General features: G+C 42.9%; 1 protein-coding gene across 1 annotated transcript; it reads left to right on the forward strand.

Moving 5' to 3' along the window:
• Positions 1-6,928: 6,928 nt before the first annotated feature.
• Positions 6,929-69,123, forward strand: MKX (mohawk homeobox). Its single transcript, XM_060003796.1, has 7 exons — positions 6,929-7,031; positions 8,001-8,267; positions 9,993-10,152; positions 18,406-18,559; positions 18,989-19,324; positions 66,479-66,512; positions 66,618-69,123. The coding sequence occupies exons 2-7, from the start codon at positions 8,080-8,082 to the stop codon at positions 66,802-66,804; spliced, it is 1,059 nt and encodes a 352-aa protein (XP_059859779.1). The 5' UTR covers positions 6,929-7,031; positions 8,001-8,079; the 3' UTR covers positions 66,805-69,123.
• The last annotated feature ends 75,056 nt before the right edge of the window (positions 69,124-144,179 follow it).

The following is a 144,179-nucleotide window of genomic DNA, read 5'->3' on the forward strand; positions in this document are numbered from 1 at the left end:
TAGCATATTCTGTGCCACATGAAAACTTCATAAAACTCACTCTCCAGTGTCCCTTAAATAAGAGTTTACTGGAACCTGCCCACAACTCATAGTCAAGTATTATCTACAGCTACTTTTCACTACAAATGGCAAAGCTGAACAGAGACTTTATGACGTGCAAAGCCTAAAGCATTTACTACCTGGCGCTTTACAGAAATAATCTGCTGAGCCCAGGCCAAGGAGATCTCACTCAAGGGGTCCATCCAAGGCCCCAGGTTCTTTCCATCCTGCGCTGGCTCTGCTGGTCTCCATCCAGGTTGCTATCTGATTGGCAGATTTGGGTCACTCCCATATCCATGTCCCAGCCCTCTGTAACAGGGTAACAGGGAGCGGCTACAAAGGCGGGCAAGCAATTGCTTTTTAAGTATGGTAAGCAGAAGTTGCACACAGCACTTCTGTCACATGCGTTCTTCTGGTGAACTTATTCAAATGTCCTACACGGTTTGCTGTACAGCAGAAACTAACACAGCACTGTAAATCAACTATACTCCAAGAAAAATTTAAAAAAAAATCTTACACAGAGATGAAGGCAATGAGGCTGAAAATGAAAGCAGGGAGGATGGAGAGAGGAGGGGGTGAGGTTCAACCAAAAGCCTGATACAGCATGGATACATACAGTAACTAAATCTCAAAAATCTACTGAGTTCCTTAGGTCCATTGGGTTCCAAATATAGAGTCACGCTAGCCTGTGATGAAAAGTCTTCACTATATTTATTACAATGGCCACCTTCTGATGTGAAGGCAAATTGATTTTCAAGCTAGAATAAACTTCTGCAAGAAATTCTTGTATTTCAATGCACATGCTGAGGACAAAATGTCCAGGTTCCCCTCCGGACCCACGTAGTGAAGACGCAGTATTCGCCGGCAGTTACTGAAGCTATTTTGGAATCAATAGAAAAGATGGAGTCTTAGTTAGGGCTGCAGGGTTACCTCAGGCCCTGTCTCAAGCTCTATGAAGTAGAAAAAGACATTAACCCACCTGGATCTCAGCTCTGCTGACCGCTTATTACCTGTATTTTCTGCACTTATACGTAGCTAATGTTTTCTAGAAATTTCGGTGATTAAGTTTTTGCATTCTTGTCCAGAGTGAGTTTGCCTAATTTGCAATCATATCGAAGGTTCTCATCTCGACTGGCTGCTTTGTGAAAAAAAATTAATTCACATTCCATAAGGAATTGAGCAAGAAGAAAGATGAATTTCCCTTTTCAAATCACGGATGGCAGGGCATCATCACTTCTACAAATAACCTATGTTACCGGTGGTTGGTTGTCGCTTGGTTACATGGTGTGTTTGAAGAGCTCTAATCAGTGTACTCTATTCTGGAGAACATGGCTGCCTGGAACTACTCTCCTGTTTCTGAGCAGGACCACGACAGAAAAAACGGCACCTTCATCCTAGAACAGATTGAATTAGTCTTCTAAATTGGAAACATAACCAGGCCACGCACATTACTATTCCGATACTTGACATGTTCTGAAATTAGAAACAGAATAATATTGGAAGTCTTTGGAGCGCAAGATGGTTTTAAAAATGTGAAGATTAAATTTATTACAGTCTATTGGGTGCAACATCTCTCAAAGCCTTGTCAGACCAACCTACATATGGAAAGGAATTCACCACATATATGAGGAAAGTTATTTCAAATTGATGGGGGAAACTCTTTAATAAATTCCATAGGAATAATTGACCATTCAGTTGGAGAAGAAAAAAATCAAATTCGACTTCTCCCTTACAACATACACAAATTCATTCCAAAAGGATTAAGGAGCTGAGTGAAAACAATTTTTTAAACTATTAGAAGAAAATATAGAAAAAGTCTTTGTGAGGAAGGCACAAAACCCAGACTCCATACAGAAAAAGACATATCTATTGACCTTTATCCACGTTTAAACCTTCTGTAAGGCAAAAGACAAACTAGGTAAAAGGCAGTCTTCTCAATGCATATTGTCAATACATAAAGTATATATTTCATGGAAAAGTGTTTTTTAAAGGAACTTTTATAAATGAATAAGGCATCTAATAAGGATACAAGCAAATTTCTTCAATTAAGAAATGTAAATGCTTATAAATAAATGAAAAGTTTCTCAAACAATGAGACATTACTTTACTTATCATACAGGGAAACATAATGAAGACCAAACACATGAGATGCTATGCAGCATGTGAGGAAACGGGGACTTTGTGGGGCTGGAGGTTGGGGGGAAGTTTGTAAGGACCTATCCAAATTTTAAAATCCTGTTTCCTTCAGTTGAGCAATTCTACTTCTATGTAGTTATGCCTTGAGAAATACTTACACACGTACAGAAAGAATCATATACAAGAGTATTTAACGTTTATAACAGTGAAAACTGAAAAGACAGAAACGTTCATAGGAGGGTGGATAAACAGATTATGGGGCATTATGTACCAGTGAAAAAGATGGAGTTCCATTTATATGGACCAATATGAAAGTGCTCTATGAAATCAGGGAGTGAAAAAGCAAGTTTCAGTTTAATATTGGGTGTGTGCGTACACGTATGTAAAGTACGGTCTCACTGATTTAAAAAACTCACACAACAAAACGATAATGATCTGTTTGTATTCATGTCCGTGACTGTGTGGAAAAGAGTTGAAAGGATGCCCACCTCCTGGTTGTTGCCTCTCAGGAGTGGCAACCGGCGGGAGAGGAACTCTCACTCGTACTCTGTTCTTTGACGTTTAAGGGCGCATTTATGGAGAAGGCCCTCGCTGAGAGAATTTATTCTGTACTATGTATGCAATTAAAGTTAAATTGTAAACAAAGCAAAAGTGAGATACTTCGGGCCATCCATCCTCCTAGCTCACTCAGGATGTTTCTGCAGCGGAGTCTCTCACTGCTTGTTCTGTTGGCCACTTACACACTCCAGTGTGTAGCTTTACAAGGCAAACTGGCCGAGTGTGAGGTGGAACGGCTATTTGTTCATAAATTTACTACTTTATACCATTTGGAGGGGAGGCAACACTCATTCCCTGGCTTTGTAATTCATTTCATTGCTTATAAGTAATAACTGGAAAAGAGAGTTTAAAAGCAATCATTATTTTCAAAAACTTTGACCAATATTTGTTCTGAAATGTCAGGTTCTTTGGTAAAATATCAAAAGGCTTAAAATGTAGGCTTCTTATTTTTTTCTTTATTAGAAAGTTAACATTACTTACATTTATAACTACACTCAAAGTCCAATAGACTGGATTAAGATTTCTGCCAAATGCTCTTACTTAACATTTTTCAAGTTTTAGCAATAGCAATTTTTACTTTCACATTGAAAAAAAGTATCTTAGTAGCGTAAGGCAAGTTTGTGGAAAACTAAATATCTTCATTTTACACTTCAGTAGATTCAGCCTAAACCAACATCAAATTAATCAGAATTAAGATTAGGGCTCAAGTCTTGTGACTTGTAGCCTAAGTTCTGGGTTTTTTCCCCCATATATGGCCGATGCCCACAAACTACATACACTTTCTTAAATCTTCTGATAGTGCTTTCTAAAACTGAAAGCTTTACTTCTGAGGCTTATAATACAGTATTTCACATACTGAGATTGGAATATAGCAGAAGAAGCTGAGTAAAATTCATTTTAGGAAAAGACGAAATTTAAGATAATGATAAATGGATCTGTATTGTGCATTAAAAGGAAGAAGGAATTTCCCTCTTGCATAGAGGGTGACACTCGCAAAAATAAAATTCTGGTCTATCACACAATAGATGCTCATTTGTATATGAGAGAGGGATTCTCCACACTATTTCATTGTAAAACGGACCCTCCATTGTTCTTAGATTTTTTTAAATGGACTCTAATTATTAAACTATAGTCTAAATGAATTAAAATGTATTAATTTTTCAGTGACTTAATTTGAGACTAAGGTGTATGTTATTCCTATAACAAATTTAAAATATTTTGCAGAAAGACTTTTTGCTGTATATATCAGGTTTGTAATGATATTACATGCAAAAATGCGTTAAATCAAAGTCCTCAAAATGCATTTTAAAGTTGAGTAAATACAGTTCAGACTAAAACCACAAAATTCACTTGTCCTCTACTGGCCTATATACTACAGCAAACAGCTAGGTAAGCCAGTAGAATGCTGTGAAATTGCTAGCAACGGCATACATGCCTGGTGCTCTTTCCGGCACAGCTGAGCAAAATAAATGTCAGAGGGGCGTGTAACAGTTGGTTTCATTATAACGTCTGGTGACCACCACCAGTCACAGTCTTTAGAAGAGAACCAATCTCTCTCCTCCTCTGAATTATAAATTAGATCTGCTTTTGTTGTGAAACTTATTCGCTGCAAGTCGGTGACTGAAATTTTATGATGTATCCCTGACTTTAAGTCCCCACGGCGACGTCTGCAGACACACGTCTGCACTGAATCCACCCTGCAGAAGTCAAGTGCAGCGCCAAGGGCAAGATGCGGCAGCGCCACAACCGCAAACCGTACGATAGAATAGAACCAAGGACATCTGGAAACAGGATCAAACGACAATATTTATCTGCCAGATGCGCAAAAATTTAAACCCACGCCTCTTTCTGCTTTAGATTGTGCCCCTGCCCGGTGTGCAGTCACGTTTTGGGGGTATAACATAATGGAAAATTCGGGGGCGATTAGTGTTGGAAATAACAGATTTACTGTACATTTTAACCACTTCCAGGCCAAATAAAAGGAAGCGGCTTAGGTGGGCCACCGCGCCAGGATGGCCAGCCACCCTTAGGGGAGAAAAGAACAAATGATGTCATAACTTTCAGGTTTGGGGGAAATCTACTTTTGCTCTTTAAAAAGAGATGAAAGGTGTCGCTGCCGCAGTGAGGCCTGCGGCGAGAACGCGGGCGGCTTGGTGCGCTCGGCGCCGCGAGGATCACCTAGGCTGCGAGAAGCTCCGAGCTTCCAGTGACACCTAAACCACAGCTTTCGCTACTCCCATATTTGGGGTGATAGTGGGAAGGCAAGTATCACCTCTAATAGAATCTGATAGGATTCTCTCCCCTTGCACTGTGTCCAGGTTCGGGATTCTTCCAAGTTCCCTCCCCTTTGCTCCATGCAGATCCTGGCCCTGCCTGCACTCGCCGTCTCTCCCACACCTGGGTCGCCGTGGGTTGAGTACCTGGGCCCGCCTCGACCCCGTCTTGCCTCCCTCCTCTCCAGCGCTGGCTCTGGAAGGTGACTGCGTGCCTGGCTTGGAGACACCCAGGACCGCAGAAGCCCAGTGACACGAGAAATGGGGCGCAAGCACCTTCTGCAACCCGTTCTCACGCGTTACGGGCATAAACCGAGCTCTAACTAACCTCCCTCCAGCTAACCGCGAGGGGGAAAAAGGGCGCGTGGCAGTGCCCCCTGCAGCCTAGCCACGCGTGGTGAAATTTCCGGCGCTCGGTGCGGCCAAGACACGGGATCTGCACCGCAGCCGCTCAGCTCCCAGAGCCCGCGCCGGGCGCTGCTGCGGCTCCTCCAGTCGCTCCCCGAAGTGCGAAGGCCATCGCCCCTTTCGCTGCGCGCCTGCGAGGCCGGCAGCTCTGGGAGCCGCGCCCGGCTGCGGAGCACTCGGCGGGCCGGGGGCTGCCCGGAGGCGCCGGCGCCGGCGGCTCCTCCGCGAGGGTTAACAGCGGTCCCCGCGGAGGCTTCCCCTCGCCGGCCCGGGAACGTGGATACCGCGACCACAGGATGTTCGCCGGCTGAGCCGGGCAGTCAGGAAACATGAGAAGGCCTCGCTATTCCTGTTCCCGGGCCGCGCGCGCCCGTCTGGGTAAATAAAGCCGCGACGCCGGCGGTGGCCGCGGTGAGCGCGCTGGAGCCCGCGCGGAGAACATGCGGCGGGGATGGGAGCGCGCCTAGCCTCGACGCGGGAGAGCCAGCCACCCTGCCGCCGGCCGCGGGCCCCCGCGCCACCGGTACAGCTCCCGGTCGCCGCGTCCCGGCGCGGGGCCGCGGGAAGAGAGGCGCGCTACGGCTCCCGAGCCGTTCCTTCCCCCTGCTCCGCACGCCTGGGCTCTCCCCGCCCTTCCCCCACCTCCCTCCGAGGCCCTTGGGGACGCGCCCGAGGGGGGGTGGGGGCGGCGGCCGAGGCTGGCCCGAGGGTCTGCGAGGAGCCGGGGAGCCCACCTGGTTCGCGGGCGTGGGGCGGGGCGGTTCCGCAGGGAGGGAGCTCCCCAAGCCAGTGTGGAGTGAATCCGGGTAAGTGGGGAGCACGGGAGCCGAGAGGCGGCGTTGGGGACCGCGCGGGGACCCAGCTCCCGGCCCTTGGCCGCGCCTGCCGCCTGCAGACGCAGCCGCGCCGGGGTCTGTGGTTGCGACCTCGGCGTGGGCTTGGGATAGCGGGGAGGGTCCGCGTGGCAAGCTTCGCGGCGCAATGGCCGGGAAAACACGCCGTGGCCAACAGGAACACAGAGCTGAGGTGGGGACAGACAGCGGGGCTGGGAACGGGTTGCTTCACAAATAGAACAGCCTGAGCGCAAATCACCGAGCGCACGGATTTAAAAGGAAAAACAAGGCGCCTCCTGACGCCTCGAACGAGGGCTGCGAGCACGGACCTTTGCTCTCACACTGGCCGCGGAGGCTGCACGGACGGCCCAGACACGTACCTGTCTGCGGGGGGCAGCTAGCAGAGGTCTGACTTCACCTCCCCGCGAGCACTGACGGGGGCTGTCGTTTAATCTCTGCGGTCACAGCACTACACGTCGCGCGTGGCCCCTGCTGCGATGGCCGGAGGGCGGGGCTGGGGGTCTTGGCGAGCGTGGGCACGCGGCGTGGGTGTGGGGGCGTGGCGGCCCTCGCTGGGGCGGGGCGCGGTTAAGGGGCGCCAGCTGTGAGGCGGGGGCAGCTCGGAAGCAAAGCGAGCTGCCCCCAGGCGCGAGGCGGGGAGGTAGGGCTGGCTGGGGCTGCTGCACGCCTCCGGGCGGTCACCCGGCTGCTCCGCGGCGGCGCGGACCGGCCCCCGACGCTCACGCGCGGCGGGCAGAGGCTCCGGGCCGCCGCGACCCGGGAGGTGAGCTGGCGGCTTTTCCCGACGGGGGCAGCCGCAGGCCCGGCGGTGCGCAGACCGCGGCGCCTCTTCCCGCTCTTTAACCCCTTCTCAACGTCTGAAATGGTTCTCCGAGACCCCAGAGAGGGGTGGGTGTGGAAGGACTCCGAGCTCGCGGCTCGCACCCGCGCTGCGGAAGAGGACAGCACTGGCCACTGGCTCGCGGGGGGGGGGGAGCGGGCGGGGTGCCGGACCCAGCGCGTCCGGAGCGGGCTGTGGGGTGGTAGGAGACTCGGAGGGAGGGGAGGGCAAGGTGCATTTGTCCCTGAGCCCACTTCACTTTCTAGCTCTGGAATCTGCTAACTTTCCTGCCCTCACCCTCGCGCCAAGGGCTGTAGCCGGAAAAGGGACGCAGGGGTTTCAGCCAAACCATCCAGGACCTAGAAAACATGCAAATCCCCGAAATCCCAGTGCGGCCTGGGACTCATTGACTGGGGCTTGCGAAAGCGGTTGTTCATGTTCCCCCCAATTTTTCCTGTCTTCCAACCCCTCCTTACGACCCCGAGTGGGAGCTCTGAGAGGCTGTAGTCTTCCGTTTTGACTGAAGAACACCGCGCGGCCCCGCGCCTGCCCTCCGCTTTCCGGAGCGGGCTTCATCCAGATTAAAACCAACTCAGGCAAGGCTCCTTGAGGAGTCACTTTGCTTCGCCCCCGCGGGTTAACTGTTGCCGGCTGAGATTCTTTGGGAGCTGGGTGGCCAGGGCTAAGAGGAGGGTGGGTACCTGACCCGGGAGCGTTCGGGGGCGGGTGACGGGCGTTGCGGCGGAGCGGTGTAACCAGCCAGGGGGGAGGCGGGGGTTCCCGCGTTCAGGTGCGGCGGCGCCGCTCCTCCCCTGGGCTCCGCAGCCCCGCGCCGCGGCCAGGTTCGGGGCTCGGGACGCTCAGGAGGGTGAGCGCTCTCGGCGAGTAATATACTGCATTTTGATCTTACAGAACCCGAGCCCTGCGGAGCTCCCGGCGGCCCGGCCCCAAGGCGCTGCGGCTGCGCCGCGCGGCCCTGTCTGCGCGCGCCATGAACACCATCGTCTTCAACAAGCTCAGCGGCGCCGTGCTTTTTGAGGACCGCGGGGCTCCGGAGCGGGAGCGGGGCGGCAGGCCCTACGGCGGCGTCCTGGACAGTACGCATGCTCGCCCCGAGGTGGGCATTACGGACGGCGCGCCCCTCAAGGACAACCTGGGCCTGAGACACCGGAGGACCGGGTATGCGCACCCTCCCGGGGCCCCCGCCCGCTCCGCGAGAGGTGGGGGCGGTGAGAGGCTTGGGCGTGCTGGTGACAACCGGGGCCTGCGCCTTAGGGTCCCCGACTTTTCCGGGAGGAGCGGTCTCCGCCTCCTGGGTTCGCGCATTCACATTTTAAGGGAGTAGTTGTTCAAAGTGTGGGGGGTCGATTCGTCAGAAGGGCTCCAAAGAGGCTCGTTGGAAACTGAGGACACCTGAAACCGCCTCTTAGTCCTCAGATGCCTGGACCTGGGGGCGGGGGTTACGTGCCTCTCTCCCGACCGCGGGTGCTGACGCGCGGCCGCTGGGGAGGCAGAAAGGGCTGAGCGGGATGCACGGGCGCAGAGCAGGGCCAAGCAGTCGGGGCTCCCCCCCCGCCCCCTCAGGTCAGGCCAGCCCCGTGGGCTTCCCCCCTTGTGTCACGACAGGGCCTTGCATCGGCCGAGGTGTTGGGAAGGTCGGCCCTCCGCAGGATGCCCCGGACGCGCGCGCGTCTCGGCGGGGCCCGCCGCGAGCCCGGAGGGGGGGGGGCCGCGGGCCTGCCGGGCCGGGTTTCGGTTTAGCGACCTGAGGGGCTGCGGGGGTGGGGTGGCCGGGGGCGAGAGCTCGCGGGCCACCAGCGGCTCCGGCTGCGGAGGAGGGCCGCCTGTAGCCCCGCCACGTCCCGCGGCTCCGGGAGCACCCCGCGGGGGGAGGGGCGGCCGTCCTGGCCGGTCCACCTGGAAGATTGCATCAGCTGCTTGTTGTTGCTGGTTAGGGAAATAAAGATTAGGTTTCGTCAAAATGTTACTACCAGTCCTCACGGATGGAATTGCATTTCAAAGTGTTTAAAGAGGCAGAAGTCCCGGAGGCTGCGGCGCAGGCGCGCGAGCCTCGCGAAGTGGCTGGGCGCGCGGGCGGCGGCGCGGCGACACCTCGCGGAGCCGCTGGGGAGCGCAGCGCCGAGGCCCGGCTCCCGGCTGCTTCCCGCCCTTCCTCGGAATATGCTTCTCCCGGGGTCTTTTTACGTTATCCCGTGGCACAGACCTTCCATACTTTTAAGCTCGCCCTTTTGTCGTGAAAAGCTCCCTACAGTGTTTTGGGTTTTTTCTTTCCGCTTTTTCGTGTGTGTTTTTGTTTTCGGTTCTGCATTTTTCCTCCACAAACCCCTTCTTGGAAAGCTTCCCCTTTACACGAGGATCAAAGGGTACAGGGGAGAGCTTGAAGAGAACCAGGGCAGCGGGGCGGCCATCGCCCCTTGCTTTGTTCCCAACGTCCAGTGGGCGACGGGAAGCCCCGAGCGGCGGGCATGAGTCCCTGAAAGAACATTCGAGAGCCGGCCGCAGCCACTACTCATCCCGAGGCCAGGGCCCCTGGAGGGCGCGGTGCAGGCGGGCGAGGGACGGTGCCGGCCCTGCTGCGCAGGTCTGTGGCTTGAATAACAAAAGAGCTTCCCTCAGATCACCTAAAGCTCTAACTTCTGGCTTCAGGATTTCCCCCTTTTCCATATAAACCTGGCGGCCTTCGCCGCCCCACGCCCGTCCTGTGCCACCCGGGCCGGCCCCGCGCGCCCTGACCCTGTGCGCCTCCCACCCCTGCCTGGCCTCCGCGTCCGGGCGCGCGGGGCCGGGGTCGACCGGGCTGAAGCGCGTGCGGACCCGGGGGCCCGGCGGGCGGCGCTCGGCCGGCGCGGCTCACCGGGAACCCCTCCTCTCCCGGTGTCCCAGGGCCCGGCAGAATGGCGGGAAGGTGAGGCACAAGCGGCAAGCCCTGCAGGACATGGCGCGGCCCCTCAAGCAGTGGCTGTACAAGCACCGCGACAATCCGTACCCCACCAAGACGGAGAAGATTCTCCTGGCGCTCGGCTCGCAGATGACGCTAGTGCAGGTAATCGGGGCCCACGAGCCCCGACCCTCCCTCGGCGAGGCTGAGCGGCGGCCCTGCGCCTCCCGCCGCTGGGCACGGGTGGGCCGAGACCGGCCGTCCGGACGCTGCCGCCGCTCTGCCTGAGGCTGGTGCGGGGCGGGCCCGGGGCCGGAGCGGTGGTCTGGGGAGTTGCTGCGTCTCCGACCGTCTTCCGGAGGCTTGGCGCAGCAGGGGTCGTGTGGCGCTTGCTAAGGAGGGCAGGGCAAAGGCGAGCGCGGAGCTCATGCACGCGGCGGTGGCTCCAGCGGGCACTACCCCGCAGTGATTTGCGTCGGGGTCGCCCGAGGGCTCGTTAAAACACACGCTGCCGCCGCCCCCCACCCAGCCCGGAGTTCGCAGGAGGTCCTGGCCGGGGACGGTGCTTTGTATTTCTAACACGTTCTTGGGGTGACGCGTAAGCTGCTGGCCGCACCACACTTTGAAAACCAGGCAGAAGGGCACCCCACATTGGGGCCCCATGTTAAAGGTCAAGTTACAGGGTACCTTTCAAGTTGACCGCTCCTGACAGAGCTAGTAGGTGGGCTGGAAGGGCCAGAAGCGGGTTTGGGAGGTTTTTCCTTTTTAAGAGGCACCCTGGGCCTTAGCTAGACTCCACGCGGCTTTGCTGGCGGTATCTTTGTCCTTGGGTTAAGGGGCAGATCTCAGATGGCGGGTACCTGGTCAAGTGCATAGGGGCGGCCTAAGCTTGCTCCATTTCTAGCGAGCAGTACTGCTGTGCACAGGTTTCCCTCCGTGGCGGCACCTGATGCTCGCAAAACCAGGTGAGGTAGAGCACGTGTTGTCAGCCTTTCGCAGGTGATGTAACCAAGGCAGGAGAAGGCTGTGTTGAGGGGTAGAGGTGGGCCTGGAAACGCCGCGGGTCCATACCACGTGCTCTGGCCGGCACACCAGTTTCCTTTCATAAATGCAGTGACGTGAACTTTCATGCGTGCAGGCAGAGCAGATTCACTCAGAAAGAGGAGAGGAGGTGCTACCTGAGCTGAGAAGTCGCGTCCGTTGCAGTAGCACTGCGTCACTGCATTTGTGAAACTTTGGTCGTTCTATGACGGGTATAGTAAGTGAGAACCCCAAAGTAACAGGGAACGTTTAACTACTAGATAACATAAAAATTGCTTTCCAGAGTATTTAAGATTATCATTTTAGGAATTACTAGAAAGTTGGACGAAGCATGAAAATTGACTTGTACTCAGACTTATTAAAACTGTAATAAGCATTTTTTTGCTTGTTTTCAGAATACAGTTGTAGAGAAAAACAAACATCTCTTCTGCTTTATATTACGAGGCAATAGTATTAATGGTGATTTGCTGCGGCGCTGGAGGGGAAAATTAATTTAGTGTTGTTGGCTTAATATCTGTTTAACACAAAACTATGAACTTTCAGTGATTTTCACAAGTAGTTTTTAAATAAGTAATTTCAGCCAGAAAAACTTAAGAAAATAAATGCATACATTCAAATTTGACTTTAAACTGGTATGCTATTTATTTTCAAAATACACAAATTTATAGAGCTATTTAAATAGTTCACTTTGATGTCAACAGTAAAATATTAACTTATTGATTACATAGTTCCATGGTTAATACTTGCCATTCTTTCAGACAGAAAGCAACAAATGTTTATGGCTTATTTAGGACATTTTTAGCTACGAAAAGTATTATTTGGCATTAGCAGAGACATTTAAATTTTCACCTGTGGTAGTTTTTCTGAGTTGCAATACAAGTAGCTGTCATTCTAATACAGAATCAAATTATTCTCTACCTGTAATGATAGTTCAAATACAAATAATTCTTTTTGCGTTAAGATCGTGGTAAAACTATTGCGTTTTTCTAATTTACATGACATTTTTGTTCATGTAATGAAAATCTTTCCCATTATATTTTCTCTCACACTAGTCTTCAAATAAAAATGCATGCAAATATGTAATTTTTAAATGGGGCAAAGAAAGGTAATTATTTATAATTATAATTGATAGCTATTTAATGATTTCCAAGTTTTATAATAAATGAAGTTGGTTTCTGGAACTTTAAAGTGATAAATGGAAAAAATCAAACGTATAGAATAACCAAGGGACCCTTATATACCATTCAGGTTGGGTCCACCTCTTCTCCATTAGGCACAACGGAATGTCTGTGTAAGAAAAAATATATATATTTATGAATATAAGGGGTTTGTATAAGTCAGACATTTACTAAACATCCAAAGCAAATTCTGACGCTGTGAAAACCAAATAAATTATGTCAATACATTTCACTTCTGGGGGAAAAATATCGAGCTGTGATCTGAATAAAGCTTTTGAGCCCTGCAAATTAGACCCCTGTTTCATGAATCAGGTTCTCCCAGTGAATAAATTTCTCCTGTGGAGTCAGCCTTCTTGAGAAGAGTGATCATGTCTTATTCATCTTCATCCTCCCGTTTCACCCCAGCCCAGTACTTTCCATATAGTAAACTCTTCATACATGTTTGCAGACTGAATAGGTTCTCACTGGGGAATACTACTGTAATCACCATGTGACTTCCCCAAACATATTGTGGAAAACTGGAGAATGTCTTGAAATCAGACTAAGATATTCTAGTTTTAAAATCCATCTCACTGTAGGGAGCACACAGAAGGCAGCTCGTTAACTTTAATGGTACATGTTCTACAGAACAAGCATATAACTCACCTTATTATTTTTAGTATATCTGGAAATATGTCATATTTTATGTCAATAGACAAATATGGAGGGTTTCCCATATTTCTAGCTCCAGTCTCTATTTCTTGTTTATTATAATACCTCTTGTCTCTGCTTCTCATAATTTATATTAATAAGTTGTCAGCATAATTATTTTATTCCTTAACTACAAGGGTGTCTTTTATTTTTGAACATTTCTTTTACCCTTCATATTTCCCTTTTGGTTGTGTGTCAAGCTATCAAACCTTTCATAAGCAGTACTTTTGCCTTATTTTGCTACTCTGAAGGGTGTAAAACTTGGTCAGCAATCTCCATTAAGCCTGGAAACAGAATGCTGAAGCTTTAATGAGGGAATTTTTTAGGACCACAGAAGTAACTTTTTCTGATAAACAGAAGCTCTAAGGACATTAATCAACACTACATTTTGTTCATTCCTGAAAGATGAGGCAGAGAGAGGTATTTCTGCAGCTTTCTTTTTTTTCTACTCACTAGACTTAGCAACTTGTCTTAATTTATTATAACTGTTTGCATTATTAATCTGCCATCTTCCTATAAGATATAAGCATTTTTATAAAATTAACAGGAAGATGATATGTGTGTGTGTGTGTTTTCACTTTAACCAACCGAAATACTCCATTTTGCTTGGTTTCTATGACTGACCGTTGTTCAAACATTATAAAAATATACTCTCTACTTTCAAAATATAACCAGAATAACAGTGTGGAATAACAGATATGCGACTGGGGCTTTGTATTACTGTAGGATATGGAGCTTACTCAGGGAATAATTGCCCCTGAAGAAGTTTTTTAAAAGAAGGGCAGATGGGGGCTGTACCTGGTTTCAATATTTCCCATTGTTTATGTGTATATATTTAAAATATATTTATGTTTTTTTCTGGATTATAATAGTGGAATGATTATTTTTATGATCACATACAGAGTGCAATGCAAGTGGAGTTTGAGACTACATTTTAGTGATTGGATGTTAACGCTCCCTTTTCTTACAGTAGAAGTTTCCAGTTCCTGTGATACAGCCACGTACCATTTGGTTAAATCTGGTGTGTTGCAAGATTTTGCCCCTGTGTTGACATAGCTTTTGCTTGGTATGCAGTGCTTCTGCTGAGATGTGTGTGTACTTATCAACTGCAAGAATTATGGCTACTGTTAAATATTCAACAAAATCTCAGATTGGTCCTTCTACGTTATTCCCAGTGTCAGACTACATGGTGTAGAAGTGAGGTGTTCGATATTTCAGTTGAATGACTGAATCTGCGTTGTTAATTCTGTGTGTTCAAAGGTGGACAGATGCCAGAGTATCCCCTTGGGTTTACTATAATGATTGCTCTGCCAGTGTGATGAATGTAAACACGGCTGCGTAGGATGAAAGCTACTGAGCTTTCTCTTCCAGCTTCTAGATATTTTGTTCTCTAAGCTTCCGCTATAAAATGCAGTGTTTTTAAAGCTCTGAGTTTGACGTTAAAATGCTGTTGCAGAACCTGTCCTTGGTAAGGAGGCCTGTTTCGTGTAAAATAGAATTTGAATGATAACCTGAAGGAAGCCATAGTAAGTTAGAGGTAGAGAATTTGAGCTGGTGCTTTTTTACCTTCAGTGAAATGGATGGCATTTGCATCACTTCATCAGGAAAAAACTTGAGAGCTGGTACTCGTGCAGATTTGTTCACCAACTATTGTCTGCTGTTTGCATGACTTAACACAAGAAGATATTCAACACCCCTGACTATATCCAGCCCTTAGCTTGTACTGTAAGTTGCTGATAATAAAACACTGGCAGAGTAAATGTATTAGTACGTTGGGTGCCGGTCAAACTTACGGAATCAGTTTAGAAATAGCCTGTTAGACACCATCAAACCTTTATGGAAAATCTTCTGATGTATAATTAATAAACTCTGTTAAGAACTGTGAGTATACAAAACGTAAAAAATGATACGCCTCCTATATATGAAAAGCTAGTTAATGCCACCATGACATTTAAAGGTCCCTATTTTTGTATGTTAGAATTATAAGTATATTGATTGTTTTTAAAATTTGAAGTCCATCGCATTTTAATAAAAATATGAAGAGTTTCATAAGAATTGGATTTTACACTATGTGGTACTGTGTGTTGCTTGTATTAAGAGTTAAGGTCGGGGACTTCCCTGGCGATCCAGTGGTTAAGACTTCGCCTTCCAATGCAGGGGGTGCGGGTTCGATACCTGGTGGCGGAGCTAAGATCCCACAGGCCTCGCGGCCGCAAAACCGAAACATAAAACAGAAGCAATATTGTAACAAATTCAATAAAGACTTTAAAAAAAAGTGTTAAGGTCAGTTAAGATTTAAGATTAGCCTCTGAATTACATGATGTTTAGTAAAGAAAGTAACAAAAAAAGTTTGGGAGTTGGATTCTAATAAATATAAGTGACATAGGCATGGGGGAAGTTGCAGGCTGTCCTCTGTGTGCAAAAGGAACAGAGAAGGACATAAAACACCTCTCTGATTGCTGAAGGGAGTAGTGGTCAGGAGAAGATAGGTTGGTACCAACCATAAAGGAGATGAATGAACACTTTCTAGGGGAGCATGGATGACATTCACAGATCTTAATTTTCAGAGTTGGCAAGGATGTCAGGAACCATGAAGTTCTGAAAAGATGAATGAGTTATGTAAACTCACACAGCCTGTTTTTGGCTAAGTCAGAACAGGAAACCAGGTCTCCTTCCATTATACCACAGTTAGAGGATGACAGGACATGCATGAAGATGTGAAGACGTTAAGTAAGTAATTAAATCATAACGGTGCACCAACACTTGAATTTGATGATGGTTGTTAAGATCCATTCAAGTGGATAGAATGGAAGATAGGGAAGTTCAAAAAAATTCTGTTCTAAAATTCCCAGTTGGTACTCATGAGGAATGGCGAACATTTTGGCCATGCCTTGGAGAATAGAGGGAGGTTTGAGAGGAAATGGGCCAGGCATTTCATGCTTCCATAGTGCAGGTTCACCCATGTATCATAGTTAATCACGTGTAGCTCTTCACTTTTAGTCCTTCTGTGTGTGCAGGGCACAAAGTTTATTCATTCCTAGCACTTAATATCATGGCTAAAGCACAGGAGCTACTCAGTATGTGTTTGCTGAATGAACAGTCCCAGAAGGTGTCCGTAGAGGTTGGAGGAGACAGAATTCAAAGTCAGACTAAACCCTAGTAATAATAGCACAGCTTGGCAGGAAGAGGGGTTGGTGGAGCCGAAGGCTTCTGAAGTGCTGTGGTGAGATATTACACCACTGCACATAAATTTGAGGACAGTTATCATTGCTTAAGACACAAAGGGAGGTAACACTGAATATATATTATATATGATATGGTTTGTGCATATATAAACTGGGGAAGACTACCATGTTTTACCCATGGGGAAAAAAAGAAAAAAATTATAGTTTTGGGTTTTTTTTAATGTAGGATTCACCACAGGTTCATTCAATAATTAAGGCTTGAGTAATGTGCAAAAGTTGTGTATTTATAGTATAAATTTAAAAAAGAAAAAAAAATTCCAGTGCAAGCATCACCACACAAACCATTAATGTACTGTGGAGTCATGTTACAGAAAAAATTGGTAGAAAAACGTAATCCTCTTTCCACTTTTCATCCTTTTCAAGGCAAGTATTGGCCTTTCATGTTTTTAATACATATATTCTGATGGTAGCTTGATGTTTAAAAAGAAATGTCAAGTGACATTTTAGCCTCTAGAAATCCAGTAGCACCTTAAACAAAAACAATGGAACTAACCTTGTTTTGCAGTGTTCATTTCTTTGCCATCACCTATTTGGAAGCACTAGATTTTTAGCTTAAAGCTGGGTACTATTTGGCTTTTTTCTCTCTCTCTGCTTGTCTGATTGCTCTGTCTCTGACTGTTTTGCCAGCTCCTACCTCCTTAATTGCTGGAGGTTTCCAGGGTTTGGTCCTTGGCCCTCTTTGCATTCTGTCTGCTCTCACAGCTTCAGCTCTCACCTTTGTGCATTTGACCCAAATCTGATCTTCCTTGCCCTTAGATCTGATCTTCCTTGCCCTTAGATCTCATTTGACCCAAATCTGATCTTCCTTGCCCTTAGATCTCATTTGACCCAAATCTGATCTTCCTTGCCCTTAGATCTGATCTTCCTTGCCCTTAGATCTCATTTGACCCAAATCTGATCTTCCTTGCCCTTAGATCTCATTTGACCCAAATCTGATCTTCCTTGCCCTTAGATCTGATCTTCCTTGCGCTTAGATCTCTCTTATTTTCTTGCTGCACATTTCACCTGTGTGCTTTTCTAGTATCTCAAACTAAACATTCCCAAACCAAAGGCATCATTTCACCCTCAAACAATTCTGCTTTCTCAAATTGGCACTATCTTCTCTTCTTACACAAGTTTGATAACTCAAGGGCATCTCTTTCTTCCTTCTTAGTTACCTACCACAGTGTCTCGGGAATTTGACTTATATTTGTTCCCATGTCTTCTTTGTTGGAAACACACTTCCCTACCCATTATCCCTGACCTAGTCCTTCAAAATCTAGCTTAAATTCTTCATGAAGTCATGAGTCACATCAAAGTAACCCCTCCTTCGTTGCACCTGTAACATTATATTTTAATGTGTCTTAAGCCATTTATCACATTCTTTCCTATATTAGTTATTTGTTTTTTTATTGAAGTAAGTTGGTTTACAATGTGTTAATTACTGCTGTACAGCAAAGTGATTCAGTTATACATATATGTATACAAACACACACACACACACGCACGCACACACACGCACACACATAGATATTCTTTTTTGTTATATTCTTTTCCATTACGGTTTATCACAGGATATTGCATATACTTCTCTGTGCTCTATAGTAGGACCTTGTTGTTTATCCATCCTGTATATAAAAACTCACATCAGCTCATCCCAAACTCCCAGTCCATCCCTCCCCCAAACCCCTGCCCCTTCGCAACCACCAGTCTGTTCCCCATGTCTGTGATTCTGTTTCATAGTTAGGTTCATTTGTGTCATATTTTGGATTCCACATATAAATGATATCATATGGTATTTGTCTTTCTTTTTCTGATGTACTTCAATTAGTATGATAATCTCTAGGTCCATCATGTTGATGCAAATGGCATTATTTCATTCTTTTTTATGGCTGAGTAATATTCCATTGTATATATGTACCACATCTTCTTTATCTGTTCATCTGTTGATGGATATTTAGGTTACTTTCATGTCTTGGCTGTTGTGAGTAGATACTAGAGTTATTTGTGTACTCTCCTACCTTTCTTACTAGACTGAAAATTTTATGGCAAAGCCCTTCAATATTTTTTTTGTTCCCAGAATACAGTTAGTGCTCATTCTGTGTAGTAAGTGCTCAGCACATTTGTTGAATGAATGAATGGATATAAATGTCCAATACTGTTATGTCATGAAGATATGTAATGATCAGAGATTATGAGAGAGGCTTAGGTCCTTTCTGGGAAAGTAATTGTAGGATGGGTAATTTTTTTTATGGTGTGTTAATTGAGAAATAAAACTTTTTTAGGTGTCAAATTGGTTTGCTAATGCAAGACGTCGGCTTAAGAATACTGTTCGACAGCCAGATTTAAGCTGGGCCTTAAGAATAAAGTTGTACAATAAGTATGTTCAAGGAAACGCTGAGCGGCTGAGTGTAAGCAGTGATGACTCATGTTCTGAAGGTTTGTTAGTATTTTTATCTTGCTTTCTTTGCTCTGCCTTTGTAAGGGGACATTCACTTCCATTGCTGTTTTTAAGGTTGATCCCACAAAACACGATGGTGCCGTAATGGTTCTTTTTATTGCATGAGGTGGCTTTACCTTTACAATACTGTAAATGAGCAGCCAAATTGTGGCTGCTTCCTCTTGTTCATAGATTTATCATGTGTCAGAATAACATTTTTTGTGAAGTTCACTAAAATTAACATACCAAAGGGAGAGATTATATAGATTCCTGCTTTCCTTTGCCTAAAAATTAATCTTAACTATCAAAGATAATTTTATACACTTTAAATATTCTTCCTATATATATTTTAAATCACTAAATGTAACAGTTGGGTGGCTGGGGAGAAGTATGTGTAAGTACTACCTGGTGATATTTTTCCCCCTTAGATGGAGAAAATCCTCCACGAAACCACATGAATGAAGAAGGCTATAATAATCCAGTTCACCATCCTGTGATTAAAAGTGAGAGCTCAGTCATAAAAGCTGGAGTGAGGCCAGAGTCACGGGCCAATGAGGACTACGTATCGCCCCCAAAATACAAGAGCAGCTTGTTGAATCGTTACCTTAACGACTCTTTGAGACACGTCATGGTCACAAATGCTGCCATGATGGGAAAGACAAGGCAGAGAAACCATTCAGGATCTTTTAGTTCCAATGAATTTGAGGAGGAATTGGTATCTCCCTCATCGTCAGAAACCGAAGGCAATTTCGTCTATCGCACAGGTAAGTGTGCTTTTCGTGATACCTTGTTTGAAACAGAAGTAAAGCTGCAGCAGAGGGCTTTCTTTTGACAGGTGTAAAGGCATAATTTTTATTGCTTGTGCATCAGATTATGTACATATGGCCTATAATTCAGTTTGAAAGCTTTCATTTTGTTCTTAATTAGCAGATACGCTTGTTAGTAGATGATGGTTTACTGGGAAGTTTTCATCCTTAATAAAAATTTTTAATCTTAGTGATAAACATTCTTAGAGGAGATATGTATTGGCTTTATGAATAAAGCATAATGGAGGAATGTCCCAGATTATAACCAGCCATGCAGATACTCTGTGCTCCATCTTTTCTCTTAAGTTCTTTGCTTGCTTATAGTGATGGAAAATGAACACAGAGTAGCATGGGTGCCAAGACGTTTGTGAAGGAAACGTAGCTTAAATTGCTTTGGAAATCTTACTTTTATTCCTGAAACGCACAAGTAGGGCTGTAAGTAGCTTTGAAAGTTTTGCTTTTAGTCCGGAAAGAGTGAATCAATTTCTACGTGTCCACAACTTTCAGATGGAGTGGCAAGTTTGGTAAAATTTTCTGTCTTGACTTCAGTGCTTCGTTACAAAGGATTGTGTGCCCTACATCTGGTGTAGGTAGACTCCGGGTCCTGAAAATGCCAGGCAGTGAGATTTAGAAATGTTACCCCTGGAATTAGTAACTTCAGGGGGCATGCAGCTCAGCCACATTATGTCACAGATAAGAAAGCCCCGACCAAGGAGACGCAGCGAGTTACTCTTCTCCAGATCGGTGGTGGTGTAGCTGAGCCTGCACAAGAGGTTGGAGGAGCCTAACTACTGCCAGACGACTGTTACCGCTACTGTTACACATATTGCCACCAGTCATTTATTGAATAGTTGTGATATGCTAGGTTCTACGCAATACTACACAAGTACTACTGCATTTAGTCCTTATAACATCAAGGAGCTTGATATGTGAACAGTAGAGCTTTATAAAGAAATTTAAAGTTGGTCTGCTTAATATATCCTTAAGGTTATTTAGCCAGATATCTGATTTTTAAGTGTCTACAAATATGTACAAGATCTGTGAGGATTCAGAGGAAATCTCAATACATTTTGGACTTCATCTCATTTTCTGTTTGTATCTCCAACTCCAACAAGGAAAACAACTCCAAACACTCAGAAATACATAGCCTTGTAAATAATAAATTGGGTCTCGAAAGAAGTAAAAGATGCAATAAAAGATAATTTAGCCAATAATGAAAAATTTAGAACTATCTACTAATACCTAACTGACAGAACTTGTAAGTAATTCAGAATGTTTTGAGAAAAAGGAAAATAAACCAAGTCATTCAAGTAGAAATAATTGAAAAAGAATAAACAGAAAACAAAAAGTGGTAAAATGGAAGCTGAAAAATAGATAAAAATCAAGAGTTGGCTCTTTGAAGTCAGTAGTAAAAACACTCAAGCAGGGGCTTCCCTGGTGGCGCAGTGGTTGGGAGTCCGCCTGCCGATGCAGGGGACGTGGGTTCGTGCCCTGGTCCGGGAGGATCCTGCGTGCTGCGGAGCGGCTGGGCCCGTGGGCCATGGCCGCTGAGCCTGTGCGTCCGGAGCCTGTGCTCTGCAACGGGAGAGGCCCGCGTATCGCAAAAAAAAACCTCAAGCAAAAATGGACACAAATTGAAGTTGGAAATAAGAAAGGATATAGCAATCATTATATAGTTATTAAACAAATATTTTTAAAAATTATAAAGTACTATGCACAATTGTTTGACAGTATACTGTATGCAAATGTATGGATGAAGTGAATTGCTATCATCCACACAAATTAAATTATTAATTCATAATAAGAAAAGGTTTAAATGACCACTAATGCAGGAAAAATTAAGGTTTTTAGTAAACTCAGTTCCCAAAACACTTGATAGATAACTTGGTAGATCCATTGGATTTTTTTTCAAACTTTGAAGAAATAATTAATTCCTATGCTTTATACATTTTTCTGGAACATATAAAAGCATGGGAAGTATCCCAACTTTTAAAAGTGTAAATGTTATCCTAATCCCAAACCAGATCAAGATAGCATAAAACTCAAAATTTTTATTTGTACTACTGATACTGACTATGAAACAACATGGGAAATATTGTAAGTTTAAGTGAAAAAATTTTAATTGTGGATACACTGAGTATAATTATGACAAGTGTGTATGGACAAAAACAAGAAAGATAAAAACAATGAAAATTACAATTTGATGAGGGGGTGTAATTGAAGGACCGTTGTTTAAAATTGTTTTTCTTGTAAATTTATGTTGCCCAGTAAAAACAAGGTCACGTGCCTATGAAATTTCCCCAGTGTGTTGGGTCTTCTGAAAATCCATGCTCTTTTCCAAGGTGACAAAATGTAAAGTCAAAGAGGGACTAGCATGCCTGTATATTGATGCTTTTTGAAGTGAAGTAGCTTGGCCATGTATTTTTATTAAAGCATTCCAACTGCACTTGGTCCGTGTCATGGACTATTCACTTGCCAAATTCTAGTTTTAAATCAAACCTATCTTTTAGTTATGCAAGCAATGAGATGGCAGCCTAGACACGTAAACTTCTGGATTTGCGTGCATATGTATAAGCTTAAAAAGAACAGAATACAATTTTGGGGTTTGTGGATGGAGAATGAGGAAAGACTGGTTGGTCTCAAACTGGTCTACTAAATTTCAGACGAAGACAGTAAATGGCTGTCTTATGTGGGAATTGAGTGACAGTGCTGCTGCAGTTGTATCTGGGTTAGCAGTCATGCATAAGTGGTGGAACAGAGAATTTCAGTAAATACTTTCTGAACAACTGCTTTGGTTTTCTCTGGCATACAGGCTATTCTGAATCCCTTCAGTTCCTTCTGGTTGTATCTCATCTTCCTCATCCAAACAGCAACCTTCTAAGTCTGCTCTCAAACGCCATCCCCTCCACCACCCTAGTTCTATAGTAGTACAAAGATTTCGGCTTTAAAATTTTTTTTTTTTCAGAAGAGATCACCTTTAAGTACAAGTTATTGGTTTATCTGTGCTGAGAAATCGTATCCGTTTTTCCATCCATTTTTGTAAGACAGCTGCTATCACATGATGCATTTCCCTAAATATAGGGAGTCAAAAGGCCAAGTGAAAGAAAGAGTTGGTGTTTGGAAGGGTAATGTATCACTGAATTTCATTTCACTTGTTAAACTCTAGCAGGGAGAAGTCTGGTAGATTATAAAGCAGTAATCCTAATTGAAGATATTGTTAGACACCATCCAAGTAGGTACAGACATGTTTTTATTGATTTTATGTGGACATTAAATGTTTCTCTCTAGTCTGCAGTCTCCCACAACATGCAGGAAAAAAAGAAAAGATGTTCTTTTTTCAGGGGCATGGTAGACTCTCAGTCAGCATTCTGACAGCAGCAATTATAACATTAGAATTGATCAGAATTATTAAGGTTATTGCTTCGAAATACAGTTAAGTAATACACAAGAAAATCTAGTCACAGAGTGTCATCTGTTGAATGAAGTCACTTAAATTAAAATTACAATCCTCTTCGTCATGTTAGGTTAACGGATGGTAATTTTCAGATATTCGATGGAGGGGGTCTGCTCTCTGAGGTGTCAGGATGAGGACCCTAGCATCATACGTGCCTCCGCTCCTGTTGACCCAGTGTTCAAGTTCCCTAGATGGGGCCATCCGTGAAGGAGCCAGCCGCCATCTGTAGCATCTTCCAGAGTGAGTCCTCACTAGAGGCTTTCCTAACTTGGATTTGAGTTTAATTTACCCTAAACCAAGCCTATTAAATTTCCTTCTTCAGTGAGGGAGAAAGGAGACATTTCTAAGAAGTATACTTGGTGAGGGGACTGTCAGGCAAGTCTTGAAACAGGAAGTGTGAACTTCCCTGCTCTGTTGCTGGCACGAGGACAGGTTCCTATTCTGTTCTTTCTTTTCGCAGCTCACAAATGACCAACTTATAAATGGCTAGTACACTCTAATGGTTACTCTCTGAGCCCCACTGCTTCCCCACTGCTTTATGAATTTATATAATTCATAAATTTACTCTGCTCCCACGAGGCTGAATGTTTCAACTTCATCTTGTTAAACTGCCTAAAATCCCTGTTAATTATACACATCTGGTATAGAAAAACCATATTGGCGGATAGAACTCTTTTCTATGTTAGTGTGAATTAATCAGATTAGCTTCCCCTCCACTTGACTGAGGGTGAATATCCCTGAAGAAATGGAGATTTTGGTTTTTTTTTTTTTTTTGGCAGTACGCGGGCCTCTCACTGCTGTGGCCTCTCCCGTTGCGGAGCACAGGCTCCGGACGCACAGGCTCAGCGGCCATGGCTCACGGGCCCAGCCGCTCTGCGGCACGTGGGATCTTCCCGGACCGGGGCACGAACCCGTGTCCCCTGCATCGGCAGGCGGACTCTCAACCACTGAGCCACCAGGGAAGCCCCAGAAATGGAGATTTTGATGGGCAGAAAAAAGTCATTTATTTGGTGCACAGGACTCTTTGGGAGGTGGAGTCCATTTGAATGGCCTGCAAAATGGGGCAAAATGAGGGAGCTAGGGATTTTGGTTACTGGGGAAAGACAAACAAGGCAGTAGAAAGTAAATCTGGGAGAATGACAAAAAGCTAAATGCCATTTCCAAATGTTTTTTCTTGGCTAATGATGACCCCAGTGGGTGGTGGAGATGGTCTTTTTTCGTTCTCTTCCTGCACGCTTGTGTACTTTAGAATTTAAGCTGGTACTATCAGTAGTAAAAGCCAAGGATGCTCATGAGTTCAGTAAACCATTGGATTAGCCTGGGATTTAACCCTAATTTACAGCACAGCTTCTTTGGCGAAATGGCGCTCTCCATTCTAAACTGCTGCCTCCACAGTAAACTTCTGGGACACAAGTCCTTCATGTACGAGGTGCCCTTTCATGCCTTCATACCGCAAACAAAAACGTTCTAGGCTCGCTGGAGCCCTGGGCCTTACTCATCAAAGAAATCGTAGTTTAAGTGAAGCAGAGGAAAGATTTAAAGAACTGCCTTGTCAGATCCTTTTGAACAGTGAATAACCATTCCTAATTTGTTTCATCAATTTTAGGTGTTTGTGGGTAGCTTAAAGAAAGCTTCATGGTAGTTGACAGAGGCTTTGTCAAGAGCCAGCTGTCAAGGGTAGCATGGGTTTCTGTGTACATGCTAGTTTCTCTTTGGAATTTTGTTGACCAGTAAGTCGACTTTGGATACTTTCATCTTCTTTTATTTCCCTTTTTGTGCTTGTCACTTCCTTGTTTTTAGTGAAAGATTAAGCTTAGCCCTGTTGGATGATTCCAGACATTCTTTTCCTGGCATGCAAATGACTGTTGATGTACTCCAGCAGAGAATAATAAAACCCTGTATCACCAGCCCAGTTTGTGACATTTAAAGGATACTTGAAAGGTTATCCAATTTTTTGTCCTGTGTCTTTACTGCAGTAATACCTCACCTATCAGATACCATCTGGAAATGAGGTTTTCCACCTAAGTGAAATTTCCAGATAGAAATTTAGGGACCGATTTTAAAAAGATAGACTTTTCTGCTCTCCTAGACTTATAGTATGAAACACAGCATGTGAGGCGTGCCTGAGCATCATCCTCTCTCTTCTCTAAACCTCCTGCTCCTGTTGCTTTTTATGTTTCCACCCTTCAAATCAGTAATTCTAGGATTAACCACAACTGTAAACTTGCTCTCCTGATGCCTTTGAAGAAAGAACGATGTCTTTCTGATAGCCTTTTAAAAAGGGATCTTTCCTAATTACTTATTCCAAAGCAGTGACCTTCGAAATGAGACTTACGGAAATTCTGAGCTTTGGGGAGGCTTGGGGTAGAATTATAAAAACTTAGTAAGCATGATATTCTGAACACTACGGATTATTAAATGTTTATCAGTGATGATGATGGCAGAACACATTCACATGGATTATTTCTGAAATGCACATTAGCTTGATCTTTGAAAGTAAATTTTCTTTATGGATTCACTTGCAAAATTTAAATGAAACTGTGTAAGTGTAAGTGTTCCACCTACTGTTAAAAACTGAGAGATTCATGGCAGACGGAAATAGAAAAAGAGAACACATGTTGGCATAAGCAGTTTGCTGGCTCCTTCAGGGGTTAGTTTTTCATTCACTTTTCTTTGTTTGTTATTTGGTATCATGTGAGAGCCTGAGAAAGTCTATATGTAGAAGCTGAGACTTAACAGCGCCATTCAACAACCTGGCTTACAAACAGATCAAAAATATACGGCAGCCTAGCTTAGAAAAAGTACGCATTTTTAGGGCTGTGTTTGATCCTGAGTTTTTTGTCCCTTTATATTGTGTTCCCTCCATGTGGTGCCTTAGAATGACAGCAACACGTTTCAAATTTGTGTGACTATAGACAGATTGCGTCTGAAATGCAGCTGCATCCTATCTCTTCTTTCATGCAGATACTCACTGCCTTGTGTGTATTAAAAGCTCTCCGAGGCCCTGAAATGGTATTTTATTCATTTTTATAGTCCTCCTAGCACCTAATAGTGTCTTTCACGTATTTGCTCCGGAACTGTTTCTCAAGTCAACGAGTTAGTGTTTTTGTGATTTAGTCTGCCTCTTAAATCATGCAAGACATTTTAATGTACATATGTATATGTTGATCTGTGTCTGCGAACATGACAAGGGAAAGGAAGTGGTCCTGAATGAGTCGAAATGGGTGGGAAAAAAAAAAGGCAAATGCAAAAAAAGTTAAAACCAGTAGAAAAAAGTAAACAGAATGAAGCTTAAAACTGAGATGTTTAAGAGAGTTGAAATAAAAACTTAGAAAGTATAAAATGAAACTAAACCAATTTTCAAGTTAAAAGAGTGACTTTCAGGAAAATGCAAGGATGATAAATGGAAAAGTTTAGTTGGTTTAAAGAAAATCCACTGAAGAATAGAAAGTATAGCAGACAGGCAAATAAAAAGAAAGGGGACTTTTATGAACTTGACTTCACTAAGTAATGATACCTATTGTCTACTTATCTAGGTCACTGCCTTGTGGGTGAGATTTAAGAAACAAAGCACAGATTTAGATCCAATGATTTAAGCTCTTCTGCCCCATTCACTCTCGGGGTTGACATGACTACTTTGGCTTTTTAAGAATGACTATTTTTAATCCTATGATAGAATTGGAGAACATCGATGCAGAAATTTTACATTTTCTCTCTTCTCCACATGTAAGAGTAAAGATCCCATACGTTTTACCTGTTTTTCTGTTAAAAACAAGTTTATCAACATGACATTTTGATTCTGCAGGGGTATCCCCTATATTTTGGCAGGACTGTCTCCTGGCATTCAGTCTGTTGTAACTGATTTTCCGACACTGCATTTCGACTGGCTGGAGTGGTCAGTCACACCTGGTGCAGTTTCGTAGAAATGCTGGTTCATGTCACTGTATTGAAGACTGTGTCAGTATTTCCATTAGAGACTTTTTTTCATTCCCTAGGGCTTCTAAATAAGTCATAAAAACTCAAGCCAAACTCAAAGCTGGCATAAAAGGACCTTTTTCCCCCTTCTCCTGTGTATAAGGAATATAAGTGCCTAACTCCCACTAATTCTAACTTCAGTCAGGTTTGTAAACTCTTTACACACTGACAAGACCAAATAAGACCCGTTGACACCTCTCCAGCCTGGGCCTGAAATGAATGTCAAAAAGTTGTTACTGTCTGTGAAAATAACAAGACATTCTATTTAATGAGCGTGGAAGTGGTTTCTTTTCTTTCTTTCTTTTTTGGTGCGTCACAGTTAGTTTTTCCCTTCTGCCTCCCAACTTTGTTTCTAAAATTAAACAGGTATTTTTCTATGTCAAAATTCGTATTGTTGATGTAACAGAATTTTTACTCAGAATAAATATGTGTTTTCTTCTAGTCCTGAAGTTTGGTACTTTTAAATTTTGGAAGCTTGTGCTCTTGTTTTCTATTAGAAATTATATCATTTTATAATTGTGAGTTTTGAGGAAGAAAAATAATAATAATAATTTTCACTTCTTTTTTTTTCCCATTTGAATTTTTTCATGGTTTTCAGTTTAAATGAAGGATGGCATGTTTAAACAGCAGCTGCGTAATGAACCTTTCCTCTCTGTGTTCCCTAATTTATCTTATTTTCATTGTACTAAAGAGGAAAACAGGCAAGGATTTTTATAAATTCAGCATTAAACATTAAAGGATCTTCCAGTTCAATCCCTTAATTTGCAGATTAGGAAATTGCTTTGGGCTCTAGGCATTGAAATTGTTGGGTTTTTTGTATGCAAGGTTACTGGGCTGCTTGGAAATGCGATCCTGACCGTTGGTACAGTACGTCTACGGCTTTTGGCAATTTCAGGTACTTAATTGACTTTTATTTTAAAAAGCTTGTCATTAGTGTTGAACTTCTTAGAATTTAGGATAAGTGAGTGTGTGCATTTTTTAAAAAAACTAATCTATTTTAATGGCTGCAGTGGAAAAGACTTCACATATGTTGGTAGATTATAGATTGTAATAGACATCTGGTCTTAACTGTGTTACTAAGGGAAAGAGGAATGGTTTGTAGAAGATCTCTAACAGTTAACTGCTGCTGGGCAAAAGTCTCTTAGTGTGTGTGTGTGTGTGTGTGTGTCTGTGTCTGTGTCTGTGTCTGTGTGTAGCAGTAGTAGTAGTAGAATTGAACATGGTTGGGAAAAGAAAGTGGCTTTTGAAAATGACCCGTGGTATCTTCCCCCTGCCGTGGGTCTACCCTGGAGACCTTGAGTCATTACCTGAAAGTGCTCTGAAAATCCAATTGGAAAGTGATTTGGGGAACGAGGGTGGGCTCAGCTTTAAGCACCGACATCGCTCATCAGCTTCTCACAGTGTTGAGTCTTTTTCTCAGGCCAGTAAGGTGAAGCAGTGCAAGATAACACTGAGGTGCTTCAGGGTCAGATTCGCCTGTAGCATTTCCTCAGATCAGACACTTCACTAAATTGCTCTGTAGACGTCACCGTGCCACAGATTGGGCAGCGCCTTGCTGTGTGGCCAGATGGCACTGTGGGCTTGTGTGGTGTCTTCCACAGTCACCCGACTGCGGATGGGGTTAGACACAGCCTCTTGCCCACTGACTCAGTGCTTGATATAGTGACCAAGATGGACATCTTTGACGGAAAGCCTGTGTTCCCTTTTTGGTATCATTATGTAAAGCAATTTTGCCTTTGATCAGGCTTCGTTTAAATGAAGAGAAGAACGTTTTTTAGAATAGTGGTTTTGAGAGGACCAGTTTGGTGAGATGAAATTAAAATGGAAAACAACGCAAGTGAAAAGGAAACCTTTTAAAGTGCTGAAAAGTAGTCAGAGACAACCATTCACAAAGTGGGATTTCCAAGAAACAGTTGCTGTTTAAGCTTCCACATAGTTGCCCCTGTATTTAAAATTTAGAACTGATAGCCCGTTGATCGAGCCAGACTCAGGTTACGATGGACAGAGCTCTCAGTATGGCAGAGACATTTGAAGTAAGAATGCCCTGTTCTGCCAGGACTGTCATTATGACACTAAAACGTACCCTTTTGCTGAGGCCAGAATTCAGAGTCGCTGCTTCCAGTTTCTGCACTGATTCAGACAGCAGATGTGTAAAAGGCAGAGTGGTATTCAGGATCACTTGTCACATGGCTTCGGGGCAAGAGGATGGGTATCTGGCGAGAACAGGAACCCGTAAATGTGACTGGGTCTTACATTTCTAAACGCAGAATCCCTGACCAGAAGCTGCTGGGTGCCAAGTGCCTTTGCTGTGATGTCTTCGCCCAGCACAGAGCTAAATGGCTGCTTGAGAAGCCACCAGCCTTCTCCAGTTTGCAGCCAGGCTGACTGTTATCATTGTTTTGCATTTTCTTTTATCGTCTTGGATTGCATTTAGTCTCGCTGTATTTTTTCCTTCTTTACTCCTCTTCTGGGCTGCTAACTCTATCCAGATGGATCAAGGAGTATTTTTACAACTTTGTCAGTAGTGCAGTTGGTCTTTAGTTTTTACTGTGTCTCCTGGGTTCCTTTACTTCAGACCTATTCAGAAATCATGGCACCAGTTCAGATTTACTCCCAACCCACGGGGCCTCCCGTTTATCTAACCTGTGTACTTTTTTCTTCCAGAAGATTTTTTTTTAATTTATATTTTGTTCTTAAAATGTCCTTTAAAAAGTATAAACATAAATCATCTGGAAGAGTAATTCTCCACTATCTTGAAAGGTGTTTGAGGACTATTGCACAGTTGCTATGATTGAAGCAGTAAAATTTTAGTTTATAGTTACAGTAACTTTCCTCTCATTAGGAAAATATTAAAAAGCTCAACTTGACGATTTCATGACATATTACCACCCCCCAAATACTGTTCGTAATCCCTGCCCCCTTACACACGCTCGCTGAAATGCTAATAGGAAGCTCAGAGAAGACCCAGAAAAGTGAATGATCTATGTTTGACCTCATTCTCTCAGGCGCTTTAATTAAAATGATAGTATAACGGTCTGGGTGGAGGCCCAGTGGAAGCATGACAAGTTTAATGTATATTTTACTATAGTTAAATATCTGCTGTGTTAAACCATCTGTGGTTTGGAAAAGGACTTTCCGTATCCAGATTTCCTCTCCATCCTCCCTCTTACCTGACCTGAAATTACCCACTTGTAGATTAAGCCCCAGGACGTTATACCATGGAAAGAGCAGAGAGCATTGCCTTATAAATCAGGAGCTCTGTATTCAGCCAGAACTGCTAGCAATTGGGTATGTGTTCTAAGGCCGGTGCCTTTATTAACCAGGGCCTTGGTTCCATTCGCCATCACATGAGGGCTGTGATAAGATGGTCCATAAGCACCTTATTACCTCTGATAATCTGAGATTCTGTGAAATTTCTAGGGAGAGAAGGAAGCCCACAGCGTACTGAACGTCAGAGTTAAATACAGACCGTGTTATCTCTGTTAGAAGCAGAACTTGGGCTCTGAGCAGCAGGAGAAACAGCTCTCAGGAGTGTTAGGAGCCCCTGGCGGCAGGTAGAGGGCCTGCCTGGGGCGTTGGGCCCTGAGATGGGGAAGGAGGCCAGGAAGGGAGGGGACCTTGGGTTAAATCTGCACGGGGTCTTTCTGTCCTGTGTCATGCTTCTGCATTTTCTTCTACTGCTCTTACTATTTTAATTGTGCACTTACATGCTCAGAATCTACCTGAAATGTTTCTATAAACGGTACGAGGTAGTGATCTGATGTTTTTTCCAGATTGGTAGCCAGCTGTCCTCACGCAGCGTCCTGAGTGCTTCCACCTTCCCTCACTGATTTGAAATGCTTCCCTTCATGAGTGTGTCTATTTCTAGACTGTACTGTATGCCATCCAGCTTAAAAGATGCTCCTCTGTCAGCAGCGCGCTGTTTTCAGGACCGTAGCTTTGTTGTGCATGTTGGCACCTGGCAGGCTGTGTCTGCTTTATTTTCACTCTTTTCAAAATGTTCACATCTAGACAATTGAGTGTACTTCTCTAGCTGGACTTCGGAATAAGTTTGACAAATTCTATTTTAAAAATTCCATTGGAAATTAATTTAGGACAGCACTGAGTTTACTATCCTTTTTATATCAGATCTTCCCACTCAGGAACAGTGTTTGTTTCTCCATTTATTATGATCACCTCTCATGATACGCAGCACATTTTTGTAGGTTTTCTTTACATAGGGTCTGCATATTTCTCATAAGTTAATTACATCTTTTATTCTCTTGCTCTTATTGTTTCTATTGTGGATGACTTGTCCACTACATTTTGTACTAGCCATCACTAATATATAGAAATCTGTTGGGTTTTATCTATTTTCCTTATATCCAGTTGGATTGTCAAAGGACGCACAAGCATATTAACTTCAAATAGTAACTGTTTTAGGCATTTATTCTCCTCTCTCTTTCCCTCCCTGTTTCCAGCTATTGCACTGCACTGACCAAGTTTTCCAAAACAATGTTGAATGATAGCAGTGATGACAGACATTAAAGGGAATTTTCCTCATATTTTACCGTCAAGTATAATTTTCACGGAAAGCTTCTGGTATAAACGCTTTGTCGAGTTAAGGGATTCTCTTTCCATTCCTAGATTATTTAATAAGGAGTCCCTCCACCCCCAAACACACATAACTAAATAGAGTTATTGCATTTATCAGATGCTGTTTCCACAGTTTTTAAGAGCATCATCTAGTCCTCTTTTAACCTCTCTAGAGTAAATTTCTTAGTGTTCACCTGGCCTTGAATTCTTGGGAGAAGTTCTATTCCATCATGATGTGTCATGCTTTTTAAGAAATTTCTGGATTCAGTTTATTGGCATTTTATTTAGTAATTGTATATCAAAATTCTCAAGTGAGTTTTTTTTTCTTCTCATGCTCTGCTTGCACAGTTTTGATGTTAAAGTTATACTGGTCTTGTGGAATGAGCTGGAAAGCATTTCGTCTTTTTCTACTCTAGAATAGTTTAAATGAAGTATGGATCCGCTCTTCCTGATACCTGAAGGTTTGAAAGAATTCACATGTAAAGTGATCTTGGCCTGGGGTTCCCTGGTCCTCTCCTTTTCCTCTTACATTTTTCATCTTTCTTCTTTATTTTATGAACGGTTTCCTCAACTTCTTCTCCCGGGTCACCAACTTAGTCTTCAGCTGTGCCACTCCCGTTGTTAATCAGCCTTTCTATTGCAGTTTTAATTGTGGTGTCTTGTTTTTATTTTCCAAGAACATCTCTTTTTCTTACTGCTCCTTCTTCATAGCAGCCATGATGCCTGTGGAGATGAGAAGTTACCTGAATCTCCGCTCTGCACGTCTTCATGGCCTTCATGCTAGAAGCCCTCTTTAGAGAGGTTTCCTAGGTTGTTTAAAGAACATTTGCAGAAGCTGTGTCCTGGGGCCAGATGACCCAGAGACACCCCACTGACCCGGGGCGGAAGCGTGGCCTCGCTCTCCCCCACTGACCCGGGGCGGAAGCGTGGCCTCGCTCTCCCCCACTGACCCGGGACGGAAGCGTGGCCTCGCTCTCCCCCACTGACCCGGGACGGAAGCGTGGCCTCGCTCTCCCCCACTGACCCGGGACGGAAGCGTGGCCTCACTCTCCCCCACTGACCCGGGAGGGAAGCGTGGCCTCGCTCTCCCGATGTCTGTCCCTTGACGGGCAACCCTCAGGAGTCCCTTGCTGGCCCACTTGTTCTCCAGCTGGAGTATCTTTTGTTCCTGCTGGGAGCAGCAGCTCGCCCTGTGCCGTGGCCTTGCCCTCCTCCTGTTTTTTTTTTTTTTTTTTTTTTTTGGTGTGTTAGTTTCTGCTTTATAACAAAGTGAATCAGTTATACATATACATATGTTCCCATATCTCTTCCCTCTTGCGTCTCCCTCCCTCCCACCCTCCCTACCTCCTCCTGTTTTGAGTGTGGTTCTCTGTTTGGATTTCCCCACCAACGTGATGCTATATGCATTTCATCTTCCATGAATTCCTCAACTCTTCTGATTTGGTGATGGTACCCTTTATTGTTTTCAAGGACTGCTAGGCATTTATTTGTTTTTAATTTACAGTCTGTGATTTTAATGGTATTTTGAGAGAGAAGCAAATAAAGCTTCTTCAGTATACCATCTTAAAGGGTACTCTGTAGTACAGACTTTCAGCAAATGATTTTATCATAAAAGGTGTTTCCTTTGTTTCTGGCCGTTTTCACTGGGAACTTGCACACATTCAGAATTAGGCATAGATTCTGAGTATCAAAGGAATAATAAAAATAGAGCTGTTATGTACAGAGTGGGATGTGGGAACTCCTGGAAAATTTCTGATGGGTGTCAGGTACATAAACATGACACGTTATGATGGGTAAGACTTTCCAAACAGTAGTGCTTGAAATAGCTAAATATAATTTAGTTAAATAAAAAATGCCTCTAATTGTACCACTATGTTATGGTGGTACTTGGCAGCCATGCACCTAATAAATACAACACTTTTGAAATGTGATTAGAATCCAAGTGGGTTTTACTCTGCAGTGAGGCGTGTGGCAGGACACGCTAGCACTGACTTTTCTTTTTGTCTTTCCAGTGGAAAACTGAACTTCTTTGTTTGAGTGAGTACTGTTGGGAATTTTTAAGTAAAAACAAGAAGCTAAGAATTCCATTCCTTTTTGCCAATCTTTCCTTCTAGCAAAATTATCAATTAACGGAGCATTAAATAATCATTTGCTTCATATTATTATTCTTACCCTTTCATACTTGGATTATTTTAATAACTTCTAGCTGGTGCTACAGATGTATTTAATTAAAGTTATGCATCAAAATAAAATAATGACATGGGAAGGAAAGGGTTATTATGTTTCAAAAATACATTAATAAAGTACATATTAAAATTTGGATATTCAAGTGATTTTGAAAATGTCAGAATATCTTGTCTTCCCCCAATATCTTTCTTCCTTCTTTCTCTCTCTCTCTTTCTTCTCTCCTTCCTTCCTTCCATCCTCCCTCTCTCCCTCCTTCCCTTTTTCTGTCTCTTAACAATAAAGCCCCTTGTCTTGTTCAGGGCTCTGCTGTCCAGATTCTTTCTGGGTTTGTTTGACTGTGGCTCATTTGACTGGTATTTCACCGTATTTCTGGCTCTGGGCAGTGGTAGACTGACCACAGAATACTCTTCTATGAGTTTGCTTTCTTGCCTCAGGGATATGCTTGATTGTCTAGCTGTCAGCATGTGGACACTGTGCTGATTAAACATTAATGAGTTTAAAATGGGCCACTGTTCCCATTATCATTCCTAGAGCAGCACCCTCTCTTGCTGGAGCACCTAACATTCCCAGAGTCCTCTGCTTACAGCGACTTTATCTGATATCTATAACATATCAGTATCTGTTAATCTGGGGAGGAGGGGTTCTTTCCCTGGATCCTGTAGCTGATGCTTTGGCACATCCTCTGAGGCACTAGAATCCTTCTGATGTGGATGAGGTCAAGAGCTTCACGTAGTATCGCTAGTTGATCTCGCCATCGGGCAGCTGCAGAGGCAGGAAGTACCCAAACACAGTTCTCAGCCGGGCATGACATCATATCCCTTCACAGGGCTTCTCCTGGAATATAGGGATGTGAGGGGTTTTCTCTTCAGTGATCCTGCACACCCTGTTAGAGATGCTAAATGAGCAGCAACAGCTCCAAGCACTTATTTTAAGACAATATTCAGTGAAGCCCCTGAAACAGAGACAGACAGACAGAGGCCAGAAGACCAGCTTGAGCTCATGGCAGGCACATCCACTGCCAGGAGCGGCAGCTTGTGTGTCGCAGTCAGGAGTGGAGTATATGCTGTTTTTTAATTAATTAACCATGACAGGTTCAAAAGTGGTGACTGTGGTTATAAATCAAAGACTGGGTTTATGCTTATATTTTGGTTTTCTATTGCTGCATAACAAATCAGCACAAACTTAGCAACTTAAAACAATGGTAAATATTATCAGTGTTACCTCAGGTCAGCAGGCTGACACTGCACAGCCGCACACTGTGCTCAGAGCCTCACTAGGCTGACATCAAGGTGCTGGTCACACAGGGTTCTTACCTGGTGGTACTGGGAAAGAACCCACTCACAAGCATATTTAGGCTGTTGGCAGAATTCATTTCCTTGTGGTTGTAGGACTGAGGTCCCCCTCCCCTTACGTCTCAGCTTCTGGTAGCTGACCCGTTCCTTCTCTCCGGTCCAGCAACAGCATGTTCAGTCCTCCTAGGCTTGAATTTCTCTGCCTTCCCCCTGTGGCCCCAACCAGGAAAAAGCTCTGTGTTTAAGGGGCTCGCGTGATTACATTGAGCCCACCCTTCATTTAAGGTCAACTGATGGGTAATCTTAGTTCCATCTGCAGAGTCCCTTTTAACATGTAACATAACACATTCACAGATGTGACACTAGGGGGGAAAGTTATGGGGGCAAAATTCTGCTTATCCCAGCAGAGATCACACAGCAGGACGATTTGGATGAGGTTTTGCCCGTTCAACCTCAAATGTTTAGACAATAAGCGTGGTCGTTAGTGTGATCTGTCAGTTATGAAGTATAAGAAAGATGCTGCTGTAAATGCTTTGGGTATGGATAATCTGTAAACCGAGTAATCAAATCTTGTCTAAGTAAATTAGTTGAAATGTAAATAATTATCTACATGTGAGCACACACAAGAAACCCCCCCACATTATTCTCTTTACACATTTGCTTACTCCTGCTTCTCTGAAGCGTACGTACCTTTTATCTGTAACACGCAGGCAGGCATCAGGCGGCTGACTGTGTTTCTAAGGTAGCTGGCTAGGCAGTGGTCTGATGGGTGTTTATTGCACTTACTAACAACAGCTGCTGTTTACTGAGCGCTCACTATATGCCTGGATTGTCCTCTACCTACATGTGTTATTTATTTAGTCCCTGCAGTGATTCCATGGTATATGTGTTTGAGGATGAGAGAACACACTTAAATAGCAGAATTTGCCCACCTGTGTTGCAGAGCCCGGATTCAGACTCGGATCTGACTCTAAAACTTTGCTCTTGACCACCGTCTTTTACCTTTTCCCAAACCTGGGGAAAGTTGCACAGATGGGGGTTTACCTTTGAGAGGTCTTCCACCTCTGTTTCTCACTCTTCTACCTCCTGGCTCCTTTTCACCTCTCTCCAGAGGAGCCTGTGTCCTTTTGCTGTGCTCAAGCCCCAGCCCATCATATAGGTACTCTGCCGCCCCTTCAGTCCTCCAGAGTTAGTGGGTATCCGTGTCTCCATCAAACACTGCAGGCCTTCATCTCAGGACAGCTGATACCTGTGACGCCATGAAAAGAGCATGGTCAAAGTAGCTTACACCAGGGCACGATAAAGACAATAATAATAATAATAGTAACCATAGCTGGTGATCACTGAGCACTTAGCGCTAAGGCCCTGCCCTGAGCCCTCGATCCTCATAACCGCCTGGTGAGGCAGATACCATTATTATTCCCATTTCCCACAGGGTATTTTATATGCAGAACTTGTAAATCACCAAGTGATTGAAAGTGTGAGAGAGCTTTGAGGGCGCCTCCTTGGCTACTCTGGGCCGCCGTCATGCTTTCTTCACTCCAAAGAGTAGGATCAGCCATGGGGCTCCTTCATCTTCGGTTACAACTTCCAGTCCAGCATTTATCTCACCTCTTCCTTTGTCTTACTGCACATTCTTTCTTTCCGAGTCCCACTACGGGCATTTGAGGCTGTGGATGGTGCCATTAGGATGCCATCTCTGTAGGGCAGGCGATGCCATTCTGGCCTTAGAATCCCAGGAAGGAGCATAGACCATCTCTGTAGAGAGGAGAGGGGATCCAGGGACATAAAAGTGGCCAGAGGGAGACAAGCGTCTGCCTGAAGCAACCCTCCTGAGAGCTGTGGAGTCCAAAAATGTGGTGAAACGAGATAAAACAATCACACAGGACAAGGTGATGGGGTAGGGAGAGCTGTTACTTTGGAAGGGCCAGCAAGTCTGTTGAGCAAACAAGCAGACTGCAGTCAGATTGCCTCCTGCAGCATCCTGAGTGGTCCCAGAGCGCCGAGGGTGTGCGCGGCAGCCCTTGCCTGGAGCCTGGGGTCTAAGCCTGTGCTGACTGCCCTTGCTGGTGCACTTGACTTAAAGTTTCTATTTTAGGCCACTCTGTATAAATCCACAGAACATAATAGACTTGTGCATTGAATTTTTAAATAGATACATTCTAAAAATATTAGATTTAAATTGAATCAAGTTTTAAGGGTAGCGCAGACACTTGGTATTTTAAAACAATCCTGCAGTGAATCCTTTTGTTGTATGAACAATGGAACTCAACTTCTGTGTTTCATAAATTTAGATTCCATTAGGCTTTTCTAACATTTAAGGGTAAACAACACTATGAACTGCCTTTTATTAGGTCTGTCGTCGTTTCAGCAGTAGTGCCTGTTAAAATATTGCATCCTGGTCATAAAATACAACTGAAATCACTGGAAAATATAATACTGAGTAGATGAACTGTGACTGTCATAGTTTAAAAACCACAAAAATGTTGTCTTTATGTGTGAGTGTAATGCTCTCAGGTTTTGATCTTCCTGTACTAATAAAGATTGTTACTTTAGGAGAACTAATTTTTTTTATTTCAAATGCTTTCTCCAGAATTGGGACTCAATAGCATTCCTTAAAAAAAAAAAAAAAAAACAACCTTTCACTTTTAATCTATAATTAAAGCCAAAGTTTTCTTTTAATTTTAAAAGCTTGTCCTTGAACTAAAATAACATGGAACATTTTAAAACATGGCTCCAAGTTACTGTAGATACATTTTATTTAAACCACAGAGACTGCAGTTAAATTTCTCAGTGCCAGACAGACTGCAAATTATAACTGTAGCAGAAGTGACTATGAATTTCTGGATGTTGTAGTACCAGCAAGGCTGGTTGTTATTCTGGAGCTGTTCCTTCCTTTAGGCTCTGCTCATGAATGACTTAATCCCTATGTAAGATCAAATGTCATGCGTGTTGCCATGCACAGAAGAAACCAGGAAAGCTTCCTTTGTGACTGCACAAGTTCAGCGAGCACCTGCAGAGGGAGCTGGCAGGAGGAAGGAAGAGTCACGAAACAAGTTGGAAAGTGAGGCTAGAACACGGTGAAACTCCCAAAGTTGGGTCAATGATAAAAGTATCCTTTAAAGCTGAATGCCATTATTTATTATGGCAAGAAAAGGGGATAATATCCATGATGGAACTGTAAAAATATTTTCACTAAGGTCATTTTTGTACTTGGTATTCTGGTATTTGGTTAGCAAATCTACTGCCAGATTAGATCTAATAATATAGTGTGTTACTCTATGTACTGTAGCAAGTGCACGGGCATCTGTCATTTTACTGGGTCCTCACTACAACGCTGTGAGGTACAAATAAGGATGATGATCTCGGCTTTCTCGAAGGATAGGATGGAGGGACCCACTGGTGCACAGCTACCTAATGGCAGAGCCAGAAAGAGAAGCTGAGTCTCTCAGCTTCTCGTTCAGACTCTTTCCACTCGAGTGTACGGTGTTTTCCATCCTCATTAAGTGTACTCAGATTTTTAAAAAAATAATCATTTGTGGAGTCGTGGCCTCTCCAAAACAGTGACTCTTCACTTATTTGGAGCTGTTCCTCCGCTTTGACAATTGGATAAAAAGCCTTGGATCCTGCTCCAAAGAAACAAGCACTTCCCCACCGCACAGTCCTCTGCAACTGGGATGGCAGCAGGGGTAACTCTGGTTCTTTGGATCTAAATAGGATTCCCCTGGACACGGTTCCTGCTGTGGAAGCTCAGGCCCTTCTGAAGATTTCTGATGATACCTAAGAGTTCTGTCTTTGAAGCATGTCGGGAACGTTTACTTTCCAGAGCGCGTTCAGTTTGTGGTCACACTGCCATCCCACACGTGTGGTCCCTGTTCTGTGTCACGTTGATTCAGAGGTGCAATGGGCTCCTTCCTCCCCCACTCTCAGAAGGTGTGTGCGTGCACTGGGCTGTATGGAGAATTTGGAGGGGATGAAGGAGGGCTCTGCATCCCAGCAGTTCACACAGCTTCCCACAGAGCACTGCGTTTCCTCGTTCTTAAGCGTTCCTTGGCCATTTCGCGTGGGACTCTTCCCTGCCTGCTCTGTCCCACGTGGTCCCCACAGCAGCACAGAATCTCCCAGCTCCAGGCCTTCCCCCTTCCATCCTCTGCTGCTTACCACCTAATTCCCCAGTTGCTCCAAAATCTCCAGGTTCTTCCCACATAGTGTTGTGTAATCCAGCTCTCTCCTGCGTCAGCTACAAACCTCTGTCCCAGGCCTGCTTTGTGCGCTCAACCCTCTCCCGAGGTACTGAGCAAATCAGAAGGGCCTTGAAGTTCATAACCTTCACTTTAGAAGACATTTGTGATGTTAAATGGCAACTTACTTTCTTCAGTTATACCTGTTACTTTAGGGGTTTCAAAGATTTCCTAAAACCCCCCTATTTGGAGGTAGCTCTGGGGTTTCTGGGCTTCTTGGGGCTGTGTGAGTTGAGGACTTAGCTGGGCTTGCTCTCTGGGGCAGAGGGACTGATTACGCACAGAGACCTCTCGCGACCGCTGCAGGGTCGTATCTAGTTGGGGAGATGGTGTGGAGCCCTCCCAGGAAAAGTGAGAAACGTGGTATAGGAATAGAAAACGGCATAAAATTGTATAATAAAGTACATAGTGATTTCAGGAAAGGAGTCTTTTAGATCATTTCTTTCATTTGATTTAAATTTGAAACTGTGTTGTTCTGGGAGATGAATTCTTTCCCTAGTGATGGAGCTCCCCTCCTTGGTCTGTGATTTCAGAGTCCCACTGCTTGAGGTCTCCCTCTATTTCAGGGTATGCTGGCCTGTATGGTCTTGTTCTTAGTTGTGATTGAGCAGTCCCAAAGATTTTCATCCTACTTGAAAGCAGTGATATGATTGGGCTAGAATTTATCATATTTCTGAAGGAAACTCCCTCTTCAGTACCGTGATATGACTTGGAAATATCACTGGTGAACACAAATGTTAGGAAACTGACAAGAGACCTGGAGCTGGGGAGAGACTAGAGATGTTGTACCCACTGCAGTTCTGAAGTTGCGTTGCAGAGGCAGAAACCCTAAAACTGGACATGGCGCCCTGGCCATGCTTCCTTCCAGCAGTGGGCGCCGCCTGTGGTCCCTGATGCCTCAGTCCGCTCCCTGATCAATTAGAGGAAGCCTGGGAGGAAGCAGTATCAGAGTGTTAAACCAAAGAAGCAGCTTCAGACACGTTTTGTCGTGTCTAACCAGCTTATCACGATTCGACTGGCCTCTGCAAGTCCTTCCTGCCTTCATAAAAAGACCCAGCCAGGGTTAAAAGGCACCGGGTTCATCGCTTTATTTTAACCATGGACCATTTAAATTTGGGACAATTTGTATATCAATTTCTTTCCTGGGAAGGAAGGGCTATCTTAATATTTGACTCTGTATCAGATAAATATATTTTGATAAAGAGTTAGAGAATCTGATTTTGAAAAAGAATAATCCAGAACAGTGATATTAAGTATAAATATGATTACATGCCAGGTATAAGAAGCAATGATGTCAGAGACAGAAAGATAAAAGAAACAATGAACAATAGCAAAGAAAATCGAGAGGAGAAAGATCTAAGAAAACGTCATAGTGCTGTGGGGAAAAGGACCTTTGAAAGTTGATGGAATTGAAAAGGAGAGAGCTGGGGGAAGAGGGGAAACTCGGAGAGTGGCAGGGCAATGACTCTTATTTCTGGATCAGGGTCTGCCTACTAAGGGTCAAAGGGTTGTCAGACGCCAGGGGTTATTGACCAGTTAGGCTGAATGGGCTCTTGAAGGGATTTGTGGATCCCATGTTGAGTAGTGCTGGTTGAGTCTTTCAACCAGTATTCTTTACTTATTGATTACTGTGGGATTTAGTTTAAGACTTTTATAAGTTTGTCCAGTCTTCTCCCAGGGGCCCATGAACAAGATGGGCCTTTAAGGGAAGAAGAATGTATTGAAGTGTGTTGAGCCAGCAGCATCAAGAAGTAGTCCCTTCTCATGCTAATACAGAGACTAGGGTAAACTGGCACGAGGGGAATCTAATCTGGTCTTTGTGACCAATTAGTAGTGAATCCAGAATAAGAGCTTCCTTTAAGCCAGAGTTTAAGAACAGGAAGCAGAATACATGGTCACAAATCAAGCCCTACCTTGTCTTCAACTTTTTCATTGTAGGACGATTCTAGGAATCTCTGCTCTCACAGGAATTCTATAGGAAACTGCGGACATTTCTGTACTTTTGAAGATTCCTCAGAATTCACTCTGTCACTGTGAGATTTAGGGAATAGCTCAGGTGTCCATTCTATGTAGAGTCGCTTAGAACTGTGCTATCCGATAAGACAGCCACTGGCCACGTGAGGTGACAGAGCCCTTGAAATGTGACTAGTCCAAAGTAAGATGTGTTACCACGTATGGCGGGAGAAGCATGGGAAATAGCTCACTGGTAATTTTTATATTGTTTCCATGCTGAAATGATAATATTTTGGCTGTATTGAGTTAAAGAAGATATTTTATTACTAAATCTGTGTTTTCTTTTTCCTTTTACTTCTTCACACGTGTCTGCTAGACAGTTTAACATTGCTTATGCGGTTTGCGTGTGTGGCGTGCAGTATAATCCTGTTGGAAAATAGTGCCTTAGTGGTGGCAGGAGGCAAGTGGGTGAAAGGCCTCCTCGTTACAGCTCGAAGGTGTGGAGTTGACCTTCAGGAAACCCTGCTGTCTTCAGGGTCCTTCATGCATGTGGCCTAGAGCCATATTCATGTGCCTGCTCACCTTTGTTTTATTTTTGTTACCAGACCTCAGAAATCAGTGTGAAGAACAGAAGTAGTTTGCTACTCTCCTTCGATTCTGACTTCCCTACACTATATCTCATTCATCTCCAGCTCCCAATGTACCAGGTATAGAGTTGGTTTCATGTGTGTGTTAAAGAAGTACAGAAATGCATAGCTGCTGAATGGTGCACAAGGAAAATATAGGTCCTGTAGGTTCAGGTAGATAATCGAAGACCTTGTGACGGTCAGTGAACTGAATGAGGGGAGGAAGCATGTGAAGTTGGGAGCAAAGCTTTTCCTACAGCAGGTGTTAAGTATTTGACAGTGTGCCCCAGTGTCCCCGTCTTTACAGCCAACATGTCTTCGAATTGGTTGGTGTACATGCCATACCAGCTGTTGAATTCTTCAATATTCTCTGGTTGGGAGTATTTCTTAAGCTTTTAAGAAATTTTTCTTTAAATCAATGAAGAGAGGTAATAGCTTCCCTCCTCAGGGAAAGCATGTAGGAAAACATTATTTAAACATTTTATAAAGGCTGGCATCATCCACTTGCCCATTTTTTTAAGGGCACAAAGTTGCCAATGGTCTAACCTGCTCATTTCTGATAGAATGATGCAGAGGCCAGTTTAATTTAATCTGTACACATATGACATGAGTCACTGTGCTTTCAAACGAATTTTTAAAAAATAGGATATAAGCTTTCATTTAGAAAAACATGGTTCTTTAAAAAATTAATTTCCCTTGAAAAACAAGTGGATTAACTAGAGGAACATTTAGGGGTAGGGCGGGAAGAAAGTTCTGTTTTCTTTTTTTTTTGAAATTCAAAACCTAAGTTCGTTTTGCAGGTCTGGCCCATATTTAATGCGGTGGTCGCCGGTTGCGGTGGCGTAATTGTCAGAGGGCAGAGAAACGTGGTGCGGAAGCGGGGAGGTGAGCTTCAGATGGCTGGGTCACACGTGCTGGGCTCCTGCATCTTCAGCCTTGGGCATCCTAGGCCTGCTTTCTTCGAGGAATCCCTCCCACTCCTCTGCTCTTTCTTCATCCAGGGTCAGCTGCACACTGCACACAGTAGCACAGCCCACTTTAATTTAATGCTTCCATTTTCATTTCTTTTAAAATCAAAAGAAAAATGAGTATAATAACAGTGAACGTATGATCGGTTTTTTAGGGAGGGAGGAGTCCACAAAGGCAGAAGTCCCTAGAGCCCACAAGTCATAACGCAGCCTTGAGCCCACCCCTTAACTCACCAGGATCTTCCTTCCTGCTTTCCAGCGGGACTGCTATGATGTTCTGACAGTTTAGCATCCTAATAACCTGATGTATTCTGATGTGATACATTCCTCTCTCTCCATCAGTTAGTCAGTCTGTTCGCAAAAAATCATTGAGAACCCTTTCTGCTACATATTGGATGTAAAACAGTGAACATCACAGACAGCATATTGTGGAAGGCAAGTATTGAACAAAGAAGTGTGCCAGAGGCTACAAAGAAATACAGGATACCATATAATATATAACAGAGGGATTTTGTCCAAGTACATTGTTAAAGTATTTTTTTAATGTATCCTTACAGAGAATCTTTATATATTTAAGAGCAAATATGAATGTAAATTCTTTCTTTCCCCAATTTTTATATAAAATATAGACTATTCAACTCAACAACAAAAAACAAACTCAATTAAAAAATGGAAAAAGGCATCTTTAGGATTTTTTATGTATAGTATTATGCTGTCTGCAAACAGTGACAGTTTTACTTCTTCCTTTCCAATGTGGATTCTTTTTATTTCTTTTCCTCTCTGATAGCTGTGGCTAGGACTTCCAAAACTATGTTGAATAATAGTGGTGAGAGTGGACATCCTTGTCTTGTTCCTGATCTTAGAGGAAATGCTTTCAGCTTTTCACCGTTAGGTATGATGTGAGCTGTGGGTTTGTCATATGTGGCCTTTATTATGTTGAGGTAGTTCCTTCTGTGCCCACTTTCTGGAGAGTTTTTATCATAAATGGATGTTGAATTTTATCAAAAGCTTTTTCTGCATCTACTGAGATGATCATATGATTTTATTCATCAGAAAGAACACAAATAAAACATGTCGGAGAGGATGTGGGGAAAAGGGAGCCCTTTGACAGCGTCGGTGGGAGTGTAAATTGGTGCAGCCACTGTGGAAAACAGTATGGAGGTTCCTCAAAAAAAACTAAAACTAGAACTACCATATAACCCAACAATTCCATTCCTGGGTACATATCCCCCCAAAACCAAAAACACTAATTGGAAAAGATCCATGCACCCCAATGTTCACAGCAGCATTATTTGCAATTGCCAAGATATGGAAGCAAGTGTCCATCGACAGATGACTGGACAAAGCAGATGTGGTACATGTGTACAATGGAATATTACTCAGCCATGAACAAGAGTGGCATTTGACATTTGCAGCACATGGATGGACTTGGGGGGTATTATGCGATGTAAATAAGCTAGACAGAGAACCACAGGTACTGTATGATATCACTTACATGTGAAATCTAAAAACTGCAACACACTGATGAATGTAACAGAAGAGAAGCAGAGTCACAGATATAGAAACAAACTAGTGGTTACCAGTGGGGAGAAGGGAGGGGGGAGGGGCATGGGGGGGGCAGGCAAACTATTAAGTGTAAGATAGGCTCAAGTGTATATTGTACAACACGGGGAATAGAGCCAATATTTTGTAATAACTATTAATAAGTAACCTTTGAAAATTGTATAAAAATTTAAAAAATAAAAATAAAAATGTTTTTAAAAATGGAAAAAAGACATATTAATTAGACATTTCTCCAAAGAAGATATACAAATGGCTAATAAGAACATGAATAGATGCTCAACATCACTAATTATTAGAGAAATGCAAATCAAAACTACGTTGAGGTACCACCTCAAACCAGTCAGAATCCTATTATTAAAAAGTCTGCAAATAACAAATGCTGGAAAAGGTGTGGAGAAAAGGGAACCTTCCTACACTGTTGGTGGGAATGTAAGTTGTTGCAACCACTATGGAGAATGGTATGGAGGTTCCTTAAAAATCTAAAAATAGTGTTGGCATATGATCCTGGCAATCCCACTCCTGGGATTGTATCTGGAGAAAACTCTAATTCGAAAAGATACATGCACCCCTGTGTTCATAGCAGCACTATTTACAATAGCCAAGACATGGAGACAACCTAAATGTCCATTGACAGATGAATGGATAAAGAAGATGAGGTGTGTATATATACACAATATGTAATTTTACTCAGCCATAGAAAAGAAGGCAGTCATGCCATTTGCAGCACGTGGATGGACCTAGAGATTATGATGCTAAGTGAAGTACATCAGAAAGACAGATATCATATATCACTTATATGTGGAATCTAAAATATGACACAGATGAACTTATTTGTGAAACAAAAGCAGACTCACAGACACAGAAAACAAACTTACGGCTACCAGTGGGAAGCGGGGGGAGGGATAAATGAGTTTGGGATTAGCAGACGCAAACTGCTGTATACAAAATAGATAAACAACAAGGTCCTACTGTATAGCCCATTGAACTGTATTCAATATCCTGTAATGCACCGTAATGGAAAATAATATGAAAAAATCTATATATGTGTATGACTGAATCACTTTGCTGTACATCAGAAACTAACACAACATTATAAATCAACTAGACTTCAATTAAAAGAAACAAACCCAAGAAGAGATGCCACTTCCCACCAATTAAGATGGCTGTTGTCAAAAAACAAGTGTTGGTGAGGATGTGGAAAAACTGATTCTCCTTTTGATTTTTCCCCATGTAGCCTCTGAAAAAAATGTAATTACATTTACTGATATTTCTTTGGCTGCTAGATTTTTTTTTTTTTTTTTTTTTTTTTTTTTTTCTTCGGTACGCGGGCCTCTCACTGCTGTGGCCTCTCCCACTGCAGAGCATAGGCTTCAGACGTGCAGGATCAGCGGCCATGGCTCATGGGCTCAGCCACTCCGCGGCATGTGGGATCTTCCCGGACCGGGGCACGAACCCGTGTCCCCTGCATTGGCAGGCGGACTCTCAACCACTGCGCCACCAGGGAAGCCCTGGCTGCTAGATTTTAAGTGATAGAACTTCCTCACTTCAAAACCCTAAAGGGAGTATCCCAGGTTTTCTTCTGGTATCTCTGTGAGTCTCAATTTGTAGCTTAAATATTTTATTTCTTTGGAATGTATCTTAGCTTGAGAAATGGTATAATATAGTGTGAAGAAAATGTCCAATTTTATTTTTTTCCATAGAGCTACCCAGTTATTCTAACACTTTTTATTGATTTGTCTTTCTCCTCCTTTCCTGGTTGGAAATACTACATTTTAAGTTGAGTCTCTGTTATCTTGCTGGTCTCGATTTTTGTTTCTCCTCATGCTACAATCCCACAGTGTTTTAACTATTGAGGCTTTAGAATATGTTTAAAATCTGGCTATGCTTATTCTTCCTCTGTCTTCTTTTTTCATAGTTTTTCTAGCTATTGTTGCTTGTTTGTTGTCCACTATTAACTTTAGGATCAACTTGTCTCCTCAAAAAAAGTTTTATTTTTATTGGGATTGTGTTACATTTATGAATTAATTATAGAAAATTTGATTTTTTTTAAGATATAGAAACATCTTATGCAGAAGCTTGGTATGTCTGTTCATGTCTCCTTTTGTGGCCATTAGTCGTGTTTAAAATGTTCCAAATAGGTCCTTGAACATTTCTTGTTAAGTTTAGTCCTAGACCCTAATTAGGGTCCTTTCTTCCATCACTTTTTTTAACTGTTGTTTTTACATGAGAAAGCCATTCCTTTCTGTATGTTAATATTGTACTCTGCTACCACCATGAATTTGCTTATCATTTTTGGTAGTTTTTTCAGTTGACTTTCTTGTGTTTTCCAGTAATACAATTATATTATTTTCAAAGAGTAATGATTCTACTTGCTTTCTGAAATTTTTGCCATGCATTTTTTCTCTGGCTTATTGCTTGAGTTGTATATCACAAGTAATGGTGGTACACATTCTTGTCTTGTTTCTGACCTTCCTGGCAATACTTCTAGTGTTTTCCCATTACTTGTGATGCTGGCTTTTGGGCTTCAGTTATAGTACCTTCAGATTATGGTTTTAGGCTTTAAAGATCTGGGTTCAGATTTTCTTCTCTACCAGTAACTAACTAAGAAACATCAGGTAAATCATCTAACTTTGCTGATTTATATCAGTATCTATAAAATGAGGGAAAGAAAATATCCCTACCTCACACAGCTATTGATAATAATTGTGAAAGCACTTGATAAATTGTGGGGATAAATGTCCCTTGTAATTCCTGTTTTCTCCTGTACAGAATGCTTCCCTACAGAACACTAGAGAATTGTAGAACTGGATTTCCCTTTGTGGCTCTGAGCTGTTTTGTAATTCCATTCACAACACAGTTCCTACATATACTCCAAGGTTGGAAAGAAATAGTGCTGCTTGAATGATGAGCAAATTCCTTTGCTGACATTTAACCAAAATGTATTCCAAACCTGAAGCTTTTTGGAAGGCTAAGAAAATGTTGGTCACCGTCTTGTAAAAAAGTGAAATAAAAAATGTTTATGTACCTCAGCCCTTCCTGACTGAGCTGGAGTGAGTGCACTGAGGTGGTGTTATTTTGTGGTGTTTCAGTTCTGGGAAAAATGAAACCAAAAAATATAGGAGATTTTTCAAGATTTTTGGTTGTGAAAGCTTTCCTTTTTTGTCTACTTTGGTTAACATTGAGAGGGCCGTATAAATCTGATTCAACTGCAGCTCTTCTGCAAACTGATTGCGGCCAGTGATCCGTAACTATAAATGTTGCTTCTGTGTGGAAGTCTGCGTTTTAGAGAATGAACTCAGCGTCCAGAGATACTGGCGGCTGCGCTCCTTTGTCAGACGTAACACGGTCTCCCTATAGCCTTGCCCACGTGTACAGTAACTGGCGTGTGGAGGAGTTTCGTATCCTTTTAAAATGAGCTTCTGTATTAGTTTCTGTGCAGAGTTGTGTCTTGGTCCAATCTGATAAGATTTGCAAATGTACTTTTCCTTTGTAAGAAGCCACCCACAAGTAGCTCCCTTCCTCAGAGGCTTTTTGTTCCTTGAAGTGTATCAACTGCTCCTTCCCTCCATGCTTGAAAAGTAAAATGTGGTCATTTGAATGTCCCTTTTGTTTCCTAACACCACTTACCTTCCTCTTTGAGACAGCTCTCAGAGGACCTAGGTATTAAGGTGGTAAAGTTACTTTTTCAAGCTGCAGCAGCCTTCTTCACCTGGTTTGCTGGTACATCTGTGGCTTTGGAGATGCCTCTGGCTTTGTCACGTGGCTGGGCTTCGGAAGAGAGCTTCGTACTCCCTCATTTTCCTGGATTCCCTTCTCTGACTACATGTTGAATTTGAGGAACCTGCCCTTTCTAGAATGATTGTGGATGCAGTTTTGCATTAAAAGCTAATGAGGCCTTCATGGATTTTCTCACAAATACTAGTCTGAAGACACTCCCGTCTCCAGCACACGTTCTGGATTTGTTAGATCTTTAAAGGCATGCACATTTGCAAACACAGTCCTTCTTTATTTATATATGCAAAATCATCTTTTGTGAACCGACAAAGCAAACGCATCATGAGAGAAGACAGTGGGAGAATGTGCCGTAAGGTCCCTCGGTGGATTCAGTCCTTCCGGGGGAGTTTGGAAACCCAGCTTATTAGGCGTGAGTGGCAGCTTCTCCAACAGCAGCAGTGCCGTCGTTTACATTATTTCACTTCACAAAGTGCTCATCAAAGCAAATGTAGTACATTAGAATAAAAGCCGAAGTAGAGAGCATTAAAGGAATCACTCAGAAACTAACCCCATTACAAGCAGAGCCAGAACTGCTAGAGGGAGCTGGCCCAGCAGAGCATCTGACGCTCCCTTAACACACCCAGCGATTCCAGATGAAGGACCCCATCCCTAGGCTAACTCAATAATAAGACAGGAGTCAGGGGGAAAGTGTGTTAGTTTTAGTGGGGGAGCATGCTTCCTAATTGTATAAAGTAAAATGAACAACCTAGAAAATGACAGTATGTGTTCAACGTATCATTTTTCTCAGCAGACAAACTTCAGAGGACAGAAAGCACCTCCTCCTTGCTCACTACTGTATTACCAGCTGTTAGCAAAATGCAGTAAAGATCTGTTGATTGATTGGTTCATTGATTGATCGCTGGGGGATATAATGAGTACTTCCACCTTTGAAACAATCTTAGTTTGGAGAGGAAAGTATGTCTATCTTTTGTTATGTAAATATAACAGCAAGCAAAGTAAATAAGATGGGCCGGAATCAATTCTTCGGTAATCGGGAGCAGACTCTGCCATGGGGATGGTTTACATTTTACTCCAAAAGCAAAATTTTGCATTTAGTGTAAGAAATAGTGGTAAAACACCGAGCTTTTGCTTTCTACCAATAGTGTAAACATTACTCTAACATGTAGTCTCTGGAAATAATTTAGTTAACTCTTATTTTTATACGCATGTTCTGTTCTGGAGACTTGATGCAGAAATACTGATGGAAAGTTTTTTTCTCTAAGTGACAGTTTGTTTACAGAAATCCCTTGAAATCTTGATGTTATTGAAAAGTCTGAAATAAATGTTGCCTCGAAATTGCCTGTTACAGAACAGCTCCACACCTCCCAGAGCAGTTCCCCACTTCGTTAGTAAATCACCTAAAACCCATGAAGGTCATGGAGACTGCTCCCTCTGTGAAATGAAATATTTATGTTCCAATCCCCCAAACATATTGCGGATCGTTTTGGTGTTTTAAGTTGAGGGTACGTAGTAAATTATTCCAAAATTATGGAGGCCAAATGTCATTCCCTCCAGAAGTTTGTGTAATATCTATTTATCTGTGGGCAGATGACTGCTCAGGATAATCAGACGCAGACTTTGTCAAGTTTAGTCTAAGTAAACACAGCTGAACATAAGCAAGTTGGACTATAAGGGTTTTTTGAGCTTTGCCAACAGCATATGACCTTGGAGAATGCTGCTTTTTTTTTTTTAGTACAGTCTGCTTTCAATGGAAAAGAAGAATTCTTTTTGTTTCAAATTAACAAGTGATGATTAGAAGCTTGTTATGTTCTAATTTTTAGATGCAAGACAAATGAACATCATGCACATACCCAACAAAAAGCTGCCTTCCTGAGGGAGTTATTCCCCCCTTAAGGAGCTGAATTTAAACCGCGAGAGTGGAAGCCAATTAAATGGAGTTTCTTTCTAAAAGAAAACGTTTCTTTGTTGTTGTTTATTTGTATTTTGGTTTTTGTCTCTGTGCCATTTCAACAGATTAAAATTGTGTCTCCAAATATGCCACTAGAAAATGGACTTTACTGACTTATCCATTCTTTAAGAAGCATGTGTCCTCAATAGGAAAGAAACTTTGCATTGTCATTAACGTTCGGTCTTCAGTGGAAATCCTCATTAACCGCGTTATGCTTTTCACAAGTCCTTTTTTTCTTCTTTCTTTTTTTTTTTAAAAAAATACATGTTTCTTTTCACTTACCTAATACGTTCTTCTTTTAGCCTAGTATGGAATCCGATGCTACATTTTTTAAGGGCACTTTGTGGTTAAAATAAAGTTCCTATTAAATGTTTCATGTCGAAAGGTGGACTTTAAGTGCGAACTTTGGTAAAAGGGGGATTAGTGGAGATTTGCCTTGAAACGTCTAGCTTTTCAGTGTTCTCTGACAGGCAGGGAGCCAGCTACATGCTCTGCTCTCTCTGTTCCTTCGCTTAAGGAAACTATTTCTTTCCTTTTCACCCTTCGGGTGTACATTTCCTTCTGAGAGCAAATGCAGTATGGATAAAGGGTGTGACTAATAAAGTTTTGAAAATAATTCATCTTTCAAGACTTTGGTATTTGACACTTTTTTTAATCACACGCTGGAGAGTATTAGCCAGCATCTGGGAAGGTATTTAGATCTACGCGCTAAAGCATTATTCGTGTAAGACCCGCCCATATCTACTTGTTTGTACACCTCTTTTACCTATATGCCGATCGAGTTCCATGTTACGATGACTACTTTGAGGAGATAATATCACAATGTTTTAAATATGTTGCTACGTAATGCGGCCACGCTGCGTCCTCTTCTTGTTCAGGGCGGCGTCCTGCATCCCTGGGCACATCAGCGTCCACATTCGAAGGCCCTCAAAGCACTTCCTACTCTCAGCATGTCACCGTCAGACTCCCGACGGCCCGTGCCCTCCAAGCTGAAACGTGCTCTCCCTCCGTCCTTCCGGACTCAGAGAATCCCCACCCACCCAGTCACGGGAGGCAGCCCCAGAGGCGGTAGAGGCTCCTGCCTCGTGCTCCCAGACCCCACCTACCCTTCAGCAAGGCTGCCCCCGAGCGAGCGTCCCCACTGCTGCGTCCTCCACCCCCTCTCCTCACCTGTCTGAGTTCCTGCCGCGGTCTCACCTTCCACTAAGGCAAGGGGGATCGTTCTGAAATCCAGGTCCAATCGTGTCACTGTTACACATCCTTTCAGGATGGAGTTCACCTTCCTCCTCTTGGCACCCAAACCCAGGAACCCCTCAGCACCCGGCCTTTGCTGATCTCTCACCTGCCCCTTCGCACGCCTCATTCGTTTCAGCTGCACAGAAAGATTTGACACGGGGGTCAGGTGCCGGCATCGCCTTGCCCTTTCATACAGCTGCCCCTTCACCTGGAACACTGCTCCCCACCTTTGCCTCAGTGGCCGCCGCTCGTCTTTACCTTGGCCGGTCGCTTTCCCGTCTTTACTGTGTCCTGGTGCTCAGATGGTGATGGCGCTGGCTGGGCGCAGGCGTGAATGGAGGAGGGTGCATGCTGGACGCACTTGCCCGTGGCCTCATCTCTGCCGCCCCAGAGGATGCCATCTCACTCAGAGCCCCACTCAGGGCCCCCGGAGCACTAGTCACACGGAGCTCTTGTCATTACTCAGTGAGTTGCTTGGGGTGAGACCCATCTGTAATTCGTACAGTATGTCCCCTGCATACGAACCTTCAAGTCGCGAGCTTTCAAAGATGCGAACATGTGTTCACGTGTCCGGCCACGTGAGTTAGTTGTCACGTGCGTGCATCCCCTGCAAGTGGTCGTGCTTTTGTGTACTTCACTTACAGGACTGTGTAGACCACAGTAGTGCAGTAACTTTATTTCAAGCCCAGGTTGGCTGGAAGCAGGTGTAAAAGCGGCGGCGATGTAGCCGGTGCTGCTGAGGTGTAGCGGCGGCGATGTAGCCGGTGCTGCTGAGGTGTAGCGGCGGCGATGTAGCCGGTGCTGCTGAGGTGTAGCGGCGGCAGTGTAGCTGGCGTCTCTTGTTGCTGACGATCTGCTTCAGCTCTACCATCTCCCACCTGCTGTCCCTCCTCCAGTCGGTAAGTCTTCTGTCCTGTTCACTCGATGCCAGCCCCTGCATGCCAGCTGTTGTACTGGACTACTGTCCTTTTCAAGGGACTGTACTGTAAGATGAAAAATGTTTCATTTGTTTGATTTTTATGTGTTATTTGTGTGAAAAGTATTATAGACCTATTACAGCACAGTACTGTAGAGCCGCCTGTGTTAGTTGGGTACCTAGGCTGACTTCGTTGGACTTAACAAACGTGCTCTCGGAACAGAACTGTTTTGTAGGTAGGGGACTTACTGTATTTCTAAGGTCACAGTGCCTGACATTTAGAGTGCATTCAGTAAATGTTTGCTGAACCAACCAATGCACCTGTAGAGCGGTAAATGAAGACACCATGGAGAAGAGCCCGTTCTATTGCACTTAAGATTAAAAGATTGGGCTTCTAGTACTAGCCCTATGGTTTACTGAGTTTAGCCTCGGACCTGTCAGCCAGCTTTTCTGAGTCTCAGTTGTAAAATGGGGAAAATGATACAAGTGTGCACAAAAAGGAAATGAGATTAATGCACATTTATGACTTGCGAAATGCTTGATAAATACTGTTGTCGCCACTGTGAATTGTGATAAGTTGACCTGGACCTTAATTACGCCCCCAAAAGGGGGGGGGAGGGTAAAATGCTGTGTACAAAGTGTAATTTTCCATTTGATACTCAAAAAAATTTGGTTTTTACTTGGATAAGTTCAGCTTCATTGTAGTGTTGTTACCCATTCTCTATGAAAGCACCAGGCATCCAAAGATGGCACAAAAATTCCAAGGGAAATGGAGTATCTCTCGCATTCTGCTGTGCAGTGGGAAGAATTTTTAATAAATGTTGGTCTCCTTGTAAGATGTCGGGAGTACTGAAATAACCCATATATTCTTACCCCAATTGAAGGATACCAAGTACAGCTGTTTAGGATAAAGCAGTGGTACAATTAAGGTCTTTTAGGTAATGTATGTTTTAAGTAGTTATTTTTTCCCTTGTGGAATTGTATCAGTCAGTGAGCTCTTCATAGAGCTTTTTACAAAGATTAGAGACCTGTCTTTTAAGAACTGGGCATTTCCAAAGCTGTTTCCCCAGATGCAAATGCCATATTCTATCTTGAGTAAAGATCTTCACAATTTAAAACTTTCTCCGAGCAATTAAGAGTAAACACGCTAGCATACCTATATGATTGCGTGGATAACACATGCAAGCTGCCAGGCCAAGAACAGCTACGTGCGCCAACCCCAAAAATGAGCAGCAAAAGACCGGTTGCTGACCTAATCCTGGAACTTGCCGTGTGTATGCTCATTCTTACTCCCATCGAAGACTCCATTCTGATGTTTTGCGTATTGTGGCTACTAAGCAACTTAAGTGACCTTCTCCAAGCCGTTGCAACACTGAAGTCTCCATAATATGCAGTCTTGCCCTTTGGGGAATTTTCCACACTGGAGTGTCAGAGACATAACATGCCTGCCCGTGACCCAGGGGAGACAATTCAAATGAAAAAACTATTTTGAATTGTTGTGTTATTCATTATCTGTTCCATTTCAGGGTAAATCTTCAACATTGCCTCCTAGTTTGCTGCCACTACAAAGAGTTTGCAATTGTGGAATAATTATGGCTGCTCTTTATTGAGGATGCCTGGCTGCCTGGTGGTTTGCAGTGATTATTACTAATTTCTGCAACAGTCTTCATCATTCCGTATTTTGTGTCTATTTTACAGATGAGAAAAAAAATGAGACGCAGAGATATTAACCGACTTTCCCCAGACCACATGCTAATAAGCAGCAGTGCTGGGATTCAGACCCTGAGCTCTCTGGTTCCAGATCTGCTCTCTTCCATTGCAAGTTACTGTGGGAGGGGGAAAGTGTGATTAAGTGAACGTCACCCTTCCCAGTTCACACTGATTAGCAGTGAACAGGTGCACTCAATTTCTCAATTCAAGATAAACCAAAAAAAGGCACTAATCCCATTAAAAGCAGCTGTAGGAATTTGAGTAACTAATTGGGTTATTCTCTTTCTCTGTCTTAATGACTGCTAACATTAGCATGGAATTTCCATTTGAATAATTTTTCAATTAATCATAAACTGGGACTCCCATTTCTCAAGCAGCCTTTTGACAGATGCTTTCAACACTTGCCCCACACAACTCCCATTACCTCCTTTTTTTTCCTCCAGTATAAAAATAATCATCTTTTTTTCATTTCTGGGCCCACTTTCTGCTTTTCCTAGCCCTGCTAATTATTTTTATGATGATGACGATTACTCGTGAATAATTAATTCAGTGCATTTTCATCATTACGCATCCTTCGTTTCTTTATGCTTCTCCAGGGGGTCCTATAAATCAGGACAAATACAGATTCCTTTGCCTTTCACTTTGAAAGAAAGGATTTTTGTGCCTCCTTTTGTCCAAGTAAGAATCTATTATCTATTATCCAATAAGCTATCTAATAAAATAACTTTTATTTTTTAATTTTTTCAATTACTCTAATGATTTTATTATTTTTTCTAAGAAGATCATCCGTTTTTAAAATCGAAGTAGAGTTGATTTACAGTATTTATGTTAGTTTCAGGTGCACAGCATAGCGAGTCAGTATTTGTACAGGTTGCACTCCGTTAAAAGTTACTACAAGATAATGGCCACATCCCCTGAGCGGTACGATAGACCCTTGTTGCTCATCTGTTTTATACACAGCAGTTTCCCCTGCCCCTCCCTCTCCCCACTGGTAGCCACTAGTTTGTTCTCTCTGTCTGGGAGTCTGCTTCTGTCTTGCTGTACACATTTGTTGGTTTTATTTTGTAGATTCCACATATAAGTGATACCATTCAGTATTTGTCTCCTAAAGTAGGCTGAAAATCAGTGGGATAATATATCCAGTTACTTAGAGTTTGGAAAATAAGAGAAGTATATTTCCTGAAAAGCCCGACCGACTAACTCTTATTCCCATCTTGTGCTGAGGGCTGTGTGATTAATGCTGCCCGAGGCCTGAATGGAACAATGGCTCACTTCTTCCTGCGTGTTTGTAACGTCCTGTGTTCAGCTCCCATTGTGGTGGCCTGGGAAGGATGGTTTCTCCTCCCTTGTTCAATAGATGCTTTTAGCTCCCCTGGCTTTGGACCCATGTGCAAACCGTATGCGTAATGAGTGGCTCACTCCTGCTGGCTCTAACTGGCTGTGCGTCTAACAGGACAGACCTCTAAAACAACAGAGGATACAGTGAGCATCGCCGTGGAACATCTGTAGTTTCAGGAGCCTTCCCAGTTCTTTAGTTTTTGTGAGTAACTGTTCTGCCCCTTTTGCGTTCCCCTTCTGAGTGTGGAGAGTCACCACTAGGGAGGGGAGAAACCACATGCCTGCGAGAGCTTGGGAATCTTGCAAGGAATTACGATTTTCCTGGCTGTCATTACCCAAAGAAGGGGCAATTTTTTGTGCTTTCATGATGAAAGTATGTAGTTTGTTTACCCTGGAGTGTGAGAGCCAGGCTCTTTTGTGTAGTCCTTTGATTCAAAGCAATGACTATGATCTTCTGCACAGTGCGTATTCATCACCTAGTTCTGGTTCTCTAGAGACAATTTAATATTTAAATCACATGTGAGTATATATAGTGCATCCCATCACCAAACCCAGAAGTGTGACTAAGTGGATCTGGTTGGTCCTAAGAATGTAATTTTTGATTCTTTTCTCTGTTTTTCTACAGCTTTCTGCTTTTCCCTGTCTCTCTTTTGTTTATTTCAAAATTAGTTTACACAACTGATTGTTAAAATATATTTCTCTCTATAGTCATCAGAAAGTATGTGAAAGGGTAGAAGATATCAGGAATTACAGAGGATTGCTTTTAGTCCAAAAATAATATTGGGTTCATTGTCCGTTTCTCTAAATCAGTCATTTTTAATGATAAAAACAAATATGTTTTCTCTTTTATTTCTGGGTGTCTTATTTACTTTTAAAACAGGCTGCGACATTTACAGGGCATTACCTGTGGCAACTGCTTGGCATTTAAATATATTTAAGTCATGTGAACATGCCATTCCTCTGCATTTAAATTTCCATGAAATGGCTTTACAAGAACTTTTCTGTGTGCTGTACTCATGCTTCTTTCTGGTAGTCATCAAGCTCTGTTATTTTTTTTTTTATCTAAGACCCTAAGAGTGTTTGCGCTCTTTCTTTACGGTTTCTTTGCTTCACGTTTAAGTACTGTATTTTTACTATCTTGTGATAGAGACACCCCTGCTGAAGATTGCATTGCTTAAGGCTGTAGCGCGGAGCCTCTGTGTCTAATTGGGGTCATCGGTGGCGGGTGGTGGTCCCAGCACAGGAGGGACCCACGTGCTCTGCAGGAAGAAGGGGCTCAGCTCACCCTCCAGCAGACACGGCCGAGGGTCGTCCCTAGTTCTCAGCCTGTCCCTGGGCCTCTGGGTGGCTTCCAGGTGATGGTCACTAGCACTTTGATCCTCTTCAGCCCTTTGGTCCCAGCTGCTCTGCCATTTCTGCTCTTGTTCAAAAGCAAAGCCCCCAGCAGGCCTAGACAGGACCCTGTCACTGCTCAGTTCAGCATGCTGGCCACTGAGCTCTACTGTAGTGATTTTGGTCCTGGGGGTGACCACGCTGTTTGCATGGTGGTTCTGTTCCCCATCCCTGTTCCTCTTTAGAGATCATATAGCTCCAGGTACCTCTCAGGGCTGCTTTAAAAATAACAGATGAAAAATAACCAAAAACGGTGTATAAACCTCATCACAATGTATAACAACACCATGCTCTGTTCTTCCTGAGGCAGGCCTGAACAAAGTATTCTTCTAAGGGCAGCAGAAACTAAGTTTACTTGAGTTTATAAAAGCTTTTTATCCTACCCTAGGAAGAAAAAAAAAATCCACATTAGGTTGAATAATTACTTTTTGATGACCCCCATCTGGATTGCTATTTCCCAAAGGAAAATTTAAAAAAATATAAGACTCCCAAAAATAAAAGTCCCCACCATGACAGCAATATAGAGCTGGGCCTACGTGTTTATTTTCAAAACAGAAAACACAGATCTTATAACAGTCTGTTATTACCATAGCTGCTCCAGTTAGAAGAGAATGAGGGTGATTTGATTATTCTGAAGTATTGTGTAATATATTACCATGAAAATCTTGGGTCCCTTTATCCTCAAGTTTGTATTTGTAATGACTCTCCCTGAACTATATACATCACAGCACAGCAAAAACTGTAATACCTGGGGAAAGTAATGCAAGTAAACTTTTGTTACACCATCCCCCCCCAAAAAGGCATATTTTAAGTGGTATTATATTCATGTTTAAGCAAAAATAGACAAAAGCATTTGAACCTAGAGTCACCCACTTCTGAACGGCATTTTCCTAATGCAAATGTTATACCTGCTACCGATACGAAGGTAGAATCAGGAACTTGGTTCATTAAACGCAGCCCCGACGGATCCTACTGAGCCATAGGACCCTCGGCACCCCCAAGGGACCTGGGGTGGCCCCCTCAGCGGGTAAAGGCCGACCGACATGCTTCACTTCCCTCAGGGAGTCGTGATGCCAAAGCCCTTCCTGTGCACCAGGCTCTGTTCCACAAGCTTTACACTGGGCACCTCATTTAATCCTCACTGCAAGCCCGGGAAGGAGGGGTTACTCTTATCCCCATTTTATAGGTGAACCTGAGATGCGATGCACATAAATGACTCACCCGACGCCCTGTTTCTAGTGAAACCGCCAGCTATTTTCTTATGGTCCTAAGATACATCCTGTGCCTTAGAGAAATTATTGTACAAAAAGGTAGGTTTGATCTATGAAATGTTTTTGTTTTCTCCCCAAATAGATCAACTTGTTAGGTGAAAGCAACTTATCCCCTACTCTCTTCTAGAAATTTCTTGTATCCTACATTTAGGTGATAGCAGGGAAATAGGATCTATATGCCACTGGAATTTAATGAATGGTTTGGGGTGTCGATTCCTAGTGACTATCTGGTCTTCTCTGGTCAGATCGGGTCATCAGAAGACCTCTAGACTAGGGACACTCGGACCCATAGCCACGGCCCAGGCCCGCAAGGCCTTCTTCCTCATCTTTACGCCTCTCCCTGCTTTTCAGCTTCTCCCACCTTCAACAACATCAACAAAAATCTTCCCAATTTTCATTTGAAAGTCCTTCCCCACCCTAGTTTAGACTTCAAATGACTGTTTCTGAAATTAAAAGCAGAAAATCACAGAACCTTTAAATGTAGAAATGTGTGAACATAGAACACTGACATGCCAAGTATAATTTTAACATTTTAAGTGTATTAGGAGCATCAAAATGTATCTGAAATGTAGGAGAAAGACTCGTAATACTGTTCATCTTATGTCTAAAATATGCTTCTTTTCTATTAATAAGTACAGCAGACGAACTGTGAGTAGAGAACTGTCACTTGCACCTCTTCTGGAAGATCCAAGGGGTTGGCGAACGTCACCTCTCTTGTTGTGTCATTTCTGGTGTTAATGCATTCAGACAGGTTTAACAGCAAGATCTCCTAGTCTGAAGTGTCATTTCTGGTAATTTAAGGAATTTGAAAAGCATGGCCATAATGTGAGCCAACTCAAAGATACACTTCAGTTCATATATCAAAGCAAAAGTACTTTTTGATTTTTCAGAGATACTGAAGAGCTTGAAAATACATGGATGGAGCCAGACTTTCCAGCCAGTTTCTAGATGATAGCAAATGCACATTTTTCCATTTAAAAGGCCTTTCTTTGCTGAAGAAAGTCGCATTAGTACGTTGTAACCTAACACTGTTCAGCTACATGTTTATTAAACGTTAACCTCCGAGACCTGTGGTGTGGCGGCTGTTATGTAGCCCTCGTGCTATTGCAGAACTTAGAGGATGAGTGTCAGTGTTGGGACACGGGGACAGAATTAAAGTTCAGCTGAGAATCAGAGTAAGACCACCCTGTTTTCAGAACTAGCAGCCCAACTTGCACGTGGAAGGGAACACTTTCATAACCAACTCGCGCCCCTTGCAGCGCACGGGCACACACGGAAGTTACTCGGGTATAGTTAGGAAGTCATTTTCTGAGACTTTGGCTAGAAACCTAGCTTTCATGGATGAAACATCTGGGGTGACATCTCCAATATTCCCCTTGAGAAAATGAAGTAACGAAATCCATTAGACACTTCAAGTTAGTAGATATTCTTTAAAGTGGCTCCAGTGTTCTTTGTCTTGGCATGTTGTGTACTCTGGCACAAAATAGCATCAGAAGAGCCATTTTGTCTTTGAAGATGATAGATTCTGCACAATTAATGCATTAATCTGTGCTCATGGGCTTTGGCCAGAGTTAAAATATTTCATCCTTACATAATGGTTTTCATATTAAATCTCTGAACAACACTATTTTTTCTGATGAACTAACATTCAGCCCCATATTCTAGATGTAAAAAATACAGTGAGAGGAGAGGTTAATTTTTAGAAATGTTTACAAGGATTTATATAGTTCTTGGTATACATGCTTAAGCTTTCTTCTAAGTGTTCTGGAAAACATGAAGTCCTCATAACCTGAGTCTAGTGTGATTAGCCCTGCTTTCCAGGTGTGAAAGTCGGAGCACAGAGTAACTTAGCATTGAGGACCTTTAATTAGTGGAAGAGATGGAAAGTGGAGTTGAGACATTCTAATTGGGTGGTACTCCGCTTATTTGAAAAGTTACGTTCAAATTACAGATCCCACCTCCTGTGCCTTTAGTCCTCCAGTCCAGACTGATGAGGTCAGAATAACTGTGCGTTTTACCAGAACAGAGGTTCAGCTGGGAGTTAATAAGGAGCCACCGGCCTCAAGTTCTTTTCCTCCGCATAATCAGAAAAGCCGCAGGACAGCTATGTAGCTCCCTAAATGATAGGGAGCCCATCGACACTTAGAGGTTTAGCCACGGTCATGGGTGCTCCCGGAACGATAAAGATGTTCTGCTGTTGTTAATGGAACTATAACCTTTCCTGAAAGCTTTGAGGTGTCAGCTACCCCAGTCCTCACTATTGGTCCAGAAGAGAGGGGTGTGGTTTCTAATTCTTTGTTTTCTGGGAGGAGATCGAGAGGAGGACGCATTGACAGAAAGGCAGCTGACGGTGGGGACCCTGCGGATCCAGGACATCTGGGCACTATTAGCTATAGTGAGAGGCCAGCCCACGTGAGAGGTGGCAGGAAGGAAAAGAATCTTTCTCCAGATGGTGGAAGTCATGGCTGGAGGAAACACTGGCTTAATTTTTGGAAAAGATTTTCTTTAAACTCTGAAATAATTTTGGAAGCCACTCATTCTTTAAGGCCTCAGGATAAATAATTTAACTAGTATATTGCAAAGGGAAAAGAAATACCAGCTCCATCCATGAAGATGAGGCGGGTTTCATTTTATAATTTTCACTATTCCGAAAGGCTCCACTAATCCTTCCATGAGCGATAGCCTTGATATTCACCAAGTTTTGGTGCAATCTCTTCCTGTCATGCTGAAGCTTTAACGTGTAATTCACCTTCAGTCCATGGCACTGGAAAAAGCAGTTTAATCATCAACAGATAAGTGTTACAGGTTGTTGGGTAGGTTTTTATCCTTCCTTTTTTTGAGCAAAATCACTTGGGATGATTTATCTTTACTTATTCAAAAGCTCTAACTACCCCAAAGAGAGGATAACCACAGACATTTCCCCTAAAGTGATGCAGCAACGGCTGTCTAGCAGTTACTTAGCAGCAATTCAGTCCTGGTGATGCAAGAGTGATTTTAGGGGTGTCGCATCTATTAAAATGTCTCTAATTTAAAGTCTGAGGATGAGCTCAGCGGAGCTTTAGATTTCCTATTCTGTGATTTGGACTGATTTTTTGATGTTACAGATTAAATAATAAGGAGGAAAAAAAGTCATTTTTTTGTATCTCTGTGGTCTAGAATACTAGCAAAAGGTATAGAAAAGGTGTTTAATGGGCTCTCTGTGTAAATAATGCATTAGACCTTGCCATGGTCTTTGAAGGTGGCTTTATCAACTGAGATTGCTTAAATGATGAAATGCTAGTAATTGTTATTTTAAAGATAACCCCTTCTTGTAACATTCGAGACTCTCAAAATTCAAGTTTAAACCGGGCGAAGCTGGATTTTGAATTCTTTCAAGCCGTTTCTTTTTCACAGGCGAAAATACAAGAAACAAAAAAAGAAAACAAAACAAAAAACATTGCCACATCAGGGGAAGCCAAATGATAGATTATTATCTTGTTTGTTAACGAAAGGGTAAGGGGTAAGGGTAAGGAAGATGTAGAAGTTCAGTGAAAAAGCAAGTTCTAAAACGCATACAGAGACTTCCCTGGTGGTCCAGTGGTTAAGACTTTGCCTTGCAATGCAGGGGATGCGGGTTCGATCCCTGGTGGCGGAGCTAAGATCCCACAGGCCTTGCGGCCAAAAAAACCAAAACATAAAACAGAAGCAATATTGTAACAAATTCAATAAAGACTTTAAAAATGGCCCACATCAAGGGCATCCCTGGTGGCGCAGTGGTTGAGGGTCCGCCTGCCGATGCAGGGGACACGGGTTCGTGCCCCGGTCCGGGAAGATCCCACATGCCGCAGAGCGGCTGGGCCCGTGAGCCATGGCCGCTGAGCCTGCGCATCCGGAGCCTGTGCTCCGCAACAGGAGAGGCCACAACAGTGAGAGGCCCGCGTACCACACACACACACACACACACACACACAAAAATGGTCCACATCAAAAAAATCTTAAAACACGTACAAAGTGACTCCTTTTTAAAAAACGTATATAAACTTGCTTTGGGAGTCAGTACATCCAAATATTAATTTGAGTTATCCGTCAGTGCCCTCTATTTTCTCTTTTACACTTTTTCCTGGATTTTCTGCAGCGAACCTGCATGCCTTTCTTATTAGAGAACAACAACAAATGCTGTTTTTAAAACTAAAGAAATGTCCAGCCGCGGTGGAACCAGTCTGTAGGGGTGTGTGAGCCCCGCCCAGATCCAGTGTGTGGGGAAGTAGAGAGAGACGGGGTCGATGCTGTCTGGTGTGAGTTCCTGCAAATCTGGAGCGATCGGTATTTCAGAATATTCAGTGAGGCTTTATATCTACCCGATTCACCAGAGTCTCGTGCTTTATCTCAGTTGTTCCAAGTATGTAAATAGCTCCAGAAACTGGTCTCGTGCGCCAGGGTCTCTTGGGACCCCTGAGACCAGAAACACTAAAGCCTGGCTGTCCACATCTGCTGTCTCCAGCAGCGGCTCCCAAACCGACCAAGTGTGAGAAGGCACATTTGTCAAGCGTCTGGAGCTCTCTTTCCATTTTAATTTAGGGAAACATATAATACATGATTTTTAGATTATGTAATTTAAAATACTTGTTTTCTTAATCTTAATTTTATTTACCTTTCAGTGGTGTGAGTAGTATTTTGTGGAACATTTTAAAACAAGCCTTACTGATTAAATTTGAAAAAAAATCTCAGTGCAGAAGATTTGGCCATATTTTTTTCTCTTTTTACGACTAGAATTATTACCTCAGGAATATATATCAGAATGAATATTTCTAAACTGCGTTTCTCAAACTTGAGTGGACACTTTGCCCACAGGGCTTTGTGCTTGCACATCTCGGGTTGCAGTAGAACTGAATTTTCTTTATAATTGTTTCTCTACTTAACTTTATAAGGAAACACATGTCCAAACTGAGGATAGCCCCATTTTAAGTTTCAACATGGTTTGGGTTTTACAGCATCCAAGATTTTCCTAACGACGCATCTCTTTTTTTCATTCCTTTTCTTTTTTGGTCTTAAAACACGCTCTTTTGGCTGGTTCAGTAAGTTGTTCCTGCCAACCAGTTGCTTTTATGATAATTGACAGCGTAGCTGATTTTTGGAACCTTGGGATCTAAAAAGGCATTTTAGCTCAGACGTGGGACCGGCAGAGCCAAGCTACTTGCAGAGTGAGAGAGGCAGCTGAGCTGGCCTCGGACCCGGGTCTGTGCCTGGGCAGTGACGGCGGGCGGGCGTCTGCTCAGACCCCTTCCTGCTCCTGTCACGTCCTCTCTTGAGCTACTGGGCGCCGCTTCTGGAGGGGGCTGGTGAGAGACCTCCTGTCTGCTGAAGTGGCGTCGAGTGGTGGCCCAGAAACCCACCGCTGCTTAAATACTGACGACTGGCCGAAGAGACACAAAATACTTGAACCAGATAAGCGCCGGTGAGTTTATACTTCAAAGGAAAAGAGCACATGAAAAAGAACATTCCACATTTAGCACATTTAATAGAATGAGCGGATTGTAAATTGTCTGAGTCCCCCTCAAACGACCTCCATTCTCTGAAGCCGCTGGGGCGTCTCCCCAGGTTTCAGCTCAGCATCAGGAATAGAGAACAGTCTCCCCAGATTGCCAGATGCTTATACTCCTTTGCTTTCCTACAAAAGTACAAATGTTTCAGAGTACAAGGGCCCCTGTCTGCTGTCTCCCTTCTGCTGGTGCTTCTGGGAACCGCTGCTCTGCAGGAGGTGGCTCTCGGACGCACAGAACCCCGGCGACGCGGGCAGCTCGCCAGCAGCAGCAGAAGCACGCCTTTCCAGCACCAGCTGAAGTTTTGCACCGAAACTACCCTCGGCACAGAGATGCCCCCAAAGCAGCGTTTGACCCCCCAGCAGTCAGCTTTTGCTTGTTGGTTTGAAATCTTTGACATCGAACTTCGTTACATGCTGTTTGAACATTTACTACTGATAGAGAAGCAAAGTGTGTCTTCTCTTCATTCCTTTTTATGAAGCCTTTTCTTCTGTTGCTGGGAAAGGAACCTGAATCCATACCAAATGACATTGAACTGAGTGCCCTCTCTGCCTTAGAAATAAATTACAGGATTCATCTTTGCTGCGAGGACATTGTTGACATTCGTGAAACTAATTAAGAATACCCGAACGGGGATCGGGGTCTCTGTGTTTACACTTCAAAGGTATTTTCATAGGCACCAAACTGTAAAACACATACACCCCAAGAGTAAGCAGAGTTTTATAATTTCACGGTTGGCCGTAGTAAGCTTGTTTCTTGGTGGCAGGATCCTGGTAGGCAGCCATGGGGGCTGCTGCTTGTGGCGTCTGGCTGGCCGCGGGGATGCAGAACACCCTAGTTCACACTTCACCTTAAACCAGCTCTCGTGGACCTTCCCAGGGACCTACGTGTCTTCCTTCCACCTACAGAGTCGGCAGCCACGGGCTTCCTTCCTGTTGTCTGCACTCTGTTGCCCATCCAGGTGGGGAATCGGATGCTGGTCCCCTGTGTACATGCGAGACAGCTTCGTTCGTAAGCCAGAGCATCAGTTACATGGTCTTTTCTGAATTATGTTTTGTTATTTCCCTAATGTTATTTAACCTTCATGGAACTTATTCTGCTTTTGCCAAGTCTTTCCATTGGATAAATATCTCCATAACCTATTGCTTCACTTTGGCAACAGAATTGTTGCAATTTGTGGGCAAAATTGAGCAAAGGCCTAACTCGTTTTTTTTTTCTCTCTGTAAAATGTCCAATGTTGTTAGCTTTTCTTGTCCTAAACAAAGGCACTGACTTACTCCCTGTTCTGGTAGTGCCTTGTATCTGTCATTATTGAGCAGAGATTTGCAGTTAATAGCACCAAACGGAGAAAGACTTGACAGACAGCAGAGACACTGATGCTGGATAAGCCAAGACACAAAGTGCTTGGAGTTGTGCCCACATGTAGGACGTGATCTGTAAGCGAGGGTTACGAGGGTCCTGTGAATTCAAAGTTGTCATTCTTTTCCTTCTGTTTACATAAGCAATATTATAATTCCAAAATTATCAAGCAGCAGAGGTGTAGCTAACCATCCAGGCCTACCTCGTAGGGGCCGAAAGATCCAGAGGCTAGCAGGGCTCCGGAGGGGGACCAACTACGCAGGAATCCAGTTATTTTTCCAAAGATCCCTAAAACGAAAGGAGACCAAAGGGACTAACGTTTATTGTTCCATTTGGGGCCAGACACACTTCATCTCACTTACTTTTCGTGACAACCTTGCCGTTTATTCACTACGCGCTTTTGTTGTGTTTGCTTGTCTTCTTTTTCGGCAGGGTAGGTAGGGTGGCCCTGAGTGAAAGGCTGTGCAAAGAGCTCAAGGTGACCGTTACTATCTCCCGGTCTACACTGCCTGGCCTGACTCAGGATGTGTTAACAGCTTTCCCCGACTCTTTTCATCCATCGAGGGCATCAAGGTTTAGCTGCCTTGTCGACACGGTCACGTCCCTGGGAAATGTCGCCCTGCTGGGACTATATCATGATCGTGTTCCTGATCTCCCCCCCAGGTCTCTCCGAGTTCCGCGACTCTCTGGGAGCCCAGGGCTGGAGATGAGGCTGCACCGCCGGCAAACTAGCTTTGAGCACTGCCAGGGAGTTAGGGGAGGAGAACAAAGGGAGGGAACTGAGGGCAGGAAAAGCCAGCTTTCCAGAGGCCGTGGAGCCCAGAGACGCTGTGAGCAAACTCCCTGTCCCCATGCTTCCTGTGTGGGGTGCAGGGCTTCGTTCTGTAGGTTCTCAATGGTGTTTGTCGCTGATGGTGGTGGTGCTGGTGGCGGAGGTTTAACCGCTGTATTTCTGGCGTCTCTAAGGCTGCTGGGAGCTCCAGCCCCACTCTGTGTTCTAACCTCCCGTGCCATGCCGCTGCCCCCCTTTACCCTCTGGAATCTTTCCCTCCAGCATGTCTATTTTTGTGTTCCTGATACCTTGCTCTTTTGGCCAGAGGAGCTCCCCCAGAGAGGGTTAATCCGGATCAAGAACCCATTTCGTCTTCCTTTATAAGGTGTGGTTTTGATAGACATTCGTGCTCCGAGTGAAGCAGCAAGCCTGGCTCTCATGTCCTGCGGGATGAGGGGTCCGTGTGGAGCTCACAGACCAGTGCCTGCTTATTCCAATCCGCCAGGAGTCCTGCGTTGCTGTCAGCACTGGGTCTGTTATTCATCGGCTAACTCGCCAGAGGGGACTACCTGCCAGTCCTGTTTCTGAGATGAAGGTTTGATTTCCATGAGATCATAGACTGCCGAGCCACAGGCACCCTGAAGATCACCTAGGAGCTCCTTTATTTTATAGTTCAGGAGACTGTACCCCAGACCTCATGCAGCATCACAATCTGCCCAAAGGCACACGGCCGGCGAGTAGTGGGGTGAGACCAGAACCTGCCCCGGAACGGTCAGCACTCTCTCCCTGTGCCATCGCCCTTCTCACCAAAATGCCCAATTAGTGTCTCAGAACAAACTGACCGCAGATGTTTGTATGTTTATGAGAGCCACTTTTTATTCTGTATTACCTGTTCTCATCTTATTCCTGCTTCTTTGCAAAGAGATTTTTTTTCACACCTTCTTCGTAAAAAAAAAAAAGTGTAATCAATTTTCAACATGTTTCCTGACGAACTTTCATTCCTCGTAATTAATGATGAAAGGCCTGAGATTCAAAAAGATAGCAGAAAAGAAAAGTAATCAAATGTTTGCTTTTCTTTACAGACACTCTGGAAAATAGATCCAGTAAGGGTGACAGGTGAGCGGTATGTTTTTATTTGCCATTTGTGCTTTTCAGTGGTGGTCTTCTCTACGTGCGCTGCAGTGAGTTTGATCATTTTCTTTCTGTTCTGCTTAAATGTAGTGCAGCTAATAGAAAGGGACCAAGCAAGGACGACACGTACTGGAAGGAGATCAATGCAGCCATGGCCTTAACAAATCTCGCACAGGGAAAAGACAAGCTGCAGGGGACCACCAGCTGCATTATCCAGAAGTCGTCCCACATTGCAGAAGTGAAGACGGTCAAAGTGCCCCTGGTTCAGCAGTTTTAAGAGTTTGTCACCTTTCAGATCGATGGCTGTTCTTCACATCAGTGTTTTTTCATAAACCCTCATCCTAGGGGCTGGAGCAGCAGTGAAGATGACTCCTTTTCAAGCCTCTTCCTATTTTTAATCGTCCTAAATATATCATTTAGTTGCTTCTATAAAAGACGTATAAATTATAAGACCTCACTTTAATCAAAAATATTAACTTATTTTATGTTACTCCAAGTATGCATAAAATGTCTGCATTGCTATTACAGTAAGTGCCTTGCTTTCCCGAAAATAAGCTGCAACGTGGGCATAGTAGAGCAGCTGTGCCTCAAAATGACAACACCACAATGCTCATGAGACTGTGAGTGCCATTCCAGATGGACCTACCCACGCCAGGACTCAAACCATAATTGCTGAAAGCCCTTGAAATGTATTCACTAATTCACATGTTAAAACTTGGAAATCTGTTCAGCCCAAATGAAATGTTCCTTTAAAAAAAAAAAATTCTGAAGTATTTAAAATTGTTCAGTGTGCTTTGCCGAGGGACAGTGAGAATTTTATGCACGTATCTTGCCTGCATATCTGGTTGGTTACAAACTTCCAAAATAAAAGGTTCAGGGATCACATAATGTGTACATTCAAGAAAAATGGCAATGAACGTGATCAGAAAAGAAGTTTTTAAGCACTGCTGGAAAACACCACAATGCTCTTCAGAATTGATTTGGATTTTCTTTTTCTCAAGTTTTGCCGAAGTTTTCAAAAAGTTTATTATCTAAATAACTCGAAATGTTCCCGTATAAAACTAAAACTATAGTTTAGGTTTAAAAACATAATCCTGTTTGCATTAGAGTTCAGTGTTTTTTGTAATGGAAACTGTTTTTCATATGGAATAGCTAAAAACCTCTTATTTGGTCCATTTCAAATTACAGTTGCTGATGGACAACTTATATTGCATTGAGAACAAGGTAATAAAAGAAATGTATCTCGATGTGAATATACATACACACACAAAATTGATTTTTAAATTTAAAACATATGGGAAACAAAACATTGAACAGTCTCTGACTTTTGCCAAATAGGACGTTAAGGTGAAATCATGTATTAAAAGAAAGAACATTTTGTTTCTAAATTAGACTATCGTGGAGTGAGAATAATCAACATCAAGAAAGATCTTTTTCAATCAAACGTTAATATTCTAATCAGCTTGGGGAGGCTTGAAATTTGAATAAACAGTAGGGATGCCAGATATAACAGAATATTTGTGCTCAGAGAAGTAAAAAGGATTTGTCTCTTTTATGGCGGGATGTTTTTTCTGAGTATGTAACCTATTTTATAAATTTTTTTTGAAACTGGACAGCGTTTTTGTGAGTGTGAATGACAGCCAACAGTGCAGCCACGTGGTGACATTTTCCTTTATTTTGCAAAATGCTTTTAAAGCCAGAGGCTGCTCTAGTTGATATATGGACAGTATCAGTCTTGATATACATTGTAGGACACTTTTTCATGTAACATAACATTTGGGGATTGGGTTTATTTAGTGTAATGAAAATAATTTGATATTAAGATATTTTGTACATATATATATTTTTACTTTGTTTTCTAAATTGCTGTTTGCAGTAAGAGTAAGTGCAAAGCAAGATATGTAAGTTATGACTGTATGATCAGATGAAGTATGAGTTCTTCTGGTTTACAAGATCCTTAAATAGTTACAGATCCATGATAAAACTTTGGAATCTTTATAAAACAATTTTTCGAAAATGTGATCATGTCAGTGAAAACTAAGGACAAGTACTTCACTCTTTTTCATACTATTATAAGTTATTCTGGTATTAAATATTTTAATAAAATTGTTTTTGTTTTTACATATTTCAGTTAGATGAATGGATGCTGGTTGTTTTTTAATTTGAATTAGTCATAATTCATTTTTACCATCTTTTCAAAAAGAATCAACAGATTTGTTCTATGTTATAAGCCATGGATGACAAGCCAGTATAGGACAGCTCTTCACATGATTTTCTTTAAATACCAAAGCTTGGAGTCTGGCCTATAAACACATCAAGGCGATTTGACAATTAGCACATCCTGGCATAATAGCTCCAATTGCAATTACTTTTACTTTACTTTTTCTTTTGCTGCTTTCACATTTTCTGGAAATCAAAGTCCCCCCGACCTTTAAAAGCATCTTCAACAACGCTGAGTCAGCTGCTGAGACTCTAACTCGTAATTTATGTTGTAGAGAAATAGAATTACCTCGATTCTTTGTTTTGCCATATGTAATCATTTCAATAAATTTAATAACTGCCAGGAGTTCTTGACAGATTTAAAATAAAAGTTAATTTCTAGACCTCAATGATCATATGAATTTTGTTTTCCTTTGAGAGCTGACCCGGTGGAGAGGGCAGTAGAACACAGGGTCCATTATAGGCCATAAGTCTCCTTAGGTTGGTCAGGGATATGATATCGGGGCACTGCATTTGTATTAGGGTTGAATTTCATCACCTTAGACCACCAACCCACCCTGTAAGAGCCGAGGAAAAGTAGGATGCTAACGGTTAAAATACATAACTTTAGAATGAAGATTTTCATTAAAAACCTTCCAGTAGCTAATACAATACGCATTATTACTGGGTGCTGTGCACTGGAGAGAACCTTGGCTTTGAGGCTAAGCAGAGGTACGTTTGCATCCCAGCTCTGCCACTCACTACTGTAGGGTCCAGACTCAGTCACTCTCAGCTTCAGTTTCTTCACCTGCAGAGTGAGAGTAATGAGTTATACCCTGTAGACTTTGCTGCAGGGTTCAGAGGTAATGTACAATATATAAAGTGCCCACCACAGTGCTTGGCATTTAATAGGTGCCCAATAAATGGAAGGTATTATCACATAATTTTAATTCCCTTATATAGGGTTTATGTGCAAGAAAGTAGAAATATAAATGGAATATGAGATGTGGGTAGTTTAATAAAGAGCCTTGAGAAAGGAAAGCTGTCTGATGTGAAAGACTGCAGTGCAATGGTAAAAGTTGGTATCAGAATTAGAACTTCAAGAAAGATCACTTCATTGTCATTAGTCTGAAACTCCTGGAGAAAAGCTTAAAGTAGAACAAAGGTAGGGAAGAACAGACGTGCCCGTAGAAGACGCAGCATGTGCGGCGCCTTCGTTCCGAACAGCAAGAACTGCTCTCCCCTCTTTTTGTCCTGCTTGATCCTGTTCAGGATGACTAAGAACTCAAGCTGCTGTCTGTACTCTGCCTGCTCCAAGTGGCAATGTTTAGCAAACAGTGGCAACGGCCGTGGTCTGCTTTTAAACTCATCCAGCTCGAAGGCATCACATCGTGCAAATAAACACAGAAAATAAGAGCAAGCGCGCAGACTCTTGCGTCTGGGGCCGCTTAGGTCGGCCACTCCTTGGGAGGCAGTGCGGGGTGGCGGTAGAGCTTGGGCCCGCGCAGCCTGGCTGGGCCTCTTCACTTCTGAGTGACTTTGGGGAGTAAGCATAAGGCTTCTGTACCCAGTGTTTGCATCTATAAAATTTGATCTATGAAATTTACCTACTCCAAAGGTCTGTTATGAGGATGAAGTAAGACAGTGGATAGAAAAGTGCTTTGCCAACTGCATGGTACTGTACAACTGTTAACGATTATTAATGAGTTCCAGATGACTCGGAAAGGCCTAATATCCCACAATTTTTGGCAGAATAAATTGTGGTTTCCGTGACGCATAGAGGACCCCTAGATTTTGAAGACTTGTTATGTGCCCCCACCTTTGGGCCTTCTTGAGTACAGAGTCTTTTGGTCCTGCGCTTCTTCATAACAGTTATGATCAGAATTAGGTCATTGATTGTCACACTGCAGGGACAGAGTCCTGACTTCACCGCTTCCTAGCTTTGAGACCCATCCTAGAGACGAACTAAAAATTTAGTTTGGTTGGTGTGTGCATTGGCCATAATGAACTTTTTTTTAAGGTGAGAAAAACAGATTTCTGAGTTTGGAAAAACAAGCTGATGTTTGTTACATCTTTACACAGATGACTCCATGGAAATTCATCCCATGTAAAGATTGTCTCAGTAAGTCTTCTGAAACAAATCTCAGCCCAAGTTTCCAGTTTCTGGAAACCTGATCTGCAGTGAGCCTGATTCATGACTTCTAAAGAAAACTTTTTAATTCATGTTTTAAAACATTATAAACGTAGCTTGTGCTAGTTGTAGAGACACTGAAGCAGTACAGAGGGACACAGATAAAAAGCCCCATGCCCTATCTCTCCACGATCCCAATCCCACGTCCCAAAGATAACCATGGTTCACAACGTCTTGTGTATGCTTCCAGAAACTCTATGTACATACAACCTTGTGCTTTTTCATCTTGTACTTGGTACTATATTCCTCCTACTTTGCAACATTTTTTACACTCCATCCTATGTGCGTATACATATACAGTATGTATACATATATACTATACGTAGCTTTCCTTATTTTAAATGAATGCATAGGATTTTGGTTCAGGTTATTAAATGTATCCAACAAATACCCCTATAGACTTAAGAGTTATTTCCAATTTTTAGTTATTACAAACTAGTGCTATTCAAAGTGCTGTTTCACATCGAGATAAGGAGCTTTCGTCCAAATACAAATCAATATACTGTTTTCTTAATCAAGAAATTCTTTCTATGAGAAAAGGTTGTCACCTGAACTCACAGTGCTCCTAGAAGTGTAGCTGAATTACATCCCGGCCCCTGATCTCCCAGCAGACCAATAACAAGCCATCTGTAGATTATCACTGCTGTGCAGACCGTGTTTCAGTAGCACTGTTATAAATACTGATGCAGTGAACCTTCTTGTGTGTATATGTCTTCAGCCACTTATATGTCTGTGGAAGTAATGTGTCGAATGATAGGTACGTTAAACATTTTGATGGATGTTGACAAATTACCATTTTAAAGTTTTACCATTTTACACTTCTAACAGTAGGGTGTGAGTGTCTGTTTTCTTCCAATTGGTCAAAACACTGAATATTACTAAACTTTTCAATACTTGACAATGTGGTAAATAAAAAATGATATCTCAGCGTTGTCTTAAATTATACTTTTTAAAGATGAGTGATACTGTGCATAAGCTTATTGGCCTTTGGTATTTCTATTCAGTGAACTGCCTGTTTATATCTGTCTGTCTGGTTTCCCTCCCTCCCTTCCTTCCTTCCTTCCTCCCTCCGTCCGTCCGTCCGTCCCTCCCTTCCTTCCTTCCTTTCTTCCATTTGTTAGTGATTTGTATGGGCTCTTTGCAAATCTAAAACTTCTAAATCTAAAATACCTTATCTATAATACAGGTTGCAAATATTTTCCCAGTTTTTAGTATATTTTTTACTTCCCTTATGATATTTTTAAAATTCAGAACTTAAACATCACATGTGCATATACACAGGATGTATAAGAGGTACTACATGTATTCGGTCATCACAGAAGCAGTGTAGCTCTAGAGCCAGAATGCTGAGGTTCAAATTCTATCTCTTCTGCTTACTAGCCCTACAATCTTAGACAAGACACTTAACCTCAGTTTCCTCATCTTTAATATGAATCATAATAATACTTACTTCCTAGTGCTGTGAGATTAAATTAGTTATTATATACAAGAGCACTTACAACAATAGTACCTGGTACATAGTTAGTGCCTAGATTGTAAAAAGATTCACCCAATTTTCTATTAGATTTTTGGTTCACTTTTTTCTTTTTTTTTATTAGTTATCTAGTTTATACATATTAGTGTATACGTGTCAATCCCAATCTCCCAATTCATCCCACCACCACCACCACCCGCCCCGCTTTCCCCCACCGGTGTCCATACGTTTGTTCTCTACATCTGTGTCTCTATTTCTGCCTTGCAAACTGGTTCGCCTGTACCATTTTTCTAGGTTCCACATATATTCGTTAATATGCGATATTTGCTTTTCTCTTTCTGACTTAATTCACTCTGTATGACAGTCTCTAGGTCCATCCACATCTCTACAAATGACTGAATTTCATTCCTTTCTATGGCTGAGTAATATTGCATTGTATATATGTGCCACATCTTCTTTAACCATTTATCTGTCGATGAGCATTTACGTTCCTTCCATGACCTGGCTATTGTAAATAGAGCTGCAATGAACATTGTGGTACATGACTCTTTTTGAATTATGGTTTTCTCAGGGTATATGCCCAGTAGTGGGATTGCTGGGTCATATGGTAGCTCTATTTGTAGTTTTTTGAGGAACCTCCATACTGTTCTCCATAGTGGCTGTACCAGTTCACATTCCCACCAGCAGTGCAGGAGAGTTCCCTTTTCTCCACACCCTCTCCAGCATTTATCGTTTCTAGATTTTTTGATGACGGCCATTCTGACTGGTGTGAGGTGATACCTCATGTAGTTATGATTTGCATTTCTCTAATGATTAGTGATGTTGAGCATCCTTTCATGTGTTTGTTGGCAGTCTGTATATCTTCTTTGGAGAAATGTCTATTTAGGTCTTCTGCCCATTTGTGGATTGGGTTGTTTGTTTTTTTGATATTGAGCTGCATGAGCTGCTTGTAAATTTTGGAGATTAATCCTTTGTCAGTTGCTTCATTTGCAAATATTTTCTCCCATTCTGAGGGTTGTCTTTTCATCTTGTTTGTGGTTTCCTTTGCTGTGCAAAAGCTTTGCAGTTTCATGAGGTCCCATTTGTTTATTTTTGTTTGTATTTCCATTTCTCCAGGAGGTGGGTCAAAAAGGATCTTGCTGTGATTTATGTCATAGAGTGTCCTGCCTATGTTTTCCTCTCAGAGTTTGATAGTTTCTGGCCTTACATTTAGGTCTTTAATCCATTTTGAGTTTGTTTTTGTGTATGGTGTTAGGGAGTGTTCTAATTTCATTCTTTTACATGTAGCTGTCCAGTTTTCCCAGCACCACTTATTGAAGAGGCTGTCTTTTCTCCACTGTATATTCTTGCCTACTTTATCAAAAATAAGGGGACCATATGTGCATGGGTTTCTCTCTGGGCTTTCTATCCTGTTCCATTGATCTATATTTCTGTTTTTGTGCCCATACTATATTCTCTTGATAACTGTAGCTTCGTAGTATAGTCTGAAGTCCGGGAGCCTGATTCCTCCAGCTCCGTTTTTCTTTCTCAAGATTGCTTTGGCTATTTGGTGTCTTTTGTGTTTCCATACAAATTGTGAAATCTTTTTTATTGTAGTTCTGTGAAAAATGCCCTTGGTAGTTTGATAGGGATTGCATTGAATCTGTAGATTGCTTCGGGTAGTAGAGTCATTTTCACAATGTTGATTCTTCCAATCCAAGAACATGGTGTATCTCTCCCTCTGTTTGTATCAGCTTTAATTTCTTTCATCAGTGTCTTATAGTTTTCTGCATACAGGTCTTTTGTCTCCTTAGGTAAGTTTATTCCTAGGTATTTTATTCTTTTTGTTGCAATGGTAAATGGGAGTGTTTCCTTAATTTCTCTTTCAGAGTTTTCATTATTAATGTATAGGAATGCAAAAGATTTCTGTGCATTAATTTTGTATCTTGCTACTTTACCAAATTCATTGATTAGCTCTAGTAGTCTTCTGGTAGCACCTTTGGAATTCTCTATGTATAGTATCATGTCATCTGCAAACAGTGACAGCTTTACTTCTTCTTTTCCGATTTGGATTCCTTTTATTTCTCTTTCTTCTCTGATTGCTGTGGCTAAAACTTCCAAAACTGTTTTAATAACAGTGGTGCGAGTGGACAACCTTGACTTGTTCTGATCTTAGTGGAAATGCTTTCAGTTTTTCACCACTGAGAACGATGTTGGTGGTGTGTTTGTCATATATGGCCTTTATTATGTTGAGGTAAGTTCCCTCTATGCCTACTTTCTGGAGGGTTTTTATCATAAATGGGTGTTGAATTTTGTCAAAAGCTTTTTCTGAATCTATTGAGAAGATCATATGGTTTTTCTCCTTCAGTTTGTTAATATGGTTTATCACATCTATTGATTTACATATATTGAAGAATCCTTGCATTCCTCTGGGATAAACCCCACTTGATCATGGTGTATGATTCTTTTAATGTGCTGTTGGATTCTGTTTGCTAGTATTTTGTTGAGGATTTTTGCATCTATGTTCATCAGTGATATTGGCTTGTAGTTTTCTTTCTTTGTGATATCTTTGTCTGGTTTTGGTATCAGGGTGATGGTGGCCTCATAGAATGAGTTTGGGAGTATTCCTCCCTCTGCTGTATTTTGGAAGACTTTGAGAAGGATAGGTGTTAGCTCTTCTCTAAATGTTTGATAGAGTTCGCCTGTGAAGCCATCTGGCCCTGGGCTTTTGTTTGTTGGAAGATTTTTAATCACAGTCTCAATTTCAGTGCTTGTGACTGGTCTGTTTATATTTTCTATTTCTTCCTGGTTAAGTCTCGGAAGGTTGTGGTTTTCTAAGAATTTGTCCATTTCTTCCAGGTTGTCTATTTGATTGGCTATAGTTGCTTGTAGTAATATCTCATGATCCTTTGTATTTCTGCAGTGTCAGTTGTTACCTTTCCTTTTTCATTTCTAATTCTATTGATTTGAGTCTTCTCTCTTTTATTCTTGATGAGTCTGGCTAATGGTGTGTCAATTTTGTTTATCTTCTCAAAGAACCAGGTTTTAGTTTTATTGATCTTTGTTATCATTTCCTTCATTTCTTTTTCATTTATTTCTGATCTAATCTTTATGATTTCTTTCCTTCTGCTAACATTGGGGGTTTTTTTGTTGATGTTCTTCTTTCTCTAATTGCTTTAGGTGCAAGGTTAGGTTGTTTATTTGAGGTTTTTCTTGTTTCTTGAGGTAGGATTGTATTGCTATAAACTTCCCTCTTAGAACTGTTTTTGCTACATCCCATAGGTTTTGGGTCATCGTGTTTTCATTGTCATTTGTTTCTAGGTAGTTTTTGATTTCTTCAGTGATCTCTTCGTTATTAAGTAGTCCCATTTGTTTATTTTTGTTTTTATTTCCATTTCTCGAGGAGGTGAGTCAAAAAAGATCTTGCTGTGATTTATGTCAAAGAGTGTTCTTCCTATGTTTTCCTGTAAGAGTTCTACAGTGTCCCGCCTTACATTTAGGTCTTTAATCCATTTTGAGTTTATGTTTGTGTATGGTATTAGGGAGTGTTCTAATTTCATTCTTTGACATGTAGCTGCCCAGTTTTCCCAGCACTACTTATTGAAGAGACTATCTTTTCTCCATTGTGTATCCTTGTCTTCTTTGTCATAGATTAGTTGACCATAGGTGTGTGGGTTTATCTCTGGGCTTTCTGCCTGTTCCATTGATCTATATTTATGTTTTTGTGCCAGTACCATATTGTCTTGATTACTGTAGCTTCATAGTATAGTCTGAAGTCTTGGAGTCTGATTCCTCCAGCTCTGTTTTCTTTCCCTCAAGACTGCTTTGGCTTCTCAGGGTCTTTTGTGTCTCCATACAAATTTTAAGATTTTTTGTTCTAGTTCTGTAAAAAATGGCATTGGTAATTTGATAGGGATTGCATTGAATCTGTAGATTGCTTTGTGTAGTATAGTCATTTTCACAATATTGATTCTTCCAATCCAAGAACAAGGTATATCTCTCCATCTGTTTGTGTCATCTTTGATTTCTTTCATCAGTGTCTTATAGATTTCTGAGTACAGGTCTTTTACCTACTTAGGTAGGTTTAGTCCTAGGTATTTTATTCTTTTTGTTGCAATGGAGAATGGGATTGTTTCCTTAATTTCTCATTCCGATCTTTCATCATTAGTGTATAGGAATGCAAGAGATTTCTGTGCAATAATTTTGTATCCTGAAATTTTACCAAATTCATCGATTAGCTCTAGTAGTTTTCTGGTGGCAACTTTAGGATTATCTATGTATAGTATCATGTCATCTGCAAACAGTCACAGTTTTACTTCTTCTTTTCCAATTTGTATTCCTTTTATTATTTTTTTTTTATCTGATTGCCGTGGCTAGGAATTCCAAAACTATGTTGAATAAGAATGGCAAGAGTAGAAATCCTTGTCTTGTACCTGGTCTTAGAGGAAATGCTTTCAGTTTTTCACCATTGAGAACGATGTTGGCTGTGGGTTTGTCATATGGCCTTTAGTATGTTGAGGTAGGTTCTGTCTATGCCCACTTTCTGGCGTTTTTATCATAAATGGGTGTTGAATTTTGTCAAAAGCTTTTTCTGCATCTGTTGAGATGATCGTATGGTTTCTATTCTTCAATTTGTTAATATGGTGTATTACATTGATTGATTTGCATATATTGAAGAATCCTTGCATCCCTGGGATAAATCCCACTTGATCATGGTGTATGATCCTTTTAATGTGTTGTTGGATTCTGTTTGCTAGTATTCTGTTGAGGATTTTGCATCTATATTCATCAGTGATATTGGTCTTTAATTTTCCTTTTTTTGTAGTATCTTTGTCTGACTTTGGTATCAGGGTGATTGTGGCCTCATAGAATAAGCTTGGGATTGTTCCTCCCTCTGCATTTTTTTTTGGAAAAGTTTGAGAAGAATAGGTGTTAGCTCTTCTCTAAATGTTGGATAGAATTCATCTGTGAAGCCATCTGGTCCTGGACTTTTGTTTGTTGGAAGATTTTTCATCACAGTTTCAATTTCATTACTTGTGATTGGTCTGTTTATAGTTTCTATTTCTTCCTGGTTCAGTCTTGGAAGCTTATGCCTTTCTAAGAATTTGTCTGTTTCTTCCAGGTTGTCCATTTTATTGGCATAGAGTTGCTTGTAGTAGTCTCTTAGGATGCTTTGTATTTCTGCGGTGTCCATTGTAACTTCTCCTTTTTCATTTCTAATTTTATTGATTTCATTACTCTCCCTCTTTCTTAATGAGTCTGGCTAAAGGTTTATCAATTTTGTTTATCTTCTCAAAGAACCAGTTTTAAATTCATTGATCTTTGGTATTGTTTTCTTTGTTGCTGTTTCATTTATTTCTTCTCTGATCTTTATGACTTTTTCCCTTCTACTAAGTTTGGGTTTTGTTTGTTCTTCTTTCTCTAGTCCCTTTAGGTGTAAGTTTTGATGTTTATTTCAGATTTTTCTTGTTTCTTGAGGTAGGGTTGCATTGCTATAAAATTCCCTCATGGAACTGCTTTGGCTGCATCCCATAGATTTTGGATCATCGTGTTTTCATTGTCATTTGTCTCTAGGTATTTTTTGATTTCCTCTTTGATTTCATCAATGATCTCTTGGTTATTTAGTACCACATTGTTTAGCCTCCATGTGTTTGTGTTTTTTATGGGTTTTTTTTTTCCTGTAATTGATTTCTAATTTCATAGCATGGTGGTCAAGATGCTTGATATGATTTAAATTTTCTTAAATTTACTGAGGCTTGATTTGTGACCCATGATGTGATCTATCCTGGAGAATGTTCCATGTGCACTTGAGAAGAAGGTGTAATCTGCTGTTTTTGGATGGAGTGTCCTATAAATATCAATTAAATCTATCTGGTCTATTGTGTCATTTAAAGCTTGTGTTTCCTTATTAATTTTCTGTTATAGCTGTTAGCATTTGCCTTATGTACTGAGGACCTCCTATGTTGAGTGCGTATATATTTATAATTGTTATATCTTCTTCTTGGATTGATCCCTTGGTCATTATGTAGTTTCCTTCCTTGTCTCTTGTAACATTATTTTAAAGTCTATTTTATCTGATACGAGTATTGCTACTCCAGCTTTGATTTCCATTTGCATGGAATATCTTTTTCCGTCCCCTCACTTTCAGTCTGTATGTGTCCCTAGGTCTGAAGTGGCTCTCTTGTAAACAGCATATATATGGGTCTTGTTTTTGTATCCATTCAGTGAGCCTTCGTCTTTTGGTTGGAGCGTTTAATCCATTCACATTTAAGGTAATTGTCGATATGTATGTTCCTATTACCTTTTTCTTAATTGTTTTGGGTTTTTTTTTTTTTTGTAGGTCTTTTTCTTCTCTTGTGTTTCCCACTTAGAGAATTTCCTTTAGCATTTGTTGTAGAACTGGTTTGGTGGTACTGAATCCTCTTAGCTTTTGCTTGTCTGTAAAGCTTTTGACTTCTCTGTCGAATCTGAATGAGATCCTTGCCGGGTAGAGTAATCTTAGTTTTAGGTTCTTCCCTTTCATCACTTTACATATATGGTGCTACTCCCTTCTGGCTTGTAGAGTTTCTGCTGAGAAATCAGCTATTAACCATATGGGAGTTCCTTTATATGTTATTTGTTGTTTTTCCCTTGTTGCTTTTAATAATTTTTCTGTGTCTCTAATTCTTGTCAATTTGATTACTATGTGTCTCAGTGTGTTTCTCCTTGGCATTATTCTGCCTGGCACACTCTGCACTTCCTGGACTTGGATGGCTATTTCCTTTCCCATGTTAGGGAAGTTTTCGACTATAATGTCTTCAAATTTTTTTTCAGGTCCTTTCTCTCTCTCTTCTCCTTCTGGGCCCCCTATAATGCGAATGTTGGTGTGTTTAATGTTGTCCAGAGGTCTCTTAGCTGTCTTCATTTCTTTTCATTCCTTTTTCTTTATTCTGTTCCATGGCAGTGATTTCCACCATTCTGTCTTCCCAGTCATTTATCCATTGTTCTATCTCAGTTACTCTGCTATTCATTCCTTCTAGTGTATTTTTCATTTTATTTATTGTATTGTTCATCTCTGTTTGTTTGTTCTGTAATTTTTCTAGGTCTTTGTTAAACATTTCTTTTTTTTGACATTTTAAATGTAGTTTTTTAAAAACATCTTTATTGGAGTATAATTGCTTTATAATGTTGTGTTAGTTTCTGCTGTATAACAAAGTGAATCAGCTATACGTATACATATATCCCCATATCCCCTCCCTCTTGTGCCTTCCTCCCACCCTCCATATCCCACCCGTCTAGGTGGTCACAAAGTACCCTGTGCTATGTGGCTGCTTCCCACTAGCTATCTATTTTACATTTGGTAGTGTATATATGTCAGTGCTACTCTCTCACTTCGCCCCAGCTTACCCTTCCCCCTCCCCATGTCCTCAAGTCCATTCTCTATGTCTGTGTCTTTATTCTTCTCCTGCCCCTAGGTTCATTAGAACATTTTTTTTTTTAAATTCCATATATATATGTTTGCATATGGTATTTGTTTTCCTGTTAAACATTTCTTGTATCTTTTTGATCTCTGCCTCCCTTCTTTAACCGAGGTCCTGGACCATCTTCAGTATCATTATTCTGAATTCTTTTTTTGGAAGGTTGCCTATCTCTACTTCATTTAGTTGTTTTTCTGGTGTTTTATCTTGTTCGTTTATCTGGTACATAGTCCTCTGCATTTTCATTTTGTCTGTCTTTCTCTGAATGTGGTTTCTGTTCCACAGGCTGCAGGATTGTAGTTCTTTTTGCTTCTGCTGTCTGCCCTCTGGTGGATGAGGCTATCTAAGAGGCTTGTGCAAGTTTCCTGATGGGGGGGACTGGTGGTGAGTAGAGCTGTGTGTTGCTCTGCTGGGCAGAGCTCAGTAAAACTTTAATTCGCTTGTCTACTAATGGGTGGGGCTGAGTTCCCTTCCTGTTGGTTGTCTGGCCTGAGGTGACCCAGCACTGGAGCCTACAGGCTCTTTGGTGGGGCTAACGATGGACTCTGGGAGGGCTCACGCCAAGGAGTACTTCCCAGAACTTCTGCTGCCAGTGTCCTTGTCCCCATGGTGAGCCACAGCCACCCCCTGCCTCTGCAGGAGACGCTCCAACACTAGCAGGTAGGTCTGGTTCAGTCTCCTATGGGGTCACTGCTCCTTCCCCCTGGGTCCCGACGCACACACTACTCTGTGTGTGCCCTCCACAAGTGGAGTCTCTGTTTCCCCCAGTCCTATTGCAGTCCTTCAATCAAATCCCACTAGCCTTCAAAGTCTGATTCTCTGGGAATTCCTCCTCCCGTTGCCAGACCCTGAGGTTGGGAAGCCTGACGTGGGGCTCAGAACCTTCACTCCAGTGGGTGGACTTCTGTGGTATAAGTGTTCTCCAGTCTGTGAGTCACCCACTCAGCACTTATGGGATTTGATTTTATTGTGATTGTGCCCCTCCTACCATCTCATCGTGGCTTCTCCTTTGTCTCTGGATGTGGGGTATCTTTTTGGTGAGTTCCAGTGTCTTCCTCCAAACTCTGGAACTCCACACTCCCATACTCTGGAAGCTTCCCTTTGGATGTGCTGCATCTCCCCTTCCGTGCAGGTCCTTTTGGTTCATTTTTGTATGTTTAAGTCTTGGCCATTTATTTTGGCATTAAACCTGAGCTGGGCACTCCTAAAAATTAAATACTTATGTATAAGTCTAACAAAATATGTACAAGATCTCTATGAGGAAAACCACAAAACTCTGATGAACAAAATCAAAGATCAAAGAAGAACTAAAAAAATTGTTCCATGTTAATGGTTGGAAAGACTCAATATTGTCAAGATGTCAGTTCTTCCCACTTTGATGTATAGATTCAATGCAATCCCCAGCAAAATCTCACCAAGTTGTGGATGTCAACAAACTGATTCTAAAGTTTACATGTAGAGGTAAAAGTTCCAGAATAGCCAACAATATTGAAGAAGAACACAGTGGGAAGATTGATACTACCTGACTCCATGACTTGCTATAAAGCTCCATCAGGGCAGTGTGGTGCTGATTAAAGAACAGACAAATTCAACAGTGCAACAGAATAGAGAGCCCAGAAATAGACTCACACAAATACAGCTAACTGATATTTGACAAAGTAGCAAAGGCAATATAATGGAGAAAAGATAGTCTTTTCAACAAATTGTGCTAGAATAACTGGACATCCACATGCGAAAGAAAAAAAAGAATCTAGACACAGTCCTTTCACTAATTCACAAAAATTAATTCAAAATGGATCACAGATCCATTTACATAAAACGTAAAACTACAGAACTCCTAGAAGATAACACAGGAGAAAACCTTGATGATCTTGGGTATGGTGATGACTTTTTAGATTCATCAACAAAGGCATAATACGTGAAAGAAACAATTGATAAACTGTGCTTCATTAAAATGAAAAACTTCTGAAACACAATGCCAAGAGAATAAGACAAGCCACAGACTGGGAGAAAGTATTTGCAAACAACACATGTGATAAAGGTCTCTTATCCAAAGTATACAGAGAACTCTTAAATTCAATAAGAAAACAAGGGGGCTTCTGTGGTGGCGCAGTGGTTGAGAGTCCGGCTGCCGATGCGGGGGACACGGGTTTGTGCCCCGGTCCGGGAAGATCCCACATGCCGCGGAGCGGCTGGGCCCGTGAGCCATGGCCGCTGAGCCTGCGCGTCCGGAGCCTGTGCTCCGCAACGGGAGAGGCCACAACAGTGAGAGGCCCGCGTACTGCCAAAAAAAAAAAAAAAAAAAAAAAAAGAAAACAACCTGATTTTAAAATGGGCCAAAGATCTTAACAGACACCTCACTAAAGAAGATATACCGATGGCAAATGAGCATATTGAAAGATGCTTCACATCATATGTTATCAGAGAAATGCAAATTAAAACCACAATGAGATGCCACTACACACCTATCAGAATGGTCAAAACCAGAACACTGACACCACCAAATGCTGGTGCGGATGGGGAGCAACAGGAACTCTCATCCATTGCTGGCAGGAATGCAAAATGGTGCAGCCACTCCGGAAGAGAGTTGGGCGGTTCCTTGCAAAACTAAACATACTCTTACCACATGAACCAGTAATCGTGCTCCTTGGTATTTATCCAAAGGAGTTGAAACCTTGTCCACACAAAAACCTGCACATGGATGTTTACAGCAGCTTTATTCACAACTGCCCAAACTTGGAAGCAACCAAGACATCTTTTAGCAATTTAATAGATAAATAACCTGTGGCATAACCAGACAATGGAATACGATTCAGCACTAAAAGCAAATGAACCATCAAGCTACGAAAAGACCTGCAAGAACCTTAGATGCGTGTCTAAGTGAGAGAAGCCAACCTGAAAAGGCTGCACACTGTGTGGTTCCTACTGTATGACACTCAGGGAGAAGCAAGACTATGGAGACAGAATAAAGATCAGAGGTTTCCAGGGGTTCAGGGATAGGGCAGGATGAGCAGGTAGGGCACAGATGACTTTTTAGGGCATGATACCATAGTGATGGATACATATCACTATACATTTGTCCAAACCTATAGAATGTACAACACCAAGAGTGAACCCTAATGTAATCTATGCACCTTGGGTGATAATGATGTAGGTTCATTGTAGGTTCGTCAATTGTAGGTTCATCAGTTGTAACCAATGTACCACTATGGTGGAGGATGTTAAAAATAGGGGAGGCTATGCATGTGTGGGGGGCAGGGAGAATATCGGCAATCTCTGTACCTTCCCCTCAGTTTTGCTGTGAACTTAAAAGTGCTCTGAAAAGATAAAGTCTTAATTTAAATAAATAAATAAATAAGTGAACTAGATATCTAGCTCTCCCCCAAAATACCCCCACTCCTGCAAAAGAAAATCTAGCTGTTGTCTCAAAACTATTTACTAGATAATCCACTAATCTAAATATTTGCTTCTCAACTCTTTATTCAGTCTTTTACTACAGTAGTGAGTATAGAATCCTTTCATTACTATTCTTTTTTCTCAGAATTTTCCTGGCTCTTACCTCATCTTAACTTTGTTTTTGTTTTTGTTTTGTTTCTTTTGCGTTACGCGGGCCTCTCACTGTTGTGGCCCCTCCCGTTGCAGAGCACAGGCTCCAGATGTGTAGGCTCAGCGGCCATGGCTCATGGGCCCAGCCACTCCACGGCATGTGGGATCTTCCCAAAGTGGGGCACGAACCCGTGTCCCCTGCATCGGCAGGCAGACTCTCAACCACTGCGCCACCAGGGAAGCCCCATCTTAACTTTTAAAGATATACATGGTGAATTATTTTATCAGATCCCCCCACCAATTGTGTTGGTATTTGTTGATCGCATGAAAATATAGATGAATTTACACTTTGCAATATTGAATTTTATTGTCCAATTTTCTTCTTTCATTTTTTTTTTAATTAATTAATTAATTAATTTTTGGCTGTGTTGGGTCTTCGTTGCTGTGCGCAGGCTTTCTCTAGTTGCGGCGAGAGGGGGCTACCCTTCATTGCGGTGCATGGGCTTCTCATTGAGGTGGCTTCTCTTGTTGTGGAGCATGGGCTCTAGGCATGCGGGCTCAGTAGTTGTGGCTTGCGGGCTCTAGAGTGCAGGTTCAGTATTTGTGGCACACGGGCTTAGTTGTGGGATCGTCATGTGGGATCGTCCCGGACCAGGGCTTGAACCTGTGTCCCCTGTATTGGCAGGTGGATTCTTAACCATTCTTAACCAGAAGGAAGTCCCTTTTCTTTCATTTGATTCTCAACAACTGTATTTTTCTTCATATGTCTTATTAATTTATTCACTGGTGTTTATTTTTGTGTTGCAGTGTAAATGGGATTTTTCCATTTTTATGTAATCTTAATTATCATTTGTTTGCAGGCAAACTATTGATTTTTAAATATTATTTCTGTTAGCTAGGCACCTTAATCAGAAAATTTCAAATTAGTTTTCCAGATGTTTCACTTTGATTTCCAGGTATACAATCATATTTTTCCAAACAATAAAAATTTACTGACCCTGATATTTGTACTCTACTTTTCTTAACCTTCTGGCATTGACTAACATTTCCAGAATAATTTTTAATGGTGGGGTGGCAGCCCCCTGGTGTATTTTTTCTTACATGAATGGGATCATTTCTAGTGTTTAAATATTGTATATAATAATATACACTGGGTTGAGATAGTTATTCTTTTTAATATTTTAAGACAATATTCTCTCATTCTTGATTTACTAAAAGATTTTATTATAAATGGATGTTGAATTTTTTCTAAGCATTTTAATTAAATTGTAGCATAGAAAACTTCACACACCATAGATGTACAATTCAATGAACTTTTACAAAGGGAATATAATTGCATGACCAACACCCAGATCAAGATAAAGAACAGAAAGTATTCCAGAAGCCCCCCTAAAGGTAAATATTTTTATGACTTTTGTCCATTTCTGAAATTTAAACAAATGGAATCACAGAATTACACTGTTGTTTCTGTCTTCTTTTAGTCAATATTGTGTTTGTGAGATTCATCCATCCTGTTGCATATAGCAGCAGTTCACTCTTTTTATTGCTATATACTATTGCACCAATATGTGAATATACCACAAATTATTAATATATCCTACCGATAATAGACATTTGTATTGTTTTCCATTTTGAGGGCCGTGACAAATAATGCTACTATAAGCATTCTTGTACATTTCTTTTGGTAACTTTATATATGTTTTGCTAGGTAGGAGTGAACTTGTTGAGTTATGTTCAGTTTTAGTGGATATTATCAAACAGTTTTCTATAGTAGCAACACCAGTCTGCATCTCTACAAGCAGGACATCAGAGACCTAGTTGCTCTACAAAGTTTTTGAAGCAAATTGTTTTAAGTATTTTAGCCATTAGGGTAGAGTTGCAGAGGCATCTCATTGTGGTTTGAAGTTGTGTTTTTAATATGAAAATAAAATAATATTAACTATATCAATATTATATGACACTAATATTTAATTTGTGTTTCAATATGTATTGACTATTTGGATATTGCGGAGTGCCTGTTCAAGTTTTTTGCCCATGTTTAAATTGGAATGTCTGTTTTTTCTTAGCGATTTTCAAGTGTTCTTTAACACGTTCCGGATGTGAATACTTTATCAGATATATAAGTGTGTGTAGCAAATATCTTTCAGGAAAAAAAATGTTGTATGATGCTACAACTGAATCTCCTTGAGCATATCTGTTTGTTTATCTTCAATCTGTAGTAGTTCTCATCCAACAGTTGCTTCAGTAGAAACTGCCTGCTCTGGATATTATTTTTATTATTCCTCAATCTGGCTGCTCAATCACCAATTTTTCATTGCATGCTCAACACTTTCTTCAATTAGAAGCCCAGGTCCATCTTAAGCAGTGGAAAGCTTATGATAGGGGGTGGGGCAGACATTTTCAGCCCTTGGGATCAGGAGGTCGCCCAGTGGCAAACTGTCATCCCCTGCTAAGTCGCCCAGAGGCATCCCTTCTGCTCACCAGGCTGCATAATTCTGCAAAAAGTAGGAAGAACCCAGCCAATTGCTCAGGAATCTCACAGCACTTCGAGGGTCAGGACCTCTCCCCGTCTCGGAGATCTCTGTATGTTCACCAGCCAGGCTTTCTCCATGAGCTAGAGCTTGCCGCTCACCTTGGGGTTCTCCTCTCCAACACTTCAGGTTCTACTCTGGACAGAGGAAACAAAGAAACGACCCCCTCCCTCCCTTCCTCCCTTCCTCTCCCTCCCTCTTTCCTTTCTTTCCCTCTCCCCTTGTCCTCCTCCTGCCTCTCCCCCTCTCCCCTCCAAGGGCCAAGTCCTTGCTCAACCCCATGGCCTCTGACTGGGAACTCAAGCTTAGCCTCCGTGAGGAGCTCATCTGAAGCTGGCAGCAAGAAGCACACTTGGGCTGCCATTTTCCGAATCCCTATTCCTTGAGCTGCACACGTTAAGTACTCTCTGTTGGATCCTCAGTATGAAAAATAAAGCAACTTCCTCTCGTTCGCACGCGCCATTTAAACAGTTTTCTTAAGTTTACGTTGTCAGTATCTATGCTACTTATTCTCTGAAACCGTAACTCCCACAGTTACCGAAATAGGTTGAATGCTGACTGTGAGTCCTTTCATATACTACTTCCTCTTCCTGAGTTCTCTGCTTTGATTTATCTTTTGGTTGGATGGATTTGGTCATTTATTTTCATTCAAAAATGAGCTCATGGGGGCTTCCCTGGTGGCGCAGTGGTTGAGAGTCCGCCTGCCGATGCAGGGGACACGGGTTTGTGACCCGGTCCGGGAAGATCCCACATGCCATGGAGCAGCTGGGCCCGTGAGCCATGGCCGCTGAGCCTTCGCGTCCGGAGCCTGTGCTCCGCAACGGGAGAGGCCACAACAGTGAGAGGCCCGCGTACTGCCAAAAAAAAAAAAAAAAAAAAAATGAGCTCATGAATGCTGTATTCCCTCAGGTTGAAGCTGTCTTCTGTTCCCTTACACATTCATGATAACCTAGATAAGAATACAAGTCTGGAGTCTTACTCTTGCCCTTGGAAATCTTGTTATTTCTCCACTACTAAGTGACAAATTGGATATTATCGTAAGGAACTCTGATCCCAGACTCATTTCCCCTGATACATTACTTGTAGGTTTTTTTTTTTTTTGGCCTGAATGCCCGTACACGTCTTTGTTCACACCTAAAGTTGAGTGACTTAATGAGAATGTATTCAATATCTGAAGTATTCTAGAGCATTCTCTGTCTTTTAAATCTCCAAACTGAAATCAAACTTATTTCAGGAAAAAAATCTTAAATCTGAATTATTTCTTTTTTTACTTTTTTAAAAATAGGGAAAAAAGATTCCGTATACTCCCCATAGTTGTCTTTATTTTTATTAATGAATTAATTTATTTATGGCAACACAGCTTGGCTTGTGGCATCTTAGTTCTCCAACCAGGGATTGAACCCGGGCCCTCAGCTGTGAAAGCGCAGAATCCTAACCACTGGACAGCCAGGGAATCCCCCTGAATTATTTCTTAAGTTACCTTTTTCTGTTATCGTCTTCAAAATTACCATTTTGCCTCATACATTTATTCAAATATATGTACCATGCTATTCCAGGTACTTTCCTAGGTGTTGAGTATCAGTAATGTATACTAACAGAGTATAGCAGAATTATAGTTAAATCCCCTGTGTCCATCTTTCATACCTATTTTTAGCAGTGTCAGATTATCCTTTGGTTGTCTTCACATCTCTGTATTGTTTTTTTTTTTAAATTATCTTCTATTTTCTTTCCTGCTCTCAGAGACTCACTTTTCATGTCCTTATTATTCTCTCCTCTGTGACAGTTATATCATTCATATCTTTTTTTCACTGGTATGGATCTCATTTATTTAAAACAGTATTTCTCACCTTTCTCAAATGAAGACTGCAAAAAATAAAAGCAGTGCTTTATTGAGCTGTCGTTAACCTGGGAGCAGTGCTGCTGCGTGTTCATTTATATCTTTTTGAACTTACTTTTCAGGACGTATTTCCTTTTTAGCTCCTTTGAGTATGTAAAGTAATATTTGTCACACATGTTCTACTTTTCCTGGAAAATTATTTTCATGCAGGTTCTTCATTTGCTTTTTGCTCGTTATGTTTGCTTTTTTCCTTTTGGGGAATAACATTCAGGTCCCACTTTTTGTCTTTTATACTTATTACTACTCTTTGCCGGTTACTGAAATGGGTCTAGTGCTGACTGTGAGCCCTTTCGTACACTACTTCCCCCTTCCTGAGTTCTCTGCTTTGATTTACTCGTTGTTCAGGAAGAGCTGTTGGGACGGGGCAGACACAGGGTCCCTGGCAGCTGCAGTCCACGTATGTGTTCAGAGCAACACCCTCCTCCTGTTTTTACCGAATCTGCTCCATGTCTGTAGAGAGGGCATAACTCCTCTACCCGGGAGGGGCAGGAATTGAAGACGCTCATAGTGAAATATTACTCACAGATTACTTCTTTGTTCAAATGACCCAGGTCAGCAATTGCAAACTGGCTCATTGTTTTCTCTCTTTTTACAGGCCTGTCTCACTTCTAGTCCATTTCTTGAGAGGAGAAAGTAAGTCTTGTAGTTAGGAAACTAAATGCGCCTTGGGATTTACCCCTTTTCCTGTGGCCTGCTTAAGACTCAAGCCCTTGTCTTCCTAAGTAAGGGATTATTCATTGGCTATTTTAGCATTTTGTTTCACTTACTTTTAGAGCAACCCACAGCCCGCTTGAGACGTAGAGAGGCATGCATCAACTCTTACATTACCCCTCAGTGTGGTCCAAGTGTCACTGCACACAACACGTAGTCTTCATCTTCCGTGGCTGGGTCCAAGCCACGTTTCATCAAAGGTGAAACTTTGCCCTCTGCTCTTCTTGTTGGTACTTGTGGGCGCCCTGGCAGAGGAGTCAAATAAACATAACTTTGTACTGTCGTCTTCTACCAGAAGCCTCAGGGGAAATTGCATTCTCATTATTTTTCTTTATTGTAGTCTTAAAAATTCCTGTTCTGATATTTCAGTTTTACTTTCTTGGTAAAGTTTTTTTGTACCTTCGCTAGATTTGTAGCACTCTCCAACACTACCCACACCCCACTCTCCGCTTTCTGCCTGACAGTATCATGCTACCTGCAAATGATTTCTTCCTTTAAACAGCCTCGGTCTTGCCTTGCCTGGTGTGTCACAAGACCCCCTGAGGTCAATATGAACGGAGTGGCTATGAAGAAGTGATAACCTCTACTTCCTGTTCACTTTCTCACAGGCAGTTAAGCTTAAATGTGTGCTGTAAAATCTCTTTAACCAACAAGCCCAACCATTTATCACTATAGTCTTAACTACCTCTGCTTTTGGATATCTTAACTCCCCAAAGGACTGTCAATTTAACCATAACTACCTAACAACTGCCAAGTGTCACTTTATGAGCTGCTGTTGAGAGTTTAGCTATTTAAGGCTGATTTTTAAAAATTTTTATTGGCACCTCATGGCATTTGCTTGATTTACTGTGCTGCAAATAACCACAAATTAGGAACACTTCTTTACTTTAAGGTGTAGGCAAAGATTAAAATGGATACTGAATCATCTCTTCTCCATATTATTAACTCCTTACTGGGTCACTCTTGCAAGTTTGCCCAACTGGAAAAGGTCAAATGTGGTCAGTTCTTGACGGAGACCTCTGTGGGTTCCCTAAGCCAGCAACTCTTTTCTTCCCCAGCCTGAGCTCCAAGCAGCTGTTTCTCCACCAGCCCCCGTGTCTTTTCTTAAGGCAAAGGCTTTGATGACACGTGTGGCTTCACACGTCTCATCGAGGACCCTGTGTTTTTTGCAAAGGTATCCAAAGTGGGAAAAATTCAATGGTTAAAAAAGAGACATTGAACATTATTTAGCCGTAAAAAGGAGTGAAATTCTGACACATGCTACAACACGGATGAACTTTGAAGACACTGAGTAACGTAAGCCAAACACTGATGGACAAATATTGTTTGCTTGCCCTTAAGGGACCTGGAATAAGTGAATTCATGGGGACAGAAAGCACATGATAGGTTAACCAGGGGCTGGGGGAAGGGCAATGGGGATTTACTGCTTAATGGTTACGGAGTTGCCTTTTGGGGTGGTGATGGTTGTACAACATTGTGAACGCAATTAATGTCAACTGTGCATTTTAAAATGGTTTACATGACATTTTAGAAAGACATACACTTCTTTAAAATGAGACGTGAGGACGTCATTTCAGGACTTCCACCTCCGCCACACTCACCTCTGTGGGGACCGGGAGGGTTCTGCCCTTCTCTTCACTCAGAGCTGAAGCCCCGGGGCCTCTGTCTTGGTGGCTCTCTCTCCATCGCCCTCCGCCCTTTCTCCCGTCCTGGCTCTCCCTCCCGGAGAGGCCCCACCTGACTCCTCTCTCCCACCCTCCCCCTCTCTGAAGACTCTCTGCTCACTTCTGAGGCTGAGTGACCCTCCCTGCTGGAGTCCTCCGCGTGGGAAGGCGGGTGTGACAATTCCAACCAAGGCCAGCCAAGATCTGACAAAACGCACTCACCCAATTCTGTACCGGAGCGAGGACCTTTGGGCAGAGGCCATCACGGCTCCTGTCCCTCTGAGCCACGTGAGCGGCGCGAGAGACGGAAAGGCACCCAGAGCAGCCACCTCCTGAGTGTGGCCACGAAGAGCCACAGCCTCGGCCCTGCCGGCCCCCTGGGGACCAGGCCAAATCACTGGAGCCGGTGTTCCAAATCACTGAGTGGGCTGGTGACCAGTTTGACTTGTGCCCCAGCCCTAAATCCTTCAAGCCAGGGGCGCTAGTTTGCTGCGGTTTCACTGCCAGAAGCAGTCCAGCACTGCCAGGCAGGTCCAGGCCCGTGGAAGGGCAGGGCCTCAGGAGCAGCTGCGGGGCACGGGTCAGCCAAGACAAACAGTGCTCAGAGAAGAAGGACCTCTCCTCTTTCCAAACCACGATAGAGGCAGCGGCAGATGCTCCTGCAGAAGCCCAGGCCAGGGGTCAACTCTGCCGGAGGAGGAAAGACAGGAAGCCATCTCAAAGCCGCAGTGACAAGGACAGAGAGGTAGGTAGGGTGGGAGACCTGCGCAGAAGCCCAGGCACAACCGAAATCAGGGGGAAATCCTCAGTAATTCAAGAAAGTAGTCACCGAGTGAACTGATGCTTAGTGAATTTGCTTTTGGGTAACTGGAGTGTCTAGCCCAGCAATTCTCAGTTAGAACCAACGCTGGTTCTTATAAAGCTGATTTTCAGATTTCTCAAAAAACAGAATTTGTCACATAACCACAGCAGGAGAGAAATAATATGCCAAAATATTTATTAAATATTAAAGTTCTTTTACTTAGTGATGACCAATAGTCCCAGGGAACACAGGAAGTAGAGTTTTATTGCATACATCTGCTTACATTTGTTAAGAGTCCTCAGAGGAACTTTCGCATGAGCAGGTGAAGGTGGCAAGAAGCGGCCGAGCTTCTGAGGCAGTGTGGCCGCCGGAGCCGCAAACGTACGGGAGCATCAAGGGGGCTGTGTGTCAGCCTAAGAAAAACACCGTTAGGAAGGAGACCTGCTGCTGAAAGCTCCACCGTCATATATCACGCACCCCAAAGCCAAATACACTGGAAGGGTGTGTTTATCCAGTGTCTGGAATTTTCCAGACTTTTGCCGTTGGCCAACGGAGAAACAGCCTCAGCTTCGAGCTGGCTCATTAAGACCTTTCAGAGAGGAGCCAGTGGATTTTAGCATCTCACCCCAGAGGGAAGGCTCCTGATCACATCAAACCAGAGCGGAGCTGACGGCTTCCTGCACTGCCCTCTCAGTTCAGAGCGCAACAGCACTGGAGAACCTGGGATTACATTCCACTTGCTTTTCTGCCATTGTCGTGCCCCCAAGTAGCGTACACAGCAGGCTGTGTCTCTAACTGGACGCCACTCTTCTCTTTCGCGTTCTCACTTTTCTTTAATTGTCTGCCCATCCTCCTTTTCCTCCTTTTTCCTTGGCATGTTTGTCTCGGAGTTGAAGTCAGTGCTCTGGTGGTAAAAGCAAACATAACACACACACTATGCAAAACCCCAGCAGCTCAAGTGTGAAAACTTCTTTCTGGAAACTCTGCCTTACTGTATCTGGATATCTTGTAGAATGAAAATGACAGGCTCGTGTTGTGTTTTAATATGGTTTTCCTGTTGAATCTACAGGGCTTAGATTGCACCCCCGTTGCTAGGTGGAGTCTCACTGGAAAGATGGAGCGATTCCTGGGCCAACTTCTTTGGGAAAGAAGCTTGAGCCTCAGAAAGGAAACTGGGACTAAGAGCGCGGACCCAGTTAGGTGTAGAAGAGGGTTCAGCTTTTCTTGGTCTGGTATCACAGGGTCTAATATCTAGGGGACCGCTCCTAAATGGTAGTTGCTAAACATAGCATTTTCAGACTGACACCTAGAAAAGGAAGTCTCAAAACAAGGCTGGATGAGATGCTCTGGTCCCACGTGTGGCTGTGACCTTTGGGTCGCAAGCTCTGCTTTGCAAAGCGAACAGACTGCCACTGCTTTCAGTATTTTCTACATTTATTCCCTTTGGTTACCCCCAACCGTGATTAGAGAATTTTTCTCAGGGAGTCAAGGAAAACATCTCTTTGCCAACGCTTAGGTCTGAATATCTTAAGGATTCCGTGAGTCCCTGAGGCTGCATGACCCTACAGAGGAAGGTCTATGGCAGGGGCAGACTTGGGGTTTCTCCCCAAAATGAGAGTCCCCTTCTGACAGTAACCTGACTCATTATGGAAGTTAGTGTTTCTTTTGCCTTCTCCTGTCCAATTCACTTAATGAGCTCCTTCTTCTTCCTTCTCCAGATACTTCCAGCCAGTTACTAATTTTTGCTCAACAGAGTAAACTCTGCCCCACAGAATCTGCAATTAGGGTATGTTGCCACTAGGTGGTGGAGTACTGCAACTTTTCCTGGAAACCAGTAGTTTTAAAACTCTGGTCCTGACCAGCTATGTCAAAAATGAACTGAGATCATTTTTAAAAAAAAAAAAAAAATACAGATTCTCAGGCCCTGTCCCAGACCTACTCAATAAAATCTCTGAGAACAGGATTCATGAATTTGTGTTTGTTTGTTTAACTGTTCTCAGGTGAATCTGATTCACAATTGGTTTTTAGAATTCCTGGCACAAACTATGACACACTTTCACATTTTGCTTAGAATCCAACTTCAAAAAAAAAAAATTTAACCAAGGTCCCTCCCTTTTATAATAAATTTTGCATCTTGCATTTACCAAAATATAAAACTTTTCACTAAGTTTACAAAGATGGCCTCTAAAACTACTTTCTCAGAATATTTTTTCCTTCTTTTCTCTTCGTTTTGAGAAATATTTTAAGCTTGTCTTCCATATTACCAACTTGATATCATTCCGGGAGAGGAATTCGGATCTTTCATTTAACCTTGTATTTCATAGCATTCTTCCTTACCCCGTTTAGCTTTTTCAGGAAATCTTAGCTTGAGGACCGATTTCAGTCCTATTTCACAGGGTCCACATTTTCTTAAATTTTATTGGGAGTCTTGACTTCCTTTTTCTGCAATAAAGCTTTCATAAAGTTAAGTTCCCTCTGCCTTTGGACTGCTGTGTTTTTATTATCAGAGAGTTTCTTCCTAGGCCCGTATAAATCCGAGTTCAGTCAGAGAACATAAGCATTCTGGACGTTTCGGACAGGGAAGCTACCGACGGAGCCTCGGCCCGGAGGTGACGGAGGAGGTGAGCGGTCACACAGGGAGGCTGCGAGGGCACCGGGACGGAGAGGCGGGAGCGGCGGGGCGGGTGGAGGCCGGAGCCCGGCCGTCCGGGGAAGCTGGGGCCTCGGCCGCCGGACTCCGGGGGGCGGGGCGACGCCGGGGGAAGTGGGGTGAGGGCGGGAGCGGCGTCCAGCGTGCGGGGGGCCCTCTGGGCCTGCGGTGCTTCCCCCGCTCCCACCCTCCGGCCTCTCCGCGGCACCTGCCGAGACCCAGCAGCGCCGGAGGCGGAGCTGGCGGCGGCGCGGGTCTGCGAGCGCCGCCTGCCCGTTCTTGGCCGCCCTGGTTTCCGTTCTCCTCTTTGGTGGACGGCGAGGGGCTGGCAGCTGTGTGCCATCCTGCCCAGGGCCGGGGCCAGAGGACTCGGGACGGGGGGCCCCTTCTGCGTGTGACCAGCGCCCCTTGCCCGGGGGCCCAGAGGACAGTCGTGGACTTTGAGAGCCTCTCCGCTGGCTTCCTGCGAGGCCGCCGCCACCGGGGACGCCGGGCGGCTCGGCGGACACGGTTCCCGCCCCGCTAGGAAGATGGGCGCGTAAGGAGGATAGAGGCGGGCGGCGTGGCCAGGCTGCTGCTGGACACGGAGGCCCAGGGGACGGCCGGCCTGTAAGGTGGGAGGCCTGAGATCCGGAGAGAACCAGGGGCATCCTCGGGTCTGCATGGCGGCGGAGGAGCAGCAACGCGGGTGTTCCGAGAGGCCTGAGAGCTGTGGCACCAGGGCGTTCAGACGGTGCGCGAGGGAAACGGGCCTCCAGCGGGCGCAGGCCAGCCTCACAGGAGTGGTGGAGCACGACACCTCGGGCTACAGTAAATACAGTAGTTTAGAGACCCGAGACCAGTTGGAAGGTCAAGGCATCCTATGCTGGGCGGGGCAAGAGGGGATGGAGAGAAATGGATGGTTCAGGAGAAACTGCAGCACCCTGTGGTTGACTGGGTGTGGTGTCAGGGAGAGAAGCCGAGAGGGCGATCCTGAGGGCTTTGTGGCTTGGGTGACAGGAAGAATTAAGGGCGGACGGAGCTAGTGAACAGTGAATGCAAACCAGGCCAGTGGGATTACGAGGGAAGGTCTGATTACTTCCCCCCCTCCCCCGCCCCCCCTTTTTTTTAACTTAATGAGTTTGAGGCGCTTGTGGAAAATCTGCTTAAGCTATATGTTTCTGGAGTGCAGACATTACATACAAATTGTAAGAATGCTTGTGGATCTAGATAATTTTGAAGTTCCAACTAACAATATTTCATTACTCTATAGACCGCAATGTGTGATGCAAGGGGCAGATAATACTGAAGATGGTCTGTCTCTGCTTGGAAATGATTCCAGATCATGACAGTGACAGTTTTCATGAGAGCATGCCTTGTGGTGACCTGTTCAAAGTTCTACAGGTCAACAGATCCACCTAGACTCAGATCGATTTGAAACACACTGAAAGGGCAGCCGAAGCATCGGCCCACACGCACAGAAGTCCCTCGTGGAACTGGCTGGTTCTCAGGAAGCTCTGGCTCCCAATGACCAAGTAGGACACACAAGTCTGTCTCTCTGAGCAAACATGGCCAAGTCAGGAACTGCAAAATTTGGTCTCTATCAAAAAAGTCCCCGGACAGCCTGAAACTCATTTCGAACCGTTTCAGGGAGGACCCTTTCGAGGAACATGACTGGCCTCGCACAGCACATTTAAAATAACAACCTTCCATGAAGCTGTGAACACGAGGGAAAACATTTCTCCCAAATGTTTGTAACCAACTTCCAACAGAGCATTGCCTTATGCAGCTGCCCTGGCTGAAACACTGCTTTCGTTCCATGAGGAGCTATGGGACCTCCTGCAGACAGAGGCAGGCTCCCAGGGCACGGCCCTTTGCAGCTTTTTTAGGAGCAAGATGGAGTGAGAATTCTCCACGTCATTTGTAATATTCTTTGGCTCTGTTTCATTAAAACATGTACTAGAATGAAAATAATGGTAAGATGAATATGGATTTACTATTGAAATGCCATTCTTCCTTTAAAAAATTAATTATGAGCACTTACTAGATGCCAGGCACTGTTATGGGTGCTGGTGATAAGAAGTTAACTGTAAGGTGTGTCTGTTCTCATGAAGGTCACATTCTGATATGGAGAGAAAGAGAGTTAGCAAGAAACTACACATGAACAAGAGAATGTCAGCTTGTGCTGGGTTGTATGAAGACCTGCGTCGAGGGGTACGGAAGAAAGTGAGGGGCTGGGGCGTGTGTGCAATTGAAAGAGCAGTCAGCATTTCACTGAGGGGAGTATTTCATGATGTGAAAATTATATAAAGTTCAAAATTTAGCATCCATAAAGTTTCTGTGGAACTTGGTCATGTTTATGTGTTGTCTATTGCTAATTTGTGCTTATAACAGCAAAGTTGAGTCGTTGCAATAGAGATAGTATGGCCTGTAGAGCCAATTTCACTTTACTTTTCTTTTTTTATATTTTTACCTTTACTGTGTCGTTCTTTACAGAAATAGTTTTCTGATCTGGTCTAGATTTAAGAAAACGAGAAGGCAATGTTAAGAATGCAGATATTTAAATGTTAAAATCAAGAGTGTTGTGTCTTTTAGTGTTATGTTATGAATAGCACAAAAATTGGGAAAGATATTCTCCCAGTATTCAAAAACTATTGTCCAATTCAACAAATAAATCTCTCACATCTTTACCAAACAAGTAAAGATCTGGCATACTTCTATGTTGCTTCACTTTTTTCTTAATCAAGATAAACAAAATTATCAACTGACTTTCATGATGTGAGTGATTTCTTTGCTGAATCAGACAGTAATCAAGCATTATTCGTAGCCTGATTTTATTGACACTATTGCTAGAAATAGTATAAAAACAGAGAGTGGAGGACTGACGTCAGGGAGGATGGTAGAGTAGGAATCTCCAGAAATCCACTTCTCCACCCCACGACAATTGTCCTCTCCGAATCTGTCTGATGTAACTATTTTGGAACTCTTGAGTCCATTCAAAAGCTTTCAGCTTCCAGGGGAGGCTTGGCCTGTAAACTGAGGTTAATTTCAGTCAATGTCAGCTCTCAGTAGGGTGATGGCTACCAAGGTCCCAGCCCCCAGCCCCATAGCAGGCAGCCATGCCAACATTCCGGAAGTAGCTCCTGGGAACCAGAGTAGCCAAGAAGGACCTTGTCCCTCAGATATTGGGGGCCTGTGTTCTGATCTCTGATTGCTGTTTCTGATCATAAAGTTGCGGACCCAGAAGTGGGCGACCACCATTGCAAGACACATCCATTGACAGCAGTGTCTTCCAATGGATTTAAAGAAACAGAGCCTATTTCTCTCCCCTTCATTTTCTCCTTTTTCCCTTTTGGGAGCCTGACATTTAAGGATTAGGACATTTAAAAGCAACCACATGTGTGGGGCAATTTATAAAGTCACTACACATGCCCAAGGGAAAGACACAGGCTCAGAAAAAAATCTGAGGAGGTCTTAAGTTTATGCCTCAGGCTATTCCCAGGCAGAGATACCCTATGAGAATGTTTTTAAGCAAACCCTGGGCAAGGAGGAGAATCTTATTTCCAGAGTTACCACATTATAAAATTCAAATGTTCAGTTTTAAATAAAAAATTATAATACACTCAAGGAAACAGGAAAATATGGCCCATTCAAGGGGAAAAAAAAAAAAGAAAATGCCTATGAGGAAGATCAGATGGCCAACTTACCAGAAGAAGACTTTAAAACACTGTCTTAAAGATTCTCAAAGAGCTATAAACTAAGATATAGACAAATTCAAGAAACTGATGTATGAACAAAATGTAAATATCAAAGACATAGAAAACAAAAAACAAAACAAGAAGGATTTTGGAGCTTAAAATTGCAATAACTGAAATGAAAAATTCACTAGAGAGATTCAAAAGCGGATTTGAATAGGCAGTAGAAAGATAAGTGAATTTAAAGAAAAAAACCTCAAAATATCAAGTCTGAGAAACACAAAGAAAAGAGACTGAAGAAAAGTGAACAGAGCCCAAGGGACCTGCAGGATGTATCAAGCAGACTGACACATGCACTGTGGGAGTCTCACAAGGAGAAGAGAGAGAGAGGGGCAGAGAGATTATTTGAAGAAGTAGTGGCCAAAAACTTCCTGAATATGATGCAAGATATGAATCTACAAACCCAAGAAGCTCGAAGCTGGATGAATTGCAGGTATGATAAACTTAAAAGAGACCCCCCAGAGAGACACATTATAATCAAACTGTGAAAAGAGGAAGAGATAATCTTGAAGATTCAAGAGAGAAGTGACTTGTCACATGCAAGGCATCCTCATAGATTTAAAAAGATAAATATTATACAAAGTTTCTTCTCCAGCCATAATTAGATGAAATTAGAAATCACTAACAAAAGGAAAAGTGGAAAATTCACAAATATGTGGAAATTAAATAACACACTCTTAAATAACTAATGAGCCAAAGATGAAATAACCAGGGAAATTAGAAAATATTTAGAGATGAATGAAAACAAAATCACAACATATCAAAACTTACTGGATATAGCAAAAGCAGGGCTAAGAAGGAAATATATAGCTGTAAAAACTTACATTTAAAAAGAAGATTCCAAATCAACAACCCGATTTTATACCTTAAGCAACTAGAAAAGAACAAACTAAACCCAAAGCCAATGGAAGGAAGGAAATAATCAAGGTTAGAACAGAGATAAAATAGAGACTAGAAAAAAATAGAAAAAATTAACAAAACCAAATGTCTTTTTCATTGAAAAGATCAACAAAATTGATATAACTTTAACTAGAGGACTAATTACACAAAGAGATTAGGCTAAAAATACTAAAATCAGAAATTAAAGTGAGGATAATACTACTGATTCTACAGAAATAAAAAGAATTATAAGAAAGTACTATGAACAATTGTATGCCAACAAATTGGATAACCTAGATGAAATGGACAAATTCTTACAAACACAGAACCTAACAAGACTAATTCAGGACAAATAGAATATCTGCATAGACCTATAACGTGTAAGTATGGAAACAGAATCAGTAATCAAAACTTCCCAACATAGAAAAGCCCTGAACCAGATGCTTCACTAATGAATTATACCAAACATTATTTAAAAAAAAAGAAAGAAAGAACAACAATCCTTCTCAAATGCTTCCCAAACACTGAAGAGGCAGAAACACTTCCTAACTCATTCTATGAGGCCAGCATTACTCTGATACCAAACACAGACAAAGACACTACAGACAAAACAAAACAAAACAAAAAACTGCAGACCTATATCCCTGATGAGTACTAATGCAACAATCTTCAAAAATATACTAGCAAACCAAATCCAACAACATATTTAAAAAATTATACACCATGACTAAGTGGGATTTATTCCTGAGACATAAGGGTACTTAAACATACAAAAATATCACACTGGTCAGAATGGCCATCATCAAAAATTCTACAAACAGTAAATGCTGGAGCGGGTTTGGAGAAAAGGGAACCCTCCTACATGGTTGATGGGAATCTAAATTGGTGCAGCCGCAATGGAAAACAGTATGGAGGTTCCTAAAAAAACTAAAAACAGAGCTACCATATGACCCAGCAATCCCACTCTGGGGCATATATCTGGAGAAGACCATAATTCGAAAGGATGCATGCACCCCAGTGTTCACTGCAGCACTATTTACAATAGCCAAGACATGGAAGCAACCTAAATGTCCATCAACAGAGGAATGGGTAAAGAAGATGTGGTACATATATACAAATGGAATATTACTCAACCATAAAAAGGAATGAAATAATGTCATTTGCAGTGACATGGGTGGACCTAGAGATTATCATACAGAGTGAAGTAAGTCAGAAAGAGAAAGACAAACATCATATAATATCTCTTATATGTGGAATCTAGAAAAAATGGTACAGATGAACTTATTTGCAAAGCAGAAATAGAGTCACAGATGTATTAATAGAAAACAAACTTATGGTTACCAAGGGGTAAGGAGGCATGGGGTGAATTGGGAGATTGGGATTGACATATATACACTACTATGTATGAAAGCAGAGAGCTAGTGGGAACCTAATGTATAGCACAGGGAACTCTACTCAGTGCTCTGTGGGGACATAAATGGGAAGGAAATCTAAACAAGAGGGGATATATGTATACCTAGAGCTGATTCACTTTGTTGTACAGCAGACACTAACACAACATTGTAAAGCAACTCTAATAAAAATTTTTTTAAAAAACATAAATTAATCAGTGTGATACAACACATTAACAGAATGGAGGGAAAAAATCCACATGATTATCTCCATTCATGCAGAAAAAAATTGGAAAAGTGCAACCCTTTAATGACAGAAACACTCAGCATACTAGGAATGGAAGGAAGTTACCTCAACACGTCAGCTTTTCCTTGGAAGTAAAGCAGCATCAAGTTTCTCTCACCTCCACTGCTACCAGGGTTTGCACCCTGGGTTTGCACCCTGGTGCAAACCTCCACCCTGTCTCATCTACAGAAGCTTCATAGCTGGTCTCCTTGCTTCTTCCCTTGTCTGTTCTCAAAATGGAACCAAAATGATCCTGTTAAAGTTTAAGTCACGTCGTGTCCCCTCTCTTCACAGATTCTTCCCGTGGCTTCCCATCTCACATGAGGAAAAAGCTCGAGTCTTCATCATAAGCTACATGAGCCCCGCAGCCTCTCCGAGGCACCTCGTGCTGCCCTCCCCTCACTCGGCACCCCAGCCACTCTGGCAGTCACCTTCTTGCCTCACGGCCACCCCTCGTGGTCCCCTCTATTGAAATTCTCCCTTCTCACGTCCTCCAGGTCTTTACTCAAGTGTCTCAAGTATCTCCTCAGTGAGAGCTCCCTGGCCGCCCCGTCTAAAATGTCAACCACCTCCATCCATCCTGGCGTTTCCGAGCCCCATCCCTGCTTCAGTTCTAAGTCTCAGCATTCACCACTAGCTCACTATCTAGTGTGCATCCACTAGATTGTAAGCAACATGAAAGCAGGATTTGGGGCTCTGTTTGGCTTTATCTCTCTGTAGCGCTATATCCTTAGCACTTGAACAGTGCCTGGCACCTGGTGCTCAGTAACTATTTGTTGCATAAATGTAATACATGGCAACTGCCCTTAAGTGGGTGCTTGTGTGTTTGGACCCAGCATGGAACATTTCCACTGTAGCCTGGGTTTTGTGATTCAAAGTAATATCATGCCGGCCAGGTGGTAGGGACCATTCAGCAGTCATTTTGAAAGGAGTAATCATTTCCAAACTCAAACTTTCTTCAGAGGCTGCAAGTGAGGGCAAAGATGAGGTGCTATTGGTTGTATTCAAGATTCCTATTTTTGAATATATTTTTACCTGTATTGGGATTAGAGGAATCAGTGATGGGCAGCCTGCAGCAGAGAGAAGGCCCGTGAGCAAGAAACAGGAGAACCCTTATGTGAGGCGAAAAGATGGGGCAAGGGCCAGAGAGAAGTGAGAGCAAAGGGCCAGGAGTGATCCAACTTCTGGCTTTGTGGCGTAACCCAGACAGAACTGAAACCCACTTGGCTTGGCTTCAGCACATACATTCTGATTCAAAGAACCACACTCTGCTGAAAAATATAAATGAAATCAGTTCCAAATTTACTTAGGGAGGAATTGCCAAGACGTAGAGAGAACTGCACTTCTAATGCACAGCCAGTCGTGGGGCGTCTCCTCTGTGCCCCTACTCTCAGCACTCACCCCAGAGGCGGCCGTCGCCCAGAAGCCTCCGGTAGCCTCGCCTCGGCCCCCAGCACTGCTCCTCTCCCTCCTCTCTCTGTCCACCCTCCCTTCCAGCTCCAGTTTTCTTTCTCATGAATAATCTCGTCCTTTCCAACGTACACCCCGCGTCCTGGCTCGTCCAGTTGTGTGTCTGTCTCACCCATTGCCTCAATTCCACATCATGCACTCTGAGCTGACAAAGCTAGATTCTCAAGACAGGCAGGAGGGGTTCTGGAAAGGCTGTGACCACAAAACATTAATAATTTTCTTCCCTGTCACAGTAGAACAAAGTCTCTTTTCCCTCCCTGGATTTCAAGTATCTTAAAATATCTGATTTCAAAAGAAGGGGGAGGAAGAGCCCTTGGAAAGACAGAAATACTAGTGAAAAGAGAAATCCCTCTTGTTGGGGGTTTCAGCCAAGTGAGCTAAAAAGCCAGGTTCTTCTTAACCGTCCATGCCACAAGATGTAAACGAATCTATTTACTCAGCAAAATATTTCCTTATTACATTTTGAGTAATTTCCCATTGAAAACAAACAGTGCATGTCAAGAAGCTCCAAAGTCCCTCAGGCCCTCGAGGCTGGAACGGCCTCATCCCAGTCTCTTTCCTCTTCCTTCAAGGGAGAAAGGCAAGTTTATTTTTACTTTTGTCTTTCTATTTTGACTTACCAAGCGCCACTACTCAACTGAGCTTTGAAAAAGACAGACAAAAGCAGCGACCACCTTAGTTTAGAGTGACTACAGAACATTTGAGCTGAGAGGGGCTTCGCTGGCAACTCATTTGATTTTCTTTGTTTTCTTTGCTCAGGTAGCTGGGAACAGTCACGGTTACCAACTTTGACACAGCGTGCCCAGCTTTCGCCAACTCTTCATTAATAAACCGCTGAAAAAGAAATAAAATCACTTTCCTTTCCTTTTTCTAATGATTACCAACACAATTCATGGGACAATCTACTCTTTCTCTACTGATGTAAAATGCCACTTTTGTCATCTGCGGAGGTCTCATAATTTAATTCTACTCTGTTATACTGAACTGTCCTTTCTGGCAGCAGAGCCTCACTCTTTTAATTCCTGTAAATTTATGATTAATTTTAATAGCTTACATGATAAGTAAGGTATTATCTTTTATATTTATTATTCCAGGTGAAATTTAGGATCATCTGACTGATTTTGTTAAAAACGATTAGGATTTATGTATTAAAATAGGGAGTATTTAACATCATTACAATTTGTTAAAAAATATTTCTCTTTAAAAATTTTGCTGTTCTCTGCATATAGATATAATCCAGGTGTCACGTGCCCTCCACACGTTGTTAAACATTCAGATTGAACTGTCTTAAACCTTCCCCCAAATGGAGTGGAACCCAGAGTCGGTGGACCCTCGAGGACAGGTTGGGCTATTGGTTAAAAGCTCTCCAGGTGATGTGCAAAATCTTCAGAACCGATAGCCTGCGCTCCTCTGCTGACTGGATGACTCAGTTGGGTCCTGCTGAAGGCCAGTTGCTTGGGCTTCAAGAACACAGGGATCTTGCAAGGAAGGGTGAGAGCAGTCTTTTCATTTGGGCTGGGCAGTTTCCTCAGAGAGGAATCAACTAACCTTCTGCCAGACGGTTCAGGCTGGCTGTTAGTTTTCCGAGACCCAAGTGGAGGAAAAGGGGCCAAGGTCTCACCACTGAGGACGTCAACTTTCATCTGATCCTCTGTTTTCAGCATGGCCCCTCACTCTCACTTTTCTGCGGTGTGGGGTATCCCCAAGTTTGGAACCTGTCAGATGGACCGTCTCCAAAGAGAAAACTTTCAGACTTCTACTGAAAATGGGGAGAAGCGGTGACGTGACAGTGTGAGGTCAGGGAAAGGATCCAGGAGTCTATCTGCTCAACATAAGGACTTTTAACCAGTCTTCCTGATCTCAGCCACTTGCTATACTCTTGTCTTCCTGAGCTTTTCTGGAGCCATGTGTGGAAACTCTCTCACTTCCTGTTGGTTTCTCTGCCCTATAGGCTTAGATTTCAACTTTCTCTCTACTTTGTTAAGTCAGTCACCATTTTCCTGCTTCCAAAATGTTGATATATATATTGTCTTCTATCCTTTACTTCTTGTGCTTGTGGATTTAAACCTTTCGAATATTCTTTTACAGTCATTTCAGGGGGATTTCAAGAGAGAGCGGAACCCGTGCTTTCAATACGCCATGTTTCCGTTATGTATTTTTAAAACTTTTCCTATCATTTTTTTTGAGATGTGTCTTTTGAAAACGGCATATAGTTGCATTTTTAAACTCATTTTGAGTCTGTTATTCTTTCTTTTATTTTTTTGAGGTATGATTTACATAAACAGCTGAAGGCTGCTCACTGATGGCACTCCCAGCGGCTGGAGCAAAAAATCCTTCCCTGAAGGGGGTCTGGGCAGTACCTCCTCGTGTCTGCCATATCCTCCTTGTCAGTAACTCCCAAGGAAAACATCATTCTCACTTCTATTACCATAGATTAGTTGTGCTTAATTTTTAATTTCATTTAAATGGAATCACAGGGCGTGTACTCTTTTCATTCTCGTTTATTTTGTTCAACAATATGTCTGTGAGATTCATCATCTTGCTACATGTAGCAAAAGTCATTCTTTTTCATTGCTATATAGTATTCAATTTAAAACCCATACTACAATTTCTTTATCGACTCTTTCATTAACGGAAGTTTGGGTTGTTTCCATTATGGCTATTATTAAAAATGTTACTATTAACATTCTTATACATGTCTATTTCATGTCTTATATACATCCTATTATAGAGGACATAAAAACTAAATGCTCTTGGCATGTATCCCAAGAGCAGAATTGTTGGATCATAGGATATACCCATGTTTACCTTTAACAGATATTGCTAAATAGTTTTCTTAAGCGGTATGTACTGTCAGTTTGTTGATTTCATTTCCATTGTATCTTTGCTATCTATGTCATTGATTTGTGCTTCAGCTTTATTTTTCCTTCCATATACTTAGGATTTAATTTGCTTTTTATTTTGTAATTTCCTAAGATGGAGACTTCAATCATTGACTTCCAACCTTCCTTTTTCTAATATATTCATTTAAAACTAGAAATTTCTCTTTGGTCAGAAACTGCATTCCACAAGTTTTGATACGCCAAATTTTTATTATTATTGAGATCAGAATGTCTCATAACTATTACTGTGATTTCTTTTTTGATACATGTGTTATTGAAGTTGGAGGTTTTCTACTTATGTTTCTGTTATTGATTTCAAGTTTAATTCTACTGTGGTCAAAGAGCATTTCCTCTATGTTCTCAGTCCTTTGAAATTTTCTGACTTACTCTATGATCCAGCATATGGTCTATTTTGGTAAATGTTCCACATAAACTTGAAAAGAATGTGTTTTGCAGTTGTTGGGTGTGATGCTCTATACAGTATTTGTCAATTGGGTTCAGATCTTCCATGTTTTTATTAGTTTTTTCTCTATGTATTACTATCAATTATGATCAGTTACTGAGAATGATGTATTAAAGTCTCCAAACTATAATTGTGGATTATCAATTTCTGCTTTTAGTTCTATCAACTTTTGCTTGATATCTTTTATAACTATTAGGTATATACAGGCTTTAAATTATTATGCCTTCTTGATGAATTGGCTCTTTTATCATGGATGTCCGTCTGTCCTTATTAACATTTCTTACCTCAAATCCCATTGTTTGCTATTAATAGAACTACATCTCTTCATATAGTGTTAGTGAATCGTTAGTGTTTTGTATGAAATACAAAACATTAGTGTTTGTATGGAATCTGGTTGTGGTTAGGGTTTGTATGGAATCTCTCTTTTGTCTTCCTATTTTTCCATCTTCCTGTGTCCTTACAAATAAAGTCTCTTGTAAACAGTCTTCTATTTAAAATGTGTCTCTTGTAAACAACACATAGCTTCTTTTTTAAAAACCAAATTGGAAAATGAGTTCAGCAAAAAATATAGCTGGTAATTGCCAGATGACCTCAGAACTGGAATTCCAATTCATCTAGTTCTGCTTCCACAACTGTCCTTTGTCTTTGAATATATAATTTTGGAAAATCTCAGGATTTTTCTAGTTAATGTAGTGGGAACATTGGGTGGCTATGACCTACTCTATTCTGCCATAAACTGCAAGTCCTGAGTCTTTGTCATTTAGTAGCAAGTTTAACTACTCACATAACTATTTTACTTGCTCTGACTTCTTATATCTTATTTCATGCTTTGTGGCTATTTTTCATTTTACTTTTTGATAGATTTATCTTTTTAACTGTAATACTGTAGACACTGTGTATACAGATATCACACGACTTCTTGATATTTGAAAACAGTACAAAACCATTGACCCTTGCTACCACATTCAATGAGAAATCTAACATCCTCTCCACGATTTGGGCGCGTTTATAGGCACTTACATTTTCATGACAAATTTTGCTTCTGATTGTCTGTGTCTTCCACATTCGACATGTCTCGAGCACTTTCCTTGGCTGTGCAATACCCACAGCTTTGTCCTGGCCCAGATGTTTCTCTATTCCCTTTCACTTTATTCCCCCCATCAACCTCTCCACCCCTCCAAACTTTATACTAAACTTTTAATTACTTCCAAACCTTCTGCAAAGCTTTTACTGAAGACTTGAGGTGATGAAGGGATGACCAAACTTCTTGGGTCATCCTGACATTATAGATTCCTTACGAACCACCTTCCCCCACAGGGGACTGTTCCGTCACCATGTAAAGCTGACACTGGACATTTACTTTTGCATAGGTGATATTTGAGCTCTCCACCCCTAGCCAAGCCTACCCACATTTGTAGATCCCAAAACTCATTAACATGCTAGAAAAAGGACGTGCATTTTATGGATCTCATGCTCACCAGCACCCAAATATTTGCCTGTGATTTTAAGTTTCAGCCTTTGCCCCAAATTGTCATTCTATGTGGAAAGGACCAATGGAAAGGCTTATTTTTCCCTTTGACATGACTTACACTATAATTTTTTTTTTTACCTCTCTCTATTCCTATGTTTGTTCTATAGGAGGTTGCCTTTCAATAATATTTGAGCCAAAATTCTTGGTCACATCAAGCAAAAAGAAATCACATCTGGGCTTCCCTGGTGGCGCAGTGGTTGAGAGTCCGCCTGCCAATGCAGGGGACGTGGGTTCGTGCCCAGGTCCGGGAGGATCCCACATGCCGCGGAGCGGCTGGGCCCGTGAGCCATGGCCTCTGAGCCTGCGCGTCTGGAGCCTGTGCTCCACAACGGGAGACACCATAATAGTGAGAGGCCCGCGTACCGCAAAAAAAGAAGAAAAAAAAAAGAAATCACATCTACTCATTGCCCCTCCCTCATGTAAAATAAGACACTTAATAGCCTTTTATGTCATATGCCCTAGCTCCAAACTGCTTTTGAAATAATCTAAGCTTTTTGATCCAAATTACTAATTTTTTACATTATGTATATTACCTTTCAAGGAACTTTTATTAATCTGCCGAGGAGTTGCTGTCTAAAAATATTAGGATCAACTCTCCCTCCATTCACTGCTCTTTTCTGTCATACTTGCTTTTGCAGAAACCACGTAAACACTGATGCAGATTTCTCTTTTATATATTTATTTGGTTATTTCAATGGGAATTTGGAAGGGAGGGAAAATTATCAATACCTGCATGCTTAAATGCAGGGGGAGGTTATCTGCATCTTGAACTAGAAATCCATTTGTTTACTTTTACTGAAGCAAGGTCTCCTACTAAAACTCATTCCTTAGATGATATCATGTCCAATTTTTAAAGTTATATTCACACTCCCTTCCCCAATCCTACATAATCCTTCAATTTTCTCCTTCCACAATGACCCTTCCCTTACACTTTTAGGCCATCATCCTGATACTTGCCTAGTAAGAGTTTATTCAAAGAATACAAATTAATTTTCATATTCACCCCAGTCTGTTTTTATTTTAAAATGCCTACTCCATTTTTACTGCATAACACAGACGTTATTTCTAAAATTCTGTTTAAAATTGATTTTTCTTGGTAAATTAAATGCACTAGCAGAGCTGTTATTTAAAGAAAGATTTCGGTGAATCATTTTGCAAAGTAAAGAATTTTTATGCAATATGAATAAACTCCTATCCCAACTTATTTCCACTCCTCTTCCCACTAACAACAATAACAACAAAAAAATCTGTTTTGTAAATTTGGAATGCTGAATAGTAAATAGGGTTTACCATATTTCATTTAAAAACCAAATACAAACATCTACAGACTCCGCACTAAGGCTCTCTCATACCCGTATAAATAATTATGCATCCTCTTTATTTGAGAACGTGCTATTTGACTGCTTTCACTTTCTCTTTTTTCTTCTCCCCCCACCCACACTGTGCAGATGCTTAATGGGAACTGAGAGACAAGAAAGATTAGAGAGAAATAATGTTTTTCTTTGTAAACGTTAAAAAATTCTTAATTTTTCTTCCTGGGCTCAAAGCTCCTTCAGCTTTCTTCTGTCATTATTATTGGCCTTCAGAGATAAAACAAATGTGCTAAATAGCGTGGACCCACTGGCGGATTTTTGTGTTTGCTGCTTTCTCAGGCAATGAAGCCGGCAGCCTAGGATAATCAATTCATTTGCTCGAGTTTAACTTTTTGGCAAAAACCACCACTCCAACATGGATGTCCATTCCCATTTCAGGAATTTCTTTGCATGGGACCTTTCCCAGCACTGCACTCTTGATGAGTTAGTAATGATGACTGTAATGGGGACGAAGTTTCCAAAAATGAGAAAACCTTGCAGTGAAAGATAAGCTTTTGCAGTTGTCCAAGAAACACAATAAAGTGCTGTTACCGAGTGGCGGTGCTCACTAACGGACCTGCTTCTGATGATTAAGGGAGAGAGCTCAGTGGGCTTCATGCTGAAGTAATTAGCAGAATTTCTGATTATATTCTGACAAGTTCAATACAGAGTTGTTTGGTTAGTTTCTACAGTCGCAACACACATGGAGAACACATGTGGCATGGACTGGAGTTCCTGCTACTTTAGAGGTATTGATAAAATATTTTTAAAAATGTAATTCACAAGCCTGTAACATTCCTCAACCTTACGGGATGTGAACCTACCTCCCAGTCAAAGGGCAAAGTCTTTGCCAAGCACCCCAGTGCTACCCAGCTGTCTGTACCACCCCAAAGCAGCGCCACCCTGCCCCGGCCCCGACCTTGGCCTCAACCCAGGCCACTGCTGGGACCTGGCGCAGCACAGGAAAGCTTTGCATTCCAGAGACGGAAAACACCAAGCTGGGCCTGCTCTCATTCTCTTCCCTTCCAGCTCCTCCAAGGCTTCTGTGCTCCTGGAACCCGAGGACCAGGCTGCCAGCAGAATCCAGTGTTAAATCTTAGAAGGCAATATATAAATGACCAATGAACACAGAGTAAACACAAACACCAAGTCCTTGTGATTCCTCTTCTGAATTCATCTGTCATCACGATCAATCTCTTAACCCTGGCCACCATCACCTCTACCTTGGATGAAGGCAATAATCTCCTAAAATATCATTCTTTTCTCCAAAACGTTCTTCTACTGCGGCCAAAGTCATATTTCTACAATGCAAATGTGATTGTGTTTCTTCCCTCCTCAAAGGCCTTCACCGCCTCCTTGGGCCTTCAAGATTGAATTCAAATTCTTTGGCATGGCTTGAATGAGGTGACTGTATCATTTTGGGGTCCAAACCAATCATTACTGAGAGTGAAGGAGGGGAGAGGGTGGCTGTTATGCTGGGATAGCAGGTGTAAGTGGAGACTACCCCAGGGCACATGGGGACATCTGGTCACCCAGAGCACAAGGGATCTTCATGAGCTGATCCCAGCTAATCTCTCCTCCCTCACTCCACTCTTTTCCCATTTTTGCACATGCTGTTCTCACTGCGTTGAATTCTGTTCTCCTTGCCACCTACCCCTTCACCTGGTGGTCCTCCAGGACCCTGCTGAGGCTCTTCTTCTAGGAAGCCTTCCTCAAACTTTGAAGACCAAGTGCTCCCTTTTGGGTACTTCTCTTCCCCGGTGCTAACTACCGCCTTAGCAGAGACCACACCCTATTGTTTCCTTGTCTTTCTCCCCCTGTTGATTGCTAAGCTCCTTGAGAGCAGAGAGCCTGGTATTGGTTGGCTCTCGATAGGTATGGACTGAGTGTTTGTGTCCTCCCAAAATTCCTATCCTGAAATCCTAATCCCCAAGTAGATAGTATTAGGAGGTGGGGCCTTTGGGAAGTGATTAGGCTGTGAGAGTGGATCCCTCATGAATGGGATTAGTGCCCACATAATAGGGACCTCTTTCACTCCTTCCGTCATGTGAGGAAAGAGAGAAGACCAAGAATCAAGGTCCTCACCAGACACCAAATCTGCTGGTGCCTTGATGGTGGACTTCCAGCCTCCAGAACTGTGAGAAACGAATTTCTGTTGTTTACAAGACACCTAGTCTTTGACGTTCTGCTACAGCAGGCTAAGGCACCACATAAAACTCCAGGGGCCGCTGCAGTTGAGGAGCTAGCAGTCTGCAGAGATTCGGGGCCACGGTGTTCGCGCTGTACTCCGGGCGGCGCTGGGAGCCTGAGGAAGGCTGGGTACACAGCACATCCCTGGCTTCAACTCACTCTGCCCTGAAGTTCTGGCACAAAATAAACCATTATCGTCTTTAGGGACTGACAAGAAAACTAATTTAGGATATAATGATGAGAGGAAGAGAGCAGCGCCTGGCAGGGAGCTGAGTGAGGCTTCTGGGTGCTGATCACACAGACATGTTCAGCATGAGAAGGGGCACTGACCTGCGGGACACGCTTCCCTGCACGCACCTTATAAGAAGTTCTCAAGTAGGATGAATACTTTCTAAATCCCGGCTCCAAACGGGATCCCTCGGGAATCTTAGGACGTCGACTCTAGCAAGTCCCGCCTCCATGCTGCCCCCTAGCCACGGCACGGCTCTGCAAAGCCTTCCGTGGGCTTAAAGGGATCTGACCACCGCCGCAGCATTATGGCTTGGCGACCGAGCGCCACAGCCCAGCAAATCGAAAGGAACCGCTTGCTAATTGCCTGGGTGCACGTTCAACGTGTCTAAGGTATGCTTTCATTTTTGTTAATGGCGCATGTGTTTCCAATGAACATTCCAAATGTGTGTTCGAGCCCTCCGCCCTTTGGGGGATGTTCACAAACAGCCTCCAGTATACCCTGCATATGTGCGTGCTCACATTCCATTTGAAACACACACTGGCCAGACATGCATATTTATGGCTGCGCCTCTGTCTTCAGCCTCCCCGCCCCCCTCCTCTCCCAGTCCCCTGCCCCCGATTTCCATTTTTGCTTTCCTGGAAGCAGACTTGTCCAGGAACGCCTGGGATTTTCACTGGCCCGTCCCCGTGGTTCTAATATGACCCGGGCTGCCGACATCCAGTGGCTGCCTGGCTTCATCACAGACGTATATTCTGCCTGGTTATGCTGGACCCTGTCCCTCCTAAAGGGAGCCCTGCCCAGAGCTGCCCAAGTGACCCCAGCCAGAGGGAAGGGTCACAGCTGCTGCCCCGTGGTGAGCAGGGGCCCTGCGGTGCCTGGACCGCTCTGCTCGGGCTTCGAGGGGCGAGGCAAGGGCCCGACCACCCAGGGCAGCCGAGCAGCCTCACGCCCTGCGAGCCCGTCCCCGCCCCTTCCTCCACCGTAGAGGCCTAACCGGCCCTCATTTCCTGACAGAAAGCTCAACTTGAACTGTGAAACAGAAGCCATTTTAAAAGAAACCGACTCCGCGTTTTATTATTTTTCCAGAGAAAACAGGTTCCGCCTTGGCCGGGCCTCGGAGCCGCGCGGGACGCGCCTCCGCCCATCCCCCCCGCCGTTCGGGGGCGCGTGGGCCACGAGGGGCTTTATTTCAGAGGAAATCCTTCCCTTTGAATCCGAGACGGAGGGAGGGAGAGAGAGACTATAAGAAGGAAAAAAGGTTGGTTTTAATATGTGAAGCTGGTGCCCCTGGGGGAAACTTTAATTCTTGTCAAATGTTTCGGGAGAACGCAAAAGGGAAACTTGCCACGTTTGCACATGCCTTTCACGGCTCTCCAGCTCCGAGGCTCTGCGCAAAGCCTCTCGCATCCAAGGACATGCTAGAGGGATGGAGCCCCCCCCACCCCCCGATGGCCTGGGAAAGGGAAATGAAGGGATGCCCAGCAAGGGACAAAGCGGCTGTGCAGCCGCAGTCAGCACCACGTGCCTGGGGGGTCTCAGCGGGAGGCGACCGAGGCAGGAGCAAGGCGAGGAGCGGGGCTGGGGGGCGTTCAGGGGCGAAGCAGCCCCTTCGCAAGATGGACAAGGCTGAGAAAACGCTTCTCATCCACCTGCCCTTCTTCACAGCCTCTGCAGGTCTAGGGGGTCTGCGTGTCAGGAGACCCTGGAGCGCCAGAAAAGGGTGTTAGAAGACAGGGCCCTCCACTGATCCCGAGGGGCCACGTAAGTGGAGCCATGGTTAGAGTCGCCAAAAACCCATTTCCCAGCCCTAGTTTCTGAAATCCAACGCCCTTGGGACGAAACAGTCAGGATTCTAATTCTAACCGGTTACTCTGGGGGCACTTCTGGGCATAGCTGGGGTTTTGGAGAGGAAGGGGAGACGGTGGGGAGAGCAGGCAACTCCAGAGATGAGATGGGCACCCTGCAGACATTTCTCCTGCAAAAATAAAATCACCCTGCAGGTTGGTCAATATTCTGCAGATAAACAAAGGCTGTGACAGCCCCAGAGTTTAAACTGAGATGGACTGTGAAATGAGATCTTATTAGATCCCCTGCCCAAGACACACATGGAGCCTTCAGCCTCTGGGGACTTCAGAAGCGTTTGGGGGCACAGGACTCTGGGCATGGTCCCCAGGGACGGCTGGCTTCTCTTGGGCTCTCAGGTCCATTCAGGTGATCTCTATCACCTCCCACATCATTGCCCTGACCTCTGGAACGAGGTAAGATCTTGTCCCTCCCATAACTTCCTTCTCACAATGTCATTTTTCTGTGTTTAAAACCCGTCTTCCTAGTTGGACTGGTGACTTTCCAGGGGCAGAGCTCTGCTGTGTTGCTCACCTCTGAATCCCCAGTGCCTACCTTAGGCTGGCACACGGCAGAAACTTAACAGCTCTTTGCTGAGTGAATGAATGAATGAATGAATGAACCCTCTCGCTTGCTGCTAGTGAAGGAGAGTGCTGGGAAGGGAGATGCGAAAAAAGAAGAGGTGGAGGTTTTTAAACCCCTAACTGGCCTAATTTGGTTTAGCGCAGTTTAGGAAAGAGCTTGGAAGGCATAAATCCCTTGGGGCCATCCCCAATACTGCCTAAGAGAAGCATGGCCTGGGGACCCATGGGGGTTCCCACTGCGCAACAGGAGCACCTGTCTGCCATGCTGGGGGCAGGCTTTGGGGAGCTGGTTGCACAGCGCGAGTTGCCAGACACACAAGCAAGCAGATTGTGAGGAGAAGGCCAGCTTTATAGAACAAGCAGCAGCTCCCGGGGGATGTGACGACGCCAGTCCCTGGTGTGAGCACACATTCCCCGGCCCCATTCTTTTGGGTTGAGGCACAGAGGGCTGCCATTAAAATACAGGTGTTATCTTGGAGGACACGCTAACAGGAATTTAGGAAACGAGTTAGGTAAGTTCTTTCATGGTCCATGAAAAGCATCTTGGTACTTAGAACAAGGAAGGAAATGGATCCAAAAGGGAAACGAAGAAGAATGCCAGCAGCAAAGGCAGCAAAGCAAATAGGTGCCTGAGAACATTATTTAGAAAAGAAAGCTTCTACCCACATGGCTGACACAGGTTCCTATTCTAGGTTTAGTTCCAGTGTTTACAGCGTCTCCAGGCTGATAGGTGCGGAAACTGTAGTGGACATGCTATGCAATGATTTCAGCAAAACGTGTGACAGAACATCCAACAATATTTTTATAGAAAGTGTGGTGAAGCACGCGCTGGATGATAAGAAATTTAGCTGGATCTGAAATGGATAAATTACTGGATCTGAAGCGTGATTAACAGCCTGATAACATCTAGAGAGTTGTTTCTAGACTTTAACTTTTTAATCAGTCATTTTTATGGGGAAAATATCAATGTTCCAAGTGAAAAACATCAAGAGAGAGAGCTGGTATTATAGACAGACTCATGATTCAAAATGCCATCAACAATCTCAAATATTGGCTACAATTGATGGAATGAACCTTAACACAGAAGGAAGATGGATAATGTCTTATATTTAATCTCCAAAATAAATCACAGAAAAACAGGATGGAGGAGACTCAGGTTGGCATGAGCTCATAAGAAAAAAATCAGAGGGCTAAGAACAACTAGAATGTAAGTGGAGGAGAAAGAGAAAAAAACAAGAGAAATGACTGAAGAAATAGGATGTGCTACCTGGAAAAGAAAGTTTGGGGACGTGTGAGTGTTCTCTTCAAATATTTAAAGGACAGTCTATCCAGAAGAGGAGGGGGTTGCAGAAAGAAACCAGGGTGACAGACTTGTTCAACAAGAGAACGGAGAACCTCCGAGGAACTGGTGAGGCTGCCTTGTGAAGCAGTGAGCTAAGCTCCCTGTGCTGCAAGACCAGACCAGATCCAGCGCTTCTGCTGACAGACATCTTTGCAGCCAGAGATCTTGCAGTGGATGGTAAATCAAACTGGATGATTCCTCGGGTCTCCTCTCTTGCATAGCCTCTGATTCTAGGAGCACCGAGGAAGCCTTTATTTACAGCACTGAATTATACACAAGTACCAAGCACTACAACAGACCCTCTTGATAAGAATGCACATCCTAGGAAATAGGGAATAGAGAACAAAGCACTAAAACAAAGCCCAAGTGGACAGGAGGTTTTGTGCATGTAGTTTGGGGGTGGGTGTTCCAACCTGTGGACAAGGATGGGTTTGAAATAAAAGACAGCAAAGGTGGAGGTTCCATAGCCCACAGTGGGAACTGTTCAGTGGAAAGGTGGTCGAGCATCTTAAAAGTTCCTCTCAGACTTTTGATTGTGGGTCACTTTTTTTTTTTTTTAATCCCTTTCCCTGCCTCTTGGCGAGGACACATATCGTTAGGTCGCTGAGTTTTCCTTGTGAATCACTCACAGAACAAGCAGTCGCTCTGCCATGTCGTAAAATATTTTTCCACTTAAGGACACAAAAGAATTTGTTGTGAACACAGAGAACCCTGACATGCTGTCCTCTCGCCAGCAGTCCCAGAAATTGTCTGCAAGAAGAGTCTGAGGAAGGAGGAGAGAAAGGGCTGTCTCCAGACTCGTAACGCACAGGGCTCCCCCAGGCAGGTCTTATTCAATCCGTCTGGCTGGTCTCATGAAACATTCTATTCTGTACCTTCTGGGCTGTTGCAGATGCAGAGTGGAGATTTATAACAAGTTGTTCAATCCAGCCCAACTGGCTTGGCACAGGGAGGAGCTATGTTTTTCAGAACAGCTTTTCGACATTCCTACATGAGTTGAGATGCATGAAAATTTCAGTTTTGAAACAACCAGATGTTTTTGTCAGGAAAGAAACAGATGACCTCAAGGAGGCCGGGAGGATAAACTCAGGGCTCGGGGAAGAAAATGGCACCGCGGGGAGCTCATGTCTTTCTCATAGCCCCTACCAGCCACACCATGATTACCCACTTGTGCCAAAGCCAGACCCCACTCAGCATTTGCCTTTCCACTGGGGCTGCGGCGCTAGGAGTTGAAGACACAGCCCAGCATGTTCCACCGCAGACACCGGGAGCGGGTGGGCCCACGGCTGGGGGCACACCTCTCCAGGCGGAACTAGCCCGCATGAAGCAGACACACAGCGAGCTGCAGAAGGTAGCAGAAGCAGCACCAAGCTTAAAAGAGGGGCTCTGGGTTCTCAGCCACTGATTTGGTTATTTCCTGGAGCTCCAGCCTCCTCTTCTGTCAAACGAGGGGCTGGGAACAGATAAGCCCTAGAGCCTTTTGCAGCCCAGTTGATTCAGGAAATCTCCGAGTCCTCTCTTCCTTACAAACAGATGATACATTGACATTGATTGTGAGGAAATAACTTCTCTATTACCAGTTACCAGCTAAAAGATAGAAAGGGTTTTATCTCAATAAAGATGGCATTTCCTAATTTGAAAAGCAAATCACTTCAGTACATTCATGAATTGCACCTATATTATAGTGACCACAGTCACAGACTTTTCAAAATTGTCTGGATTTCAAATATTCTCACCTGCTATCTCACCATGAGTTCCGATTTTCTGTTAAGAAACCATGGTCAGGGACTTATAAATGCTGGTGGGGAAATGGAGAAAGGAAGAAAGGCACAGAGTTCATATTTCATGTGACTCTTTTTATCCCGCACGTGGGGTTTTCTTGTTACTTCTTCACATCCTTTCTGGTAAGTCCTTTTTTGGGTTCTCGAGCAAGAGAAGCCCAGGAGTGAAACACCTCTGCCTCCCTGGTCTCCAGGAGCTCCGAGTCCTCGGTGTGTCTAAGACATTGGGCTACACCAGGTGTCTGTCTGCTGCTACGGTCAAGAGCTAAGCCCTCTGGGCACTTTAACTGGTGCTCCTCGGTGGTCTGCCACCTGCTACTATTTCCACTCTTGTTATCTCTCTCCTCTGTTTTTAGAAAACCCTGCTTGGTCACGGGGAGGCCTTGACCCGGCCAGAGAGCTCTGAGGGTACCTGTCTTCCTCTGTGTTCACCACACATCCACCCCCAGCGCTGCCCTTTGCCCGATGAGCCCCAGCTCCCCGGGCAGCTCCCCTTGCTTTCCGGGTGCTACCAGCACCTGGGTGACTGGTCTAGCGCTGCTCTCGTCAAGCTACTCCCTCTCCTATAGCCGTGCCAGCACGCCTCTCTCTTCTTCGGAGAGAGCCGGGAGAAACCATCACAAACGTGTTCAAAATTACACATCCCCACTCTCCTTGACAGAGAAGCTTTGCAAACCTCATTACGAGAGCTGGAGAAAATACCACGGGACATTTCTGGGTTCATGGTTATTATTTTGCATGTGTTGCTGAGCTAATAGAGTGTGACCTTGGACATCCGTGATCCAAGGGAAGATGGTCGCCCATGTCCAGAGGCTATCCTACCAGCGCAGCAGAGATGGCTACCATTTTGGCTACTCACCCCCATTCACTCTACTTGCAGACTTCTTGAAAGGCAGGAGAGCCAAGGAGACAAAGATAAAGCGGAAAGGAATACATGTGGGCGGGTTTGGGAATGAGTCCTCTCACTTCCCTCCTCTTTGTCCCCCTCCCTCCTTGCTTTTCAGATGGTGGATGGACTGATTAGGATTATATTATTATTTTTCAGTTTTTCTCTGACTCTGTGAAACTGAGCTCTACCAGAGCTGGACTTAGACTTGTAAATACTCTCTTCTAGAGAAGCCTTGCTAAGTGGAAGCAGCCTGTTCAGTTCACTTTTCTCCTCTGGTTACCACCGATGACCTCCAGACATCTCAGTTTTACATAATTCTCCAGCAAGTAAAGCCACCTCTCCATTGCCTCTGTTGGAAAGAACGTCATGCTTGACCTGCTCCCTTGCTGGTGTGTGAGCCTGACAATGTGCGAATCAGCCCAGCTCAGATAAGGAAAACTCCAGATACAGACCTCATGGTTTTATATCTTCTCCAGAAGATCTGCGTGCCTGGTGAATGTATTGCTAAACAGACACATTAGAAGTGAAGTTCTCTACCACTTCATTGAAACCAATCTTTTGCTATAAAAACAATGGATTTGCATCAAGCAAAATGTGAAAAAACACCATCTGACCTCAGGCCATGTAAATAACTTCAACAAGCAAAAGCTAAACCATACTGAGCCCATCTAACAAGAAACATATATTGAGAAATCTAGCATGTGGGAGAACTTCAGCAGATTTTTGAAAATCCAGCAAAAATGGGAACTGAACAGCTCAGATACACCTGATTTCCAGTGTCTTATACATTCCGGAAGCAAAGAATGGAAGGCTTATGGAATGCAATGAAAGTAACTTCACCTTGAGCCAAGAGTTTAGAGAACCAGTGCCATCCCTTTTCTCCTACCCTCCCGCTCCCTCAGTTCTTGAATTGAGGTACCATTGTTAACAAGCCAGCCATCCGCTACAAGATGAACACCACAGTTGTCTTTCCATTCATTCCCTGAAGAAACTGGAAGAGAAAAAATATATTCTTATCCTATTGGATAAAAATATCTCTTGATAAATAAGTGCTGGATTCTTAACAGGACATTGTACAACCAACACCAAAAGTATTCTTTCTTCTGCAAAACTTTAAGCACAATTTCAGGTCAAAGAGTTAAGAAACAATTTCCAAAAAACAATTCGGAAACTACATCCATCTGTCTAAAAAGACCTCGTTTCCAAAACCCTGTTGTTAAGCTTTTTGTTTCCCTGAAAATGTTTTTCTTTTCATCTCAACTTTTACCTAAAGCAAGGACCAAGATTTACTTACAGGAATAGCTCAGAAAATTTTTTTATCCCACAGTCCTTTTTCTTCTTGATTTCTAAGCATTGCTACCCACAAAGCAGGATCTTTCTGTCTGTGATAATTACTGCGTGCAAAGTTCTGATCCTTTTATGTGAAAATGTGTGTTTTTTAGATTAACATCAACTTTACATTCAGTCAATTGTTCAGAGTTCGAAGGCTTTAAACAGTCATCTTCATCCTTCCATTGCTGCCATGGAGACGTAAGCACCTAGCATGCAACCCCATGTCTCCTAAAAGGGACATTTGCTCTTTGTATTTAAGAGGTACATGGGGCACTGGGTGTCCTGAGAGTTTGGAACCATCTAGTACATGGCACAGAGCACATTCCAGATGGTGGACTCTAGCACGCCGTCCTCCGTCCAACTGGAGGGTGGCAGTTGGCTAATGAGGAACTCATGTATCAGTCTAGCAGCTGGAACTTGAACTCTTGGTCCAGAGAAGTAGTGTTTTCTAACTGGCCATAACTGAAGTCTCTCTATGATTCAGGGCAGTAAGTCCTTTTCTTGAAATGTACAAGTAATCAAGGCATGGAGGTGTTAAGAACAAGACAGCAGCCCCAAATGGAGCCACTTATGCTACACCCCACATCACCCCCACTGAGACTTATTTACAGTTCTAGCCTCTCCCAGAAATGGAATGTGAAACCAGTCCAATCAGGTTTCACCTGGTCAGCACTAGGCCTGATCGACCCCTGCCATCCCCTAAAGGAAAGTGACCTTTCCACAATGAACCCACTTTCCTGCCTCCCTGTTTCCACTCCCTTCTCCTTTCATTTCACTTTGAATGTATTGATATTTGCCAAACAGAAACAGACTCACAGGCACAGAAAACAAACTTGAGGTTACCAAAGGAGAAGGGAAGTGGGGAGGGACACATTAGTGGCATGGGGTTAAGAGAGACAAACTACTATGTATAAATAGATAGGCAGCTAAGATATACTGTACAGCACAGGGAAATATACCCATTACCTTGTAATAACCTATAGTGGAATATAATCTGCAAAAATACTGAATCACTGTGCTGTACACCTGAAACTAACACAATATTGTAAATCAATTATACTTCGATTAAAAAAAAAAAGTCTTTCATTTCTCTCTGCTAGATTGGATGCCGCCCGATTCACTGAATCAAGCCAGTAAGATCTTGAAAACTTATTCCGTTGAGTTCTGTTTTCCAAGAGAGGACAGGGTTGGGTCACCTCAGGGCTTCATTCACTTTGAGGCTGAGACAGCTAAAAAGAACCACCGCACAGAAGCAGAGCCCTAAGAACGGGGTAAGGAACAACTGCTCTTCCCAGGTGAGAACATGTAAAACCTCAAGCAGCTCTTAATCCTTTAGGCCGTACTTAGCTTTGTTTCAGTGCGCTCGGCTCTGGGCAAGGTAAGAGGGGCAGAGGAACTGACCGAGCTTCCGACGGCCCCAGCCGCCACCATTTTCAGAAGCTGATTTAAATAAAGCGGAAACTCGCAGAAGATGTCTCCCTGGAAGTGCCCACAGAGTTTAAGGAGAAACAGAAACGTACCCGGCAGAGCCTGGCTGGGTCTGATTTGTCTGCGGAACCCTCCCGAGAAGCGAGCGGCTCAAGCACGCTGTCTACCTGGGATGACGACCTCGTGTGCGGGCGCGTGCGCGGGCGTGTGTGTGAGGGCGCATGCGCGGGTGTGTGTGCGGGCGCATGCGCCATGAGCGGCAGCCATGACGCCGCGCTGGGCTAACCTAGGAGGACCGGCACACGCAGGAATCATCGCCGTCTGACGAGAAGGGACAAAGGCATGTAGGGAAGGACACGTTTGAGGTGGGAACGTGAACAACTAGGGGGCGGGGGGGATGTGAGCGGGGACAGCAAATGCGAGTTGAAAATAATCAGTGTATTTGGTGAGGAGAACTTCTTAATACTTTTCAAAAAACCCACAAAACCCCAAGCGAAGAGCAAAACAGGTAAGAAAGAGGGAGAAAAGGGGGAAAGTCCGCGAACTCAGGTGTAAAAAGCCTTGTGGCACTGAACCCCGCGGGGCCCGGCCGGGCGGCCCCCCCAGCCCCACGCGGTTCCCCTTCTCTCGCCGTGTCCTCCGCGTGGAGTCGAGCTGGTTCCCGGGTTAGCTCCGGGCAACGGGGGGAAACGCTCTGTGGCGCTTCGGGTCGCCGCGCTGCCCGGGAGCCCCGGGCCTCCACCAGAGCAGCGCGCAGGCGCGCCCGTCCGGTCCCGAGGCTCCCCTTCGCAGCGCGGACGCGGGGCAGCGGGGCTCTGACGGCCACCCTCCCCCACACCCCGGCAGGTGCGTCAGTTCTCGCTCTTTGGCGGCCGCTCACCCACCCGCTCCCTGTCGCCCAGCCGCTGTGCCCGGGCAGCGGGAGGCGGCGGGCGCGGCTCAGGAGCCCGGGCAGCGCGCGGGGCGGCGCGCGAGGCCGGCCCACAGGCACGTTCGGCAGCCCCGCGACGCCGCGCAGACGGGGAAGAGGGAGGCGGGCCTCTGCAGGCGGCCCGGAGGGAGGCCGGTCCCGTGGGTCGCGCGGGCCGCGACGAGGACCTGGGTTTGTCCCGAGTCCTGGGACGTCACCGGCGGGCTTGCAGGGAGCAGGACGCCGCCGGCCTCAGCTGGCGCCTGAAGAGAATCGCTGACCCGCCTGCCGGGTTCGCGGGAACGTGTGATGAGAACAGGAACACCCCAGTTCGGGCGGCGACGACTCACGACGTCGGGCTTCCTGCTCTGGTGAGCGGGGTCTTCGGACGTCCCGCCGTGGCAGCCCCTCGCTTCGTCCGAAGGGACCCTTGGACAAGCCGGGCAGAAGCCCTGAGGGCTGGAGCGACCCTCCAGGAAGCCGGCAGCCCGTCGCGGCGACAGGCTCCCCACCGCGGCTTGGCAGTAAAGCTTAGGACGGAGCACGTGGGGAGGAAGAGGGGGAAGAGTGGCCTCTCCAGTTCCAGCAAGGCCGGCTTTACCGATGTTGGCAAACGGAGTGACCTTCCTCAGCGAGGAAGCTCATTTCAGCCCGGTTCACCCAGCCGGGCTGGTGGGCAGCCACAGCAAGTGTCCTAGACCAGCGGCCCCCAACCTCTTTGGCCCCAGGGACCGGTTTCGCGGAAGACGACTCTTGCACGGACGGGCTGGGGACAGTTCGGGCGGGAACGGGAGCGCTGGTTCAGGGGGTCACGCGGGCGACGGGGGACGCCGACGGAGCTTCGCTTGCCTGCCCGCCGCTCACGTGCCGAACAGGCTGCAGACACACAGCACTGCCTCTCAGGAAAGAAGAGCGCTGCCACCCCCCGGAGCGAGTGAGGGCGCCCCCCGGGAAAGCAGCCCGTTCACTTCAGGTTGAGACTGTACTACGTGTTAACGTGGATTTACCTTCCTGTTCCATGACACGCCAAGGTCTGTTTTGAAATTTAGAGATTACCGCAAGCGAGGCTTCGGTACGTGGCAAAAGTGGGAGCCAGTTGGAGGTCCATGCCCCGCCTCCTGGGGCAGTGCCCACCTCATGGAAGCTGCCGCCCGGAAGGTTCTCAGGTAATGAAAGGACCGGCTGCCTCTGGAGCTTTTAAGAGGAGACATATGGAAAGTCTGAAAAGAAATGTCTGCAGCTTCCATTAAAGGCGTGCTCTTCCGAGGGAATCCCATGCGCTCCCAGTTCCGTGGAGGGAGCCCCTGGTGACCAGAGTTCGTTCACAAGGGCGTCAGGAGGAGGTAGGTGGTACTCTGGTCTTGAAGAATGAGTACGATTTGGGTGGGTGCTGTGCTCGGAAGTGTTTGTGTCTCCCCAAAATTCATATGTGGTAATTCTGACCCCCAAAGGGAATGGCATTGGGGGGGCGGGCTTTGTGAGGTGCTTAAATCATTAGGGTGGAGCCCTCACGCATGGAGTCAGCGCTCTTACACAGGAGGCGCCAGAGAAATCGCTAGCCCATTGCGCCCTGTGAGGAGAAGTCTGCTGCTGTGCTGCCGCCCTGATCTCAGCCTTCCAGCTCCCAGAGCTGCGAGAAACAGGTTTCTATCGTTTAATTAGCTAACTAAAATGAAATTTAGAAATTATAATGTTTCAAAATATTTTATCAATTAAGCTATTTTGCTTTCCCCTAACAGTGTTCTGATTAAAAAAAAAAAAAAATCCAACCCTCTGACACGTTGACCTGACAACGTTGATGCTGCCCTCAGGGTGCCCTGCTTCCCAGTGTGAGAGGTGACACTCTAGGGCCATCAGTGCCGCCACTACCACCCCATGCCCCAAGAATCGGGTGCACACACCAAAAAGGTGTAAATGGAAGTCGGACCTGGGTGGGGAGGGAGGAAGGGAGGAGCTGAGAATCCTGCCCGGGTTCCAGAATATGCCTGGATTTTCAGATGGTGCTCAAGTCCTTTACTGCACCCCTAACCCTACAGGGTGAACCTCTATTCTTCCTGCAACCCTTGGGACTTGGGCTGATTCCAAGTTCTACAGCTGTTGCGCCACCCATCAGACCAACCTCTTTCCTTGCTTACTTTTGAAGAAATGCCATAAGCTGTGCATTCGCAGAAGGAAATCAAAAGGTCTTACATCATCCTATGTTGGTTCAGATGTATTGCTCATGAAGTTCACGTCAGTTTTTCTGTTTTGCAAAATCACCATGCTCGTAGCCAAGTCAGCCATCAGCTGTTATCTTTTTAAAATTTCAAATACTGAAGTATTCTTGTTTTCCTGAAATGTCTGAAAAAGGTTATTTCCAGGCTGACACTCTGCTTGCCAGCTTTTATTTAGAAGCACATTTTTCACATATTCACTTCAATTCTCTAAAAGAGAAGAGGACCAAGAAAGTAAATAAAGCAGTGGCCGAGGTTACTACCCATCCATCAATCCCTGGGCCCTGATTAAGCCCAAGCCATGAAAACATAGCCTTTGAAGGCAGTGGCACCTGCCAGACCCTCTTTCAAAAGGGACCCTTGTTGCCCTTGAGGGTTTAGAATTGAAAAGGAAAGCTCTTCAAAGCCATCAGAAAGTGAAAATTAATCTAAGTGCATCCACGTAGCACAAGAGTGTCAGAATTTATAATTAGGGGTCATAAATCTTTTTGCCATGGAGCAAAAATAAATAAGCATGCGAGAGCCAAATCGAAAGGCAGTGGGCGTTCACACACTCCTAGTGTCAGCTTTAATTTATTTCTCTACTTGGAAAGGGGAGACTTTGAAAGCTGGCTGCCAGTCTGGAGGGAGCCCCCTCAACTCTTCTTCTGGCCCAGACAAATGTCTGAACGTTGAGGGGAGACATCCAAAGAATAACACAGGAAGCTTTTGACTTCTTACATTGAAAAAGAGCTCTTCACAAGGTAGGGGTGTGGTTGGGGGAGAGAAAACAGAAAGAGAAGAAACCTCTTCTCTAGGAATCTCTTTTGTGTAATTCAGAATACTCAGCACGTTAAAACCAAATACCAGGACTTCCCTGGTGGCACAGTGGTTAAGAATCCTCCTGCCAATGCAGGGGACACGAGTTCGAGCCCTGGTCCAGGAAGATCCCACATGCAGCAGAGCAACTAAGCTCATGCGCCGCAACCACTGAGCCTGTGTTCTAGAGCCCGCAAGCCACAACTACTGAGCCCGCACACCACAACTACTGAAGCCCACACGCTCTAGGGCCTGTGCTTCACAACAAGAGAAGCCACCACAATGGGAAGCCCTTGCACCACAACGAAGAGTAGCCCCCGCTCGCTGCAACTAGAGAAAGCCTGCATGCAGCAATGGAGACCCAACTCAGCCAAAAATAAATAAATTTATATAAAAAAAACCAAATACCAACAAACAAGTGAAAAAGAAAAGTCTGATTTACAGTATGCTGTTGGGTGCACCTAGAAGGGGCTTTGGAAAGACATTCACAGACCATTTTAACTGTATTGAGAACTCTACTAGGACAACAAGTATATGTATGTAAATATGTACATATGTATTCACACAGTGCGGAGGGCACATAATCATTTCCCTTGCGAATGGAAACGACGTCATTACAGCATTAAAACTGGAGGGGATCGATAGTAATAGAATTTCCTGAGAGCTCCACGTGGAGAAAGGTCAAGGAAAACAGCACCTGTGGAACCAATTACTTGTCATCAGACTCAGTGGCATGAAAATACACCCGTTCCCTCTCTTCTGCTGTCACTCACTTGAAGGCATCAAAACAGAAAGCTTCTTGTGAGCAAAGTAAAAGAGCCACTCCAGGAAGATTGCAGAAGTTCTCTGGGAAGATGTCTTCTGCAGCAACCTTTCGAGATTAGCACTATGCTAACAAGTTTATGAGCTGAGTCAGTGTCACACATGAAGCTGCCAGACTCCTGAGTCACCCCTGAGCTTTCGTGTTTCAGTTTCCCTTGTCTATTAAATAAGAAGACGTTTCTGTCCTAGTGAATCATTTTTATGTTTACGATATAATGAATTAAGAGATTGAAAACACTTTTAAAGTATGAAGTGCCTTAAACATACGAGAAATGCATTGCTCCCAGATTACTGGGCAGAGAACACAGGGCACAGAGTCACCCACACAGGAGAGAAGGCTTTGCTGTCTTCTCATGGTGGCCAGCGTGGGGTGGAAGTTGGTACGTGGAGCAAGGAGCAGGTGACTCTGTGCTAGACTTGCATGAAGCCAGCTGGATTGGAAGGCGGGAGCTCACGGGCAGCGGTGGGCTTGTTTGATAGACCTCTCCACGTAGGAGACTCAGAAGAAGTCTGACTTGCTAAAATTGCAACCTCACTTTCCAGACCTGTCTGTCTTCCATCATCAAGAAGAGCTGAGGAGTTAACCAGCATTGGGAATTAGTCTTTGGGGAGGAAAATACCTGATCTTATGCTAGACTTTGCATCATTGCAGGAGGCAAAGCCCACCAGTTTATCTAAGGCCTACGTAGAATGCCAGTGCCATAGAGAACAGGGCACCTGTAACACTACTTGGCCGTGCTAAGTCGTGGCTCCCATGAAGAGTCTCTCAAGGACCAAGGGTCAGTTGAAAGGACCATCTTGAACTCTTCTGGCAAAGGAAGCAGGCATCTGCATGTAGTAACTAAGGGCTTAGGTTCTAGCCAGTCCCCCCACCCATTTCACCACCCTTCCCCTACACTCAGTCTGTCCCTAAGCTTAATCAGCAGTTAACCAGCTTAACCAGTGGCCTACTGCTTAAAAGTTTTATTTCATCTGAGAAGCCCACACTTCAGTATTTGTAAAATATTGTGGAATAAATAGTCTGCTATTCCGGGAAGCATGAACTAATCCAGGGGTACAATAACATTAAGAAATTCATCTTCTTTCTGCCGATGTCCTCCCCTTTAAGCTGGTCCCCGTGGTCACCTAATTCCACCAAGAAGACAAAATCATTCCCTCTTTTCGGTAGGTTCATTTCTTATGGGTCTCCCTCACTCCTCCTGTACCCTTTATTTCTTACCACAAAACCCTAGGGGGGGGCATCAAACAATAGACATTTATTTTTGCTCAAGTTCTCTGGGTCCACTGGGCATCTTTGCTGATCCAGGCAGGCATGGCTGACTTCAGCTGGGCTCATCTGGTCAGTCGGCAGGTCAGCGGGGGCAGCTGGGAGGAGCCACCTCTGCCCCACATGGCCTCTCGTCTGTCCTTCACCCAGGTAGCCCGGTTGGTTCGTACGGCTACTGGGCAGGAGCACACAAAGCCTCTTTAGGCTGGTACCTTATTCTTCTAGAGCATTCTGTTGGCTAAAACAAATCACAAAAGTTGGCCCAGATTCCAGAGGTGCAGAAACAGGCTCCGTGTCTTGGTGGGAGGAGGTCACTTCTAAATCACACTGCAAAGTGTATGGATCCAGGGAGTGGAGAGTTGGGGCTATTTTTATCATCAGCTTTACCTTTAATAGATGGGACAAATAAGCGTTATGTTCCACATTAGAAGAGAATGATAACTATTTCTGTGCTTTTGCACAGATGTTTGTCCTGTCTAAATTCAAAGGTAATAATTTATTGAGTATGGAAGTCTCCAACAGCAAGTCCCCAAAGGAAAATTGCTATATTTTTTTTTATGAGGGGAGTTTTCTGAGGGACTTTAGCCTCCTAGTGACTAAAAATCCTTTCATTAACTGGGACAGGTTGTAGACAAGAAGAAGAAAAAAACCCTTAATTTCAGGTTTAAAGTTTGGGGCCTTTTTTTAAATCCTTTAAGGAAACGCAAAATCCTTAAGGAAAAGCAACTTTGCCAAAAGAGAATGGACTTCCCACAATGTCTGTTAACAGTGGAGGGTAAGATTTCGAGCTTCTTGGTTGATGTAAGCCTGTCTGTTCAGACTTCTGACAGCTTCCTGATAACACAGACCTGGCGGGTTTTCATATACGCGTCCACGCTGTTAATGTGCATATATGTCTTTTAGGTGTCTGGATCCAATTTGACAGCCTTTTGGATCTCATGTAGCATAACTGTCTATTCACTGATGTAATAATTTTAGGAGATTGGAGAGCCAGGGTTGAAAATGGTCTTGCCAAAGCCAAGGGAAATCTGGTCTGGGGAGAGGGCTTTCTGCGGTCCGTTTTGCAGGGAGACCTGCCTGAAACAGAGGTTGGGGTCACTTCCCACTTCCTTTTATTGGAATGGGCTAGCCCTATGGTAAAGAGATTGTTGGTCACTCTGTCCAGTCCCTTTGCCATGTGACTTTTTGTTCTTCCTTCTAAGTGCAGTGTTCTTCTTCCCTTGATTTTGGGCTCTGCTATGTTGCTTGCTTTGTCCAGCAGGCTATTAGCAACATGATGCAAGCAGAGGCTTGCTTTCTTGAGCCTCTGTCATGAGAAGAACATGCCTTGGGTAACTGAACAGTCCCAGGAAAACGAGAAACACCTGGAAGATGCTTGAACTGCTGAAATCATCCAAGCTGCCCCATTTGGCCTAAATTTGAAGCAGCACCAGCTGACCAGCAGGTACATGATCCAGAAGAAAAGTTTATTTTTTTATGCCACCACGTTTTGGGATGGCGTCTTATGTGGCAGTGTTTCACAATAGCTCACTGATACTAGCCCCCATGGAAAGTAGAACAGGTTATAAATTACAAGTGGAAACCTGACATTTGGTGTATAATACAGGGTACTTACGGCTGCAAAATTTGGGAATTGTATTTTATCAATGTGACTTGATTGGTCCTCACTGACATTCAGTTGGCACCCAAGATTCCCTCGGTAACTGAGATACCAAATGGATAAACTGGATAAAAGAAAATTAGATATTTCATTTTTTCCCCATTTTTACTACAGAATTACCGTACCCCAAAGAGAATAATGAGCCGTTATACAACCATCGCCCAGCTTCAACAATTACCAGCATTTTACAAAATTTGTTGCTGCTACCCTACCCATTGTTTTCTTGAAAATTAGCTCTTTTCAATTCCAGAACCACTAGAATTTAATTGGGTGAGTCTCTAGAGTCACTTAAAGTAGAAAAGACTCTCTCTTAGGATCGCTTGGGTTCTTAAATTTGAGTTCAGGAGCTTCTTACGTCTTCAGAAATTTATGCAAAAGTTTGTGTATGTAAATGTTTCGGGGGAGGATGTCCCTGGTTTCCATCAGATTGAAAAGATATGATCTGCTTTTCTGCACAAATACCAGCCATTTTTGCCTGTTCTCACCCAACCTTGCCAGATGGCAGCATCTCGCACCCTCTGCAGGCAGAAGGTAAAGCATCAAATCACCTCAGCCCCAGGAGAATGGCTCCCTCCCTAGATGGGCAGAATCGTTGATTTGCTTATGCAGGCACAGAACTAAGGCAAAGTGTCAGCTTTAATTTTAGTAGCACTACAAGTCACAATCCTTTAAATATCAGGAAGAACAACTCTGCCTTTCAATGGAAATGTCTTGGGTGGCTTAAGGGTTCATCTTCTAAATCTCAGCTGTCTTAACAATTTCGGATGTGGCCGCCAGCAGCCTCATCAGTGGAGAGGAAGCACCTCCGGGCAGGTAGACCAAGCCCAGGGCTGTGGTTCTGGCAGTTTGGAGAACGTACAAATCACCTGGAAGACTTTAAAATCCAAGTTTCTGGGTCCCTTTCCAGACCTACCAAATTGGAGTCTCTGTGAAATCTGCATTTTTAACAAGTTCCCGTGATTGGTAGCAACTGGTCCACAGACCAGTCCACTGGAGAAGCACGGTCTGAGGGGCACCCAGGTCCAGAGTAACCACCTGAAGCTTAAAATAAGTCTTCCTGTCTTGAATTCATATTTCATTTCAGTCTGTAAATGGGGGAGGATTTAAAAAAAATAAATTGGAAAAAAAAAACCCTCTAGATTCTCTACCAGCCTAGAAATCTGATTTCCAAGATTTCCAATTTCCTTTAGGGCCTGTGCACCTCTACTATTTTGTAAGTGCAACTGCTGTTGCACTGGGCTGATCCTAAAGGTTTAGGCTCTGCAGGAATTCTCATCAACCCAAACTGGGGAGAGCAGGCCAGGGACAGGGGCCACCAAAAGTTATTCATGCTACACAGGTGGCAGTGGCAGGCATGGGACATATAGTCGAGCACGACTTGAATTTCTCAACCAGTTCTTCCCAGGAGAAATATCACAAAAGCAATGGGAGCTCCAGAAATTATCTTCAAGTACAAAAGAGAACAAGAGCATGAGTACAGAGCTCCAAGGGACAGTAATAGTTGGTCCTCCCCCTCCGTGTTCAACATCAAGGCCACTGGTGCAATGTGGGTTTCATTAATGGCTCAAAGACAATATTTCACAGAGTTATAGGTTCAAGATGTTATTGAAAAGCCCATGTTGTGCTTTTTATCCCCACCTACCCTCTCCCCCAGGGTTTTCTTAAATCATTAAACTTTTTTAAACGTGGTTCCATCCAAGTGGTCATATTTCTAAGGATCTGGGGCAATGCACACCAGGGCCAGTGAAACCCAAAATGGTTTGGTAGAAGGATGATGCCATTTCCTCTGCCTCTTGGGGCTACAGGGGGGAAAGCTGTCAACCCGTTAAGTACATAAGCAGGATCGTGTGGGTGGCCCCAGAGAGAGACACCTGTTTTGCTACTAAGTGCAGGATCACAAACACAATTTTTCCTTAATACTATCCTATCTGAAGCTCCGCCAGCACTGCAAGGCCAAGGAAATTTCTAGAGAAATTTAGAGCAAGATCTCACAAGGTCTTAAAGGCGTAACCTTGGGAAAGAGCCACTGCCTTAAAAGAAAAAGTCTATGGACTTTCTTTTTCACAGATGCAGACTATTCCATGTATGGCTACACTATTTACTGGTGGACATTCAAGTTCTTTCCAGTCTCTTTTCCTATTGTAAACAAGGCAGCAATAGATAAGTAAATATATGCTAATGTAAATTAAAATGCTGCTCTGATTTCCACAGGATGGATTCCTGCAATCACTGTGAATGGGTTAAGAGTGTTTATGAGCATGGACATCTGGTATTTTAATAAATATTGTTATTTTCAAAAATTACAATAACAAGTCTTCCACCAGGAGTAAAGTGCCTGTTTTCTCACATTTCTGTGATCACAGGTTATTTCTCGTCTCCTTCCTCTCCTCTGATAGGCATAAAATGATCTTATTGTTCTTTTTATCTGCATTTCTGTGTGTCAGGTTGACCGTATTTGTATATGTCTACTGGTCATTTCATAGATATTTTCTCTTTTGTGAATGCCTGCTCTCATCCATATTAGGTTCATTTTCTTATGAATCTGCAAAAGCTGAATAACATTAACACTTGGTCTTTTGCATATGTTAATAATGTTTATTCCCAGAATTGTTTGTCTTTTAATTTTGCTCTTAAACTTGTCCTTTGACACAGAGAGATTTTTTAATTTTTAGGTAGTCAATTCTTCATGGATTCTGGCTTACGCCACCCAAAGTTATAAAATATGTGTCTTAAATTTTCTTTTAAAATATTTACTGTTAAAAAGGTAAAAAACTTTAACCCATCCATCTTAAATTCATTTTTGTGTGTATTATGTGAGGTTTGGGTCTTGGCTTATTTCTTCTGATATGTAAGGCCAATCACTACAATGTTGTCTGTAAACATCACACTAGCCTCTGGTGAGCCAGGATGCCATGGGGTCATATATTAAATTCCATGGATCTGTTTCTAAACTCTCTTTTTAAAATTCCTGTGCCTATGCTACACTGTTTTGTTTACAGTACCTTCATAGTAAAATTTAATAGTCTCTTACTTTTTCTAAAGATTTTGGGGCAACTTTAGATATTGATTTTTACACAAAAACTTTGTCTATTAAAAAACTGCCTACTGAAATTCTGATTGAAATTACATCTTATGTGATTAAGTCTTCCCATCCAGAAATATCTGAGATTAAGATCTTTCCATTTATTCAGATCTTGTCTAATGTCCTCTAATACTGTTTTATAATTGTCTTCATTTGGGTTATTAGTCCACAATTAGGACTCTGCTGCTAATATGAATGAAATTTTGCCATGCAGGCAATAATAATCCTCCTTATTCACAGATTCCATATTTGCAAACTCACCTACTCACTAAAATGTATTAGTAATCTCCAATCAATATGGCTGTGCTTTCTCCATCATTCACAGACATATGCAAAGAGGCAAAAAATTTGAGTCACCTGATGCTCAAGTTCCCAGCTGACATTGAACAAAGCAACACTTTGTAAACAGTTGTCCTTGTCATGGTATATTTAGTGCCATGCTTTTGTATTTTTGTGCTTTTTGTTGATGATTTTGCTGTTTAAAATGACACCTAAGCATAGTGCTGAAGTGTCATCCAATGTGCCAAGGTGCAAAAAGGCCATGATGTGCCTTAAAGAGAAAATCTGTGTATTAGAAAAGCTTCATTCAGGCATGAGTTATAAGCATGAGTTGGTTGTGAGTTCAGTGTTAATGAATCAACGATATATATTAAACAAGGTTTCTCTAAACATAAACACACATAAAACAAGTTTATGCACTGATCAGTTGACAAAATGTTATGATCAGAGTCTCACAGGAACCTGACCATGTATTTCTCCTAGGAGTTCAGTATTAACTAATTCAGTGTTATGACAGTTTTATAGAAAATAACAAGAACTGGCTGTATGTCTTTACTTGTTATCCTTATATCAGATTTTGATATTAAGATAAAGCCAGCTTCATTAAATTAATTAACAAGCTTTGAATCCTTTAGTATGGTCTAGAGTAGTTTAAATATATAAATTCTTTTCTTTAGGGCAATCTGTATTCAAGGCTGAATACTCACTCCTTCTTCTATTTTCCAGCCCAATTACATCCACCCATATTGTCAGAGGTTCTTCAATGATATGGAGATAATCCATTATGTATTTGTATTAAATACCTTATTATTTTAGTTAAATAGTAAATTTCCAATAATATAGTGTTGCTTCAAATTTGAATATAAACCCCATCCCATTATGAATTTCCTCCTGACAAATTAAAATTTGAAGATTAAATCCTAAAGAGATCAAAATCCAAAATTCTTGTTATAGCCCAAAAGAAAATATCTAAAAGTTTTTGCCCTTGTGTGTTAAAAGTCCAGAGAAATAGAAGTTTAACATTCTTCTTTCTCCCTAATGTCTGATTTTGCTATCACTAGACGGTCCTCAGTGCCTGGGTAGAGTGAGTGTTGGTCAGCAGCTGCAGACTGGGATGTCCTCTGGAAGGTGTGGCTCACCTCATACCACAGGTTGAACTAGGCTCTCATATACCCTGCCTTTGAAAAGCCCAACGTGTTCAATGAAAGGTAAGAATATCACAACATTGGCTTTATTTTCTTTAATTAATTTTTATTGGAGTATAATTGCTTTACAATGTTAGTTCCTGCTGTGCAGCAAAGTGAATCAGTTATACGTATACATATATGCACTCTTTTTTAGATTTCCTTCCCATTTAGAGCACCTCAGAGCACTGAGTAGAGTTCCGTGTGCTATACAGTAGGTTGTCATTAGTTATCTACTTTATACATAGTATCAGTAGTGTATATGTGTCAATCCCAATCTCCCACTTCATCCCAACAGCCCCCCACTTCCCCCTTTGGCAACCATAACTTTGTTCTTTACATCTGTAACTATATTTCTGTGTTGCAAATAAGTTCATCTGTACCATTTTTCTAGATTCCATATATAAGCAATATTATACAATTTTTGTTTTTCTCTGTCTGACTTACTTCACTCTGTATGACAATCTCTAGGTCCATCCACGTCTCTGCAAATGGCACTATTTCGTTCCTTTTCATGGCTGAGTAATATTCCATCATATATATGTACCACATCTTTTTTTTTTTCTTTTCTTTTGTGATACGCGGGCCTCTCACCATTGTGGCCCTCTCCCGTTGCGGAGCACAGGCTCCGGACGTGCAGGCTCAGCGGCCATGGCTCACGGGCCCAGCTGCTCCATGGCATGTTGGATCTTCCCGGACCAGGGCACGAACCTATGTCCCCTGCATCAGGAGGCAGACTCTCAACCATTGCGCCACCAGGGAAGCCCCACCACATCTTTATTCATTCCTCTGCTGATGGACACTTAGGTTGCTTCCATATCCTGGCTATTGTAAATAGTGCTACAGTGAACACTGGGATGCATGCATCCTTTCAGATTCTGGTTTTCTCCAGGTATGTGCCCAGGAGTGGAATTGCTGGGTCATATGGTAGCTCTATTTTTGGTTTTTGAAGGAACCTCCGTACTGTTCTCCACAGTGGCTGTATCAATTTACATTCCCACCAACAATGTAGGAGAGTTCCTTTTTCTCCATGCCCTCTCCAGCATTTATTGTTTGTAGATTATTTGATGATGGCCATTCTGGTATGAGGTTATACCTCATTGTAGTTTTGATATGCATTTCTCTAATAATTAGTGATGTTGAGCAGCTTTTCATGTGTTTGTTGGCCATCTGTATGTCTTCTTTGGAGAAATCTCTATCTAGGTCTTACACCCATTTTTGGATTGGGTTGTTTGGTTTTTTGATATTGAGCTGCGTGAGCTGTTTGTATATTTTGGAAATTAGTCCCTTGTCAGTTGCTCATTTGCAAATATTTTCTCCCATTCTGAGGGTTGTCTTTTTGTTTTGTTTATGATTTCTTTTGCTGTGCAAAAGTTATGTCCCATTTGTTTATTTTTGTTTTTATTTTCATTACTCTAGGAGGTGGGTCATAAAAGATCTTGCTGTGATTTATGTCAGTGTTCTGCCTATATTTTCTTCTAAGAGTTTTATAGTATCCGGCCTTACATTTAGGTCTTTAATCCATTTTGAGTTTAATTCTGTGTATGGTGTTAGGGAATGTTCTAATTTCATTCTTTTACATGTACCTGTCCAGTTTTCCCAGCACCACTTATTGAAGAGGCTGTCTTTTCTCCATTGTATGTTCCTGCCTCTGTTGTCATAGATTAGGTGACCATATGTGCATGGGTTTATCTCTGGGATTTCTACCCTGTTTCATTGATCTATATTTCTGTTTTTCTGCCAGTACCGTACTGTCTTGATTACTGTAGCTTTGAAGTATAGTCTGAAGTCAAGGAGCTAATTCCTCCAGCTCCATTTTTTTTCCTCAAGATTGCTTTTGCGGGACTCCCCTGGCAGTCCGGTGATTAAGACTGTACGCTTCCACTGCAGGGGGCATGGGTTCAATCCCTGGCTGGGAAACTAAGACCCTGCATGGAATGCGGTGTTGCTTAAACATAAAATTAAAAAAAAAAATTTAAGAAAAAAATCTAGAACAAAAATTGCTTTTGCTATTCAGAGTCTTTTGTATTTCCACACTAAATGTAAATTTTTTTGTCTTAGTTCTATGAAAAATGCCATTGGTAATTTGATAGGGATTGCACTGAATCTGTAGATTGCTTTGGGTAGTAGAGTCATTTTCAGAGTACTGATTCTTCCAATCCAAGAACATGGTATCTCTCTCCATCTGTTTGTGTCATCTTTGAGTTCTTTCATCAGTATCTTATAGTTTTCTGAGTACAGGTCTTTTGCCTCCTTAGGTAGGTTTATTCGTAGGTAGTTTATTCTTTCTGATGCAATGGTAAATGGGCATGGTAAATGGTAAATGGGTAAATGGGTAACATCTTTAGGATGTTCTACGTATAGTATCATGTCATCTGCAAACAGTGACAGTTTTACTTCTTCTTTTGCAATTTGGATTCCTTTTATTTCGTTTTCTTCTCTGATAGCCGTGGCTAGGACTTCCAAAACTGTGTTGAATAATAGTGGTGAGAGTGGACATCCTTGTCTTCTTCCTAATCTTAGAGGAAATTCTTTCAGTTTTTCACCACTGAGAATGATGTTTACTTTGGGTTTGTCATATATGGCCTTTATTATGTTGAGTTAGATTCCCTCTAAGTTCACTTTCTGGAGTGGTTTTATTATAAATGGGTGTTGAAATTCATCAAAAGCTTTTTCTGCATCTACTGAGATGATCACATGGTTTCTATTCTTCAGTTTGTTAATGGTGTATCTCATTGATTGATTTGCATATAATGAAGAATCCTTGCATCCCTGGGATAAAGCTCCCTTGATCATGGTGTATGGTCCTTTTAATGTGTTGTTGGATTTGGTTTGCTAGTATTTTGTTTAGGATTTTGGCATCTATGTTCATCAGTGATATTGGTCTTGCAATTGTGTTTTGTGATATCTTTGTCTGGTTTTGGCATCAGTGTGATGGTAGCCTCGAAAATGAGCATGGTAATGTTCCTTCCTCTGCAGTTGTTTTGGAACAGTGTCAGAAGGGTTAGCTCTTCTCTAAATGTTTGATAGAATTCACCTGTGAAGCCATCTGATCCTAGACTTTTGTTTGCTGGAAGATTTTTAATCACAGCTTCAAATTCATTACTTGTGATTTCTCTGTTCATATTTTCTATTTCTTCCTGGTTCAGACTTGGAGGGTTGTACATTTCCAAGAATTTGTCCATTTGTTCTAGGTTGTGCATTTTATTGGTCTATAGTTGCTTCTAGTAATCTCTTATGATCCTTTCTATTTCTGTGGTGTACGTTATAACTTCTTTTTCATTTCTAATTTTATTGATTTTGGTCCTCTCCATTTTTTTCTTAATGAGTCTGGCTAAAAGTTCGTCAATTTTGTTTATCTTCTCAAAGAACCAATTTTTACTTTCATTGATCTTTGCTGTTGTTTTCGTCATCTCTATTTCTGCTCTGATCTTTATGATTTCTTTCCTTCTACTAACTTTGTTTTTTTTTTTGTTGTTCTTTGTCTAGTTGCTTTAGGTGTAAGGATAGGTTGTTTATTTGAGATTTTTCTTGTTTCTTGAGGTAGAATTGTATTGCTGTAAACTTCCCCCTTAGAACTGCTTTTGCTGCATCCCATAGGTTTTGGATTGTCATGTTTTTGTTGGCATTTGTCTCTAGGTATTTTTTGATTTCCTCTTTGATTTCTTCAGTGATCCATTGATTATTTAGTAACATATTGTTTATCCTCCATGTGTTTGTGTTTTTTACAGTTCTTTTCCTGTAATTAATTTCTAATCTCATAGTGTTGTGGTCAGAAAAGATGCTTGATGTGTTTTCAGTTTTCTTAAATTTACTGAGTCTTGATTTGTGACCCAAGATGTGATCTATCCTGGAGAACGTTCTATGTGCACTTGAGAAGAAAGTGCATTCTGCTGCTTTCAGATGGAATGTCCTATAAATAACAATTAAGTCTATCTGGCCTAATGTGTCATTTAAGGCTTGTGTTTCCTTGTTTATTTTCTGTCTAGATGATCTATCCATTGGTGTAAATGGGGTGTTAAAGTTCCCCACTATTATTGTGTTACTGTCGATTTCCCCTTTTATGTCTGTTAGCATTTGCCTTATATATTGAGGTGCAACTATGCTGGGTGCTTATATATTTACAATTGTTATGTCTTCTTCTTGGATTGATCCTTTGGTCATTATGTAGTATCTTTCCTTGTCTCTTATAACAGTCTTTATTTTAAAGTCTATTTTATCTGATATGAGTATTGCTACTCCAGCTTTCTTTTGATTTCGATTTGCATGGAATATCTTTTTCCATCCCCCACTTCCAGTCTGTACATGTCCCTAGGTCTGAAGCGGGTCTCTTGTAGACAGCATATATATGGGTCTTGTTTTTTAATCCATTCAGCCAGTCTGTGTCTTTTGGTTGGAGCATTTAATCCATTTACATTCAAGGCGATTATCGATATGTATGTTCCTATTACCATTTTCTTAATTGATTTGCGTTTGTTTTTGTATGTATTCTTCTTTTCTTGTGTTTCCCACCTAGAGAAGTTCCTTTAGCATTTGTTGTAAAGCTGGTTTGGTGGTGTTGAATTCTCTCAGCTTTTGTTTGCCTGTAAAGCTTTTGATTTCTCCATTGAATCTGAATGAGATCCTTGCTGGGTAGAGTCATCTTGGTTGTAGGTTTTTCCCTTTCATCACTTTAAATATATCCTGCCTTTCTCCTGTCCTGCAGAATTTCTGGTGAAAAATCAGCTGATAACCTTATGGGGATTCCCTGGTAGATTATTTATTTATTTATTTATTTATTTATTTATTTATTTTTAAACATCTTTATTGGAGTATAATTGCTTTACAATGGTATGTTAGTTTCAGCTTCACAACAAAATGAATCAGTTATATATACACATATGTTCCCATATCTCTTCCCGCTTGCGTCTCCCTCCCTCCCACCCTCCCTATCCCACCCCTCCAGGCGGTCACAAAGCACCGAGCTGATCTCCCTGTGCTATGCGGCTGCTTCCCACTAGCTATCTACCTTACGTTTAGTAGTGTATATATGTCCATGCCTCTTTATCGCTTTGTCACCTGGTAGATTATTTATTGCTTTTCCCTTTCTGCTTTTAATATTTTTTCTTTGTATTTGGTTTTTGTTAGTTTGATTAATATGTGTCTTGGTATGTTTCTCCTTGGGTTTATCCTGTATGGGACCCTCTGTGCTTCCTGGGCTTAACTGACTATTTCCTTTCCCATGTTAGGGAAGTTTTCTACTATAATCTCTTCACGTATTTTCTCAGACCCTTTCTCTTTCTCGCCTTCTTCTGGAACCACTATAATTCGAATGTTGTTGCGTTTAATGTTGTTCCAGAAGTCTCTGATTCTGTCCTTATTTCTTTTCATTCTTTTTTCTTTATTCTGCTCCATGGCAGTAATTTCCACCATTCTATCTTCCAGCTCACTTATCCATTCTTCTGCCTCAGTTATTCTACCACTGATTCCTTCTAGTGTATTTTTCATTTCCCTTATTGTGTTGTTCATCACTGTTTGCTTGTTCTGTAGTTCTTCTAGGTCTTTGTTAAATAGTTTTATATCTTCTCAATCCATGCCTCTATTTTGTTTCCAAGATCTTGGATTGCGTTTACTATCATTACTCTGAATTCTTTTTTAGGTAGATATCCTATTTCCTCTTCATTTATTTGGTCTTGTAGGTTTTTACCTTGCTCCTTCATCTGTAACATATTTCTCTGTCGTCTCATTTCTGCTGATGGGTGGGGCTGTGTTCCTGTCTTGCTGGGTGTTTGGTCCTAGGCATCCAGCACCGGAGCTTGCAGGCAGCTGGGTGAAGCTGGGTCTTGGTGCTGCGTTGGGGACCTCCAGGAGAGCTCAAGCTGATTAATATTTCCTGTGGCCAGGAATTCTCTGGCAATCCAGTGGCCTAAACTCAGCACTCCCACCACAGGGGTCAGGCCCAATCCCTGGCCGTGGAACCAAGACCCCGCAAGCCACATGGCATGGCAAAAAAAAAAGAAAGTACATAAACCCCAAGACAAATAACAAAAACAAATAAAAACAAAAACAAAACAAAGCAAAAAACAAGAAAACAAACAAAAAAATCCACAAAACCAAAACAAATAATAAAAACAAAACTAAGAAAAACAAGACAACAAAACAAAACAAAAAACTAACTAAACAAGAAGCAAAGAGAACAGAAACAAACACACAAAAATGACCAAAAAAGATAAAAACAAAACACAACAAAAAACAATAAGAACAAACAAAACAAACAAAAAGTAGCAAAAAAGAAAAACAGAAAACAAACAAAAAAAGAACAAAACAAGAAAAAATAAAAATAGAAAGGTAAAAATATATTAAAGAATAAAAATAAGACAACAATAACAAAACACAACACAACAACAAAAAAAAAAAAAAGAAAAGAAATTTCCTGGGGCCTCTGCAAGCAGTGCCCATGATTCCACAGTGAGCTACAGCCAACCACTGCCTCCCCAGGGCACCCTCCAAAGCCTTTCTTTTTCCCAAGCTCTAGGTATGTCTCTGGATCCGCTGTGTCAGCCCCACTTCTGTGTGTGTTTCTTCCACCAGTTTCTGCTCCTGAAGCTGCCCCAAAGCACATATGCCATTTCAGGCCAGCAGGGGCACAGGCATCAATGTGGGTGGCCGCTGGCGCCCGCATAACCAGAGGTGGCTTTGGTAGGGCAGTACTCAGGCCCACTGGGGCATTGGCTTTAAAGCTGCCAAATTTAGGAAGCAAGCCAACTGCAGACCCTAAGTACAATTATCCCAGAGAAAATCATGTTCCCAGAACCTAGTGCTTGTTGCCAAAGCCCAAAGCAACAACTTATTTGTGTCTGAAGAGGGAAAGAATGGAGAAAATTTTGATTCAATACACCAAATAGTATGGTTAGTCTACGTCAGTTGACCAGTGTTTACAACCTGGGAGTTTAAACTCCATTGGAAAAAAAAAATTTCTAGCAAGAGGGTAAGTTTGGCACCATGCATTAACATACTTAGGGGAGAAAGCCACCTATATATACTGTATCCCCTTTCAAAAGTGGCATTTTAAGAAATGCTATGCTCTTACTAATGTTTTTGTAATGATGCAGTCCCGGGCACTGAGTTTTATTATGGAACCTTCATTCCTCATCCAACATATTCAGTCGTCTTCATTTCTAATTTTCCCTTTGGGCCACTCAATGTTGGGATGAGTGTGGCTCTGTCCAGGGTCATACTTGGCATTCTCGAGTGAACAGGCATTTTCTCTTTTCTTTTCTTTTTTCTTTTCTTCTCTTTTCTTTTCTTTTCTTTCCCTTCCTTCCTTCCTTCCTTCCTTCCTTCCTTCCCCCCCTCCCCCTCCCCCTCCTTTTCTTTCTTTTCCCCGGGCTCCAGTATTTATTGTTCCAGGAAGTTAACTGGAAGGTAAGCTAAAAAGAATTTTGCTGGGAAGACTTGCACAACATTTACACAAACCCATTTCCTAGAATGTGCTCTGAGAAAAGACTGCATGGGAGAATAAGTAAGAGAAACATTTCATTTGCCTCTCTGTGTAGGAGTGAACAGGCATTTTCAATGCTGTGCTACAGTGACTCTGTGCAGAAGCCTTTGAAACTTGCTTCTGGGGTGGTTTCTCTTTCATTCCCCATGTCTGCTTCAGCTGGAAGATCAAAGCTGGTTCTGATAACTGGACTCCTAGAACCCTAGTGAAAATCATTCTTCTACTGTAGGCTGCTCCTTAATACAATAAGCTGTGCAGTTTGGGTCCTGGGCATCTAAAGCTATGTTAAAAGCATGTATAATTGATGGATCATGTATAGAGTAGCCAGCTAAATATTCTCAGCTAAAGTATTCTCAGCTAAATATGAATTTCTGATAAACAGATACGTCTGAGCATATCCCAAATACTGTGTGAGATGTATCTAAATACTAAATTTTTGTTGTTTTTTATTTGAAATTCAGATTTAATTGGGCATCCTGTATTTACATTTGCTCAGTCTGGCACCCCAAATCTTGAGCTAACTGGACACCATGTGGTGGGGATGACTCTTCAACCCAAGGACAGGCACTTAAGCCAAAGGTTGTCCCTTCCACACTTTCTTCCTTGGCACTGAATGGACGATGCCTTTTGGAGCAAACTGGTCTGCTTAGCTAGGTGCTGCTTAGCTAGGCTTGGAAACCACATCAAGCTGGAATCTCACTAGTGCCCTGTGGCATAGGTGGAATGCAGCTCCCTTGCAGTTTAAGAGTGCTAAATATTGTTCCCACCACCAATGCCTTAGGAGGTCTGACCCCACCTCAGTCTTTCCTGAAAACCCTTGTTTCACTGAGAATCAAGGTCATGCTGCACCAGCCTTAGCATTAAACCCTTCCCGTGAAGATGGTGGACTAGGAGGATGCAGGGTTCCTGTCTCTGCACAACTAGGGCACCTACCAGGCACTGGTGGGGGGCCACAGACACCTAAGGGGACAGGAGAAACCCCTGAGCAACCGGCTGCACCACAGCTTGCAGGATCTAGGTACCCAGGCCAGGGGTTGGGCCTGAGCTCCAGCAGTGGGAGCGCCAAGTCCCAACCACTGGACTGACAGAGAAACTCAGACCCCAGGGAATATTAATCAGAGCAAGGTCTCCCAGAGGTCCTCATCTTGGCACCAAGACCTGGCTCTACCCAACTACCTGCAAACTACAGTGCTGGAGGCCTCAGGCCAAACAGCCAGTAAGACAGGAATAAAGCCCCACCCATCAAAAAAATAAGATGACAAAATATATATATATATGTAACAGATGAAGGAGCAAGGTGAAAACCTACAAGACCAAATAAATGAAGAGGAAATACCAACCTACCTGAAAAAGAATTCAGAGTAATGATAGTAAAGATGATCCAAAATCTCAGAAGTAGAATGGAGGCATGGATTGAGAAATTACAAAAATGTTTAAAGAAAGACCTAGAAGAACAAAAGAAGAAACAAACACTGACAAACAACACAAAAACTGAAATGAAAAATACACTAGAAGGGATGAATAGTAGAATAACTAAGGCAGAAGAGCAAATAAGTGAGCTGGAAGATAGAATGGTGCAAATAACTGCTGAGGAGCAGAGTAAAGAAAAAAGAATGAAAAGAATTCAGAGACCTCTGAGACAGTATTAAACCAACATTCGAATTATAGGGGTCCCAGAAGAAGAAGAGAAAGAGTAAGGGTCTGAGAAAATATTTGAAGAGATTATAGTCAAAAACGTCCCTAACATGGGCAAGGAAATAGCCACCCAAGTCCAGGAAGCACAGAGTCCCATACAGTATAAATCCAAGGAGAAACATACCAAGACACATATTAATCAAACTAACAAATATTAAATTCAAAGAAAAAATATTAAAAACAGCAAGGAAAAAGCAACAAATAACATACAAGGGAATCCCCATAAAGTTATCAGCTGATTTTTCATTAGAAAAATCACTCTCTGCAGGCCAGAAGAGAGTGGCAGGATATATTTAAACTGATGAAAGGGAAGAACTTACAGCCAAGCTTACTCTACCCAGCAAGGATCTCATTCAGATTCAATGGAGAAATCAAAAGCTTTACAGACAAGCAAAAGCTGAGAGAATTCAGCACCACCAAACCAGCTTTACAACAAATGCTAAAGGAACTTCTCTAGGTGGGAAACACAAAAGAAGAAGAAAACATACAAAAACAAACGCAAATCAATTAAGAAAATGGTAATAGGAACATACATATCGATAATCGCCTTGAAAGTAAATGGATTAAATGCTCCAACCAAAAGACACAGACTGGCTGAATGGATAAAGAAACAAGACCCATATATATGCTGTCTACAAGAGACCCATTTCAGACCAAGGGACACATACAGACTGAAAGTGAGGGGATGGAAAAAGATATTCCATTCAAATGGAAATCAAAAGAAAGCTGGAGGGCTTCCCTGGTGGCGCAGTGGTTGAGAGTCTGCCTGCCGTTGCAGGAGACACGGGTTCGTGCCCCGGTCCGGGAAGATCCCACATGCCGTGGAGCGGCTGTGCCCGTGAGCCATGGCCACTGAGCCTGTGTGTCTGGAGCCTGTGCTCCGCAACGGGAGAGGCCGCAACAGTGAGAGGCCCGCGTACCGCAAAAACAAAAACAAAAAACTGGAGTACCAATACTCATATCAGACAAAATATAAAGACTGTTATAAGGGACAAGGAAAGATACTACATAATGACCAAAGGATCAATCCAAGAAGAAGACATAACAATTGTAAATATATAAGCACCCAGCATAGTTGCAGCTCAATATATAAGGCAAATGCTAACAGCCATAAAAGGGGAAATCGACAGTAACACAATAATAGTGGGGAACTTTAACACCCCACTTACACCAATGGATAGATCATGTAGACAGAAAATAAGTAAGGAAACACAAGCCTTAAATGACACATTAGGCCAGATAGACTTAATTGTTATTTATAGGACATTCCATCTGAAAGCAGCAGAATACACTTTCTTCTCAAGTGCACACAGAACGTTCTCCAGGATAGATCACATCTTGGGTCACACATCAAGACTCAGTAAATTTAAGAAAATTGAAGACATATCAAGCATCTTTTCTGACAGCAACACTATGAGATTAGAAATTAATTACAGGAAAAAAACTGTAAAAAACACAAACACATGGAGGATAAACAATATGTTACTAAATAATGGATCACTGAAGAAATGAAAGAAGAAATGTAAAAATAGCTAGAAACAAATGACAACGAAAACATGTTGATCCAAAACCTATGGGATGCAGCAAAAGCAGTTCTAAGGGAGAAGTTTATAGCAATACAATCCTACCTCAAGAAAGAAGAAAAATCTCAAATAAACAATCCAACTGTATACCTAAAGCAACTAGACGAAGAAGAACAAAGAAAACCCAAAGTTAGTAGAAGGAAAGAAATCATAAAGTTCATAGTGGAAATAAATGAAATAGAAATGAAGAAAAGAATAGCAAAGGTCAATAAAACAAAAAGTTGGTTCTTTGAGAAGATAAACAAAATTGATAAACCTTTAGCCAGACTAATCAAGAAAAAAAAGAGAGGACTCAAATCAATAAAATTAGAAATGAAAAAGGAGAAATTACAACTGACACCACAGAAATACAAAGGATCATAAGCGACTACTACAGGCAACTATATGCCAATAAAATGGACAACCTGGAAGAAATGGACAAATTCTTAGAAAGGTACAACTTTCCAAGATTGAACCAGGAAGAAGTAGAAAACATAAACAGACCAATTACAAGTAATGAAATTGGAACTGTAATTAAAAATCTTCCAACAAACAGAAGTCCAGGACCAGATGGCTTCACAGGTGAATTCTATCAAACATATAGAGAAGCATTAACACCTACCCTTCTCAAACTCTTCCAAAAAATTGCAGAGGGAGGAACACTCCCAAACTCATTCTACGAGGCCACCATCACCCTGATACCAAAACCAGACAAAGATATCACACACAAAAAAGAAAATTACAGACCACTAGCAAACAGAATCCAACAACACATCAGAAAGATTATACACCCTGATCCAGTGGGATTTATCCCAGGGATGCAAGGATTCTTCAACATATGCAAATCAGTCAATGTGATACAGCATATTAACAAATTAAAGAATAAAAACCATATGATCATCTCAATAGTTGCAGAAAAAGCTTTTGACAAAATTCAGTACCCATTTATGATAAAAACTCTCCAGAAATTGGGCATAGATGGAACCTACAAGGCCATATATGACAAACCCACAGCAAACATCATTCTCAATGGTGGAAAATCCAAAAGCATTTCTTCTAAGATCAGGAAGAAAACAAGGATGTCCACTATCACCACTGTTATTCAACAAAGTATTCGAAGTCCTAGCCATGGCTATCAGAGAAGAAAAAGAAATAAAAGGAGTACAAATTGGAAAAGAAGAAGAAAAACTGTTACTGTTTGCAGATGACATGATACTATATATAGAAAATCCTATAGATACCACCAGAAAACTACTAGAACTAATCAATGAATTTGGTAAGGTTGCAGGGTAAAAAATTAATGCACAGAAATCTCTTGCATTCCTATACACTAACAATGAAAGATCAGAAAGAGAAATTAAGGAAACAATCCCATTTACCATCACCACAAAGAGAATAAAATACCTAGGAATAAACCTACCTAAGGAGGCAAAAGACCTGTATGCAAAAAACTATAAGACACTGATGAAAGAAATCAAAGATGACACAAACAGATGGAGAGATATACCTTGTTCTTGGATTGGAAGAATCAACATTGTGAAAATGACTATAACTACCCAGAGCAATCTACAGATTCAGATTCAGTGCAATCCCTATCAAATTACCAATGACGTTTTTCACAGAACTAGAACAAAAAATTTCACAATTTTTATGGAAACACAAAAGACCCCGAATAGCCAAAGCAATCTTGAGAAAGTAAAACAGAGCTGGAGGAATCAGGCTCCCTGACTTCAGACTATACTACAAAGCTACAGTAATCAAGACAGTATGGTACTGGCACAAAAACAGAAATACAGATCGGTGGAACAGGATAAAAAGCCCAGAGATAAACCCACGCACATATGGTCACCTAATCTATGACAAAGGAGGCAGGAATATACAATGGAGAAAAGACAGTCTCTTCAATAGTTGGTGCTGGGAAAACTGAGCAACTACATGTAAAAGAATGAAATTAGAGCACTCCTTAACACCATGCACAAAAATAAACTCAA

This window comes from Delphinus delphis, chromosome 2 (assembly GCF_949987515.2).
Source record: "Delphinus delphis chromosome 2, mDelDel1.2, whole genome shotgun sequence".
NCBI lineage: Eukaryota > Metazoa > Chordata > Mammalia > Artiodactyla > Delphinidae > Delphinus > Delphinus delphis.

What these genes read in the sequence shown, in the direction of transcription:
- MKX (XM_060003796.1), top strand. Translation starts at nt 8,080, where the DNA reads ATGAACACCATCGTCTTCAACAAGCTCAGCGGCGCCGTGCTTTTTGAG. An exon ending in CTGAGACACCGGAGGACCGG is followed by an intron (nt 8,268 to 9,992) that starts GTATGCGCACCC and finishes CCGGTGTCCCAG; the next exon opens with GGCCCGGCAGAATGGCGGGA. An exon ending in CAATTTCGTCTATCGCACAG is followed by an intron (nt 19,325 to 66,478) that starts GTAAGTGTGCTT and finishes TTTTCTTTACAG; the next exon opens with ACACTCTGGAAAATAGATCC.